Source organism: Mercenaria mercenaria, chromosome 7, assembly GCF_021730395.1.
Source record: "Mercenaria mercenaria strain notata chromosome 7, MADL_Memer_1, whole genome shotgun sequence".
Classification (NCBI taxonomy): Eukaryota; Metazoa; Mollusca; class Bivalvia; order Venerida; family Veneridae; genus Mercenaria; species Mercenaria mercenaria.
The window spans coordinates 43,171,144-43,315,322 of record NC_069367.1 but is presented as its reverse complement, the minus strand read 5'-3'; the positions used below and the strand labels follow the sequence as shown (position 1 = coordinate 43,315,322).

The 144,179-nt window shown below is 34.4% G+C and overlaps 3 protein-coding genes across 4 annotated transcripts; 2 read left to right on the top strand and 1 right to left on the bottom strand.

The window, feature by feature from the left end:
• Nucleotides 1-31,238: 31,238 nt before the first annotated feature.
• LOC123554283 (uncharacterized) lies at nucleotides 31,239-123,644 on the top strand. 2 transcript variants are annotated; one of them, XM_053548278.1, is made up of 20 exons: nucleotides 31,239-31,300; nucleotides 31,778-36,845; nucleotides 37,413-47,683; nucleotides 80,556-80,715; nucleotides 84,459-86,236; nucleotides 92,497-92,683; nucleotides 94,498-94,557; nucleotides 100,828-100,955; nucleotides 103,028-103,169; nucleotides 108,098-108,240; nucleotides 111,900-112,073; nucleotides 114,435-114,623; nucleotides 115,257-115,433; nucleotides 116,170-116,274; nucleotides 117,283-117,540; nucleotides 118,022-118,150; nucleotides 118,763-118,847; nucleotides 119,677-119,835; nucleotides 120,163-120,231; nucleotides 120,748-123,644. In XM_053548278.1, exons 2-20 carry the CDS (start codon nucleotides 34,277-34,279, stop codon nucleotides 120,906-120,908), a joined length of 16,944 nt encoding a protein of 5,647 aa, XP_053404253.1. In that variant the 5' UTR covers nucleotides 31,239-31,300; nucleotides 31,778-34,276; the 3' UTR covers nucleotides 120,909-123,644. The 2 variants fall into 2 exon arrangements, with proteins under 2 accessions (XP_053404253.1, XP_053404254.1); XM_053548279.1 differs by lacking the exon at nucleotides 94,498-94,557.
• Nucleotides 123,645-129,717: 6,073 nt separating this feature from the next.
• LOC123555882 (E3 ubiquitin-protein ligase TRIM36-like) lies at nucleotides 129,718-131,370 on the top strand. Its single transcript, XM_045346471.2, has one exon. It carries the CDS (start codon nucleotides 129,718-129,720, stop codon nucleotides 131,368-131,370), a length of 1,653 nt encoding a protein of 550 aa, XP_045202406.2.
• A 7,298-nt stretch (nucleotides 131,371-138,668) lies between these two features.
• Nucleotides 138,669-140,399, bottom strand: LOC123555439 (E3 ubiquitin-protein ligase TRIM33-like). The gene is made up of 2 exons (XM_053547149.1): nucleotides 139,742-140,399; nucleotides 138,669-138,949 (listed from the first exon to the last, which is right to left on the bottom strand). The coding sequence occupies exons 1-2, from the start codon at nucleotides 140,397-140,399 to the stop codon at nucleotides 138,669-138,671; spliced, it is 939 nt and encodes a 312-aa protein (XP_053403124.1).
• Between the last annotated feature and the right edge of the window lie 3,780 nt (nucleotides 140,400-144,179).

Here is a 144,179-nt window from a genome sequence, read left to right as displayed (position 1 = left end):
TCTTATTAGCTCACCTGAGCAATGCTCAGGTGAGTTTTTGTGATCGCTCGATGTCCGGCGTCTGTCTGTCGTCTGTCTGTCGTCTGTCGTCTGTCAACATTTAGCTTGTGTATGCGATAGAGGCTGTATTTTTCAACTGATCTTCATGAAATTTGGTCAGAATGATAACCTTGATGAAATCTAGGCCGAATTCGAAAATGGATTATCTGAGGTCAAAAACTAGGTCACTAGGTCAAATCAAAGAAAAACCTTGTGTATGCGATAGAGGCTGTATTTTTCAATTAATCTTCATGAATTTTAGTCAGAATGATTACCTTGATAAAATCTAGGCCAAGTTTGAAAATGGGTCACCTGGAGTTAAAAACTAGGTCACTAGGTCAAATCAAAGAAAAACCTTGTGTATGCGATAGAGGCTGCACTTTTCAATTAATCTTCGTGAATTTTGGTCAGAATGATTGCCTTGATGAAGTCTAGGTCAAGTTTGAATATGGATTATCTGGGATCAAAAACTAGGTCACTAGGTCAAATCCAAGGAAAAGCTTGTATATGCGATAGAGGCTGTATTTTTCAATTGTTCTTCCTGTAATTAAGTCAAAATGACAACCTTAGTGAAATCTAGGTCGAATTTGAAAATGGGTTATCTTGGGTCAAAAAGTAGGTCACTAGGTCAAATCAAAGAAAAACCTTTTGTATGCGATAGAGGCTGTATTTTTCAATTGATCTCCATGAAATTTACTCAGAATGATTGCATTGATAAAATCTAAATCAGATTTGAATATGGGTTATCTGAGATCAAAAATTAGGTCACTAGGTCAAATCAAATAAAAACCTTGTGTATGCGATACAGGCTACATTTTTCAATTGATCTTCCTGAAATTAAGTCAGAATGATTGCCTTTATAAAATCTACATTGAGTTTGATTATGGTTTATCTTTGGTTAAAAACTAGGTCACTAGGTCAAATCAAAGAAAACCGTTCTTTATGCGATAGAGACTGTATTTTTCAATTGATCTTCATGAAATTTTGTAAGAATGATAGCCTTGATAAAATCTAGGTCAAGTTTGAATATGGGTCATCTGAGTTTAAAAACTAGGTCACTAGGTCAAATCAAGGAAAAACCTTGTGTATGCAATAGAGGCTGCATTACACTGGATTTTCATAAAATCTGGTCAGAATGGTTGCCTTGATGAAATCTAGGTCAAGTTCGAATATTGGTAGTCTGGGGTCAAAAACTAGGTCACTAGGTCAAATCAAAGAAAAACCTTGTGTATGCGATAGAGGCTGTATTTTTCAATTGATCTTCATGAAATTTGATCAGAGTGATAGCCTTGATGAAATCTAGGTCAAGTACGAATATGGGTCATCTGGGGTCAAAAACTAGGTCACTAGGTCAAATCAAAGAAAATACTTACTTATACATGTACTCAACATTTTTGCTCCAATTTTAATGATAATTGGTCAGAATAATTTTTTTCATGAAATCACTAGGTCAAACATGTTTACTCTGTTTGATATGTTGTGTTATGGTGTGTTTCTCAGGTGAGCGACCTAGGGCCATCTTGGCCCTCTTGTTTTTTAAACTAATTGATAGGAAAATGTTTTTAAGTAAATACGACTAAAATCCATAAGACATGATACGATTTTTTATTTACAGAAAATTATATCATTAACGTTTATTTTATGTTTTATGTAATGCCTCAAAATTAGAGGCAAATATATATCTGGTATTTATAAGTCAAATGCTTTTTACTGTATCAAAGTACGGGTAATAGACTGATTTTGTGTAAAATAGTAATGCATAATGATTGTTATCATTTGCATTAACAATTCTGATATATCTGTTAGAAGATTTACATCAAAATTTTAATTTATGATGTCATATATATATATATATATATATATATATATATATATATATATATATATATATATATATATATATATATATATAAACATACAAAAGAAATCCATAAAGTTAGTGCTCTTCAAAGATTTAAGTATCAAACACCATGTAAACACCAGATTAAATTATAAATTGTTTAGGATATAAAAAAATTGGGTTTCAATAAGTGGTTTGATTTATCAGTATGTAATTTATTCTTTCATTGTGAAGTAACGCTGGATAGCAATACTTTTTAGAAATATGTTCAAAAGTTTATGTTATAAAAATTGAATGTGTTCTCGACTTTGAACATTCAATGCGCTAGAACAAAAATAAATAAATAAAAATGAAATAATACCAAAAAGCATTAAACATTTTTTATTTTCCAGTTAAACTGCTTACTCTGAGAGCTTTGACAGCTGGTTTGAAGGCAAAGATATGAATATGTGCTGAAATAAGCTAACTTTCATATCCGCATTTGAGGATATAGGAGAGGACATTTACGGGATTTAGTCAGCTATGATAACAATACAACTTACAAACCAGGCCAATGTCAGATAAAAAAGAAATAACAATTACGGATAAGTTTCTAATAAAATAATAACAACGCGTTTTTGTAGAATGTTGCACACAAATGCAAAATATACACAGGATAAACTTCCTTGTAATCTTTTTTCCTGGGTCATCACTTTCAACAGGAATTTTTATGTGATTCAAATATTGAGTCAGCACAATAGACAATAATTATATATTTCTTATTACCTCCCTTTAAAGGCTTATACTATGTAAGTAACTACAGTCGAACCCGTGTATAACGACAACGCTTTGGACAGCTAAAAAGTGGTTTTCTTGCAGGCGGTCTGTATTTGGAGGTTTAAAAAGGTTTCTCACATATTTCCCCGTAATGTGTGTGGAAAGTGTATATTCATATAATTATACGAGCTCAAAATATCCATTTACTAAATCTGACATAAATGTTTGAACAAAACCATTTTGATATGACAATCAAGAACTAGCTAAATATATTTCGATTTGATGAGTCATTGCAGACCTCTATGGTCATAGATGACTGATAAGTGCTTGTTTTAGGGGTCCAAATATTTACTTAAGCAAAACTTTAAAATTTACAAGTTTCAATTGACAAACAATTAACAGGAAGTATGTGAGATTGTATTCAAGGTTTTAAAATGTAGTTAACTACAAAAATTTGAATTTTATACATCCTAGCGAATGCATGCTATTAAATGCATCTGTTTGAAAATTAATGCATTTTCTCATCCTATCTATTAACTTGAATATTTGTTTACAAGATATAACAGGATATAGTATAATTATTCTGTAATAGGTAAATTGTTTTTTCGTTTTTGAAATATTTTATCAGTTATGACTTGTAGCTATGGAATATTTTAATGTTCATCACGTGTTAAAATGTATATTTATGCTGTATAAAGTATTCTCAGGTGAAACGATAATATAATAATAATAATAATTCAGCCTTATTAATCATCAGGCAGTTTGCAAGGTGAACAGTTACTGGAACAGACCCGGAGAGAGAGTAGAAACTACTCGCACCCTTGGTGGCTCCAATTACATGGTAGTTGAAGTGATGGCCAGTTTACCAGCATGCAGTCAATAAAAAGCAATAAATCACATGTAGCAGCGTTGATAAGTCTCCATGCAGGAATTAATGGATAACATGTATAGAATGATAGTGTGCTGTTTATAGTGAAGGCATGTGCATTTAACTTTTAGATTTGCCCATATTTTTTTTCAGGAAACTTAATATATGGATATAAGACAAAATTAATCAACATCAATTTTGTGCAAAAATAGTTAAAAACTATGCCAATAAAATGGGTCTTATTATTAGAATATAATTCAAAGCACAGAATATATTTCATCACAAAATTTTCTAATTAGAAGACAATATTGAAAATATCTATGTTATTTAATTTTCTAGCTGTGTATGACTGTCTGCCTGTCTATCATTCAATAAGGTAGATCTTGCTGCGACTTTATAAATCTGTTTTTACATATTAAAACCTGTTTTATAAGAAGATGGCAGTCTGAAGAATATGCTTATCATTATAATACATGTCTGTCTGTCTGTCACTAAAGATGGAATATGCAATAACATGTCCTTGAAATGGAAAATTATCCTGTGACGACAAGCAAGAGCTAAAAGAACCATTTTCAGATTGGACCAGATGTTGTTTATTATGCATGCCGATGTACCATGTACAGGTCTTTAATAAAATTCTATTCTGTTCTGTTATTATTAAATATTTGGACCAACAATGTTCCATGATATATAATTATAAGAAAGTTAAAAAAACTTTGCAATTTCAAATGTGTTGCTATGTCTATTATCAGAGAATCCGAATGACCTAACAAGATTGGTAAAAGCCTGCATATTTTGTATATTTTATGTGATTACTTTTAAAGTGTAAATCACCTGTTAATTAAGTATATAGGATTAATTGTTTTACTCTTCCTGTTTTATTTAAAAAAGGTATTCTTCTTCGTGGCCTTTTCGAAAAAAATGAACAGAATGAATGTGAACGTAATTTTAAGATGTATATGATTCATTACATTGATTTCTTTTTTTTAACGTTTTAATTTGTTAGCATGTACACAGCACTGTGTAGCCATAGCTAGGTCCATCCATTGCTAATCAGTCGTAAGCTCAGCAAAGAGGCATTTTGTTTTTAGCTCACCTGTGGATGAGCTTTTGTGATCACCCTTCGTTCGTCGTCTGTCCACAATTTCTTGTGAACACGATAGAGACCGCACTTTGCAATCAATTTTAATCAAACTTGCACACAACTTGTATTGGCATAATATCTCGATTCCTTTTGAAACTTTGCCAGATCCCATCATGGGTTCAAGGGTTATTGCCCCTTAGAAGGCCAAATATATGGTATTTTGGCTTGTGAACACGATAGGGACCACATTTTCCAATAATGTCTTCACAAACTGTGAGAATTTTTAATAAAATCTGCAATGTAGTGCAAAAAATGCAATTTTCCTATAAACTCCAATTACAAAATCTTGCTTAAGGTCCAGATTCATTCAAATCAGTCTAGTAAAAAATGCAAGCACGAGAATATATATATTTTGCGACTTTTTCTTAGTATGTCCTGAAATTCTAGAATGGGGTGGTTTTATCAAATTCTACATTGTGTATTATAAATATTTTACCTTCAATGTGCAAAACTACCGAAATTGAATCCACAAACATGTGTATTCGTTTTGTTATTTTAACAAAATAATTGTTACATAATGCAAATTCATGTCAGCAGAGGTAATCTATCAATTTACATGAACCAGTGTACGACATGTTTTTTTGTTCCGAAATTCCTATCAGGTGTTTCAAGAATAGAGTATAGATAATTTAAGGCGTTGGCTTTATTTCTTTTCTTTTTTCTTTTTTAACTTTCTCTATAATTTGCAAGGAAAATGTTTTTTAAGATGCTTTCAACATGAGCATTTTAGTATACGATCTTTATAAGAGAATAAATGCAGTACATATTCTACATTATTTGTTTTTGTGTAAGGTGAAACCACTGTTTAGCAGAGTTTTATAATAGAACAGAGCAGAATAGAATTTAGAAAACCTGTACGTGGTACATCGGCATGCATAATAAACAACATCTCGTCCAATCTGAAAATGGTTTCTTTTATCCAGTTATAGATTCCATCTTCAATAAATGACAGACAGACAGACATACTTAATATATGGATGAAATATAACGATAAGCATATTCTTCAGGCTGCCATTTATTTATAAAACATGTTGTTTTTATAAAGTCGCAGCAAGATCTACCTTATTTGACTGATAGACAGGCAAACAGGCATACAAATGTAAAAATTTGAATAGCATATATAGGTATTTTCAATATAGTCTTCTTACTATCAAATTTCCTGATGGAAGTTATTATATACTAATGATAGGAACCATTATATTTCATAGGTTTTAAATATTTTGCACAAAATTGATTAAAGTGGATGTTGGTTAATTTTGTCTAATATCCATATATCAAGTTTTCTGGGGGGGGGGGGGGGGGGGGGGGGGGGCAAATTTAAAAGACATGCAGTTAAATGCACATGCATGCACTTATAAACAGCACACTATCATTTTATACATGTTATTCATTTATTCCCACATCAAGGAAAATCTGGCCTAAGCCTATCAACACTGTTACATGTGATTTATTGCTTTTTATTGGCTGCATGCTGGTAAACTGGCCATCACTTCAATTACCATGTAATTGGAGCCTCCTAGGGTGCGAGTAGTTTCTACTCTCTCTCCGGGTCTGTTCCAGTAACTGTGAAATGATACTTACCCTGCGAAATTTCTATAATGAACTTGTCCATCTTTCAATTTCGACAGTACCATTAACTGTTAAAAGGGGTGTTTAACAAAAAGATACTGACTGAATGGCGAACAGTGCAGATCTTGATCATACTGCACGGATGTGCAGGCTGATCATGATCTACACTGGTCGCAAAGGCAGAAATTGTGTATTTGCATTATAAGAGCTCGGTGATAATATATACCAACTTCAACTGCATATCGACACTAAACAAAACTTATAATCAGTCAGTTTGTTTCTATCATTGAAAATTTTGTTTTTGGACCGAGACTTGGCTAAAGTCATATGACTTGTACGATTTATAGCTTGGTTGTTTAAACCTGCACAATGGTTCGTAAAAGTACACGTCTGTTGTGTGATATTGTAGTTTTCTCTTGAAATAGATAGATAATCAGTTATTTTATTGGGAAAACATAGCTTTTCGTTATATCATTACTGTTACTTGTCATGTTCTTAGGCAGCATGTGTTTTAAATAAAGCTTTGCTCTTAGCATAAAAGGTAAAAATAAAAATAATTTACCGGCCTTAAAAATGTCACAGACAAAATATTTATGGTTAATTGTGAATGACAAGACCAAGCAATGTTTCCCAACCACAAAAATGTCTGCAAATCGCTGACGCCTCTGATCAATACAAAATCTTGATCATGACAAGTCCTTTGTTTCAACATTCGTCGATTATTTGATAAAAACAGTTTACGGAACTACATTATTTTCCTCTTGGGAAATATCCGGCAAAATCATTGGTTGCTCACAGACAAGGAACAAAACTATTCAAAAATAAAGAAATATGATTTCCTTGAATAAAAAAGAAGCGGCGGCTTTTTAAATTCTACATGTATACCTGTATCTAAGAGGAGAAGCTTTATCAGTTACTAGAAGATTGGAAAACTTTCTTTGCAGAACATGTCAGTCAGTTTTCAGACGCTGGCAAATATACTCATAATAACAAAGCACTTGAAGGTCCAAAGGTGAACATTTGCTTTTAGGTTACATTACACCAAACGCTACATACATAACTAAGATTCCATCTTGTAAAACTTTTTCCTAAGCAAGGCTATTTTAACCAGAAATGAGCATTAATCTATGTTTTATCATTCTATGGCATGTTGGCTCTGAATGCAGGGTTAATGCAGATGTTTCTCCCTCTTGTCCAGCGCGGAAAACAAAATTCTGAGAAACATGATATATAATATGTGTATACCCACGTGTTATCGTTTACTCTTTACATTTTAGAAAAGAAAATGTTAGCAGGCATTGTTATGTCTATGGCCTATAACTACAGCTAGTAAAGGAAATTTTCATATGACTACCGTTCCATTGTACATGCCTGTCTGGACGCCGATATTTATTTTAGTTATGCCATGTTTTTGATGATGTTTAAAACATATTAGGTCAAGCTCAGGCGTGTAATTTTACCAGTTCTCTAGGTTGGGAGGTTTGCAGTGTGCACACATATCAGCTGGTTTTCAGGAGTGTACTTGCAACTTCTTTAAAACAGTTTATACGTCCGTCTGTAGTTAAAAGCACCATGAGCACCATTTCATGGTGCTTTTTGTTTTGCATATTAAATACAGAAATCAGCATACAAAAACTATAAACACTTAGTGATTTATAGTTCATTTTTTCATGTTTTTGCGACGTTTCCGAACCACCGGGACTCCCTTTATAAATCTCCCTTTGTTATGCAATAGCAATGCATCTGAAAAAGAAAATAAAACTAGGATTTCTCCTTCTTCAGGCTACAGTTCCATTGTACACAGCTTCTGTCTCAGACATTCTGCTTCAAGCGTCTGCAATGTCTTTGTTCAGTGTTTATTATAAAGCATGCACTGTGGCAGTTTGCATTATGTTTTTTTCATTAGAGGTTGGGGCTATTCTGATAAACTTTTGTTACTTCTTTGTTCTCATTTTGAGGTGTGGTATTGCTGAAGGTCTAGTTAGCTAGAGGCTTTTCATTTCCTTCGGGCATATGATATATTTCCAAGTATTCTAATTAATACTCAGCCCGTCCCGAACTCAGTTTGTAGGCAAACTTCTTGGAACATACGTTTCGAAATATAACAAGATATATCTCTAAATTCAATCTAGATCAATTTACGAGATATTTATCCCTTTTAAAATGACATTATGGCTACCAGGCCAGGCCATGTAAATAAGGGTAGATAATTTTTGTTGTCTGTAAATTCGCTATAGGTCTTACAGTTTTGTGGACTTTGTATTTGATCGAGCAAGCCCCCCTATATCCGTTGAAGCACAATATTGTTATATGCGTAAACGGCGGCTTTTGAGTTTTAATTTTTGGTTGCGGGTTTACCCGCTACCAAAGTTACAGGTGTAATTCTGACATTCATATAGCATCTTTATTTTATTCCAAATCACTTCCAAAGGATGTTCATTTGCTACACAAAATAGTCCCATTCATGAACAATGCGGATGAATTATCAATGGTCAAGCAGTTCTGACTCAACCTGTATCCATTCACACTGACCATTTGAATTACATAAGATCTATCAATGATAAGATTTTCCAGTCCATAGTTACATCACAAGCTAGGTCAGGCAGAGATCATCTTAGATATGAGGCACATTTTTGTATATTTTGTTAATTTGTTTCTCATTCATGTATATTTAGAGATTGGCATTTAAACAGAAAATAAATCTGACAAAACCCGCAACCAGACATCTCAAGGCTTTGATTACCAATGTCGTACCATCATCCGCGTTATTCTGTTTGACTATATATTCCTTCTTTGTTTTCATAATATTCATCATGCCCCCACGTTTATGTGGGAGCATATCGCGTTGGTGCTGTCCGTACGTCTGTACGTCTCGAAATCTTGTGTATCCAACTCCTCCAACACTATTAGCCTGATTTGCTTCAAACTTTCACAAATGGACAAGGTACATAGGTGAAGAACATTGATATGAAATTACGCAGTGTGTTGATGGCATCTGTGTCCTATGAACACAATTCTAGTTTATTGCTAGGAATAGTCACTAGCTATATCAGAACCATTGTTAGTTGCAGTGGTTAGAACAGTTACGACTTTACAAGTCTATCCCATACCCGCTTTTGCATCTTAAATATACATTGTTTTGTAATCAAAATGTTCTTATTGCTGGAATTTATTAAGATAGCCGTCTGCTATATCTTTCCACTACAGTTACTAATTATTGTGCGCCTACTGTGTGTTTGTTGTGCTCGGTCTTTCCGAGAAGTCTATACTTGTCTTTAGTTTCTTTTTTTTTTTTTTTGGAAAGATATGTATTTACAATTACTGTTTGCTTCTTCGTTGTTTGCACTATGTATTCCAATCTGTCTGCAAAACACCAGTGAGATTCCACTTATATCCTGTAAATGATCGTGTTATTTGTTCTACTCGTGCATGATCTTTCACTATAAGAATCAGTAATTTGATACCTGATTCAGTTGAACTTCCTTATGCTTCAACTTGACATGGCGGTTTGACATTAGTCTGGCCACCGACTGGATACTTTTTTAAAATCTTTTTTTTTTTAAATTTACTAAATTTCTACTGTTTCGGTTTTGATATCACAGCAATTCCGTCTTAGATCTGATTATCTGTATGTTTGAGAAGAAAAGGGGCAAAATTTGAATAGCCTCAGGAGCAATCTCCTACGAGCAATACATGCGGAATGAATACAAGTTAACCAGTTTACAAGTTTATTCATTACTCAATTCATGTAGTACAGTACAGACTATTGTAGTTCCATATAGAATATTGTCATGTCTAACATTTTATATACTTTACAAACTGTTATGTAGCAGGCAGTGTTGCAACTTGCAGTTGCAAAAATACATTAATAAGTGTTTGGTTTTGTGCTTGGGTTTTCCTCTCAATCAAAGGCGTGAACGATATTCCATATTTTGGCAGAATAAAAGTACATCCAGTCTCATAATTGAATTAATTAGTCGGTGTACACTGTCATTTCACCTCGACTAACCACAACTTGACATCATATCAATATCACTTAGCAGACTAATGATAGATAACGAACAATGTGGCATCCAAAATGACTTACTCTTTGACAAATGGGGAAGCCAACTATGTCTTACATTAAGCTGTTCTCTAAATAATTCTCCTCTGTTGAAACCACTCCAGCAAATAGAGTCGGTTCAGATTATTTGTTTGGCTTCTGTATGAACTTTTTTCATGATAAGAATCAATATGTCTGGATAACAATTTCATGTATTCATCATCTCGACCTGCTGCTTGACACGCTTTGACCATTGAATTTCAAGTCAAGTGAAAATATTTTCATCTCCTAATATTATATGCTTTTAAACGAGAGTGTGGTTAGGTCGGAGAGGCGGGGGGGGGGGGGGGGGGGGGGGGGTGGGTACGAATAATCTTAATATCATTCTAATATGCTTTTCTCTGTTAAAACACTCTTACGCTAGAATGACGTCACGTTAACGTGCAGTGAGGTCAATGTTTTTGTTGCGACCAAGAAAGAGCGCTACTATATTCTATCTACTGTTTAAGATAAAGGGCATATTAGAAAACACTCTTTTGCTATAAATTATTTCTTAATTCAAGATCTGTTATTTCTATATCTTTTCTTATTTTTTTTAAACTAATTGATAGGAAAATGTTTTTAAGTAAATACGACTAAAATGCATACACAAAATTTAAAAGATATAATACGAGTTTTGATATATAGAAAATTATATCATTTACGTTATGTATGCCTCAAAATTAGAGGCAAATATATCTGGCATTTATAAGTCAAATGCTTTTTACTGTATCAAAGTAAGAGGTAATAGATTGTGTGTGCAATAGTAATACAAAATGATTGTTATCATTTGCGTTTATAAGATTTACAATTTTGATATATCTGTTAAAAGATTTACATCAAAAATTATAATTTATGATTTCATATAAACATGTATAAAGAAATCCATACAGGTATAGTGCACTTCAAAGATTTAAGTATCAAATACCATGTAAACAACAGATTAAGTTATAAATAAATGATATGAAATAAATATATGAAACGCTGTAGTTTCACTACTTGTAAGTTTTTACCTCTACTTTAAACTATGAATTAATGTTATAAAACACATAGGCCTAAAGCAGTTGATATGCAGTGTCACGTGGTTAGAAGCGCGCTAAATAACACCTTTGGCAAATATGTTAGTAAACAAATTTCGAAAATAGGATTTAACAAGAAATACATATATTTTGTGTTCGTAGTCAAACTATGGCATCCACATTATAAATAAAGGCACAATGAGCTTTGGAATCTTTCTTTATCTGTACATCAAATAAAAAGGGAATGCACTTCGGTTAAAAAAATGTAAAAAGATGTCCCTTAAATCCAGTATTTGTTCTTGTATTTGGTTTGACAGCCGAGTGGTATAAAATCACTTGCCCATCAGTGCTATAAGCACGCCTTACTGCTGTGGGCTTGAAACCCCGGATTTTTGCAACTTAAAAACCAGGCCAATGTCAGATAAAAAGGAAATAACAATTACGGATAAGTTTCTTATAAAATAATAACAACGCGTCTTTGTAGAATGTTGCATACAAATGCGAAATATACACAGTATAAACTTCCTTGTAATCTTTTTTTCCCGGGTCATCACTTTCAACAGGGATTTTTTATATGATTCAAATACTGTGTCAGCACAATAGACAATAATTATATATTTCTTATAACATCCTTTTAAAGGCTTATACTATATAAGTAACTACAGTCGAACCTGTGTGTAACGACAACGCTTTGGATAGCTTTTGCAGACGGTCTGTATTTGCAGCTTTGAAAAGGCTTCCAGTGGAAACTAGTGGTTGTTGTTCGATAGGTTTGGCTGTATATTCTGAACACTGAAACATTTTCTATAGGATTTCTTGTTTATGATAATAGTCTTTTTTTTCTGAAATGTAATACAATTGTATCGTAAATTTCCGCGTTATAATTATGTGGAAAGTGCATATTCATAATTCCATCTAAGCGAGCTAAAAATATCCATTTGCTAAATCTGACTTAAATGTTTGAACAAAACTATATTGACATGGCAATCAAGAACTAGCTAAATATATTTCTATTTGATGAGTCATTGCAGACCTCTATGGTCATAGATGACTGATAAGTGCTTGTTTTAGGGGTCCAAATATTTACTTTAGGATCAAGACTGTATTATCAGTTATGACCCGAAAGGAAAACAGTTCAGATAGCAAAACTTTAAAATTTACAAGTTTCAATTGACTAACAATTAACAGGAAGTATGTGAGATTGTATTCAAGATTTTAAAATGTAGTTAACTACAAAATTTGAGTTTTAAACATCCTAGCGAATGCATGCTATTAAATGCATCTGTTTGAAAATTAATGTATTTTCTCCTCCTATATGTTAACTTAAGTGTTTGTTTACCAGATATAATGGGATATATCTTGTTGTAATAGGTAAGTCGTTCTTTTTTCTGTTTCTTTTAAATGTTTTATTAATTATATTATTTTGTAATAGGTAGATCTAAGTCGTTTTTTTTTTCGTTTTTGAAATATTTTATCAATTATGATTTGTAGCTATGAAATATTTTAATGTTTATCACGTGTTTAAATGTATATTGATGTTGTATTCTCAGGTGAAACGATAATATTCAATTTAGTCTTATTAATCATCAGGCAGTTTGCAAGGTGAAATACTTTTCTTAATTTGGCTGTGTGTATTTGGAAATTTAAAACTCATTGATAATGTCTGTTGAGTGATATTACAGTTTTCACTTTAAATAGATAGATATGTTGGGAAAAGATAACTTTTCGTTATAACAATACTGTGACTTTATACAAAAGCATTTTGACATGCATTTTAATTATCTTTTAAAGTGCTGATAAGTTAATGGACACTTGCTTCTCACCTACGTATTTCGGAGATCTGAAACAGTTTGATTGTGACCTTCACTCTGTTTGCATGGATACACCCGCATGTTGCATATACATCCGTAGAATTGCAACAAAAAGTTACAGCAGAGTTGGTTTGACAAAGTCTGTCCATGAGTGCAACCCCCCCCCCCCCCCCCCCCCCCCCCCAAACACACACACACAACACACACACACACACACACTCCATCCCACTCCCTTCCTCTAAGCACTGGTTATGCGACATTCTATCAAATAAGTATCGAAATATGACATTCTTTGCTCAGCCTATTGTATGTTATATGTTTTGTGTACACGTGCAATATGAAATGTAATCAGAAGTTACAATAGCTAATAGAATCACGTCTAAACTTACTATATTGCCTTAAATCAGATAACATGGTGACTAGGTTTCATTTCTTAAAGACAATAACATTATTCATAAGAGGAGAAAATCATCTTTAAGTCTGAGACACAGAATACAAGTTATATGCGTTGTATAATTACGCATTAGTCATGAGCATGATGAAGTGAAATCAATTGTTGACATTTGAAGGAAAGTTATTACTTTCAGTTCGTGGTTACAGAAAGCATATAAGTATATAACTCTTGAATTCTCCAATGTCAGTTACCTTGATTACAGTCTACACTTTGCCAATTTATTTATAATGAGTCTTACCTTGCCAGTATAATGCTGCAAACAATTTTAACAATTTTCTAAGATTTACGTACATTATTTATAGGGTATATCAATGATGTACATTATCACTGAAGAAAAGTTTTAACTGAGATAAATTGCTTTGAGATATTTTTTAGAAAGTTTCATGCCTTTTATTCAAACGAATTAAACACGATCGGTAAAACTTCTAATTTATAACAAAAACGAAATTTTTAACACGTATACAGTTAATGTTCATAATAATCGCAGACATGGTGCTCAGGCACACACATTTCAATCTCCTTTACTGTTTTCACTTGAAAACCTACAACACCAAAGAAATAATTGTTTTACAACATTCAGGATATTAAGCATGTATATCATCCTGCAAAAGGGTGTCATCTACTTGCTATGCCCCTCGAAGAACTGCTGCACATCTTCCCTATAATACGTGTGCAATACTGTTCGAGGGATATAACTGCACAAAATAAAATTTGCAAAACGAAAAAGGGACATAACTTTCGTAAGGCAAAGCACGTGACTGTCCTTTTTTATGGAAACCTAGGGACAATATGTTATCAAATAAATCATCAATTGGTTACCGGAACCTGAGTTATAAACTCCAAACATTTTTGACCAGTTACTAAATGTATTGTATCCAGATAGTGTAATATGTTTCGTAATTAAAAGTGCAGATAAGGTTTTAGTTTTCAACGCCTGAAACATGTTCGAGACAGAATGTTAAAATACATATAATTTCTTCGCCACATGTCGTATATGATTTATAAAAAATGAATAAATATAACTAAGATCTTGCCAAATTTATCGCCCTTTTGTTTTTCTTTTGACGATATGCAAACCTTATACTTATTAAAAAATGACTGTCGATCTGGTTGTTCATAAAAACCTTAATTTAAAGGTAATTACGACATTTTTATACAACTCGCCGACGTGAAAATTCGCCTAAGCGTAAGTCAAAGATACGATAATAAAAGAAACTTTTCCGATCTTTTTTTATAAATAACAGAAAAAAATAGACATTTCTGTTCGTGTTGTACTTATGTAATAACGCTTATTTATGTAAGTGCATTTTTTTCTTCAATTAAATTTGTCACTGTAGCGTTTGGTTTTGATTGCAAAGATATTGATCAGAGCAAGTAAAATCAATGCTGTGCAGTATTGTGTTAGATACTGCAATATGTAGTTATATAGATTGTTTGGTACAGACTCCACCACAAATACTGCCAGTGTTTGTTTACATTTTATTTATGTCTGGAATAACATTACGAAAGTAATTAACTTTTCCTCTTTTAAAGAAAATGATATACATTTTAACATTTTGATTTCAATTGTAATGTTCAAAACAATACAAGTGCATGACAATGCTGCATTTTATTATAAAAATGACAGTCCGCAGATTTTTTTTCACTGTTGGCATAGACTCATAATGTACAATTCTCGCCAAATTGACTGCATTCATGCCATAATTTACACAAAAAAAGAATAAGTGTTCAACTGTAGCGGACAGGAGTTTTTGAGGTAAAACCAATGTTTATTTAGTTGATGTATGTAACTTTTTCTGATTACAATATTTGTGCAAGCTTTAAATATGAATTAATTTGCAGTAAGGGCTTCTTACGCTGACAGAACAAGCTAGAGGAATATGTTACATTGCTCACGTAGCTTTCACTTCTGTTTTAAGCTTCCGTTCTTTTTGTACTTCTTCAAAATTACGGATATTAACAGCTGTTAATATCATATCCAAGAAAAAACAAATGCTGATATTATTTTGGAGGGGATACAAACAGAAGAACATACAAAAAGAAGAGACAAAATTATGTTGTTTTAAGAAAGCTTTAGATCATCAATAGTATCTTGAATAATATACTTTAGAGACTTCATAATAGTATTGTTATGGGAAATGATTTTCTATATACTAGTAATTATGGTTAATTATGAATGACGGATCCGGGCAAAGATGCACAATTACAGAAGAATACCTTTTATTGCCGCATGATTTTACACCAGGGGATGGGGACGATTATATGTCATTATATTCATTTCCATTATGTCGCTTTTCAGAACTGATTTTGGGTATGGAGAATGGGGTAGGATCGAGTGATGTTTTTCATGGTCATGCGATATATATTCTTTGTTAAAGAAAAAGTAATGGTAACTTGTAAATCCGATCCCACTCACTCACTCACTCACTCATCCGACCTATGAAGTTTATCTCTTGATATTGTTTCCTACATTTAGAATATAATGTTTAACAACGTTTTAAAGTCTGTTAACATCCGCCATTATTAATCCCCCGCCACGAGTGGTGGGGTGTTATAGGAATGATCTCCGTCCGTCTTTCCGTCCGTCCGTCTGTTCGTAACACTTTCGTGTCCGCTCCATATCTCCTAAACCCCTTAAAGGATTTTCATGAAACTTGGGCCAAATAATCACCTCATCAAGGCGATGTGCAGAACTTATGAGTCAGCCTTGTCGGCTCAAGGTCAAGGTCACAACTCAAGGTCAAATTTTTTAGCCTTCCATTTTGTGTTCGCTCTATATCTATATCTCCTAAACTAAGGAATTTTATAAAACTTTGGTCAAATGATCACCTCAACAAGACGATGTGCAGAACCCATGACTCAGCCACGCTGGATCAAGGTCAAGGTCAAAACTTAGGGTCAAAGGTTTTCTTCCATGTTGTGTCACCTCTGTATCTCCTAAACCCCTTGAAGGATTTTCATCAAACTTGGGTCAAATAATTACCTCCTCAAGACGATGTGTAAAACTTGCTGGCTCAAGGTCAATGTCACAACTTAGGGTCAAAGGTTTGAGCCTTCACTTTTTTGTCCACTCTGTATCTCCTCAACCCCTTGAAGGATTCTCATCAAAATTGGGTCAAATGATCACCTCATCAAGAACTCATAAGTCAGCCATGTCAAGTCAAGGTCAAGGTCACAACTCAAGGTCAAAGGTTTGAGCTCTGTATCTCCTAAACCCCTTGAAAGATTTTCATGAAACTTTGGTCAAATAATCACCTCATCAAGACAATGTGCAGAATTCATGAATCAGCCATGTCAGTTCAAGGTCAAGGTCACAGCTCAAGGTCAAATGCTTACCCTTTCACTATCCATATCAGTGGCGGGGGATTTAGCTGTCTTTCGGACTGCCTTGTTTGTCCTTTTAAGGGTATATTTAGTCTTATAATTAAATTAATTAATCGGTTTAATTTGGTAATTTCACCTCGACTGACCACAGCTTGACTTCATAACAGTATCATTTAGTAGACTTATGACAGATAACGATGTTTGGCCGCAAAAATGATTTACTCTTATGCAAAAGAGATACAAGAAATTACTGTCTAGCAAATTGCACTATGCTGAATCCAAACCTACAAACGATAATTAATCTTATGACAGACGATTTTCTAGCAAATTCTTTTATGCTGAATCCATTCCAACAAATAGCATATATTCATATTATTTGTTTGCCTTTTGTATGAACGTTTTCCGCACAAGAATCAATATGTCTGGGTAACATTTCCATGTTTTCATATAATACATGAACTTCTGATACATCTCGACATGCTGTTTGACATGGACAAAGATCAAACTTTTGACCTATGGCCGACAACTTGTATTTGTACCGAGTATCTATGTTTCAAATAGATTTACAATTAGTTTGATGGATGTTCTTTTCTCATGTTGTTGTTGGACCTGTGTATTTTATATACGTGCGTTATTAGAGATTATTAATTACATATTCTGTTAGTCTAATATTTTTAGCTCATTTTATCGTGCCCGTCTGTGATTCATGCAGCAATCTGTCTTATGTTTAGTATAAAGGTTTACCTCAATGAGACGGAGTGTCTCACGCAAGCTAAATCTCAAATGTCAAGGTCATACTTGTGATCAAAAGTGAGTCAGGTTTGGTCCGCATTTGTCACATTGCCATTTTAGGTATCAAGGGTCATTTAAGAGCTAGTCAGAGTCATAACTTGGACATGTATGGAACAGCCTTATTTTTATTTGGAAAATGAGAAGGAATGTCTCGTGGAAAACTCCATACCCCTATTCTATAGGTCTGTGTCACACTTTTGGGTCAAAGGTTACTTTAGAGCTTGTTCAGGCCGTAGCTTTGACAGCATGGAGCAAGCTTTCCGTTTCAAAGAGACAGAGTTGGGTGCGCAGACTTCATGACCTCATTTTAAAGGTAAATGTGACAATTACGAATCAAAGGTCATTTTAGAGTTTGTCATAAATTTGAAATCTGGTGAGCAAACTGATTTTTATCTGGCAGAAGTATCTGTATCAGCGGGACTGAACGCGCAAATTCTAGGCGTCTATTTCAAAAGTCAAGATCACACTAAGAGGTCAAAAGTCGTTTTAGGGCAGTAACATGGTCATGAACAGAGCAACCTTTCTTTTTTATTTAGCAGAAATGTTTGGCGAAATTGTGAGCAAACTCCATACCCTCATTCTGAAGGTTAGCCTGACACTTATGGATTAAATATTCTTATTATTACCTCCTTTTAAAGGCTTATACTATTGTAGTAACTACAGTCGAGATGGACAGCTAAAAAGTGGTGTTTTCCTGCAGGCGGTCTGTATTTGCAGCTTTAAAAAGGCTTCGAATGGAAACTAGTGATAACAGTTTTTTTTTCTGAACACAAAAGTAATATAACTGTAGAATAACGCTAGTACACTTCCCCGTAATGTGTGTGGAAAGTGCATATTCATATATCTAAGCGAGCTCAAAATATCTATTTGCTAAATCTGACATAAATGTTTGAACAAAACCATCTTGATATGTCAGTCAAGAACTAACTAAATATAGAACTATGAAATAACTCACTAAATATAGAAGCCCAATCGCTTAGCTCAATATAGAGATAGGCCCTAAAATTTTCAATGATAATATTACATTAAATAAAGTCTAGAAAGTAATTTCCAAGTCCTTGAAATAACCAAAAATGATTTCACAAATGTGGAGTTTATGATAGTTTTGTTATTATCAATAACAGAAGTTTTAATTTTTAATTTAAAGTTGTGATACACAAAGAATGACAACTCTTGCCTTAGGCTAGTACTTATAAGTAGAGATCTATTGGTTTACTTCCCTTGCAATTACACAATTGAGTGGAAAATGAAAACTGTTTTAAACACAATATCATACTTTTTTGCACAACAAAATCATTAAGGATTTATTCATTTGTGTTTGATTTACCCCTTAAGACATGGTTCCTATGATTCTGTCAACTTACATATGGTAAAAAATTAACTTTTAACAAGCCAATAATAAAACGAAGTACCAGTAGGTAAATAATAGTGCAGATAATACAGTTTTGCTTGTATCAAAATGTCACAATAGATCCACTTTTTGTAATACGGAACACCTGGTAGGATTAGTAAAGGTGCAATTATACTGATCTCTATTTCCTATGCCTACTCAATAGGGAGGACGCAGATCTACGGATCGCGGGGTCGTCAGTTCGAGCCCTTGGCGAGGCGTATGTTCTCCGTGATGATTTGATAAAAGATATTACGTCTGAAATTATTCGTTCTCCACCTCTGATTCATGTGGGGAATTTGGCAGTTACTTGCGGAGAACAGGTTAGTTCTGATTCAGAATCCAGCAACACTGGTTAGGTTATCTGCCCGCCGTTACATAACTGAAATACTGTTGAAATAACGGCGTTAAACCTAAAACAAACAAACACACTTACTAAATATATTTCGAATTGACGAGTCATTGCAGTCCTCTATGGTCATAGTTGACTGATAAGTGCTTGTTTTAGGGGTCCAAATATTTACTTAAGTATCAAGACCGTATTATCAGCTATGACCCGAAAGGAAAAAAGTTCAGATAGCAAAACCTTAAACTTACAAGTTTCAATTGACAAACAATTAACAGGAAGTATGTGAGATTGTATTCAAGATTTTAAAATGTAGTTAACTACAAAATTTGAATTTTAAACATCCTAGCGAATGCATGCTATTAAATGCATCTGTTTGAAAATACTTGTATTTTCTTTTCCTATCTGTTAACTTGAATGTTTGTTTACCAGATATAAAAGGATATAGTATAATTATTTTGTAATAGGTAAGTCGTTTTTTCGTGTTTGAAATATTTTATCAATTATGACTTGTAGCTTTGAAATATTTTAATGTTCATCACGTGTTTAAACGTATATTGATGTTGTATAAAATATTCTCAGGTGATACGGTATTATTCAATTCAAGCCTATTAATCATCAGGCAGTTTGGAAGGTGAAATACTTTTCTTAATTTGTCTGTGTGTATTTGAAAACTTAAAACTCATTAACAAGAACTCAGTAATAATATGTACCAACTTGAATTGCGTATCTACACTAAACAAAACGTATAATCAGTCAGTTTCATTTCGCAAATTTTTATTACATATGGTGCATTCTTCATATGTTTCTATCATTAAAGTTTTGTTCTTAGATCGAGACTTCACTTGGCTAGAGTCGTATTACTTGTTAAATTTATAGCTTGTGGGCTTAAAACTGTAAACTGGTCCGTAAAAGTGCATGTCTGTTGCGTGATTTTTGAAATATATAGTCAGTTATTATGTTGGGAATACATAACTTTTCGTTTTAACATTACTCTTACAGAAGCATTTTGAAATGCATTTTAGTTATGTTTGAAGCTATCGATATAGAGCTCTTGCGTCTGTTTTGCTGGGAGTTATTTTGGAGGTAACATTTGAAACAGTTTGATCGGGGAATGACCTTTATTCTTTTTGCTTGGATACATCCGCATTTTGCATATACATCTCAGAAATGTATTATTATATTTATGTAGTCATAATGATATTTGTGATTTGTTTCTTGTTTTGGTAATTGTCGACCTCTAAAGCCCCTTATTTTGTAAACATTACGTATTATACAATCAACTTTCCGGGAGAAGTTATCATTTGATATCTTGAAAATCTTTTGAAATGTATTTGTTATAAAAAATTTAAGAAGATTCTTTGGGAGGCAGAATTGCAGCCAAACAAAATAACAGCAGACTGGGTTTGATAAAGACTGTTCATGAGAGGCAATGAAGTGTGCAAGAACCTCACGCCCCCGCTGAATTATTGAATATAACAATTTTGCTAAGCCTTTCATATGTTATAATTATGTCTGTGTACACGCGCAATTTAAAATGTAATCTGACGTTATATTAGCATATAGAATCACGTCTGTTCGTACATACTGCCTAAAATTAGATAACATGGTATGACTGGGTTTCATTTCTTAAAGAAAATATTATTATTCATAAGAGGGGAAAACACATGTTTTTAGCCCAAGAAACAGACTACAAGTCATATGCGTTGTATAATTACGCATAAGTCATGAGCATGATGAAGTGAAATCAACTGTTGACTTTTGACGGAAAGTTATAACCTCCGGTCAATGGTTATGAAAGCATATATATAAATACGTACCTTGAATTATCCGGTTTGCCACTTTCTTACCTTGCCAGTATAATACTGCGAACAGTTTTAACAATTTTCTCTGACTTACGTAGACAAACCAACAATATTTATGGGGTATATCAATGATGTATATTATCACGGAAGAAAAGTGTAATTGAGATAAATCGCTTTGAGGTATTTTTTTAGAAAGTTTCATGTCTTTAATTCAAACGAATTAAACATGATCGGTAAATTTTTCTAATTTATAACAGAAACGAAATTTTTAACTCGTTTTACAGTTAATATTTAGAATTATCGCAGAATTATGTTTCAAAACATGGTATTCAAGTACACACAATTGCTTCGTTTTATTTCACGCAATCTCCTTTACTGTTTTCACTTGAAAACCTACAATACCAAAGAAATCGTTGTTTTACAACATAATTATTCAGGATATTAAGCATGTATATCATCCTGCAAAACGGTGTCAACTACATGCTATGGCCTTTGAATTAGGGAATAGGGACCTATAAAGTAGTAACAATTCCGGCCAGTTCAGCATCTGAAATATCTCGCCATGTTCAAAGAACTGTTACACATCTTCCCATTAATGCATATGCAATACTGTTCCAGGGATAAAACTGCACAGAATTAAAAAAAGCATAACTTTAACAATTTTGACAGTTCAAAAATCGCCATTTGCAAAACGAAAATGGGAGAAGATAACTTTGGTAAGGCAAAGCACATAACTGGCCTTTTTATACGCCCGAAGGGACGTATTATGTTATGACGCTGGTGTCCGCTCTGTAACTATTGAACCCCTTGAAGGATTTCAAAGACACTTGACACAAATGTTCACCACACAGAGACGACGTGCAGAGCGCATGTTTTGGAAGTCTCGCTTCGAGGTCAAGGTCACACTTAGGGGTCAAAGGTCATATCAGTTTGTTTCGTGTCCGCTCTGTAACTCTTGAACTGCTTGAAGGATTTCAAAGAAACTTGACACAAATGTTCATCACATCGAGACGTGCAGAGCGCGTGTTCCGGATGACTCGCTTCAAGGTCAAGGTCACATTTAGGTGTCAAAGGTCATATATGACTTTGCATTTTGATATTACTCTGCATTGCAGCGCTCTTGTTTTTATTTGGCAGATCCTTCTTTTGTTCACTTACAATAATTTTTTTTGAATTACTTCCCTTTTATGTTACTATAAATAGCTTATTTGGAAACTTTTTTATTATTGGCCGTAGGGAAAAACCAAGACCACTTTTCTGTGGTACAACATGGATGGTACCTCCAATTTTTAGGTGTATTTTTGACATACCTGTACCTGGTGAGGATTTTTTGTGGACTTAGAATTTTTTTTTGGATTTCTTCCCTTTGTTGTTCCTGTCCTTTGGGCCTTTAAATTTTGCTCCCATCCTCAGATGTAACCTTTCGGGCGTATAATGCGGAGCTCTTGTTTAGGGAATGTTGTCGAATAAATCATCAATTGGTTACCGAACCTCGAGTTATAAACTCTAGACATTTTTGTCCAGTAACTTAATGTATCGTATCCAGATAGTGTAATATGTTTTGTAATTAAAAGTGCAGATAGGATTCTAGTTTTCAACGCCTGAAACATTTTGCGAGACAGAACGTTTAAAATGTAACTAATGTCTTCGCCACAGGTCGTACATGATTTATAAAAACAATGAATAAATCTAACTTAGATATTGCCACAGTTACCGCCCTTTTGTTTTGCTTTTGCATTTATTGAGACTGGCTGTAGATCAGGTTGTTCATCAAAACCTTAATTTAAAGGTCCCAAAGATACGGTGATAAAAAAGTAACTTTTCCGATATCTTTTATACAAATAAAGGGGAAAAACATTTGCAAAGACGGTTCATGTTGTAATTATGTATTAACGCTTATTTATTTCGTAGCGCAAGTGCATTTTTTTTATTAATTTTGTCACTAATTTTGGTTCTGATTGCAAAAGACATTGATCGGACCAAGTAAAATCAATACCTTGCAGTGTTGTGTTAGAGACTGCAGTTTGTAGTTATATAGATTGTTTGGTACAGGCTTTACCACAAATACTGCCAGTGTTTGTTTACGTCTTATTCATGTCTGGAATTACATAAAAAAGGTAATTAACTTTTCCTCTTTTAAAGAAAATGATATACATTTTAACATTTTGATTTCCACTATAATGTTCAAATCAATACGAGTGCTTGACAATGCTGCATTTTATTATAATAATGACAGTCCGCAGATTTTTTCACTGTTGGCATGGACTCACAGCGTACAATTCTCGTCAGATTGACTGTATTCATGCCATAATTTACACACAAAAAATAAGTGTTCATCTTTAGCGGACAAGAGCTAATGTTTATTGATTTGATGTATGTAACTTCTTCTGATTACAATATTTGTGCAAACTTTAAACTTTAAGTAATTCGCATTAAGGGCTTCTTCAGCTGACAGAACAAGCTAGTGGAATACGTTACAATGCTCACGTAGCTTTCACTTCTGTTTTAAGCTTCCGTTCTTAATGTACTTCAAAATTACGGATTTTAACAGCTGTTTAACTCTTATATCCAAGAAAAAACAAATGCTGACATTATTTTGGAGGGGATACAAACAAAAGAACATACAAAAAGAAGAGAAAAATTATGTTGTTTTAAGAAAGCTTTAGATCATCAATAGTATCTTGGATAATATACTAGAGGACTTCATAGAAAATGTTACGAAAAAGATAGAGTTTTCTATTTACTAATAATTATGGTTAATTATGAATGACGGTTCCGAGCAAAGATGCACAATATTACAGACGGATCCTATTAATAGCCTTCGCGTTTGATCAATACAATCATTTATTCATCATGACATAATCATCATTTCTGCACGAGTTCCTTGTTAATCGTTTATTTCATACAGAACCTCCTAGGAAATATTCGATGCGAGTAGTGTTGTTTATTGTGATAAGCTTCTGCAGTGAACGACTTTTCCGTACACTCTCCATGACGTGTACGATACGAACGATGACAAACATAATAAGCGTGCAAAATATCTTCATTCAAATTATTACATGTTGATAAAATCTTGAGATTGTTCAACAGTCTGTAATGTACGACATATTTATCACTTTCCCTGCAAAGAATGAGCATCATCTGGGGACACATTTTTAGTATTTTATCATTTTATGTCAGTTGTTTGCTCTGCGTGGCAGGTCATTGCAGATAATTTAACACTTTCATTGATCCCTTGTCCACAGGGAAATACAAGATGCATTTTGAAAAACATTATGCTCATAATAATTATGTTCTCATCTGCTTGAATCTATTTTAGATAACAGCATATTTATATGCACTAGCGCAGTCTTTGGGGCTAGATAAGACTGAAATATTAGGATAAAACAGATAAAAGACAAGTTTGCCTACAGTGCCTAGACGTAGATTCAGATTTGATACATAAACGCATGTATACTCCTTTGTTCAAGTTAGGGTCCTGCTTCAATGCGAAACTCAAATCAGCCGATTCTTCAAGAGTTTAGTTTGTGGTTTTGTTCGGAGGTTGTCACTGTGCCCGGCCTTCAGAAGATTTTGGCACGTTTCTCTTTTGCATGTTAATTTCAGACTTTGGACTTCAAAAATTATATACATGTTGAACTTATCATTGTTTTGGCAAATATGTTAACACAAGTGAACATTTGGGATTCGTACTATAAATTTTCCTTTGTTGGAAAATTTATTGACAATAGCAATACATCAGCAAAATTAAATCAACTCCTGCAGCAACATCGTAGAAATCTTCAATTACAGTCAATGCATCAAGCGTCTGTGGTGTTTTTATTGTCGTAGGACGTACACTATGGCATCTTCTTGTACGTGTTGCACGAGGGTGTGGGGACGGTGTTAGGTCATTATATTCATTTCCATTATGCTGCTCCTCTGAATTGATTTTGGGTATGGAGAATGGGGTAGGATCGGCTGATGTTTTTTCATGGTCATGTGATATGTTGTTTTTTTTGTTAATGAAAAAAGTAACGATCACTTATAAATTCTCAGTCCGGCCTCAACTCTAGGTTATATGGATTCTTCGACACAAAACAAGAAACTTATCTCTTATTAAAGTTTACTTCATACATTTTAAAATATAACGTGTTCCAGTGTCTAAAAGTCTAAAAGGCTGTGAAAATCTACCATTGTTTGACCTTTTAAGGGTGTATTTAGTCTTATAATTAAACTAATTAAATGGTTTAATATGGTCATTTCACCTCGACTGACCACAGCTTGACATCATATCAGTATCATTTAGTAGACTTATGACAGATAACGATGTTTGGCCGCAAAAATGATTTACTCTTATGCAAACGAGATACAACAAATTACTTTCTTGCAAATTGCACTATGCTGAATCCAAACCTACAAATAGCATCTGTTCATATGATTTGTTTGCCTTATGTATGAACTTTTTCCGCACAAGAATCAATATGTCTGGGTAACGTTTCCATGTTTTCGTATAATACATGAACTTCTGATACATCTCGATATGCTGCTTGACCTATGTCCGACAACTTGTATTTGTACCGAGATGTTTCAAATAGATTTACAATTAGTAGACGGATGTTCTCTTCCCATATTGTTGTTGGATCTATGTTCTTTATATACACGTTTTATTGGGGTTGCATATTTATGTAAGTTAAATATATTTTTTTTTTTATTTTAACTGATTTTGTCGTGTCCGCCCTCAGAAAGCTCGGTACAAGTTTGTTAATGTAGTCAGTCGGTGTTAACGCGTCAGTGCCCTCGCGCGTGCGTCCGTCGGCATTTTGTCCGGACAATAACATTGACATGCATGTAGCAATCTGTCTTATGGTTAGTATAAAGGTTTACTTCAATGAAACGGAACTTGGCGCGCAAGCCACAAGTCCCTAACTCAAATATCAAGGTCGTACTTGGGGTCAAAAGTGAGTCAGATCCTGATACAATAACTCTGACTTGAATGAATAATTAGTTTTAATGTTTACTACAGTGAGGTGGAGTTTTTTTGTGCAAACCGCAGGTCTCTATTCTAAAGTTCAAGGTCACTCTAAGAGGTCAAAGGTCATTTAGTGATAGTTGTTGTCTACCATTGGACATAAATTAAGCAAGATTTTATTTGGAAGAAATGTGTGTCTTAATGAGAAGGAATGTCGTGCGCAAAACTCCATACCCCTATACTAAATGTCAGTTAGTGTCACATTTTTAGGGTTAAAGGTTACTTTAGATCCTGTCCAGGAGATTTGACAAGTACAGGGCAGCTTTTTTTTTATTTTGAAGAAATGCTTCTCTAAATGAGAGTGTCGATGTGCTCACATGCCCTCATTTTAAAGGTAAATGTGGCACTTAGGAATCAGTGAAATCCTGTGAGCAATCTTATCTTGTTTGGCAGAAATATTTGTCTCAGTGAAACTGAGTTTCACGCGCAAATTCCATGCCACGATTTTAAAAGTCCAGATCACACTAAACGCCATCTTGAAAAGTAACTCTGACATGAAACGAACAAGCTTCCTTTTTATTTGGCAGAAAGGTTTCTCTCAAGAGGATGTGTTGTGCGCAAATTCCATACCCTTATTTTTGAAGGTCGGTCTGACATTTAGGGATCAAAGATCCTTTTAGTGTTTGTCTGGATTGTAACAGCAAGCATTTTTTTCTTTGGCAGAATTGTTTGCCTCAATGAGATTGAGTGTTGTGCAAAACACAGGCACCGATCTCAAAGGTCAAGGTCAGACATACAGGTCAAAGGCCATTTTCGAGTTTGTCCATGCTGCATCTTTGCCATGCATGGAACATTTTTGTTATTTGACATAATTAGACAGAGAATCAAGTGACAAGCCCTGTTTCACAGGTCAATGTCTCACTGTGACTTCGAAGTCATATTAGATCTTGTCAGGCCATAACTTCTACATGCATTAGACAATTTTTTATTATTATTTTTTTTTTTTTTTTTGGTTTGGCAAAAGAAATTCCCTAGATGAAACAGAGTATGTCACAAGACAAAGGTTCCTATCTCCAACGTCAATGTCACACTAAAAGGTGAAAGGTCATATCAGATCTCATTGGTGCAGTTACTTTGTTTTTAATTGGCTAAAATGTTCTATTTGTTGAGGCGGTGTGGCAACAAATAATTGGCTCGACATTGTTGTCCTTTTTAAATGTTTAAAAGAAAAAAGATTATTTGCAAGGAAATACAAACAACATAAAATTTGAAGAGACAGAAAACAACATGGTTAATTGCTTTTTTCTGTATGGTTTCGCAAGTTTTATCAGCATGCAGCGCCATGTTTCTCTTTTTAAGAGTTCATAAACCTTTGTATAAATGCAGTACAACTCAACAGTATACATATAAAGTCATCTTTTGTTACTCATATATTACGGACACCATGTTTGACAACAATTAAACGCATGTTCATGAATATATATATGAAATTAAACTTTTCTTTTTCAATTCCGAAACAGAAATTATATTGTATGAATGCATATATTTTGATTGTGGTTCATAACATAGAGTTAATTATGGTTACAAAGCCTATGAGGAAAAATCATATTTGATTTGTTTATTTGATTGTTTTGGGTTTAACGCCGTTTTTCAACAGTATTTCAGTTATGTAACGGCGGGCAGTTAACCTAACCAGTGTTCCTGGATTTTGTACCAGTACAAACCTGTTCTCCGCAAGTAACTGCCAACTTCCCCACATGAATCAGAGGTGGAGGACGAATGATTTCAGACACAATGTCTTTTATCAAATCTTCACGGAGAACATACGCCTCGCCCAGGGATCGACCTCACCACCCCGTGATCCGTAGATCTGTGCTTTCCCTAATTGAGCTAAGCTGGCGGGCTATAATACTTGAACTGAATGTGAAAAACTTTAGCGTTACACGTGCATACTACCATACCTTTCTTTAGTTTTAGGCAAAAAATAAATACAAAACAAAACAAAACAAAAATCAACAACAACAAATATTGACTGCAGTAATGTAATATCATATCCGTGTTTTCATTGAGAAATTTAATCTTTTGAGCGTAACATTAGAAAACAAAAAGTCATCAAGGTTTTAAAGCGACTCTTAGGCGACTGGTTTTTATCCTCAAAAATCCATAAAATGTGGATACTGTGAAAATGACCAGTGGTGTAATTTTACAACTGTTGCAACGCTTTAAAATAATGGTGAAAGATATAAACAAAGGTATATAGATTGAAATTCTTTTTACAATCGGCTTTAATAAGATAAAAAAGACCCATGGTACGCAATCAAGCAAGATATTGGCAGACATGGTTTGACTGAGGTTATGAATTCAATAGCATTCCACTCATCCCCTAGCATCGGGGTTTTAATCTGGTCATAAATAAACATGACTGTTTTTTTTTATCCCTTTTCCCAGACCCATCAGGTGGTTGCAAGGTATAAGTTTCTAACATCGTGAATTCATCACAGTCTGAATACATAGCAAGCTATTGTACTAATTCTTGTCAATTATCTGGCTAATCAAGTAGGAACAAATTATGTGAGTAACTCAATAATGAAGCGTGATGTTGTTCTAGGGGAAAGTTTATCATTACAATCATGATGAGGCTGGATGTATGATAGAAACGGAGATCTAACATACATTGAACAAGTATTTGTTTTATACTGAGATCGTTTCTCTCAGGCATGCAACAGTATTTGTTTTATATTCGGCAAGATAAAGATTTGCTTTGTGAAAGCCATAAACGATGAGTGTTTTTTGCATGATAAATATCGGATTGGATTTTAAGTTGAAATCTAGAATTAGATTGAACAGTAGCTTTTAATACAGATTACAATATAGAATTAAAAAGTGTTTTGTAATGGTGGGGACAAGAAACATTATCAGCCTTGTGAAGGGAGTTTTTCATGTGTTAATCAACGAATTGGATTTGCGATACAGTTTATTTTTGCGTTAGGTAAACCAGTTAAAATGTATTTGTGATTTGTGTTGTATATGAAACAGTATTTGTTAATCAACACACGAATTAAAACAGATCTTTCATTTCTTTCATAACTCTTGTTGGAATTTACCTTATGTGAAACTGTGACGTGTTTGTCATTAAATGACTGTGTCTATATATTATTAACAGGGATATTGTAGACATAATAGATGATCTGCAGGGAAGTAAAATCAGTAAGTGTTACATGTAGTCTACTTAATATCATTTGTAAAAAGTTCCTGTTTTGTAACATATTGAAAACATACACGTGTAATTGGCCGAGTATGGAGAAATAATGGTTTGATTGTTCTGGATGTTGTTGTTTTTATTGCCTTGTATGTCAGATGCCCTCGTGGGCTTTAAAATCCAAATAAACTTTGAAAGTTTGCATAGTTTTCCCCTTGTACATATTACATGTAAATGCTTCATATAACATGCATATTTTATCATCAGTTTTTTTCTGTCCGTTCTGTGACTGCACTTGAACGCATTTTCATATCCTGAGCAGTCTGCATATTATAAATCTTGAGTCAGTAAAGGATTTCTACCTGTACGTATGTATGCCTGTCTGTTTGATGTCCAATTATAAATGGTATGGAAGTTTATGTAAATGTCGGAATGAGAAGAATAACTGACTTCCCTGTTTTTAATCACAGTGAAAGAAAAGGTCAGAAAAGGGATTAAAAAAAAAAGTTTCATACATCAGAATGTACTACAGCTGCTCAGACTTGTATTGTGGTGCAGAAATTGAAATGTAACGATCGGGTACTATTAGAATAGATCTACACTATACAAATCCAATGGCACTGATTTTTGAAAATGCATGCAGTATGTGAATTTCATGTCGAACTATGACTAACGTGACTGTTTCATAATGGTGCGAATTATTGTCTCTTAAAAAACTGAAGTGCACTTGTATCTACTTCTGATTTTGAAACTTTTAAATAAAACATTGCAACATCTTGTACGTTATGAATCATGTAAATGAACTGAAAACTTTACTCTTTCTAAAGCTGTCTTAATAAAAATAATATTACTTTATTTCTAATTAACTCGTGCGGTAGGTTAGTGAAACAGGTTGAAACAAGGAAAACTTATAATTTAATGTTTCTTCCCATTGTGAATGAAATGTTAACTGAAACATTCATATAAAACTCAACAAACAGCCATTAGTCATATCTTTATATTTATGGTTTTTGTCATATTCGTGTAACAGATGGACAGATATGTTGTTAGAGCTGATGTTTAAAGTAGCTATTAAAACCATCTTAAAATTCTTTCAATGTTTGATTGCAGTCAACATTCTTAAAAGTAAGACACTTTCCACTTGGAACACTTAACCATTTGAGGAAAAAAAGTGTATTAAACGGCCGTGTTGTGAACTTTTTATGCTATAAATACATGTCTAATTTCTTATTTCTCAAACAAACATTTAACAAAGCTGGTATCACATGAAAACGACGTAAAAGTCTAAGTTTATGTTTTCGTTTGAATAAGTGATAAGGTTACAGAAAATTTAATCAATATCAAAATACTTCTACCTAAAGTATAATGTACGTCGTTTACGGATGTATCAATTTCATTTATTTAGTTTATACTAATTTATTTTAGCTCGATTGTGATGAAAGCATCAAGTTTACACTCTTAGTCCGCTTCCTGGAAAACCCAGTACATGCGTCTCTTATCAGAGGGTGTGGTCGTGACCCTAGTGGGGCTCGAACCCACGACCCAGGGTTGAGATGAAATCAACGTGACAGCTGATGTTTCCAGCGAGTCCCTCTGAAATAAGCAAGTTTTTCAGCATTAAGCGAACAATACGGGTGGGGGTGGGGTCAAAACAAAGCAAATGCTTTTTAAATACTAAATAATTATCTCGAATCTTTCGGATTTCTTTCAAATACATTTTATGTTGTTTTTGTTTTCAGAAAACTACATGGATCGACAAATGTTTTTTAAATATTAAATATTATTTTAAATAATTATCTTGAATCTTTCGGATTTCTTTCAAATACATTTTATGTTACTTTTGTTTTCAGAAAACTACATGGATCGACAAAATGGCTACAGAATTTACGATAGAAAAATGCTATTCTAATAGGTATGAGTTTTAGCTCCTTATATTTCCATAAAGAAAATTTGTACATTATTTGTCCGAATTTAAATAAGACGACAGTAAAATAGCAAATGGTATTAAATAGATTGATCGTGAACCAACACTTTGATGCATATTGAAATCACATTGTCCTGTCATATTGCGTTTTAAAATGCCTCAATATTTTTAAAAACTAGTTTGCATTTTTTTGTGAGTTTTTATCTAAGATAGTTGGCCTTCTAGAATAACATGCCTAAAGTCATCGAGGATTCGAAACATCAACATTCAAAGTTATTACCTTGTCTAGCCTATATCAAAACATGTCTAAATGAAGTTGTTATTCAAAAACAGATTAACTTTAGCCACGGAAGCAATTTTAAAACAATTAAAGTGCAAGCTGATTTATAAATGGTCTTGTTATGTGAACAGGTGTGTTTTAGTTACTCACAAATGTATATATAATAACAGTAGCTTCTGTTTCAGGTGGAGATAATCCTGAAGTCACGACCAAAGACTAGGGTTAATCTACAGTGGATTTAACATCTGCCAAGTCAAACAACCATACCCGAAATGTGATGAAATTCAAGCTGAAACTACAAGATATAAAGTTAGAAAGGAAGTTACTTAGAAGGATTGTTGCGTAAAGTGTGATGCGAATTTATTTTGAACGAATATTGTTTATTTACGAAATTTACTTGTATAGCTTTAAATAAACTGCGTAGGCCTTTTAAAAGATAAATTGCTCATAAAACACTATAAGCTTGAAACTCTCCATATGAAATACAAAAAAATCTAAGTATCAAATAACTGTCATATGAAATACAAATATTTAAACAGCACAATACATTGAGACGTGCATATAAATAACCCACACGAGAAAGAAAAGCTAGTTTTAGGAAGATAACGCGAAGAAATTGCGTAATATTAGGGCAATAAAGAAAATCGAAGTATATAAATTTTGATTAAAACCACCACGGAATTGAATATCAGCTTGAATGGTATTGTGCGGATTCGGTGATAAAATGGAGTATTCTAAATGGGATCGTTCAGCTCTGAATAATTATTTGTAAGCAAACAGAATGTTATTGTAATGCAACAAAAATAAACGCTAGCTCATCTTGGATTTTACGGAATGCCAGAAGAAATAGGCTTTTGACCGTTACTTTATCTATCAGAGTGGGAGGAATGCATGTTTCTACATATTTCTACAAGAATCCCATCTCCAAGCGCAGTTGTATTTGCTTATGAGTACGTGTGCTATTTATTTTGAAAAAAGACAGAAAATTTGTGCCAGAGACTTTACTGTCTGGAAACGGCAGGACTGGCTTGTAAACTACTGAGATGCTGAAACGGCTGTCGCGGACTAGTAAAACAAATTTATCAGTTGTATAATGTATGTTAATCGAAATCAGAGATCGATATCGATTATAAATATCTGAATTTATTCATAATACAGTACAGTAATACAATGAATATGTTTTAAGCATTATTCACGGAATAATATTGTAAATATAACCACAGGCACCTGTCTAGTGTGTAATTTATCTGAGAGTGACATTTTACGGTATGATTCTTCATTATTAGTGCTTGTTCAGTGCACAATAATAACCGATATCTCATTTAATAACTTACACTGTAGTAGAAGTACGCATCGAATGAAAGAACAGTGAGCAAACCCTGTTGTTATATAGACCAGGAATGTTATAAGGAAAAGCAAGAGTAGAGATATATACCTGATAAGCGTTAGTTCTTACCGCCGGTGTGGGACGATCTGATACGGATTATATAGAGAGGTTCGAACTATCAAGGAACGTTAATTTGATTGATGGAAGAGGTTACAAAACATAACAAAATATTGAACAGTTGGATAAGTATTGGGCGTTATCGTTAGCAGCTTCATACATACATTTGTACTACTTCCACCGATTAAAAGGAATAAGAAATATTGAAGTTATTATTTCATTAAATCATGAAAAACATAATAAATGTGGATTACTGGACATTCAGTGTACGGGTTCACAAATAAACACTGCCAGTCAAGATGATATGACGAAAATTTGAAGTGAACATTTATTTGTGCATTTTATAAGTGCAGTAATAAGATTTGCAATCTGAGTCAAGAAGACGCTGTGATTTACGCCTGAAATATGCTCCGAGTTAATTAAGAGAACGGGAGGCAAATTTTATGAAGATTGGGAAAACAGATTCAAGAACATAATTATATAAACATAATTAGCATACAGAATGTTCTGACAAATTAGTTTTCATGAGTTTTACCTCTGACAAATTGCTTTTCATGATTCAATCAGCGCCGAAAGTGAAATACAAAAAATTGACTCGGAGCAAACTGAACATGTGCTATCATTAGTTTGATCTACACAGACAGATAAATAAAACGGGCGCACCTGAACGAGTTTTCCTAACAACTGTATTCTTTACAGTCATTGGTTCAACTTACCTGGAATTTGAATTTCAAACTCTGCGGGGAGTGAAAGTGAAAGTAACTCTTTATCATTACGAGCAGTACAAAGTTTGTAAATGATTATTCCAGAGTTTTTAGGGAGAGACACTATTTAGTTTTACCATATATATTTAAGCTCAATAGAAACTGTGGATATAACTCATCATATCTTTATTTCCAAGCAGTTAAATCGATGATGAACAGGAGACTATTTTCTTGTTGCACGGTATAATTTATTTTTGGGCGACTTGTTGCTGTAAAGATATTCAAATTATCTGATGATGAACTGCATCTTAATACGGTTTACAACGCTATATTTTATAATCAATGATTGTGTATCGGTGGAAGATTACGATATGTAAATCATCTATGCAAGTTTTGCAGATTGCATTACATAGGATACTGTGCCAAATGATGTTATCGGCAAGTCATTCCTATTGTTGGGAGTGTTTTAGATTGGAATCACAGATGCCAGTATATTTAGACCTGTATTGGGTCAATAAATTGGATTAATTAATAGAATGTCATCTGTGTTAAAAGATTCCGTCATAGGTGGACCATTGTCAAAGGTAGTGTTACATGAAAGGAATAAGTCTACAATGGGGACAAATTATGTAAGCTCCAAAACAAGAATCGCCATTAAACGAAATTTGGCGTCAAAAGAAAAATCAAATGACAACGATACTAGTACATCTAGCAATAAACTCGGAAAAATTGATAAAGTTGCAGCCCGATCTAAAAAGCCATCTTACAGTAGTGAAAATAACCGCAGAAAGAACGTTTTAAACGAAAAGAGAAGTAAATCAACAAACGTAAAAGCAGAGGAGGGCAAACTCGAGAAACACGTGCTAAATGATAATGCAACTCTGAAAAGTTGCGAATTGACAGTTTCAGTAAATTCGCATGATACTGTGACTGATGAAAATATTATTAAGGAAGATGAAAGAATAACAGAAAATATATCACACAGTGAAGTTGAAGTTACCGGAATTATAAAAAGTTCTCAAACTAATAGTGTAAGGTCAAGTGAAATTGCAAAGGCACAAAGTCGTGACACAAGTCAGAGTAATGCAAAAAGTGATTTAACTTCTTTGGCACATAAAACATGTAACGGTGGACATACAGAAATGGCTGAACAGCAAAACAATCAGAATAACTCTACAGAAAAAACAGGGGAACTATCGCCGCCGGTAAGTGTAGTTACAAAATCAAAACCAATATCGACGCAATGTTTATCAAAAACAGAATCTCTTACAAAGAACAGAACTTTAAACAAAGACAGTAAAATAAAAACTGTGATTTCTGTAAAGTCTAGAAGTTTCATTCCGAAACCACAATCTGTGATCTTAGACAGCTGTGATTTAAAACAATTAGATTTTGAACTGCCAGATGCAAATAAAGATACTATTTGCAGTTCGAACACTTCTGGGCAAATACGCCCAGTTTGCAAGACAGAAAGTGATGCAGATCATAACGAGGATGCTGTAAAGCTTACACGTAAAACACCAGACAAATGTATATCCAGTATCAATGCATGCATCAAACCAACTACCATACCAACAAATGGGAAATTTTCAGTGCAAAATACAAACACTGAAAGAAAAAATACAAAATCGTCTCATCCTGAAAGCATTCCCAGTTACCAAAGAATGACATCAAGTGCTGCAAATAAAGACATTAAAATGAATGCAGACAAAGCACGGATTTCTAAATCGAAACAGCGGTCATTGGCTCAAGAATATCATTCTAAATCCATTGTTAATCAAGGACACAAATCTAAATCAGATTTTAGTAGAACTGAATCAAAAAATGACAATTCTAAAAAAGACTGGCCATCTGGATTAAGATCAAGTGTTAACGCTATACAGACTACACGGAATTCTGTCTCAACAACCGCTCCATGTGATAAAAGCAATAGACCTGCTGAAACAGATGCTATCAAATCAGATTCATCAAGCACAGAGGACACGATACTGACTCCTGAATATAACCAAAATACGTCTTATGAATGCAAGATGACTGACGAAGAAGAAATCGAAGCACATAATTCTAATCGGGATTCAGACATACCTGTACATTCATCGCGACCAGTCGAAAGAATTTCAAAGTCAGTAATTGAGGTACAGAACACTAGCTGTCCAAATGACATTAAAAGCGAAAATATACAAAAAGCAAAAGTTCCGATCAAAGAAGGCAGAAAAATGACGTCACAGTCTCTCATACCAAAGTCTTCTTCGGCATCTGCAAATAAAGTAAAGGGAGTATCTACATCAATGTCCGTAACGCGAAAACGCGCAGGAATCGATAACAGTGCCGGTTCTATTTCAAAGCCTAAAACATTGAGATTAAAACAAGTAAACGCACAACAAGAATGTGCAACTGCATCAGGTCCGAACACACGTGCGCGATCATTGACTCCATGTGATTTAAAGCCACTAAATTCAAAGCGACAAATCTCACAAGACAAAACGACCGGCTCGAGGTCGCGGTCCACGACACCAGGGGTCTCTTCCGTGTCCTCTTCTGATAGCAGCCACTGCCGAAGTTCGGAATCTGAACACAAAAAAGCGCGTGGCTTAAATCAGCAAAATTCACAGAATGGTGAAAATATGAAAGAAAGTATATCCTCTGTTACGTCTGATAACACAAATAGTACTGAAAGTACTTTAAAATCTAAATCATCGCATTTTGAACAATTAGATTCAAAGGAAAAACCTGATATGAAAAGTATTTCTAACCCGAAATTGCGATCTCAGACATCAGGGACACAAAAATCGGAAAAGAGCCAGTCAGCTAACAGAAACATAAGTCCACGATCCCAGTCCACTGCTCCTGGGACTACATCTTTGTTAGCTGATAGAAATACAGACAGAAAACAGGACTTGAAGTCACGAAACGCACAAAGAGATAAGCCATTAAAAAAAGATTCAAACTCACGACTGCGGTCTAACACATCAGAATTGTCCGTAGCTGTCTCTTATAACAATAAATCTGGCGCACAGAAAACAACACAAGCTCTTAAGGAACACTCAAGAGGGAACCAGACAGTGAGAAGGGACTCGGACTCCCGATCGCGATCCACCACACCAGGTAGGCATAGGAAATAGAGATCAGTATAATTGCACCTTTACTAATCCTACCAGGTGTTCTGTATTACAAAAGTGGATCTATTGTGACATTTTGATACTAGCAAAACTGTATTATCTGCACTATTATTTACCTACTGGTACTTCGTTTTATTATTGGCTTGTTAAAAGTTAATTTTTTACCATATGTAAGTTGACAGAATCATAGGAACCATGTCTTGAGGGGTAAATCAAACACAAATGAATAAATCCTTAATGATTTTGTTGTGCAAAAAAGTATGATATTGTGTCTTAAACAGTTTTCATTTTCCACTCAATTGTGTAATTGCAAGGGAAGTAAACTAATAGATCTCTACTTATAAGTACTAGCCCAAGGCAAGAGTTGTCATTCTTTATGGATCACAACTTTAAATTAAAAATTAAAACTTCTGTTATTGATATTAACAAAACTATCATAAACTTCACATTTGTGAAATCATTTTTGGTTATTTCAAGGACTTAGAAATTAATTTCTAGACTTTATTTAATGTAATTCTATCATTGAAAATTTTAGGGCCTATCTCTACACCAGGGGCGCCATCCACATCATCTAGTGGTCCCCAGATTCAAACAAGTGCCTGCGATCAAGCAATGACTGATAAGACTGTCGCATTAAAGAGAGTTTCTAAATCGCGATCTTGCACACCAGATGCCCCAGCAACCGTTTCCGGTAAGAACACATATAGTAAAGGTAATTCAAAACAAACAAAATGCAGTTTAAAACAGGATGTATCACAGAAGGAAATAGACTCGAACTTTACCATTTCAAGGTCGTCGTCTACTACTTCTAGTAACAACTTTTGTAATGGTGGCAGTAAATCTTCTTCGAAACAGAGTTTTAAACAAAATGTCTCGCAAACGGAACAGACGGCCTGTACAGATTCGAACTCGCGGTCGCGTTCTACCACTCCAGGGGCAGTATCGACTTCTTCCGGTAGCAGTGTAAGCGATAGTAGTATTAAATCTTCATCAAGGCAAACAATGTCGAGCTTAAAGCAAACTATTTCACCAAGGGATAAAAGTTTGAACGGAAACAAGCCCTCGCGATTGAAATCCATCCCATCTTCATCCAGAAGCTTTCATAATACCAAAACGTCAACAACAAATCGTTTAAAACAACCAAACTCCCAATTGGAGCTGAAAGAGACAAGACATTCTGTTTTAGGTACACGGCCTGTCGCGTCTGCAACCTCGTGTAATTCATCCGACCTTAGTTTAAAATTAGTCTCAAAACCAGCGACATTAAGACGACAAGATTCAAAAGGCGACTTGAAAAGTGACAGAAAATCTCGATCGAGGTCATCGACACCAGATGCCTCCACCTTGCCTCCAGGTAGAAACAGCTGCAACAATGCTTTCCTGAAACATAAAGCAGCCTCTAAGCAAAATTCACAATCTGACCAAATAAAATTGCGATCTAAAATTCCAAAAGAAATACCAGTACTAACAAGAAACTGCAGCGGCGACAAAGTATCCCGTCATTTAGAATCTCGTAAACCAGAGGGAACAACTGATTCGACCTCTCGCTTGACGTCAACAGTATCTGACAGAAAAAGAAATAGTACGGAGGCTAAGACAGACGAACAATCAGATTCAAACGAAACCACACAAATGTTTTATATGAAAACGAAAACTGCCTTTAGTCCGAAACGCAATGATAACAAGTCACAGAATTTGGATAACACCGAGACAGACGATAAACAGAAACCAAAGCATCATATTTCATCCAATCAAGTACACCGACTTCAAGGTAAAACGAATGGCATTCTCATTTCTGAAAAGGGGAGAGCTACAATTGAACAGACAAGCACAAAAAGCAAAGCAAGAGAGTCTAAAAGCGCATCAGCACTAAGTTCTGTAACTAAATCAAACTCACAGCTTCAAGTTACGGCGAGTTGCAGCTCTTTTACTACAGTATCGAATTTTGCTGGAAACACTAGGCAAGGAAATAAGCACTCGGAATTATTAGGCAGTCATAATATTTGCGGTAACAAAACTCAAGTGCTATCTCCAGCCGAGAATGATAAACTGATAGAGAAATCGACAAAATTATCAATTAAGCCTGACTCACGGATAAAAGCTGGCAAAATACATACTTTAGTGAAAAATAAAAAATCTAACAGCTTACAGACATCTTCTGAAAATAGAAGCCGCTTACAAAGAGGGGATAGAAGTTTTCAAAAGAAAGTCAATAAAACACTGGTTTCCGATAATAAATCAAGAAAAACAGCATCACTGTCTGTCATTAAAAGAGACGGTATTTCAACAAAGCCTTGTAATAAATCAGAAAAAGAAGAAACATGTAAACAAAACAGTCAATTACCAGGGAATTTAACATTAAGTATTGCAAATTTTGAGTTGGAAACACAAGGTGTATACATTGCCGATGAGTTAATTGGTGTAGACACTTGTCTAATTAAGGACGAAAATGAGCTTGTTGATATTTGTGGATCAGATCTTCTGAATACTGGCAAAAACGAAATTAGTAACATGCATAGAACGGACCGCATAACATCCGAAATTACTGACGATGAAAAAAGTAATTCTATTGATTTTAATTTGGACAGAAGTGATTACCATACAAATGTCAATCATTTGTTGGAAAATTCTATGTGTTCTTCAGAAATAAAAGATAGAATGTATTCTGAAGAGAACGAGCACAGTGGAAAAAATGACAATATAGGATGCATTGCTCTTATATCGGGAAAACATAAATTTCCTTCAAATGCTCTGTGCATAGACATTAATTCCATTGACCGCGAAACAACTACTCATGACCCTAACACTAAGGTCAGCAGTAATTGCTTATCAGATGTGCGAGAAATTGAGATAGAGCGAGTAAATTGTGAAACATATACAGAAATAACTAGTTTACAAAATGAAACTTCAAACTATGACGGTGAAATAGTTCTGTGTTCAGAGAGACAATGCTCAACAAACACTTTAAATAATAAGGATCTTACTCCATCAGAAAATGAAAGTGATATATACGGAATGGAAAATATTAGTTTACAACCTTGCAAGGAATGTGAAATGCAAATTGATACATCGTTGTCAGATGTGCCGGAAACACAAATTATCTCCATTTGCAGTTTATGTAGAGATAATTCAGACAGTGCCAGTATATTTAAAAATGTGAAAAATGGAAAATTGGTCAGTATTGAAAATAAATGTATACTCTGTAATAAAGACATGTCTGCGGATAATGCTTATTGCAAGTATGAAGAAAAATATAGCGAAGTAGAAAATGATAAAATAATAAACTTGAAACAAACGAATGGAACTTCCGATGTGCATATTTCTCAGAGTTTTAGTTGTCAGGATGATAAGCAAACAGAAAATTCAACTTTTGAAATAGACACATGTGATGTAAACAGTTCAAACAAAATGCCAATCATCGGCGGGTGTGCTTTCAAGCACGCAAACTTCAGTGATTCTCAGAGAGATAACGCCAAATGCACCGATGCCGTCCCAGTCACAGGTGCCGTAAGCTCTCAGATTGAAAATAAAAGACAAGATAAAAAGATTACGTCACTATCGAGTTGTGGGAAACGTAATACTGCGTTGTGTAGCAACAAGAATGGTTTAGTACTTATTTCTGATAGAGACATTGTCGGGAACTTGGGTGTCGGATGTAAAAGTGCTACAATGGATCAGGTCACGACAAATCTTGAAATGGGCCAAGATTATGATGATGCAAGTTCAAACACTGACAAATCAGTTTTCAGAACAAATAAATCGGAAAAGATGGTTAATGACTTTGAATGTAATAAAGGTTCATTAGCTGCTGAACAAATTTTATCTGATTGGCAAAATTCAGACTTATGTGATTGGATACCTTCGCAAAATATATCACAAATACAGGTGCTAAAGAACTGTGAAATAAACAAAGGAACTTCCGAGCCAGAAAATAGTTCTGGAAGATTCAAACGTAATGATAATTTGTCTCGTGATAATATGGATTCAGTTCGGGAAGGTAATAATATAGAGAATGATGCAAACGAAATGTGCAGTCATGACATTAAATGTGGTACAGTATGTGATTTTAATTTTGAACAAATTAAGGAAACTGAAATTTTAGGACATCAAGTAAATACAGAGCAGGAATTAACATATGTCACGTTAAAAGATTCATTCAATACTGTAGAAAGTGATGGCAATGTTAAGACATCTACACACGACAGCGTAAAACCATCAATCAAAAGTGACAAATATTTCTATAATGACAACGGAGAGGAATCGTGCATATCGACACTGTTGCAGAATGAGTCTTGTCCAAGAGATTATTTGGTGGATGAAACAAGCCTGCCAAATCAGTTAACATGCGTTTTTGAAAATGTCGAAAACATCAATTATCATAACGATGAAAACAGTTCACCTGAACGAGATTTGCGAACAATGGATGCTAAACAAATTAACACAGAACATGACCTGTCGCTTCACGCTTCATATAAATGTACAAATATAAGTCAAAATTCAAGGGAATTAGACCACACTGGATTAGAGCTCATCAGATATTCAGAATCTCGTGAATGTAAACAGTGTCCATTGAATAATGAAAAAAGTATTGAAATTGTTTCAAATTGTGCGGAAGAAGATATTAATGGCACATTGCCGACAGAAAATTTCGAACAAAATCAATTATTAAGATTCAACCCAGATGGATTTCTGTCAGAAGTGGAGCTCAAAATTTATACGACTGGTAAACCTTCTGTTTTAGATGTCCAAGAAAAACAAGCCGACTGTTTTGATTTGGGTAATGATTCCGGGAGTTTATTTTCACAACAGACAATTACAGATGGACTAATTATGACTACAAGTGAAATTAGTACGTCTGATCCCGGACAAAACCTTACGTCGCAGGACAAAGAAAATCTTTTTAATACAGGTAATATTTCCAGAAACATTGGGAGAAATATATCTATTTCTGACACGGATAATTTGACACAAAAACATTGTAATGAGTTTAAACATTCGAACAATAGCTCTTTTTGCAGTGTTCCAAAATTATCTGAGTGCATATGTGAAATGTATCCGAATTTGAAATCAAAAAATAAAAAGTGCAGCGAATTGAGCAATGAAAAAGAAATAAACCATGAAGATATAAAACGTTCAAACGTGACGCAAAATGCCAATTTGAATACCTGTTCCTTAAATATGAAATTAAATGATAGCGCCTGTTTATTTCAAAGTTATAAACATTCAGACAGAGATGCTATCAACGTATCTTCTGAATGCTTATATTGTACTGACTTATCGCAGACTTCAGAAAACATTTCAAACAGTTATTCAAAAAAGTTGCACTCACGGGATGATTTAAATCAGGTAAATTCCGCAGAGCATGGATCATTGAAAAATACGGGAAATAAATTATGCACCGGTTCCATACCGTGTGATGGAAATAAAGAACAGATAAGCACCCATATCAATTGGGGTAAATCTACTGAATATCAGGATTTAAGCGACTTATCTTCGCTCTTTGATGATTGCGAAGATATTGACTCCCGTGGGACCATGTCACGTGACAATACGCGCGTGGCGACGGTAAGCACTGAGTTAAGTTCGGAACTTTCCGCTGAATTGACCGACAGCAAAACACTTAAAACTCTTAATCCTTGCTCATATCAAGATGGTTTTGAAGATAAGCCATCCGGTGAGTTATCGGCAGTTAAAATTACTACACAGAAAAGTAGCTGTAATCTAGTGTTTTCAGAAAAATCCAGCGAACCGAAAGATCTAATGTTGAGATACGAGCACAAAAATTCTACGGGCCATAAGAAATTTTATTCTTGCAAAGATGAACTTGATACCGGTATCGCCAGCGCACAGGAAGAAAATAATTTTAGAAATTTGGCAGCTATTCGTGACGAGGATATCAATTGTGAAATTAAATTAAATAATTTAAATTTAGAAACACCCTCACATTGTGATTCTTCTTCATTGGAAAGTGAGCAATTGAAAACAAAAGTAAATTCAAAAGGTATTCAGGGACAAGGCTTTGAAACAGAACCAAAATCGTGTGCTACAGGCGGAGCAAAACTTTTCGAATTGCATACTGGACTTCTCAGTGGACATTATAGTTCAGAACAGGATAATTGTTTTGGCCTTTCTAACAAAGAGGGCATTGAAATAGGAACCAAATTATCACATGATGAAGATGTTTTCAGCGAAGATAACGGCTTATCCAGCGCTAATCCGGAACACGGGTCAGATAAGGATTATCGCCATCATCAAAATGTAGAAAACGGATTTCTACAGGAAAATTCAATTAAAAAAGACACATGCCAAACAGAGGGGGATGTAAACGGAATATTAACGCTACATAACGAGGAGTCAATTTCGAACTTTAATTTGCCGGAAAAAAGTGAAAACAGTTTATCTGGTACTGCTTATACTGGAAATAAAAACGAAATTCAGACTCAAATTAAGGATAATTTATGTGAAGAATTATGTGTACGAAAGTCTTCCGAGCCAGGTTGTATTTCAGAGTTACAGAGCCCGCCGGAAAAAGGTACTGTGACAAATGTAAGTATTTCTTATAACGATATAAGTGACACATCAGTTGCAAGAATAAGTAATAGTTCAGATTTGAATACGACTAGAGATTTCAAGTTTCCAGAAAAAGTAAAGGATCTTGAATTTTGTGAAAACAAGCAACCAGATAATAGTATAAATGAAAATACTTCATCTTTAGATGAAATCTTGAGTGATACAAGCGAAGCTTTTATAGATGCAGAGGACCGTTTGATTTCGCCATTTACAGACAAAATAAATACAGTGTGTGACAAAAATTCTGTTGCAAATAGTAAAGATTTGAATATTTCATGCGGAGCGAGTACTTCAACAGAAAGCTTTGTGGATGCAGTTGAAAGTTTAGATGACGATTATCTAACGTCTACAAATTTTCGTCACTCGAATGAGTTTAAAAATGAAGAAACTTTGTCACAAACTTCATCAAGTGTTGATGATAGCTCGACAAGTATTGCTGGCTCTATGGATGATTTGTCGGGCTGGGAAGAATTTTCCGAGAATATAGTAGATATAAATGACTACAATGGTGATATGGAGGCAAAACGATTAGGTATGACAAATAATGATAGGAATTCGCAATACACTTTACCAGATGGCCAAGCGCACGCGGCTGTATGTATAACAAAACGTGTTTTACATGATAAAAGTTATCAAAGTCCATCACCCACTTCGGAATCTACTGAAACATATCTGTCAAAGATAAAAACAAACTCTTTAAGATATAAAGATATGAGATATGGCGCGGACCAAAAAGTTATCGGAAGTTCTATTTTTGAAACAGGAAATGGAGGTACTCTTAAGGATATTGATGTCAAAGGTGTCAGAACTGAGACGAGAGCTTGTTCAAATACTAAATCTAAAGACGCTGACCACTATGGACAAGATCATGGTAGTGCGACGATATTGCATGGTGCAACCATCACACAGCCAGGCTCCTCGGGTATTGGGAAGAGTGAAACTCATATACCAACAACCGCTGTTGACTCCAAAATTGAAACAGCGGTCATTAAACGGACACAACGACGCCGAAGACGGCAGATAGGACAACAAAAAGTGAGTATTACCAGTGATTGTGTGAACGAGCATATATCTGAAATAAAATTGATAAATTCAAAGCAAGGAGACAAGGCACACGACAATGAATCCATTGAGAAAAGTTCTGGCTCGCATTCCGAACATTCTATATATTCCTGCACCGTATCTGATAACATGACCTTCAATAATAAGCTAGCGTCTGGAACTAAAGAGCTATCACAGCAAGTTAGCACGAATTTAAATTTGAATGAATTTAATTTAGACCGGAGTACAAACTCAGGAACGCCTTTGAACTCTGGCTATGACGATTACGTAACGAAAGAAGTGAGCAGCGGTAGAGATAAGGTAGATACGGCTGAATGCACGTTTACAGACAGGAAAAATGAAATTATTTTGACGACCAGTGCAATAGAATTAGATGAAACTCGGAAATTTAAAACAAGTGATAATGAAAGTAATAAACCCGGGGAAAATAATGATGACAATGCGATATGTCAAAAAGACGCCACAATTGACGGTGAATATGCGACGAAAAATGATACAATTAATGATGTTCAATTAACGGTTGAATTAGAAGAAAATATACAAAGGAAGGATGTTGATTTTGACGATATTGAGTTTATTGATGCAGATGACACCACAATCGATGAAACGGAAATCGAACATAATGCGTTAAAGGAAACTGGTCCATTAGAAGAAAATGAAAACGAATCGAAACAGGAAAAACAGATATCACCAAATGTTTCTTTCACGTTTTCGTTTGGAGTAGACTGCACAGAAGTAGGTATCGATGCAAACAACGGTATTTCTACAAGGGATTCTAAGGAACACTTAATACCTGGTGTACAAACCGTAAATAGTGTTGATACAAAGGTCAGTACATGTGCATTGGAAGAAAACCAGTCCCAGAACCAAGAACAACAATTAGATTTAGCAGGAGGGGGTGTCAAAGAAGACAATGTGATTCTTGAGGAGTCAGAAGTAACTTGTGAAATAAATATCTTGACAACTAAATCAAACATAGATAATGGGCAAACCGATATAGGAAACTGTCAGGACAATGAAGAAGCGGTCTTAAATGATCTAAAGGCCAGTACTCCTGTTGATCAGTTACAAGAATCTCAACAATACAGTGCAGAGATCAGTATGCAGGCAGATATATGTGAGGAGTCAAATATATCCGTGCGCCACGCACTTGAACTGGAGAGACAGAAACTTGCAGATGATGACGAAAGCAGAAGTAGGAAAAGTTTGTTCATTAGTAAACGAAGTGGAAGGCGTGCCACCATCGAAACCTGTTCACTCGAAAACAAAGAGGAGGATGAAACGGGGAGTGAAACGAGCATTGGTAATGAAACAACAGCGAAACCCGCTATAAAGAAAAGTAAAAGCTTTCGGATAGATAGAAAACAAATTTCTCCAATGGCTTCATTTATGAATCCACCAGAGCTTCCAGATGCCAGTGACAACAAGGATACGTTAGAGCCTATTAATAAAAAGGTGTCCGATATATGTAAGTCTTTCATGACTAAAACAAAAGCTTCTGCACAAAGAACACGAGCCAAGAATCTGTCGAGATCACCAGCTCCTCAGAGAAAATTAATGAAATGGGTAAATAATCAAGGAAAATGGATGCGAATACCTATAGATGACACGCAAGACAATACAGATTATACAAAGGACAGTCAAAGCCCTACCGAATCTTTACAGAAGCCTGTGCACAGTGAAAACTGCATAAATGCAACTGTAGAAAGTCCTGATAACACAATTTTAAAAGCAGATAACGACAAATGTGATGAAAATCGATTACTCGATAAACAATACACTCCTCCTGCTGAAAGAGAGACACATGTATCTAATGATGGTTTAGAAACAAATTCAAAAGAAGATGCACTTGATACAGATATTTCTAAAATAATAAAGTCTATTAACAAACAGGAGGAATTGATATGCAAGTCACCAGATGCGATCCAGACAAAAAATGAAACGACAGAATCACAACTGATAATGAAATGCAACAATGTAACAAATGAACTAATCTGTGTTGAGAAAGGTGACTCAAACAATGAGAACAAATCCCATGATATAGATGTGAAATCCTCCTCTGGAATAGTACTAGATACAAATGAATCTGATGGCGGTAATGCATCCAAACCAAATGCAGATCAAAAGGTTGATGTCACAAGACATATGGAAATCCCTCAAACTAGAAGTGATCTACACAGCACACTAAAGCCTTTTTCGAATACAGGTGAACATATTCCGATAAATGAAATTACAGATCCTACAACGACAGACACGTCCTCAGAGCCTTGTAGCACTGATCCTGATGCCGAAATTGAAATGAAAGTAATAGGAACAACTTTAGACGATGCTCAGTGCGGTCAGGAAAAACATCTAAAAAGACAAGAACTTCTTTTTGGGCTCCTTGATAGCTATAACAGGAGAAAACCAAGACGTTTTACGCATCATGAGTCCTATAAAAATGTACAAAATGCATTGAAATCACAGTGTCAAAACGTTGACGTAAATATCGTTGAAAATGCTTGTACTGGCAGTACTACTATTGAAAAAAGTGCAAACATGACTGATAATCCAAAATGCATACCAAAAATAAAAGCTGTAAAGATTCAAGAAGAAGTGTTTGAATGTAAGACGGAATACTTAAAAGACACAAATATAAGTCAGTCATCTAAATGTGATATCAGCTTTCCATCAACAGAGAATAATGAAAGTAAAGTGTCTCAAGAACAAATTCTTTCAGAAAAGGGTATCGATTTCAAAGCAATGAAACTGCCAATTAGAAAATCAAAAACATTTTCTGGTCTCGGTGATATAGAAAGACAAAAACATGTAACCCATAGAACTAGTGACAATACAAGTGTTCCATGTAAACCAACTGTTTCACCGACAGTCATAGTCCAAACGGGTAATTACAGTGTTAAAACAGAAAGTGATAAAAATGCATTACATTACAAAAATGATACTACTGCAGTGCCGTCAGTTTCGAGAATGTCGGACAAGAGATCAAAAGCTGGATTAAAATTGAATTTAGATAAAACCCAAACCAGAGGAAGGAACGATTTGCAGTCAGATAGATCTCCCAGCAGGCTTGGACCAGACCATTGTAGAGGACGTTCCAGTGGTGACAGATCTCCTAACAGACTTTGTGTGGACCAACCAAGAGTTCGTTTAAGATCGCCTGAAAAGGGACCAAGACAGATCCCACGATCTAAGGTAAGATTTGACACATTTCATTTTGACTTTCAGTGTTGCTGTTATTAAGCGTTATTCTATGTACAAATATTTTCTTTTCAGAGAATCCCGCGAACAGAGTTTTAATTGTGTATTGAACACTAATGCAGAAACTTATTTCGAATATTGCGCCTTAAATTAGGTCTGTATGTCCAGATAATTTTTTTTCTATAACATAGAATTTGTATTTTCAAAACGTAAAGATGTACTGAGTTCGTGTGCTTGATGTTTTACAACACACTGAATAGCTGTTCTTCTTTATTCTATATAAAATCTTTTTAATGGCTGTAGCACACATAAGGACCCATTTTAAATGTCTGTAACTTAAATTTTTCTTGATAAATAAAAATCAAAAGAAAGATGGGGGTCATGTTTGATGCAAGAAAATTATTTTCAAAATCAGCTAAACAATGAGACCCCGAATTGTAGTAGTGGTGGTATACGGTGGTGTACGAATTCTGCCATGTTAGTATGCATTTTAGAAATGCTACCTACATGTCAAGCATACATCTTTTATGTGATTTCAGCAAACAGTTGCAAAGAAAATAAGGAAAATAGCTCTACAGAGCAAAACAAACTGAGGACTATTTGAATCCGCCATTTTATGCCTCAAACTTGCAGACCTACTAACATACAATCTCGTTGAGTAGGCACATATCTAGAGTTGGTGTTCATGCTAGAAAAAAAATGATAAAATAACAAGAAATCTTATGTTATCTAAATGCATTTAACACGTTTTCTGAATTATTGTTTTGCAGATGTGTGTAATTTAATCACATACATTAAATTACAACAGTACTGAAATAAATTTTAAATAGTATGTGTTTTGAGCCTTTATGATATTTTAAGCAGTTCCTTAACTGCTAAGGCTTCCACATTTTTGAGTACTTAATCAAAACTTAGAAACATATCTCAGAATTTGGTGCTAGTTATAAACATCTGGTTTTCTCGTTCTAGCGATAATTTTCATGAATAAAAAGACTGTATATGATAAGAACTGTGATATTTTTTCTAATTAAAGCTAAGCTTTAATGTAGGAAATTCTGATTTTGGCTCTCGATAAGACATGCAATCTGTAGAACTGTTTTTGCAAACATCTGCTTCAATTAAATATATATCAAGAGTTCATAAATACATACTCTACAGACCTATATAACAATATGGCGTTTTTTTTTGTGTAAAGATTAAACTTAAGAAGACTAAAGTGATGATGATGATGATGATTTGTGTGATGATGATAATAATGATGATTTGGATGATGAGGATGATTTGGGTGATGATGATGATCATCATGATATTTATCATCGTAATCATCAACGTTACGTCGACTTGTGTTCATCACTCTCGAAAATAACGTGCACATTTTGTTTTCGAAATCATCCGTATGAGTTATTTGTCAGAATATATTTTGAAAAACTCCATAACAAAAATCAATTTACAGAATGTTGTTATGTTGAATGTAGCAGAAAATTATGTTAGACTTGCAGTAATACGAGAAAAAGCTCAGGAGATTAAGTGGCTACGGCGTCGATTCAATTTATAGAGAAATTCCTGCAATTGATAATTTTATTCTAGAATTATGTTTTATGTATGTTTTCAATATTACGTTACTCACTTTTATAAGCATGATATTCTCGTCTAGTCTAGCATGGTATTTCGCGCCAGTTTTGCAAAGAGAATTATTTAGGAATATTTTCATGGAGTGTTTCTTCCCTGTATAATTTTTTTGTGGTTTCTGAAGTCTTGCGCTGGAAAGGAAGATGAGAAATGATTTATGTTCTTACTATCTGTTTGAAGTCGCACTTGTAAAAGGTTTAGAGCCAGTCAGCCAAGTTTTCTGATAAATTTGAATAATACGAAATATGCCTACATAATTCTTTATTTATACGCAGATAGGACATTTTTGCTTTAACAGAAAAGAAGGTACATGTTCAAATAGTTAGCATTCTTGCATCCAAGAGATACTGGACAATTTTCTATTCTGGATTTGTCAAATTTCAATATTCGTCGTGGTTTACAATCCTCAATATTTGAGAAAAATTACTGAATATTGTAGAATTTTAAGATCTGTTGTTTGAAGTCATTTACATTATTGATCCGGGTCTCGTATGTCATATTGGCCGCTTCCTCAGCCGTATTTGATGCTAATAATTTTGACATTTCAATTAAGTCTGGCTGTTTATTCTTCCACAACATGCATGAAATACAGCATTCGATAAACTCACAGAAAGCTTCCTAAAATTGATTTACTCTTACTTTGCAAAATTGGATAAGGCTTTACAGCAAACCGTTTATGGTATCAGAGAGTTAAAATACTTGAAACTTATAGTTCATCTTTTTGCTGAGAACTGTTTCTGGAACGTATTAGGCCTAAAATATGAAAAACTTCCCATTCGGGTAACAATCTTTGGGCTTTTTTCTAAAAAAATGCCGTCTAGAAAAATGAATCATGATGGCGTACTATCTCTTGCGTTGACTTGAAAACGGCACTGGAGAGAGGTCATATGTCCAAGTTTGATGGATATCCATCAAACGGTTCTTGAAATTTAAAGTTGTATGCGACGGACAATCTACCAATACAAACAGTACACCAAAGGAGGATTATTAAAAATGATAAGTTAGGTAACAGGTAAATAGAGTTGGTTGATCTCAAAGATCATCTTGTTGATAATGACTATGAATCACGTCATCATCTTCAAAGTCGACATCATCATCATCATCATCGCTGTCATCATCGTGGTCGTCGTTTATCATCATTTGATGGTCGTCATTATATTTATCATAATAATCCCATTATAAATGTCATTGTCATGATGATGATGAAAGGATGATGGCAATACAACGAAGATTTATAAAATGATTATGATGACCTTGATGATGATGATGATGATGATGATGTTGACAGAAGTACCAAAATGCGTACTATTCACCCATCGATACCAATTATCTTACTGTCATTTGGAGGAGAAACAACGAGGCTATTTATGAGAGTATTGTGACCATTTTCTCGGAAATTGTCAAACGTCTGAAAAGAGAATCGTACAATGGAGCCAAACTAGATTATCTAGCATAAAGACCCATTGAATGTAGCTTCCATTTCTCTAGAGTGGAGATGTTGAGTACCATATATCCTGTTACTCTACAACTGTATAAAACAATCAGAGAGTGATCACTCAGACTGCAGCTGTAACTAAGACTCCAATGCCTGATATTAGACAAAGTGGGAGATCGATTTGCATATATTGGAAAAGTTACTGACTGTTCAATATAGCCTAGCCAAATTGAATGTCTGCTTTATACTTGGACAACACAAAAGATGGATAAAAACTCAGTGTTTCGGAGAAATATTGTGGATAAAAATGGATTTCAATACACGAAAAAAAGTGATGTTCTTTTCGCAGTGTATGAGAATGGATTAAGTTCGTTTAAAACGTGTGCCTCAGCGTGCACTGTATACTTTCGGTTTATTGTTTGGTTGCTTTCGAATATGTTTGGTAACTATGGCAATACTTTGGAAATATTATCATTGGTGTATGTGTGTGTGTGTGCCTTCCATCAAAAGAGTCTTAAAGTGTTATCTGCTTATCAGAGTTGTTCAGTTACATAAGACGTAATTTATTGAGTTTTCTGAAGTCTGCATGCAAATGCAACAACAGTGCATATTATGTTGTATGTCTAGTATAAAGAAAGCATCTTTCTCGGCATTTTATCAGGCTATATGTAGACTTTATGCTGTATCAGAAAAATTGGCCCTCTCGTTATAATACAAGTGTGTTAGTCCCCTGGTGAGGCTAAAACGATTAATGCGAATAAACTCCAGTATTAGCAATGATATTCGCGCCGCCAATTTTCCCGCCTTATTATACGCCCGAAGGGACGTATTATGTTTTGACGCCGGTATCCGTTTGACCGTCCGTTAGCAATTCCGTGTCTGCACAGTAACACTAGAGACCATTGAACGATTTCAAAGCATCTTGACACAAATGTTCACCACATCGAAACGACGTGCAGAACTCATGTTTTGGATGGCTCGCTTTAAGTTCAAAGTCACGTTTAACGGTCATAGGTCATATGACTTTTTTGTGTCCGCTCTGTAACTCTTGAACTGCTTTAAGGATTTTAAAGAAACTTGGCACAAATGTTCACCACATCGAGACGACGTGCAGAGCGCATGTTTCGGATGGCTCGCTACAAGGTCAAGGGAACACTTAGGGGTCAACGGTCATACTTTCTGGCGTATATTGCTGCGAATTGCGGTGCTCGTTTCTTCCTGTTCAGTCACCGCTGTACACGTATCATACTTTCGTCGCCGCTGAAGCACGCAGTTACATTTTTCTAGTTTTCAGTGCCTTTCCTGCTATATATGGTTACTTTTCCCATTGTCTTGACACATTGACTTTAGAGTTTTCATCTGCTCATATCTGGAACACTTCTATCATATACTGGGACAAACCCATTTTAAATGTTCGGTTGTACTTCCATGTTCCAAATCCACATTATATTTAGGTGATGATGATTCATTTATGACCGCATTTTGATGTTCCACCGCCTCTCTGTAATATTTAGGTATAGTAATCAAAATCAGCTGGTGGTCGAACTATCTAGGAGCGAAATGTTCGTTATCGAAACATCTTGGGACGAACGAAATAATGGAACACCTCTCTGTGACTCACCTGTTCTGAAATTGTTCGCATCAAACATATGTCTGCAATTATTACCTTTATGCCATGGGAATATTTTCTTTTGAGCACCTGAGGATATTTGGAAGCCATTTTATTGATATATCATACTTTGGCAAAGCGCTATCACTCGTACACATCTTGAAATGTTCTACAGTCGATCACCCCGCATCACCTCAATCTATCTTTTCGATATTTTCTTTTTTGGCTTATTACACACAAGTGTTTTGTTTCACTTTTTGCTGTACAGTTTTACAAAGCGATTCATGTTTTACTAAAAGCAAAATGCTGTGATAACATAATTTCACCATAAAATGATAATAAAAACATAAAGTTACATCGTGGCGATTTATATGGGGAGACGAATAAGTTATTTCATCCATCACATCTATATAGTAGTGTAATAATAATAGCTTTATAGGTCGCTTCCAACAGTCTTGCTGTTGCGGTAACCCTTTAGAGACGTGGTTGATATGTCCGCCTAGGGATCATAAGGTCGCGGGTTTGATCCCCGTGAGGGACCTTGGTATTTTCTTCTCCAGGTTTACTTACAGAACGTAACTATCAATAGCAAAACTGTTACAATATGAAAACCGTGTACAAAAATCAAGCTTAATTGATGGATAATTTTCCATGGGCTTTAAAGGACCATTTTCGTGTTCTTTAAGAAAGATGATAGAAGTCCACATTTCATGATTTATATGCAGACGCGTTGCTGAGGGTAAGCAATAAATCGACATCTTTGATATATGCATAAGAAAAAATGGAAATCCTGTCTGTTTATCGATTTGTGATGTTTAAAGAGTTGTAGAAGTTCATCTGTCTACAGGCTTTGTGCCACTTAATTTCTCCCGGCAGTAGAAAAAAAAAGTTTTTCTCTCGCCAAAAACATTAAACAAAACATCGTTTCAAGAATGTGACTTCATGCCGCAGCATGGCGCTTCAACGTAATTTTTTGTCTTAGCGTTGTTTGTTGTTGCTGTTTTTATAACATGAATATTGTACAATGAAAACGCACCTTTAAAAGTGTCTGTATCTAGTTGCATGTTGATGCAGTTATCTTTTGAACTGTCAGAGGGTTTATCAATTATCCGCATCAGAAGAAACTTTTCAAAGGTGTGTTAAATACAAAAATATAGGACGCCCTATATTTCTTTTCTTCTCTCAAGGCAAAAATGCATTTTGCATATGTTTTTTTTTTCAACAACTATTATAAATGGCTTGTAACTCAGAACAGGTGTAATTTACTCTTATATGGATAGACTATTTCAGTGCAAAACCTCCTTAAGTTTAAAAAAGATACTAACAACATTATACTTTGAAAGGGCAACAATGGGATATGTTTCGTAGATTATGAGTGCATGTACTTTGAAACAGGCAAAAATCGGATATATTTTGTGGATTCAAGTGACATTTCAAATACTGTGACATGGATTATGCATATAGATTTGGTATAATTGTTAAAGGCAAGAAGGATGGTACATCGTCTCATTGTGAAGAAGGCTATCTAATGTTAATGAATGTCACATTAGTATGACAGTTTTAATGTTTTCGCATGTGGTCCAATTACCACATAAGGAAATTCAAATAAAAAATTGAGCCGCGCCATGAGAAAACCAACATAGTGCTTTTGCGACCAGCATGGATCCATGCTGTTCGCTAACGGTTTCTCTAATTGCAGTAGGCTCTGAAAGAGAACAGCATGGATCCTGACCAGACTGTGCGGATGCGCAGGCAGGTCTGGATCCATGCTTGTCGCAAATGCACTATATTGGTTTTGTCATGGCGCGGCTCAAATATCGCTTCATTTTCACTTACAAATACGCATAAAATACACGGGAAGATTATGTATTTCATACTTTTAAATGGCTATTTTCAGAATTTTTGAAAATCTTAATTATAAGTTTTAAATCTTTCGACCGGGTTTTCTTTGTTCACTTGGACACAATTTTTCACTGGCACTTTGCGTTTTTTTTTTACTTTTAACCGTTCAAAACATTCCGACGTCCAATCGTCGGTTAGTAAAGTCATTAACAGCATTTGTAGGGTAGGTGTTTTAACATTTTTACACTGATCAGGAAATATTTTTAAAACCCTATCTCCACAATGGTATGTGGTTTATATTTATGTGGTTTGGCATTGGCTTAAGACTGTGGCAATATAAAATAAATATGTTGGATAATGTGATAGATAAAAATGACGTAAAAAGGAAGCTATAAATTAAAGCAAAACTGATAAAAATAAGAGTTAAGAACATGAATGTATATACACGTTTGATAGTATGTTACCAGCACGGATTTGGTTTTATCATTTGGGCCACTCGATTGTCCGTGCATGAAGATGCCTCCGATCTTAATTCGGCTCAATAGTAGGAAATACACGTCTATAAATGTTTTGGCTAACTCAACTTTACAAATAACGAACGTGGCGATTACCAATGTGTGTACTAAGTATACATTATATTATATTAACAATTTTGCTGTAGAATTTGTAAGTTTCGTCAATCTGCCAGATAAAAAGAGTTCTGGTGCTTCCGTAGCCGAGTGGTTAAGGTGGCTGACCTGAAAGCACTTGCCCCTCACTGGTCTGGGTTTAAGCCTTGCTTAGGACATAGGCTTCTACATGTGAGGAAGTCATCCAGCTGGCTTACGGAAGGTCATGGGTTCTACCTAGGTGCCCATCTGTGATGAAATTATGTCCGGAGGGGAACCTAGGGTCTTCCTTCACCATCAAAAGCTGGAAAGTCGCCATATGACGTGTGTCGGAGTGAAACCAAATAATATTAGAAATATTGAAACATGACTGTCGGCACATATATCGTTTTCACTTTTTTTCTAGCAAAGATTTTGATAATACTCGTAGTTCTTTATTCTATGTGAAGTATTCTGGATGTATTTGCTTTAACTATTTACTAAAATTACATCGGCAAATAACACCATCTGGAGGCGACCAGAATTACAAATTATACGACAAGGATATGCAAGGATATGCAAGGATATGAGTTAACGACAGCCTTCAGGGACTACTTTAAATAATGCCTGATGTTTTCGTTTTCCCCGAGCCTTTCTCTGTGAAATGTCATAGTAAATGGATTAAAGGGAAAACTTTATATAAACTGAATTAATGCGTTTTCTAAAACGAGTGAAAGAAAATTATCCATTTTGCCGAATGATGTTTTGCAAAAAAATGTAATATTTACTATTTACTTAAAAAGAACACACTCGCTTTAAAACTACTCTGCAGCAAACGGTATGATATTGCTCATGTGAAAGTAATTTCAACAGCTTTCAGAGTGACAGTCTGAGTTCAAATGTCAATTTTTGTGGTTTTAACGATTTTAGGTCATACGGGGACTTTCTAGCTTTTAATGGTGGGAGAAAACTCAAGGTGCCCCTCCGTGCAATATTTTAGACATAAGAAGGTACCTGGGTAGATCCACAAACCTTCTATAAGTCAGCTTTATGGTTTTCGCCCAAGCTAGGTTTCGAACCCACAGCCTTGAATGGCAGCTGATTCGACTACGTTGTTCTACTAGCATGAAAAGTTTATTATTGCATGATGTTCACTTCCATTTCGTTATATCATATCACCAAACACATAAAACTAGTTTAGGGAAGTCATGAAAATGCTAGATTATTTAATTCACTCTGTGCGGTCTAATAGTCTCAATGACAGTTATGAAATTGCTCTAATTTAGTAATAAGAAGAAGTTATCTGCTGACAACTTGACACTATTTCCATAAATATACCATAAATTAGACATAGGAATCGTAATCACATTAATTCAGATGCATTAACAGCGCACCAAGATTAATGTCATTTACGAGCTGTCAGTTCTTTTTTACACTCGTAGTGGGAGAACACCAGACAATCTTAAGAGTCCATGTTTCTCCTGCAGAGTAACAGAGTCTTCACTATTTCGTCTTAACGTGTTTTTGTGGAATATGTGGAAGTTAAGGCCAACTGTCGGGGCCATTTATATATCATTCTTTCCCGGTTAGCTAACGTTTACTAACTTTGTATTTATTCCAGTTGTCTTTCTGTTAAGATTATAGGAAAAAAACTACAAAATATCTGTTGAGTTTACTAGAAAAAACCACTTCGTATCTGTTAACACTTATCTCTTTGGGTATGGGAAATTACGAAACAAGATTTTTCTCATTGTAAATTTTCTTTGTACATTTACACACACACACAAGAATATAATTATCTTCCTTGTAATTCATTGTTGTTCATACGCCACCCAGATAGTTACAATTGTTAGATAATTATATTCCTGTTCTTTCAAATTTCTTTTTTATCCTAAGTTAACAATGAAATTTTGATACTTAAAACGTTTGTTGAGGAAATGATTTCTTTTTACAAAATCAAGATAAATAATTAAAAAAAAAAAAAAAAAACATTTCGTCTTCAGCAAATGAGCCGCACCATGATAAAACCAACATAGTGCATTTGCGACCAGCATGAATCCAGACCAGCCTGCGCATCCGCGAAGTCTGGTCAAAATCATGCTGTTTGCTAACGGTTTCTCTAATTGCAATAGGCTTTGAAAGCGAACAACATGGATCCTGACCAGACTGTGCGGATGCGCAGGCTGGTTTGGATCCATGCTCGTCGCAAACGCACCATGTTGGTTTTCCCATGGCGCGGCTCATTTATGTTAACTTTACAAATACCGAGTTAACGATGAAACCCAATCTCACTGAAGAAACATTGCAGATCTATCTTCATTGAAATCTGTACATTTAAACGTTGGTTATATCGTTGCTACTGAATGACTTAGACAAGTATGGTAAAGGCTGGATGATTATGTTGACAGACATGGTCCTTCATGTGGAAAATATTATTTCAAAAAAAAATGGTGCAAATATTAAAGGTGTATGTTCTCTTTTCCCGTCTTTTTTGATACGTTTGTCATTTTGTATTGTTCATTTTCTCCGCCGTGGAGTCGCACATACTATTGCTGTTTTGTACTGTTCATTGTTCCCGACTTGGAGACACACGTATACTGATGTCATTTTGTACTGTTCATTTTCGCCGCCGTGGAGCCACACAGGCTATTGTTTTTTTTTTTTGTACTGATCATTTTCACCGTCGCGGAGCCGTAAATATTGATGTCATTTTGTACTGTTCATTCTCCCCGCCGCAAAGCCGCACACTTGTACTGTTTATTTTCCCCATCGAGGAGCCGCACATATTGTTCTCCATGTATACTTTTGAACCTTTCTTGGTCTACCTTTACGTAAAGCATTGCTTTAAAAAGTTCATTTTCCGGTCTACCTTTACATACACTTTCTCGACCTACACTAAGTAAAATGCCTATCAGTTTGGTACATTTCTCTGCCTACACGGTGGTACATTTCTCACACTCCTTGTCATTTTTGCACACTTCTCAGTCTACACCAAGACATCGTCATCTTGGCACACTAAAAACATTGTCATTTCTGCAAATTTCTCAATCAACACCGAAAACATTGTCAATTTGGTATATTTCTCGATCTACATAAAAGTATTGTCAGTCTTTATACATTCATTGATCTACACTCACGTGTTATCATTTTGGAACATTTTTCGATGTATTGGATGTATCTTTCTACAGTCACATGTTATCAAGTTGGTACTATTTTCGATCTTCGAAATACTATTTTGGTATATTTCTCGAACTCGCGTCATTTAATGCTTTCGTTAATTTGAAGGTGTTTTCAGTTTATATGTTTTTAAAACATCATTTTATTTGTCAGTTGAAACTTACAAATAAAATGTCGTTAGTTTTTGTCTCGTATCATATTTCGAATACAGGAATATCCAGTGTTGTTGTCTACACCTTTAAAAATTTAAGTAAATCGTCATCTTGTTTTGTTTTTTTTGTCTGCGCTGTGATTGAAAACATTTTAAGTTTAAATAGCAATCATTGTGTAACAATTAAATTTTTAGAAATTAACTTTTCGTTCGTCTTAAAAATAAGTTCAGGTGCATAATTTAGCTGAATGAAATGGTGCAATCAAATGAGTTTTCTTATTTCATCGACAGGTGTTAATTGTGGCATATCGCTTTTAACTGAAAGATAATTCTGACATGGATTACAGTATATGATATGATAATGAATTTGATATGATGAAATTTAATTCATCTTCGGATAAAAGGATGAAAACGGAAGATTTTGACACGAAACAAAATACCTGTAAAATTTGATGTAGGTCGAAATCGGGTTGATAAGGAAGAAATTTGCACTAGTTTTTATTCATTTGAATGATAAAGAAAAATTCGATCGAAAAAAAATATGCATAGTCAGAGTTATTGACAATTCAGCAACGCTATTAGACATTCCACACGAGATAGAGCGCGAGATGTAATAGAAAATATGATGAAGATATGGGAAATTTGATCACTTGATTGAGTGTCCCGGCACATAGATTTACCAATGGGAAATTACGTTAACTTGTATTGATATTTTGTTAATATGTAGTGATAAACCTTATGCCTAAGAGGGAGAATATGTTATTATTGTGTTATGACCGATAAAACACCAGCAACACAAGTGTTGCTTATAACGTTAATTGATGGATAATTCACATTGTTAATTAGCTAACACCTCCCGCTCATCTAGAGTTAGGCTATGCAAATGCTGGTGGTCAAAAATGGTAGACACACCACTGTGAAATTTCAACATGGAACGTTTAAAAATACTTAATTTCGGAAGAAGAACATTGTCTACATAAAGAACTATTTTTATAATAAACGTTGAAACTCTTCATACCAAGAAAAGTTCAGTAGTGCCGGAGAAAATCTATGCAAAGTGATTGATTGGACGTACAATAAGCACTAATAAGACGGTGTTGTTTTCGTCCTATGTCTGCAATAATACAGGATTGATTAATCTTGGATTCGGAGGGATATTTTGACAATAATATTATGCTATGATTGTGACTCTGTGGAGTGTCATGCAAGTGATCGGGATGGCTCTGGTTGTCTACGTTATTCTCAAACTTGGAGAGGTAAGTAAACGCTATGGCGATAATTCAGTATCACATTAATTCATTTATAGGTCCTACAATCTGTAAGACATGTTGTCATTATAGCGTGAAATATGAACCATTCAATGTTTGTAGACATTGACAAAGTGGTTCAGTGTTCGTTTGTATATCTTGAAGGTGTCTTTGAACAGCGAGATATTTTATACAGAGTAGAACATTTAATGCCTGCATACATGTATACTTAATTTTCTTATGGAAGTAAAATATATACTAGATCTAGCTCAAATGTCATTCCGATTAAGAATAACGTCTGCGTTATTTCTATGAATAATAAATGTTTGTATCTCGTGTGGTATACTGATTATTAACGCACGATTTCTTGGTCCTCGGTCCCTTGATATTTGATTTAATCTTCTTAACAATGTTATACATACAAACTTCACAGCTAAATGTGTTAGGATTCATTTTCGGATTTATTGGAAAAACACTTACACCGCTTCAACATCTCAAGATGGTTTATGCCATAGAGCACGACTTTTCCTGTCAAAAAGTGGTTGAATATAAGCATAATATTTGTTTGATATTTTGGTATAATGTTTTACCAAGGGTGTTAATCCTTTATATCTGTATAAATGCCGAACTGGTAAATGCATAGAACAAAAACAGCTGTGAAGATGCAGTTGAGGCGTTCCATATTACTGTCTAATTTGTCATGACTTCCATAATGGTTATATTGCGCTCTTCTTAGCAAACCTGACGGGCCTGATGTATTTTTCACAAAATATAAAGATGTTTTCCTCTTTCAGTCGTTCCTGACGGATGTTATAATAAGTGGTGCATATCCCTAATATAATATATCATAGCTATCACACACCGTTTGTTCTATAGATTTTTCTGTCTCTTTGGTCTGCGCCATATCTCTAGTGGGTTGTAGGTCATGTTTGTATAGTCCGTTGCTGATTGCAAGTAAAATATTGCAAGGTCTGTATATAGATAATTTCATCAATTTCTTATGAAGTAGTTGTTTTTGTTTCTCCAGGAAAGCTCTTGTCTTGTCTGTATGACTGCTCACAAGGATTGCCACAACTTGAAACTTTGTCATTTTGATATTTTATCAGTTTAGGTGGAGAACATATTTTGAGTTTTTATTTTTATTTTTTAGCATAGCGCCTTTAAACGTTCAAGACTCTGCGAAGAAATATTGTAAAGGGTGTGTGTGTGTGTGGGGGGGGGGGGGGGGGGGGGGGGGGGGGAAAGAGGTAAAGCTAGCACTAATCATTCGGTTTGGTTGTCATGAATACATGATCTTCATAATGTCTTGTAACATAAGATTAGCACCCATACAAAACAAATGTGCAATTCTTTTCTCATTTCAAATGAGAAGTAGAAGATCTGTTGCCGAAGACATTGCAATTTTATACAGTAAAATTGTTATAGTCGCTCTTTTTTTTATAATTTACCTGGTGATGTATAGTTAATAAATTAAACGAGACTTACCTGGAAGTTGAAGTTGAATTATAATTCTACTGCTACCGGACCACAGGGTTTAATGAGATGAACATGTGATCTTATCACGTGACCAAGCAGACTTTCAGAGCATATAAATATAAAATGCAGCCAATGGTTCGTTCATATGATGAGGGTGGGTAAGTAAGGGAGGGCATTAAACCATGTGGTCCAGTAGCAGTAGAATTATAATTCGAGGGCTTGGCGCAAAACTATTGTATCTTGTTCTTTATTTATATACACTTACAATAGTTTTGCACCAAGCCCTCGAATTGAACTTCAACTTCCAGGTAAGTCTCGTTTAATTTATTAATTCTACTGCACTGGACCACATAGGGTTAATTAATGAGAGTTCAGAGCCCATGGTCCCGTTTTATAACTTAAACTCATAACTATATAGAAATAGATATGTCAATAACTAGAACTAGTAAAAACTACTAATCTATTTATTTTGAGATGATGAAAAAACTGAAGGCATGCAAATCTTGTAAATGAGATAAAACTGTAATAGTACACAATTATGAAACTGATACAGTTTATACATATTATTTCTCACTTAATACATGATCGGTCCATAGTTATGTAGCAGCATGTTCGCTGGATAGCAGCGGCCAAAGTTTTAAAATAAATCTCAGAGTTCATTTCTGTTTGCATGCAATAAAACACTTAATGGATGCCTTGCCGGTCAGTTGCCAAAACTACTTGGTCCCGGTCATTTGGAGCTCGGGCTATAATTTTGATTATTGAGCGGCAAGCCATTAAACATGTGTATACTTTATACAAAAGTCAAAGTCCTGAATGATGCGAACTGACATAAACACGATATATGTTTGCAGCTTTCTGCTATGAAAAGGGATCGCCGTGCATATTAAGGCAAAATGTTTATATTACGAAAATCTTGTAACGAATTTAAAGACATGCATGTCTTACATGACAGAATGCATTTTACAAAGATGCATGATTGTGAGAGAAAAGGGAGCAGCGCCCGTTATTGAACACATCGATTCTCATTTGCTTTACACGTGCACATAATTGTTACATTGTATATTGCAACATCACGACAGTTTTATAGTAATTATTCCATACGGAGACTCCGATAATCAATAATTGATGAAGATTAAAGCCTTTTCTCATATCAGTATCGATCTGGCAGATAAACCAATTAGAAACTGATATTGCAATAAAAATGTCAAATACGGCTATAACTGGATTCTAATTCCACGATTACTGATAATGAAAGTAAATGTAAACAGAGATAGATTAATCTTCAGAATTTGAAAACTTTGGTCAAAGATTTTTACTATCATTTATTTGTACTAAGATTTGGTTACAAATTTTAAACAAACAGTTATATTATAATGTTTGTTTATGGTCATGTGTATTAGTCCTATATGTTCGTGTCTTGTGAGTATCTGGAACAGAGTTGATGTTTGAAACTTCCGAAAAGAAAAAAAAAAAAAAAAAAAGAAGTCAGCATTTATTATTCTTTATATTTCACAGGACCTTTCATTTTTCAGCCTGGTTATAGTCCTAATGTATGCCGAAAATACCATATAAAGTCCAAATCAAAAATCGAAAAATACAGGTCTTTGGCATGTAAGTTAGGATTTCCCAACGTATGCACTCTTATTGTCTCTTTGCACAGATTATTTCAAATTCTCGAAGTACTCTCGAATGGTCTGTCTTTTCACATTGCTGTCATGCCTAGCTTTGACTCTTTCAATCGGGCTGTTTCAGAATTAAAACAAGGGATTTTTAACACCTTTACTTTTTTTGTTTTACTCTTAACTAGTCCAACTAATTTGACGCGATACTAGGAAATATTGAGATATTTTTTTTCATATGGGCAATATCCCCACTTTAGATTGCCCGTCACAAATATAAAACAATCTGAACGTCGAATTATTTTGACTATACTCTTAACATGCTATATGCTTTCATTTCACGTTTTCACTCTCTACTAGGAAAGTTTCCTAGTATCTCTACTAGTATTTCTTTTTTAACATTTTCCCTTTACTAATCATGGCACGCACTCCTGTCCGTAACACTTTAAAGAGGGATGTGACAGGTATGAACGCGTAAATTTAAGTTATCTTCTAGAGAGTGTAGCTAGTATTCTGCCAGGTTAAAAGATAAGATAAGATATAATAGGAAACAAGTACACTGTACAACATAAGCTGTGAGCTTTTTGATGACTAAACAGCCAACTATACTTCAGAATATACAGACACTCACTGTTGTTTGATTTCGTAGCCTATGTGCCCGATTTACTACTTTTCAAATACAAAGTTGCTTCCCTTAGTTTTACTAACGCCATTTGTTAGCGCATAATTTAAACAAGAAAAATTGATACTAGAGATATATCTACTCGCCCATTTTGTCCTTTTATGTTTCGATTCCGTCGGGAAATGGCAAACACACACATAAACAAAACTTTTATTTAATATACAGACACACATTCTAGGACACCTGTGATAAAATTATCTCATATGGTATGTTGGAGTGATTCGTACTCAAACTTGTTCGACCTAGTATCAGATAGTAAATTAGTAATAGATTGAAAATTGGTTTTGGCACTTTTGACTTTACTGTATGTTTTAAATTAGATAATAATACGTGTGTACAGTGTCTAGAGTTGTTTGTTAATAAAATGTAAACAGGGCTTTTTTCCCCTATAAATCTACCTCCGGTAAAAGGAGGTAGATCTAATCCCAATGCCAAAAAGTATGTTTTTTTTCCCAAAGTTGAATTTAAAATTCCCAAATGATTATACCTTTTAGGGTTTTTGCTGTTTTAAGATAGTTTTGCTAATTTGTATGTATATTTAGGTAAATTATAATACTGTTGAACAATTACTGAAATGCAATTCATTAATACTTCACACAAAAACACATTTATGTAGATTTTGGCAATTTGCAAATTGTCCCAGTTAAGATAATTTCCGAGAACATTTTCCCAATTCCACCTGTGTCGGTGGCATTCCCAAATTGATGGAAAAAAGGCCTGGTAAAGGTGTATTTTCAGTATTTACTTTTGCTGTGTCCATCCTCGAATATAAATTATAATTGGATAGATAGATTAAATATGCTGACTAAGAAAAACAGCACTTCGATTGTTTATTTATAATAGTCTGGAACTTAAAGATATTGATGTAAGAGTTCTGATGGTATATTATGATCTCGCATTCCAATAATGACATTGAAATCAAATGTACAAAATTTATTTTTAGAAAGTTGAAGAAAAGGTGATATTTCAAATAACTTTCATTTTTTATACAAATGCAATGAGTATAAAAAAGGAGAAAATCCATTGCTAATCCATGACAGGAAAATGCTAAAAAAACAGTAACTTTAACAGCATTAAAAATATGTATTTTTTTCCAATACCCACTTGCCGCTGAATGGCAAAAAGGGCAACGTAAAATTAATTGTTTTCAGTATATTTTTAATATTAAATTTGTTGTTGGGGAAAGTTGTTTTTAAACTGACATTTTATACAATCATGTCAAGTACAAAAGGCATATTAGAGATATATGTAACTTTAAATAAATTCATATTAGAGATATATGTAACTTTAAATAAATTCAGGGGCCTCCGTGGCCGAGTGGTTAAGGTCGCTGACTTCAAATCACTTGCCCCTCATCAATGTGGGTTCGAGCCTCACTCGGGGCATTGAATTCTTCATGTGAGGAAGCCATCCAGCTGGCTTACGGAAGGCCGGTGGTTCTACCCAGGTGCCCACTTGCGATGAAATAATGCACGGAGGGGCACCTGGGGTTTTCCTCCACTTTCAAAGCTGGAAAGTTGCCATATGACCTAAAATGTGTCGGTGCGATGTTAAACCCTACCAAAAAAAAAAAAAAAAAAAAATCAAAATAATCTTTAAAATACTTAAATTTGAAGTCAAAACAGGCCCTTTTCCTCCTTGTGTTTTTAAGGTAATATAGCATTTACTTTTTAGTTTATTTCTTTACACTAATTAAAATTGTCATGACAGTGCACATGTGTGCTAATATAGTTATCACGATATTGAGTATGTGTTAAGACAACATGTTACGGTGGAAATTGGTAGTTGGTACTACCACTTTAGCTGTCAAAGTCAAGTTAACCATCATGCAGAAAAATACCCCAGGGGGACTGATGTGATCTTTGTATAAAGTGTGCAAATTATTGTAACTCTAACAGGTATGATTATACAACATAATACAATATCCTGTGGCTGCTTATGGTACATTTATTTCCATATTTAATTATGTAGATATAATTGATTTAATTATAATTTATCATAACTTATAATGTAAATTATATAAATATAGTGACATTTTGCACGAAGTTGACTCAAAATTAACATATAACTGGCCTAACAATTTGTTGACAAAATAGAATATAAATAATCTGGGCAGCATGGTCATAGGGTTTGGTAAAAAAATTACATCCAAATTACATAAAGAATAATAATTTTTAACAACTTTGGGTATTCATCATGCTCATATACTATGGTTTCTTGATAAATCATCCATCGTTCATTATTGAGCATGTATTCAGTTATTCAAGATACACATATTTTAATCTTTTTTAAAAAATTGAAAGAAATCACAATATCAGTGTATAAGATAAATGGCAAAGTTGATGATTAAATAAAAGTTTATTGTTAGAAAAGCAGTTCAGAAATTGTGGAGAAAAAAGATTAGAAGATATTCATTTCACTTCTTAACGATAATAACAATAACTTTTTTTTTTTAAATCGGCTCTCGTTTATCTAGTGTCCAATGCATCACCTTTGTATCCTTCTGTTGTGTTATTAATCAATAAGGGCAGGTAATTCCACTACTGTTAACTCAGTCAAATATGCAATTCTGATTTTTTAATAATGTTTACAAGTATTCTATTTTAATAAACAACAGATAAACTATGGAATATTTACAAAATATGGCTTAAATATAGTTCTTATTATAATTATACAAGCTTCAAAGATTTTATCAGTTGATTTCTAGATAACGCAAAATTAAGATTTCATCAAAAGAGACAATAGTGTAGTATGCTGTGTCAGGTGAAAATTTGCCTAGAGCTATTGACAACAGAGGGAAATTCAAATGTTAAGACAGCCTACCTGTATTTGAATTGTGACTTGTGTGTTAAACCGAAGGATAAGCGATTTGAAAGTAACTTTAAACCAGATTGTGACCAGGATTTTTATACTTTGATGGAGTTAAATCAAGTGATACACCATGAAATTGATTTTAATGATATGTTTAGATTAACTGTTTAAAGGGTTTTTGGTTACTTAGCGGACAAGCTTATGTTGATTCTTGGTACGTAACAATGTATCGGTATTTGAAATTTGAACGAGATAGAACATGGTCTGTAAAAAGCATCTTGATGGATTTAGTTTGTGCGATATGTATCATTCTAGTTTGGAACGATGGCAGAATTAATGAAAATATCGGGGTGTATCATTGATACTTTGAGATAAATGAAACTTGGATATTGGAGGAAAATCTATCAGACGGAATCACCCGATGATGTTTCATTACGGAATTTCAATAACAATTTAGGATTTATATAGACCTTTATTAGATTGTTGAAGGAATGGGTTAAATTTGAATTGTTTTTTCTTCGAGGAATAGGAAAAAGGAGTTTTAAGATGTTACCTACAGAATTTGAGACATCACAAATGGTATGTACATCTAATGTCGGTTGAGAATTTCTTTACAATACACATCTTTTTCAAACTTTAAGTTACCTGAATTGAACTTAGTTAGCTCAGTAGGATGTAGAGTGAGACTTCCAATTTAGAGGTTGTAGGTCAGAGTCCTGTGTGGGGTGTATACTATGTTCTCTTTAGTGACTGACTGAAGACAAAAAGAATGTCTGAAGTCAGTAAGCCTCCACATTTGATTTATGTAGAGAAGTTGTCAGTTACTTGAAGAGAGCAGGTTAATTCAGGTAGAGAATCCAGGAAACATGTTAACTGGGTGTCATGCATAATAAATTGAAATATTTTTTTCAAATTTGAATTTAAAACAAATACAGAACAAACAGTTGTGTTGCTATTATTAAAAGGACATTTCAGATATCTTTCTTTTAACCTATAGTCTGCTCTGCTAAATTTCTATAATGGACTGGTTCATCATTCAATTTGGGCAGTACCATATATTACTTGAAGGGGTGTTCACTGAAAATTTACTGACTAAATAGCGAACAGTGCAGACCACGATCCATGAAGGCTGATCTTGGTCTGCAATGGTTGCAAAGGCAGAATCATTTGCCACCAGGTGGCTAAAGGTTAAGGTCGTATAATTGGTGGTTCTTTGAGTCGGACTGTTCGTTTCATTAGATTGTGCACACTTAAGAACTTTGAATAGCATCTTTTTTTATTGTAGATCCTTGTTCATATTACTAACTCTGTTTTACGAAGGAGTTTTTAAAGAAAGCAAGATAGTGGCTGTATTAAATTGTTATTAAATTCAAATTATAGATCTGCTTCTGCATGGTTAACACAACATGATGTGACAGATTAAAAACGTTAAGAGATTTGTTTGCTTAGCGTGTTAAACATGGGACATACAGGTATTATATAGGGCGCACAGTTTAAACTGTCTTTTTTCTTGACTCGGGTGAATATTGCAGTTATTAAAAATTTAAAATGAACCAAAGCTTTTGTTTAAGGAAATGATTTGTTATGCTGTTGAAGACAATAAATCAAACATAAAATGCATAAATGCATCAAAACATGCTGGTAGATAATTCGTAACTCAGCGTCATTTCATGGCTACAAAGACAGTTCAGTGTGATTTGTCTATACTAGTCGGTGATGAATGAATGAGTCATCTATAAGGAAGAGCCGTTGCTCTCATGCGCTTGCACTACTAACCGTGCATTTCAAATGCTTTTGTGCATGAATCAATACAGTAACTTGATGATTTGTATAAAGGATTTTTTGTCAATGGGGACTGTGGGAAGTTTTAACAGTAGGGGTCTACCACGAAAATTAAATCCATTAGGGTATGTTAAGACCGAAATAAAAGAGACAAATTAAGATTGAGTATTGTATATTGATGCTGAACAAAGCCAGATCTGAAAAAAATGTTGTGAGAAAACAGTGCATGTTAAGAATCAGTCATTCATCATTGTGAATGTCTCTGGTCCTAAGCGTATTAACAGATTCTCTGTCTATCTTGTTGTTATGTTACACTTTTTTTTTGTTCTTGGTAGGATTAATCGGCTTTGATGAAAATTACAACTGGAGATTGACTTTTATCGTCTATTGGGCAATGTGAAACAGAACAAGATACATGTGATTCCATTACCTAAATTTCCATTTTATGGTAAAATTGCAACATGACTTTGCCAGTGTTCTAAAGAGAAGCTATGTAAAAAAATATTCTGAGAAAATGAGGTGATGAATTTGACTAAAAGGCCAGTTTTAAATAGACGCCATTGTTTGAGCCATTCGTTCATGGTGAGCTGTTAGTAACATCAATGTTTTACTTAAGACATTTCCTTCTCTGAAACTACTTGTCAGAAATACACCAAATTCTGCCTATTGACCTCTTATGGTTTTGCCTGACTGTACTTTGAGCTAAAAATACAAAAACCTTCAAACAACATCTTTTCATGAACCATTGAATGGATGTTCACCAAGCATGGTCATGATTACCTTAGGATAAAGTACATGTTTCTCAGTTTTTCAGATGGGTCTAGTTAGGAGCCAGTAAGAGCTTTTAATAGAAAATTCTTCAGACAACTTCTTTGCAAGAACTGCTTAATGGATTCACCAAACTATGTCACTGGCATTGGCAATGCTGAAGCTTGTTCAGATGGTCCAGGTAGCCACCATAGCTAAAAACAGAAAAACCTAAAACAGGTTCCCAATAATAATTGCTGAACGGATGTTCGTCAAACTGGGTCAGAAGCATCCTTGGGGTTTTGTCTAGTTTGTTCAAAGTTTTAGCTTGACTGCACTTAGGGGCCACCACAGTCAGAAATAGAAAACCTTTAAAGAACTCGTAAACAGCACTACTCTGTGTGAGTAGGTTATGGTAAGGTGAGTGACTAGGACCTTCACTATATGGTGCCCAAGTGTTACTATAATTTTCAACATTTGAAAAAGTTGCTTTAGAATATCAAGACTTAAAGGCGGAAATGCCGTTTTCAAGGGCAGATAACTCTTTTTCAATACTGGTGACCTATGACTTTTAAATGCTTATCTTTGTTTCTTAGATGATTGTCCTTCAATATTCAAAGTTTGTAGAAATTCTATTTTTGGGGAAAATTTTGAGATACTTTAAGTAAATAATGAATTTTATTTGAGTGTTTAACAGTGTAGTGAATAGAAATTTAAAGTTGCAGTACAGTAATAGATAAGTAGATAATAATCCAGGTCTAGACAGCTAATTTACTGTAGTATTAGGTAAGATTTGTTTGCTGTAATTTTGTTGAAGTGATACTGTAGATTTCATACAGAGTTCAGACATCATACATCTCTTTCACAAGAACATTGTTACAAGAACAATTTTTATATCAGTATGTCAACAGTTTTTTACTTGAACATCAAGAACATTAAAATTTGCAAGAACATTTTTGCTAGAACATTTTCACCAATAAAATGTTGTTTGTCTGGTAGCTCTAAGCTGGTGTTTAAAACACAGAAGGACAGGACTGGAGATGATGTATTGACATTGCATAAACTTAATAGAGCAACTTGTTGGAATTAAAAGCCAATGACCCTAGTAAAATGTTATAAAGGAATAAAGATTAGACAGTATGAGCTATTAAATATGAATTCTGTTACCGGTATTTCTTCATGTCAGATATTTTCTATGTATCAAAGTCTATGTATTTTTTTTTTTCACATTTCTCCAGTCTTTTAGTGAAGGATAACATAAACATATTTTGATACGCTGATGTAAGTTTTCAATTTTTATCTTTTCTTATATCAGAAAATCACATACTTTAAGCTTGACTGTTCAAGTAATAATGAGAGCTATTCAAATCACCAGGGCATCGGCATCATACTTTAGTTTTAAGTGATTTTTTTAAGCCACCGGTAACCCATATTGACTCCTCCAGAAGACTGTTAGTAATGTTAGAAGATACAGAAGAAGCTCCATTTCCAGATGCTTCTCTGGTTCTTTAGTGTGGCAGTTGTAAAGCACCCCTACTCACCCTGGCGTCGGCGTTGGCGTCACACCTTGGTTAAGTTTTTGCATGCAAGTACATACAGCCATCAATTAAAGGCATATAGCTTTGAAACTTATTTTTTCTTTTTCTAGGTCAATTACCAACCTCTCTGGGTCAAGTCCCATAACTCGAACATGTATTTTGAGCAAATTATGCCCCCTTTTGGACTTAGAAAATTTTGGTTAAAGTTTTACATGCAAGTTACTATCTCCAAAACTAGTGCAGATATTGATTTGAAACTTCACATGTGTCTTCGTGGTTATAAAACTAGTTGATAGCAGCAAGTCCCATAACTCTGACTTTCATTTTGGCCAAATTATGCCCCCTTTTGGACTTAGAAAATTCTGGTTAAAGTTTTGCGTGCAAGTACATACAGCTATTTCTAAAAGGCATATAGATTTGAAACTTATATTTTCTTTTTCTAGATCAATTACCAACCTCACTGGGTCAAGTTCCATAACTCTGACATGTTTTTTGAGCAAATTATGCCCCCTTTTAGACTTAGAAAATTTTGGTTAAAGTTTTACATGCAAGTTATTATCTCCAAAACTAATGCAGATATTGATTTGAAACTTCACATGTGTCTTTGGGGTTATAAAACTAGTTGATAGCAGCAAGTCCTATAACTCTGACCTTCATTTTGGCCAAATTATGCCCCCTTTTGGACTTAGCAAATTCTGGTTAGAGTTTTGCAAGTACATACAGCTATTACTAAAAGGCATATAGATTTGAAACTTATTTTTTCTTTTTCTAGATCAATTACTAACCTCACTGGATCAAGTTCCATAACTCTGGCATGTATTTTGGCCAAATTATGCCCCCTTTTGGACTTGGAAAATTCTGGACAAAGTTTTACATGCAAGTTTCTATCTCCAAAACTAATGCAGATATTGAATTGAAACTTCACATGTGCCTTAGGGGTTATAAAACTAGTTGATAGCAGCAAGTGCCATAACTGATATGCATTTTGGTCAAATTATTCCCCCTTTTGAACTTAAAACTCTTTTGATATTTAACCTTTTTAGGTAATATTTTCCTGCCTCTGGGACAATATTTCGAATAGTCGAGCTTGGCTGTCTTATGGACAGCTCTTGTTAGTTAGAGGAGTGGGGGCTCGAACTCATGGTCCCTGGTTTTGTAGTCAGACAGTGTTATCACTAAACCACTGCGGCCGCTCTCAGGAAAGCTCTTGTTGAATACACCAGCTATAAATACATAGATTGATCAGTAGCAATTAATAAGGGTCAAATTTCTCCACTTGGTACCTGGGGTATAAATTAAAAAAAAAAACTGAAATAACCTTGTATATTAGCAAGCTCCTTTGAAGTTAAGTATTTCTATCTCCACAAATATGCTTGTTTATTGATAACCTATCAATGGAAGTATGCTATAGTGGGGCCTCGCTTATCTTGGTAATATTTTTACATGAAGTGGTATATCCATGAAATATGTATTAGAAGGGAAATGTTAAATTAGATGAAGGAATCATTTATGTCTTAAGAAGTTGATTTTATTGAAGGAAAAAGTTCAGCAAGTACAAGTGTTGTCTTTGCTTAAGGAATATTAACTTGTAGTAGTACTTGATGTATATTTAGGGCAAACATATTTGGGAGGAGTTATTTTATTTCAGATTTATGTATTTCAGGCAAAAGTATGTGATAGAAGGTTTTTTTGTAACAAAATATTCTCAAATATTGTTTTTTCTGTTAGTTTTTAATTTAGCTTTCTAGAAGAAAACCAGCTAAAAATCAAACCACTCATTTTGTAATTTTTCCTTATGATTGAGATCTTCAGTTTCTCTTTCAGTTTTTGTTCTAAAGTAACTTACCAGTCTTTTAAATAGTTTGCAAATGTCAATAAGGAAAAGGAAGTTTTGTGATATACAGTCTGTTTTATTGTATCTGAAAGAGATATTGAGGAAAGACATGTCCTTTCCTTATTCTCTCCAAAAAGCCTTACAGAAAAGTTCATAAAGGGTAACACTCCCTGATGGAATTCATCAGTTAGGCCATTACAAGACATGAACTCGAGATTTAGAACGTAAATACTGGAATAGCACGTAAATACTGGAATAGCACGATCCTGCCTCTGATGTATCCAGCTTTTTTTGTGGTTTCAGCCAACAAAGTCATTTTGTTGGGATAAGAATTGGTGCAGTTCAAAAATTAATGATAATAATAATAATGATAGAAGTACAGTGTAATTTGAATTTTATTCTTTTATTGGGATTCATATAGTTTTGTCAAATATTTAAAAATTCATTTTACATTCTGAGTAGTAAATTTTGTATTTAGTGCCACCAGTAACATATCTCTATATTTCAAACTGGGCATAAACTATTCTGTAATCAGTTCTTTCATATAATCATTTGTAAGGCTCAGCAGTGCTTTCATATGATCATCTGTAAGGACAGTGCTTTCATATTATCATCTGTAAGGACAGACGCTTTCATATAACCATCTGTAAGGACAGTGCTTTCAAATAATCATCTGTAAGGACAGAAGCTTTCATATAATCATCTGTAAGGACAGTGCTTTCAAATGATCATCTGTAAGGACAGTGCTTTCAAATAATCGTCTGTTAGGACAGTACTTTCAAATAATCATCTTTAAAGACAGTAGCTTTCATTTAATCATCTGTTAGGACAGTGCTTTCAAATAATCATCTGTAAGGACAGTAGCTTTCATATAATCATCTGTTAGGACAGTGCTTTCAAATAATCACCTGTAAGGGCAGTGATTTCAAGTAATCATCTGTAAGGACAGTAACTTTCATATAAGCATCAGTAAGGACAGTGCTTTCAAGTAATCATCTGTAAGGACAGTAGCTTTTATATAATCATCTTATAAGGACAGTGCTTTCAAATAATCATCTGTAAGGACAGTGCTTTCATATAATCATCTGTAAGGACATTGCCTTCAAATAATCATCTGTAAGGACGGTGCTTTCAAATAATAATCTTTAAGGACATTGCCTTCAAATAATCATCATTAAGAACAGTGCTTTCAAATAATCATTTGTTAGGACAGTGCTTTCAAATAATCATCTGTAAGGTCAGTGCTATTATATAATCATCTCTAAGGTCAGTGCTTGTAAGGACAAAATGAAGAACTTCAGGAAATTGTGGTCTTTAGTTACACTTTAACACCTGTTAAGAAATTCTGTACTAGGAATGCCTTTTTAAAGAATCCCCTGTGATAAAAATATCCTGTTACGATATATTTTAGCAAAAATAATACACATATCTTGTAATGACATGTATTCTTTTATTTACTACGAGTTAGATAGGATGCTTGCCTTAGATAAAGATTTCCATGCAGAATATACTGCCTCCAATTTACATTTTTATTGACCCATTTCTAATGGGAATTAGGATAAGAGGCCCACATTTAATGACTTTAATTTGCATGTTGACATATTTAATCCAAGCAAGAGACTGTTGTCTCCTTAATAACAGTGTTGAGATGTTTTAGATGGATGGGCCCTCCATCTTACAGTATGTTTTTGCATTTAATAGCTGTTCAGTTTCCATTTAAGAGAAATTAAAGTCTAAACATAGCTGAGGTTGCAAGATAACGTATTTTATAAAATGTGTGTATGAAGGGAAGTAATTGGTACATAGAAAACTAATTAGTTGCTTTGGAAGTGTGTTGTTATTATCTCCCTTAGATATTTGCATTCTCTTAGATATGACAGATAACCTCAGAGTGAACAAGAAGTAGATCTAGAATGTAATTGTACAATTAAAAAAAAAATCTCCTTTTGAATACCTATAAGAATTTCAGTCAGTTGAGCCTTAGGTTGGAACATTCAGTCATTATTTATAAGCTATGTGCAGGTTTCTGTATTTTCGGAAAGTAGCCTCAAAATAGTTTTAATGGGCTGTAAAATGACAGAAATGCATACCACCACATGACCTTATATCTGCAAGCCAGTTAGCCAGTACACTTGTTCCTAGATATCAGGGCAGCAGCTGTTGTTACTTATCACACAGTCTGGCTGGGCTGTGTACATAAATACATGTAATGTGTGAAAACACAGCATATCAGTTACACTCTGTCTGCGTTCCCACTATTAATTTCATTCTCACAGTTTCAGAGATGTCATTCATCTGTGGTGCCTATAGGATGTTGTTGTGAGGTTTTTGTCAAAATTCTTTAAAAAATGGGAATACATTATTGTCAGACTCCTCGATAACTTTTAGCTAGTTTATTCTAACAGGGAGGTTTTAGCTCTGTTTATTCTAACAGGGAGGTGGAAGTTTATATATTTTACATTTTTTGGAGAGAACATGTTGGTGAAAGAGGAAAAGGGATAAATAAAGGAAATTTAATAATTTGACATGATTAATTGAAATTTCATTATGTTTGAAGAAGATGCAAACAATTATGAAATTAGTCAATATTGTTATTTTTGATTGTTCTAAGTTAACTGACAACTAGATAACCAGCTTATTTCAATGTCAGCTAGCAATCATTTGCTAACTTTATGGTCATAGTAATGGATCATGGTGAATTTTATTGTTTTGAAATTAATTTTTGGCAATGAAGACACCTTTTCTAAGCATGATGTGAAACTTTGATGGAATTTAAGAAGGCCTCTTAATTTTAATGTAAATCCAGAACCTGTTGCCGATATAAAGTTAAACATACATTGGAACCTTTTATGGTATAAGTAAGGTATGTCTGTTGTACAGAGGTTGTTGCTCTGGTGAGGATTTTATCTAACAAGGAAAGGAAAAAGCTGCATGCCATTGTAGAGAGGTGTCTGCGCTCCTGAGATGTCGTTTATCACAGATGTTGTTTATCAGGGTTTCGTTTATCAGAGCTGTTTTTTTATCAGAGGTTGTTGTCTATATTTGGAAGAAATATGCTCTTTTTCTCGAGCATGTTACTACGTATCAAGTATTTATGATACATGGTGACTACTTATGATGTATGATGTAGGTAATAAAGTACTCAATGAGTTGATGGCATAAGTGTTTTATACTTAGCACATGTAAAGGAGGTTTGTGTTTTGATATGCTTACACTTACTGAGAATGACTTAAAGAGTATTTTGCAATAGAGTTTGATGTTTAACATTTCTTTGTCTGATGGATTTTATTTTGTTTTTGAAGTCTTGTTAGAATACTTTGGATATAGCTTGAAAGATATGGAATTATTCTAGATAAAGTGAATTTTTCAATTGGACAGAAGTGTGCTTTAGTGTTATTGAAATAACTATGAAGGTAATGAGAAAAAGATTGGAGACTGTGGATATTATTGTGTTTTGATTGAACTTCCTTTTGATATCATTTGGCGTAACTTTAAAGCCTTTGTTGGCTTGTATGAACCCAGAAAAGTTTTCCTTATGTTTTTTTTTTTTAAACAGCTTATTAGAATCTTTCTTAATTATCTGATGATATTTTGCATTTCAAAGGATTTTTTTTGGACCTCTTATTTAGTTTCATTTTTGAAAGTGTATTTATAATGTAATGAAATAACAAGTAGTGAATCAATGTTATAAAAAATGGCATGTAAGTAAAAATAAAGGTTTCATCGAGATAAGAAAAAAACTAAAGGAAACCAAATATACATAGAGCTTATTACTGGCAATCTGATAAAATTGTGGCCAATCTTTGAATAGCAAGGTGTAAATAATCACTATGTTCAAGTAGGTGTCTGTGGAATTACAGCTAGATATAGTCACAGATAAAAGTAAATTGCTTTCTGACAGAAGATAATTGAATATAATAGCTTTTTTTTCTCTCTACACAGGGTCAGGGCAACCTGCCTGTATCATATGGCAAGCTGGATGTGGTATTAAGAGATACATCAAGACAGAAAAAAATCATATGCTTACCATGCATCCTGTTGTATTAAAATGAGCTGCGCCATGGGAAAACCAACATAGTGACATTGCGACCAGCATGGATCCAGACCAGCCTGCGCATCAGCGCAGTCTGGTCAGGATCCATGCAGTTCGCTATCAAAGCCTATTGCAATTAGAGAAACCGTTAGTGAACAGCATGGATCCCGACCAGACTGCACGGATGCGCAGGCTGGTTTGGATCCATGCTGGTCGCAAAGCCACCAGGTTGGTTTTCTCATGGCGCGGCTCAGATAATCTTTAAAAAACAATAATTAATTTCATGATGGTTAAATAAAAAGCTTTTAACTTACTGAATAGTTGGCACAAGGTGGAGGAAGACTCATGCAGCTTCTTCACAAGGCAATATTTAGGATTGAGATGGCACCCAGGCACAATAGTTTGCCAAGTCAGCAGGATGTTAAGTAGGCTTTAAACACACAGGGGTGAGGGGCAATTGAATTACCAACCATTGGAGGTCCTTCTCTGGATCAACAGATTATGAGATATAAAGATTTTCTGTATGATGTGCTGACACACTAGAATTGGAACTACTGTAAATGAGACTAAGATGAGAAAAAGAAACTCTTGTCAAGTACCTTTTGAGTCAATGACTGTGTCCTTACACTTCTTAAGATACAAAACAGCTGCACCAAAAAACAGAAGCCGCAAGGCACTTAAACATACTTCCACTGGCATACTTATGAAAAGTTGGTCAGTTATGTGACACCTTTTTAGCATGACATTCAGCAGAAGTTATTGCCAAACACTGCTGTAATATGAACTAGAACAAGATTATATTTGGGTGCAAAAACAATGGTGGGAGTGTCCATTCATACAAATGAACTGGTGAACTGTTGATTTTTACATAGATTTTTCAGACAGATTACAAATTTCTTTTTTGTCAGCACCCTAAGGTCCCATTTTCACTAATAGGAGTATTTTAGAAAGATTTCTATGGCAGGCAAGACATTATTGAAGGAATAAGCCGATATATAGGTGTATATCTTGACAGTAAAAATGAGGTCAAGGTCTTTACAAAACTAGGCAGTCTGAGAGGGGATGTTTTAATGTACAAAGCCTCTATGATACTGTTAGGTCTTCTATATTTTGAACTTTTGAGTTCAAGTCTCACTTAGGGCATAGAATTCTAGATGGGAGGAAGCCATCCAGTTGGCTTGTGGAAGATTTGTGGTTCTATCCTGGTGCCAACCTGTGATGAAATAATGCACAGTAGGTCACCTATGGGTCTTCCTCCACCATGAAAAGCTGAAAAGCTGCCATATGACCTATGAATGTGTCGATGTGATGTTAAACCCCACATGACCTTTACTTTTTCAAGGAGGTCAAGGTCATTGAAATATAATGATATAATTTAAAAAAAAGATATTATGAAAAAAATGCATACTAAACAAGAAAACAAAGAGCTAGGGTATGTGTGGAATTCCAAATATTCTCAAAGCCTTCTTTAAAAATTACCAATAAATTTTACGTTTAAATATGCTACGAAATAAAAGCCTCTTGCGTAGGAATAATTTCTATTCATCTACTTATTAGCTGGGGCACAGCCATGATATATGGTAGCATGTAAAATAAAACAAATTGTTGACACGATTCACGATGTGGGAGATTGTTCCTCAATAGATTGTCGACTGATACCTATTGTGTGTAATGTCTTCAGAATGGCTTTGTTTATACTCTTTAAAAGCCCGAGTGGGTGAAATATTTCTACACCCTGACAATGTCATAGTTGTATTAGTCCATGTGTGGTTGTTTATTATTGTCATTCTGTATTATTCTGTCCCGATAATTGTGAAATGATTTTGTTTGTTTTCTTGCTTTTAAAAAGGATACTGGATTTATGAGTATTCTAGTAGTGTTAAGGTAAGACTAACTCAGTTAATTTATAACTTGGTAGCTTTCATACATGTATAGTTTCTGTACTGCCCTTATAGTTCACTACTTGCTTTTAGGTTTTGAAGGACATTTTCTTACATGAAAATGAACACTCTAAAGACAGCATTATTTTGCAAAAAGTAAACAGCATGTAAATATGAATATCGTCCAATTAAAAAAAAATAACAATCATCCTGTGACTTTGTTTTTGCAGCCACTTGCAAAGTGGAGCTAACTTGTCCAAGACAAACACATGCTTATATCATCAGATCGAGAAATTGAGGTGTGATATATGTGCGAAGAAATTTATAACCAATTAAAATATTACATTCTGTCGCACTGTTTCAAATGTTGATGAATAATACCTAATTTTGTTCTTTTAATTACAAAAAATATTACTCTATCCGAAAGTGTAGAACATCCAGCAACTGATCAACTTGCAGTATATAGAATTAGTGTCTTAAGAGATTGTTACATAATTATATAGAATTTAGATAAAGTGACTGCAGTGGTGTATTAAAACTGAAACCTACTTAAAGATGGCTTATGTACAATTTTATAATGTTGAGAATATTACACATGTCTTGGTTTTCAAGATATTCTGACAAATGTGGAATTAAGAATTACAGTAATCTTGATCTAAGATTTTCTGTTAGATAAGTATGTAATGTAGTTCCAGATAACCAGTTTGTGTTGTTAATATAGAACAGAACAGAACAGAACAGAACAGAACAGTAATTTATTGATATAGAGAAGATTCATGTTATCCTAGAGTTTTTGGAAATTACAATGGTTCTTTCAGTCTTATAAAATTACAAATTATCCAGAACTGTTGTCCAAAATTTTTGGAAGTTCTGTTTATCTGTAATAATTGTTACATTATATGTAAATATATTTTGATAAACAAATAATTCCCTTCAGAAATTTTTATCATTATGTTAATTTTTTTCAGATACATATCAAACATTTGTTGTAAAATAATTCACGATATTCTAAATATGGATACAGATTACGCTTTAAAACATGCAGATTTACAGATGCATCCCCTGGTGGCTATATGTACAAAATACATCTTAAGAGATAGATAGTTCATTAATATTAATGATTATTCATGATGTTTTTAAATCGATCAGCAGTTGATCAGATCACTCATAACGACATGTCACCGTGGTGACAGAATATTGCACATCGTAGATCGCGGGACATCCATTATGTATGTGATAGTAACTTTTATCATACCAAACATATTAATCTGTCCATCCACATATCTAAATGATTACACCTTTTCTCCATTAATTGAAAAAAAAAATGTTTTATTTCTAAAAAAAGTGTAATGAGATTTGAGATATTTAAAGTTTTTGATGATATTTTGGAACATTTTATGTAAGTGAGTTTTATTGTATATATTCTATTAATAAATTTGACAGAATTGATCTGAATATCTTTAGGACCTAGAATATGATTGTTAAATTCAGTATTATATTGAAAAGTTTGTAATGAGCTTTAAGGTAGTTCTGCACGTTTGAAAAACCGGAAGTGATGGCGTAACGTCATTTATCCGGAAAACGTAGAATAAAGCCTGGATTCGGCGTACGGAAATGAAAATCAATTTATGAATTAATAGAAACATGTGAGTAAATTTGTTATAATGGCACTGTTGCTATATTTCTAAAGTCAAAATATGATATTAAAACATGACACGTTAAAAAAATCAAAATAATTTCTTAAAATTAACTTGAAATGCCCGGTTCCCTTTAATCATGGTAAAATATCTCAAAAGTAAGCACACGGACCTATACATTTTATTTCACCAAATTATAGGTCATGTGTTTATTTACAATTGTGAGAAGTTTCATCAAAATCTACATTGTAGAAAAAATTCTATTCGCGAAAATGTTATGAAAGTTATGATTTTCCCATAGACTCCCATTATGAAATATTGCGTGAGGTCCAAATTTTTCAAACCAGCCTAGCAAAAAATCAAGCACACGATCCTATCTTTTTTATTTGCTGAATTTTCTAGGTATATTTTGAAGTTTTGAAAAATTGGAGTTTAATCAAATTCTACATTGTAGAAAAAATTTTGATCCAAACGTGCAGAACTACCATAAAGCTTTAATTTCAGTTTTGTAAATGTTGAAGTTGACCTGAGCATAAATTGAGCTTGATTGTTTTTATTTATTGAAAAGTGATTACCACATGTGGCCTTTCATTTTTTGCAGCAATTTGTCTTGATTGGAATAAGCTCATGTATTAAGTAAATGTTCTCAGTAAAAATATGCACACTCGTAAGTAAATATACCAATAGAAAATAACTAGATATGCTCTACAATAGTATGTAATATACTCTATAAATGTACCAAATAGTAAATTTTCTCAATTACTAAATATTCCAAATAGTAAAAATGCTGTATGATAAATATTCTCATTAATAAATATGCTCTATTTTATGTTCAGTACTTGATGTATTGAGTTTAAATGTCACACAACATTTAAAATTTCTTTATATCAATTGATTGGATTCCTGTTTAATACTATGTTACATCTGCTTCACCATGAAGTCAGTGCATAAAATGTAGCAGCATTGCCAAGAGTTAGCAACAAATTAATCACGATAAAACACCACATAGTATTGTCTGCAGAAACCTTGCCAACAGTGCCAGGGTCATTTTTCTGCCGGTTCTAATTCCTGTTGGCATCAATAATGCATAGCGACACCACAAAAAAATGAAGATTGCTTAGTAAGTGTATTATTTGTTTCGTTACAGTTGTTGTCGGAGATTGTTGAAGTGGAGGAAAATAAGGATGACGTCTCGGTGACATGTGATCGTCGGCAACAACAGCAGTATTACAGTGATAGGCAGCGACAGGAAGGACCAAAACCAGTGAGGCGTAGCAACAAACGTAGGAGTCTCAGTCTACCAACAGGTACGTTATAAAAATTTTACTGGCGTTGCTTGATTGCGGTATGAAGTGTTACGCTAATCATGTGCATCAGTGTATATTTTGTGGTTGAGTCAGTGCATGGAATTAAATCCCATAGCTCAGTAGGGACAGGGCAGATATGTGGATCGCGGGGGTCATGAGACTGATCCTCGGAGGAGGCATAATTATGTTCTCTGTGATGATTTGTGTCTGAAATCATTCAGGATCTACCTCTGCTTCATGTGGAGAAGTTGGCAGTTACTTGTGGAGAACAGGTTTGTGCTTGTACAGAATCCAGGAACAGGGGATAGGTTAACTGCTAGCCATTACATAACTGAAATACTGTTGAAAAAAATGTGTTTAAACCTGGAACAAACAAACAAATGAATTTGTATCCAAATACTTATTAAAAAAACACAAAGTTTTATACTCCTGAAATTAAATGGTTTCCCAGTGTAGGGAGCATCTGAAGTTATCCACCTTTATGAAGTCTGGAGAGAAGCCAAATGAACTTTGTGTAAACCTTAAAACAAATTAACATTACTTATCAATTTAGAAGCTGCAGAGTTAAGACATTTTATACATTATGATAGTTTATTAGTTTGCATTCCTGAATCCAGTAAATTGACATGTTTTGTAGGATGAAAGAAGTCTATTATATAGAAAAACCTCCATTGCTTCAGATTGCTGGGTGGGTGCATGCATGGTGGGTTAGGGGTACTTAAAGCTCAAAATAGTAGTTCAGAATAAAAGTGTTATGATATATTGATATATTAATATAATACTGGTATGATGAAACAGATTTATTCATTGTTCAGTTATTGGAGGAGTGACTATAAGAGGTTAAAAAACTGAGACTGAATTTGCCACTGCAAGAATAATTAATTTAGCTCCAGAAACTTTTGTAACACAAAAATATTTTGCAATTTACAAAGCTAAGTGGAACAGTTATTTCCATTCCATGAACAGTTTATGTCTCCTTGAAATAAGTTTCCTAGATATGCATCTAACATGTAATTTATTCCCAGCCACTTCATGGTACATATATTTACAATTGAGAAAACACATGAACTTGTTAAACAGAATTCTTTCATTTCAACTTTCTCCTGAAATGAAATGAGAATTTCTTGACATTAAAAAAAAAAAAGGACATGATTAATGCTAATGTTAAGGAAATTTTGATATGCTCTCCTAGCTCAAACTGTTGTTTACATGCAACTGGAATTTTGCACACATCTGTTTCCTATGAAGTCTTTTTCACATTCATAAAGGAACATGTTATGATGAACATCTAGATATTGTGGGCAGATATAAGTCATAAAACGTCAGCATTGATGGTGAATGATGATATATTAAAGGCACCTGATGATCGCTAATAAAATATATATGCTACCTCTGATTTTCTTCAAAGCCCATCAGTATCATTTACTGCAACTTTCTGCATGCCAGTATTGCTTACAGCAATATTCACAAGGTGTCTGACAAAACACTTACCCGGGTATTAAACCCTTAATATATCCGGTTTTAAAAGGTAATATTATAGATAAAGATTTAAAATTGGTGATTTTAAATCTAGGAAAGAAGGAATGTTTTCTGTCTTGCTTTGATACCAAATACATTTGAGCCGTGCCATGAGAAAACCAACATAGTGGCTTTGCGACCAGCATGGATCCAGACCAGCCTGCGCATCCGCGCAGTCTGGTCAGGCTCCATGCTGTTCGCTAACAGTTTCTCCAATTCCAATAGGCTTTAAAAGCGAACAGCATGGAGCCTGACCAGACTGCGGTCTGGATGCACAGGCTGGTCTGGATCCATGCTGGTCGCACACCCACTATGTTGGTTTTCTCATGGCGTGGCTCATTTACAAATGTACTTTGAAATAAGTTGAGCTTCATTCCTGACTGTTGTTTGCTCCAAGAGAGTAAGAGCAAGGGAGTTCTGTAGGGAAACTATTGTTTTAAATGGGTAAACATGGGGTGGGGTTATAGTGTAACTTAAGTCTGATCTTAGGAAAAGTTCTGCAGCCTTTTGGAATAGATCTATGTTAATAGAAATTTAACCTCTACATCTTCTGTAGGAATTTCTTCCAGTTGGCCTGGCTTGTGGTTTATCTGGACATTTATGACCTGATGAAGGTCACTGATTTGTTTAAAGTGTAAATATATCAGTTATTGGCCTTCCTTCAGGGGTGGTAAGGCAATATAAATGATCATCTTAATGACACAGACCTTGGGGATATTGATAAGGCTGAAGTCCACCTACATGAAGACTCTTAATTGATAGGAAGAAAGTCTGAAAGAGTTTGGATTTTGAAACAACTATATTTTCTTTTATTGTTGTGTGTTCAGCTACCAGGCTGAATTCAACTCATCAGATGTAGAGACCAGCTTGTGGAGGGTTCCATCTAATTCTTGGATAAAAGGGGATCCTCAGTTAATCCAATGAACCTGGAGCACATAGGTCCAAGCACTACTCTGACCACTGCTGCACATTTAGGACATGAGAACTGTTTTGATTTTCCAAGGAAGAATCGAGACTGATTCATTTCTTCAGAATCTAGCTTAAGAAGCCAGTAGATCCAAACATTAGTGGCAATTAAGATCTTTGCCCCTATTTTTAATAATGATATTGCAGAAATCATTTAACAAGGGTTTAATTAGTCTTGTTATCACTGTCATTATAATAGAGTTATAAATAACAAGGCATTGTTTATATATTGCCTTATCTAAGATCGTTAATTGAGATTGCGCAATTTTCCTATTAAGAAAACCCATTGATTCATAAACCCTGTGGACAAATCATTATCTTTTATTTTTCTAAATGATATTATGATATCTGATACGACACACATATAATGTACAGAGATCGGAATATACAATGATTCTTGAAGCACAAAGATCCGTATGATAGTCATGCCCTGCCGGGCTTGTGACACAATCGGGAATCTTCAGTTTATTATGGTTTGGTTATTATGAAAAAAAAAAACCAACCAACTTTTATTTACAAGCCTTTACATTCCTGCATAAATTATGCTTTCTGACAAAGATATGTACCTTATTATGTGTCTAACATGGCCATTAAACTGGTGATAACTGCATGATAGTTTGTAAGCAGCCTACTAGGATGTACTGTTACGGATTGCGTTAAAAGAGATACACAACGCGGCTAAACATTTTGCATGGTAGGCGTTTTAGTAATTATATATTATATCAGTATAATATACTGCTATAAATGTTTTCTTTCCATAAATTATATATATATTTTTTTTAAATGTAAATTATGGGACAGTTAATTGTTTCCATCAACGAGGAGTTATAATGGGTCATTTTTGACATTGTATTACACATACTTTAACAGGCTAATTACTTTTATCAGGTCAAAACATCAGCAGGGTTTTTCAGTTTATACTGTAGCGAATACATGATAATATTGTAATATTGTTTTGTGTTACATTATAAGCTACTGTCAAATTTTTTTAAAGATTGTAAAGTAAAATGTACCGGAATATATTCCAAAGGTTGGCTGGGGTGTAGATTCTTTGTAACTGATTCTGTAATTTGCTGTATTTTGAGTTCTTGTCTAAAAACTGTCAGAAGTAGCTAATTTATAAAGTAGTTTCAGTATTTGTCTGCCCAGCCATTTCAGTGCTTAACTTACAGTATAAGGAAGCAAGCAGGTCTGTAATGTTTTAAGATTTTGATGATTTAATTTAAAAAAGAAATCTAATATTTCATTGGATTTTTCAGGGACGCTAGCATTCGGCGATGCAAGGATTGTATATAAGAATGGGCATTTTACAATCGAAACCATGGACAACTCAGAATATGATTCCTCACAGCCTGCTGATTATCACTCCAGTTCCCGGCATCTTGATAGTCATGTAGGTGACATGTGGGATATGCCGGACACCAGCGGAAACTATTCTAGAGTGAAGAGTGATTCAAGGGAGGTAACAGACATGCATAACAAACCTCATATGAGGAGGCAGAATGCAAAAACAGTGCTACAAAGTAGTGATTCTACCGAAGATGTGTTCTATAGTGAAACTGAATATGTAGAAAATGTTAGCCCATATAAATCAAATTTAAATGGTGATTCTAAAGTGCTAAATATGGGTCGGACCAGTGAAGAAGTTTTTAATGAGTCTTGTTCTAGTCGGACCTCAGATATGTCAGTAGATAGTTATTCCTCAGAAAGAATGGATTTAAGTACGGATGATTCCCTGACAGATGCCCAAAAACTAAGTAGCTCTAGCCTTCCTGACGCGAAAGAGGATGACGTGAAACGTGTTATACAACGTGCGAAACGGACATCCAGTTTCCGTGCTGCACAGGAAGGTGGTTCTCTTAGGCTTTCTGGGATAGAAGAAGATAAAGTTCATAATAGTACTAGAGCTAGATCGGTATCGCTAGACGACAGTCAGAACTCTGACTTGAAAAATTCTCCAAAGATACAAAATGTGCAAAATCAAAATCCAACATTTTTGAAAAAAGTGATGGGGAGGAGAAAAACTCTGAATGAGAATCTCAATATATCGGGCTTTTCAAAACAGAGTGAGTCGGCAAAAGATTTTTTCACCAAGAAAATGACATTGAAAGGCCTTTTTAGGAAAAACAAATCGGATACATCAGTTAATAGTCCTTTGAAAACTGAGCACCCGGTAAGCCCACCTATTGCTGCATTTCAGGATGATGACATTGGTAGTTTTGATACCCCACCCGGTTCTCCTTACAGAAGTAGAGATTTACGCCGCAGACATACGTCTGCTGACATACTAAAGTCATATCCTGATTCTAGTGAAACTGATTCTAACTGCCCTACACCAACTCAAGAAAGGAGCAATATATCAAGACATTCTATTTCGTCCCCTTCAACTCCTTCTCATGAGGCAAACTCATTCTTGAATCTCAGCCCCCACTCAGCCCCGCATTTTCGTGATGATGACGAGATGAGTATAACGTCGGCAAGTAGTTATGCCAGTAGTATTCACTCGCCACCCCTTGAGCAACCTCATAAACCGAAAACACCTAAACCTGTGGGGGCCTCTCCACGGAGAAATGCTAGTGTTGGTTCCCAGTTATCGAGATCTGGTTCCCAATCTTCTCAAAGAAATGTAATGAATTCAGTGACTTCGTTAGAAAGTGACCAGTACGAATCGTTACAAGACGATACTATAAGAGACCCAAGATGTGAGTGCAGTTATAAATCTGATGAAATTAAACACAGAACATCCAATCGTAATGTCAGAGGCTCATCTGGCTCGTTAAACATGTGCCAATTTTGTAAACAAATGGAATTTTATAAAATTGATAGTGCTTTTTCAAGTTCATCATTTCATAAACAGCAATTGTTGAGTAAAGAAAAAGTAAGTGATGATAGTACTAGGTTAAGGAAAGATTCCTCGGGACGAATTAACTACGAAAGATTGGGAATTATATCACAAGCAGACGTTGCGTCAAGTAACAGCAATGACAGTGGCATACAGCGTGACGCCAGCGTGCATTCCAGTAATGAGTCAATAAAGGTAAGGATATTTTTAAAAAAAAATTTCAGCTGTAACCAGACAACCTTACTGCAATAACTTTCATTGTAGCAAAAACAATGTATTCCCTGAAATATCAATTATAATTGTCTTAATTGATTTAAGGCAATCAATATGCATATGAGATAGCATTGACTATGAGTGCACTGGTAATGAATTGTGCCCCCTTCCCTATTTTCAGGCAAGAAACTTTGCAAGTATGCTTTCATGTTTTAAAAGGTAGCTTCCATTTATTGGTGTGCACCAATCTTGATGAAGTTACATTTATAAGTATAAGACAAAACAAAGGAGTAACTTTTTTCAGATATTGGACACATATTTCTGTTGGTAAGATTACTTGATCTAATCTGCATTCCTAAATTGTTTTTGAACTTAAATTATGGGTAAGAGACGTGCATTTTATCTTCACTTCCTCCTCATAGTGAAATGTATTAAATCTCTTTAGACTACACAAAATTCTTACAAACAAAACCAGCATGGTGCCTTAGTTATTTGTATAGAGATCAAATTATATTTCAACATGAATTTTCAAATATAGAATTACATATACATGACCCTGTATATGTAACTGAATTTTATTTTTGGAGTTATGTTCAGATCACTTTTAAAGGTAAGAAGTATTACAGTGAAATTAACCTGGTGTTTTCACAGTGAAAAATATCAAATATATTTTTCACTGGGGTAAGAAACTATAATATGGATAGATTTCGTCAAAACATGAAATGAAAAGAAAATTTGTTTGTTTTTGGTTTAAAATACTAAGGAATATATTTCACTCATGAATACCATAACTTAAATTGCATCTGATGTTTTGTCATGAAAGATATTTCGATCTTACACTGAAACAATCAAATATCTGTAATGTTACTATCTACTGTTTGCGTTAAAGTTATACCATTACTGAGTCTATAATGCTAGGTGATTTCTACAAAGAGCAGTTTAATGAAAATATGTTAAAAATTGTTGCATAATAAAATTTAAAAAACTGAATAATCAACATAATTTCGCAGAAGTAAGTTTAACTTGGCATATTGTAGCTGATATCCTGACTTGTTTTCAGTGCTGGGTGCTTTACTTGAATTGGTCGTCAATTCAGCAGTATCCACCTAGACTGGATGCTGGGGACCTAAAGTGGGTTTTCTGGAATACGTTGTTCCATCCACACTAGACTAACCATTCTAAATAAAACACTGGAGGCACTTACAAGTTTTTTCCATGTGGCAGTTTATTTAAAAGTACTATCTCAATTACAAAAATGTTGACAGAAATCTTGAGGCAAGTCTAATAGTCATGTAAAAACCATTTTATGTAATCACGAAGTGACGAAGTTACATACGTCTTATGATGGTGTATTGACAGGTTTGGCTGAAGGCAATAAAATATAAACAGATTTTTAAGTTTAAGGAAGTGGTATGATAAATAGAAACTTCCTCCAATTACATGAATTGTTAATTTAATTTTCATAGGGAGGCATGCCTCAAAGAGATTTCCTATCTCATATTCTATTACTTTAGTTCAAACAAAAGTTTTATTTAACTTGAAGAAAAAAAATTGAACTTAATTAACTCATTTAAGTGATAAATAATGACAAATATCAATGATCCTTTGTGGATATTGTGTTGCATAACAAGATATCAAAATAAAATCATATCATAATTTAAAGAGAGAGGGTTTAAAATAAAATCAGAAATTCAAAACAGTTCTCCAAACAAACTAAGATAGGTGTATCTGGCAAAAGCACAGATCCAGTCAATTGTGTGTCAGTATTGTGAAGACAGACTTCAGTTTTAGAATGGAGATTGAGATGTTCCTATTTCTTGGAGTTTTGGCTTTCCTTGCCTTGTTGATATACCTGACAGAGTATGTTTTCAATAGAAAGGAATGAACATTTTGCAGGATATATTATGCTGGAATCAAAAGATGTGTTGCAAAAGTGTTCAGCATGAAATTATTCTAAAAAGGAACTGAATTGGAGGACTGTTTAGTACAAAGAAACAAGAGTGAAGTAAAGGATACTCTAGGTAGCAAAGCAAACAAAGTACAGGGTATTGCAGTAAATGATATAGCAGAAAAGCAAAGGGGATAAAAAGCACAAACAAGCAAAAGAAGGATGATTAAAGCAAGGGAAAACAAAGTTCAGGTCATTGGCACATTGCAGTAAATGACATAGAAGGAAAGGAAAGGAGAGAGCAAAAAATTACTTAAGCAAGGAATAAAAGCAAAGGACACGAAACAGTCGAAATGCCATAGAACAAATGAGATATAAGGATAAATAGTGAAATGAAAGACAGTAAAATAATACAACTTAAAGTTAAAGGCAGTTCAGTAGATAGTAAAGGACAGTGAAGTAGAAAGATTAAAGAGCAGGAAGTTAAAGTGAAAAGGTATTGCAGAAAAGAGTAAAAGCAAGAAATGCAAAGCTTCAGTGAATACTGAAGTGATAAAAGGACAGTGTAAAGATGAGTTGATAGGTAGAGTGAAGAATGTAAATTTAAGAATTAATATGTAAAGTAAAAACAAAACTAGAAGGAACTTTTGGGTAAAATATATGCAATGTTACAGTGAACTCAATTTTTAGTGACTTTGTGAAAGATTTCTTTCTATTAACCAGGAAGATTCCAAATGTCTTTAAATGACAACACTATAAATAGCAGCAGAATAACAGATTAATTTCCTTTGGAAGTGCAGAAGGAAGGAAGATTTAAAGATTTATTCGTTTTACAAGAATGGTCATATTACCAGTCTTCAGGTTTAATGTTGGAAACTTCCTATTTCGCTGTTTGTTTTTTACTGTCATTTACACTTTGTGGAGAGATATACTAGCAAAATTGCTTCTGCTTTGGGAGTTCCATGTTTTGTTTAATGTTGTTTCCTGGATATTATTTCAAAAAAATCAGTCAGCATATTGATTTGTTCAACAGAATAGAATTGATTTGTTCAACAGAATAGAAAATTTCTGAGTCCTATATAAGGCAATACATTTGATTCGAATTACAGGTACAAGCATGAATATAATGCCAAAGGAGATTTCAGTTTTCAGGACTAAAAGACATTTTCTGGATAGCTAGAAGTACAGTAAATTGCACATGAGCATGAATTTGGGCGAAATTCAGATTTAATTTGAGAACATATTAATTTGAGAAAGGTATTAATTTGAAAAAGGTAGTAGTTATCAGACTGAGGCTAGACATTTCTAAAATATGTATGGTCAAAACACTGAATATATTGAGGCTTAATTAGCATAATGATTGGAGTTACAAATGTAGCCATAAGAAAATTAGAAATATTCATTCTTACAATGCTTTTCTTGATTATTTTTACATTTGTGAAGTTTCAGCTAAGTTTAACTGAATGTACCTGGGTGAAAACATATTAACATAATTATAATCTCATAATTGGTTTTAAAACCATCAGGACATAATATGTTTAAAAAAATGACAAATGTGTCAACTTCAGACTTGCTGAAAAAAATTCTGGACTATTAAAATGATATTTCTAAGGTGATGCAAAAAAAGCTATATTAGTTTGTAAGCTTACGCTGACATTTTTGATAAATAATATATTGATAGTAAAGGTGATACATTACTGATTTCTCATCAAAATTGACTGGAGGTATTTCATCAAAATGTTAAAAAAAGGCAATGTGACTTTAGTGCTTTTGATAGTTAAACATTAATGATTTGAGAGATAATATTTGACCATGCCTTTTAAATCTGTTTTCAAATGTTGCACTGACAATCTGAGAGGCACATGGAGTATAAATAATGATAATCTGCACGTGTCACATCATAATCTGGTCTCGCAGGTCGCGGGAATGGATGGATACGATCCTCAGATGGAAAATGTTTATGATAATCACACTGTAATGTTTAGAACAGTTTCCAATGATGTTACACCAGACTTTGGGAATCTGGAGCTCTTGAGCTCACAGCCAAGGCAGAGTGTTCAAAATGAATATGTTAAGCCTAGACATCACATTGACAGTGGAGGACATGTTGGTGAAGGTACAAAGCGGATTAAACATTCCAAAAGAGGAAGTTTGAAAAGGTTTTTGTTTGGGGAGTCTATGATACAGTGGAGTCCAAATGAGAAGGTTCAGGATGAGATCACACAGTGGTTTGGAAAAGGAGAAGTTGCTGGACTAGATGATGATTGTTTCGAAGATAATTGTGATGACATTAAAGATGATGAAGAAAGTAAGGATGGCTGCAGTGTTTATGAGTGTGTGAAATTGAAATCATGTTGCAAATTAAGCTGTAAATATGCTGTGGATAAACTTGTTCCGAAGCAGTCATCCTCTGTAAGCCCTGAACATTTTGATGATACTGTAATTCCATCGAAACATGACAAGAAATTGTTTGACAAGAATAAGAAGAAGAGAAGTTCAAGTTTTAGCAGCAAAAAGTTTTCAAAATTTTCATTGAAAAGGACAAAGAGTGACAGTGGGTTACCTTGTAGCACACATAAAAAATCTGTAAAAGATTCTCTTGAGGAGCATAATAATAATATTGATGTTGATAATAACTGTGTAGGGGAAGCTGAATTAAATTCTGCAGAAAATGACGTTGATGAACATATATATGAAGATGTAATTGTGCACTATGTTAGAATAAACGGTTTTAAACCTCAAGTGCATAATCATGATACTGTGCCCAGCATCAACACTATCACAACAGAGGATAGAAATGAAGTCAGTGACATTTTAAAAGGTTTTGAAGAACAAAATGAAAGCGTAAATTTGAAGCAAGATACTGATGTGTACCTTGCCACTGAATTACCAGATGACTTGAAAAAAAGAGAATGCGCTTTACAAATCAATGAAGACTTTGTAAAGAAAACAAATATTAGTGGTAAAGATGCTAATTGTGACACAGAGAGTTGCTCAGAGTTAAGTACAGGTTCCTTTTCTGCAAAGAAAGCAAATATAGAGAACTGTTCAAAATTAGACAAGAAACCTGATAAATCATTAATTCCCAAAAGGAGTATGAGTCTCTATGCACCAAGAAAGCGAAACACATCAAGTTCATTTTGGAAAAAGAATACAGCAATAAGAAGTAAAAGTTTAACCGATAGTCTGATAGAAATTGACTTGAACTGTGCAGAAACAGAACTTGAAAACGACATATTTGAGCCAGATATAAACTTAAGCCCTGAATGTATAATTGATGGTAGAAAGGAAAAGTGCATGGACAAAAAATTATCTGGTCAACATGATATTGCTACTTTTTTCCTTGGTAATGTTGGCAGTGGTATAGGTATTGTTGAGAATAATGTGAATGAATATGAATCAGAAACAGACTCTGTCGGACCTTGTAGTCTTGAATTAAATGACAGTAAAGTTCTAGAGGATAATGAGTTTGATGACTTTCTTGATGAATTTGACAGGAAGTTGTCTTGGCTGTATAAAACACAGGTACTGAATTATCTTAACATTTTCAGATTCATTTATGTCTTACACTCCTCCGGCAGTTGCATTGATAGTGTACTATGATTCATCATGACAATGTCCTATGTAAAGTGTTTGCAGTGATCAGAAAGTTGAAATCTTAAAAGTTTTCTTTTTCCTACAGAACAATTATGATATAAAATAATATAAAATAAATGTAGTCAAGTTAAAACTATTCACTAATGAATAATAAGATATTGTTTCTCACTAATCCTTGAAAAAAATAACACGGCGGTGCATTCGACTCCTTCACATAATACATAAAAAATAAATAATCACCATAGGGCATGTAGGACAAGGTATATAGGACATACACTTTGACAAATGGAAGTGACGTTCATATGTGAGCATTTGCGCCTGCATCTGAGTATGGCCTATAAATAAACACCAAACCCAGCAGTATATTGGAGGATGGGTAAAATTGAGTCCCAGTATGTTTTATATTACGAAGAAATGATAATTATAAATAAGCTTAAAGTTATTGGAACAGATATATAGTGTAGTGAAAGTCTAAAAACATGATTTAAAAACAAAAAAAGACATATTAACGTCTTACCATTAAAATGAAGTGGGTACAGCTACCCAGCCATATTGTGCTGATAATGGTCCATATCATACTATAACTTCTAACCGGGTTCAAAATTTAATAACTTAAAAATATTATAATTAGTTATTTTTTCATCAATATTTTTTTTGTGCTGTTAATATTTTAAGATATATTTTGTATTCTTCTGTTAAGTTTGTGTTATTCACAGTAATGTAAGCCTTTGGTAACAGTTTTGAAATGTTGTTGCAGGGAACATCAGAAAGCCGTATTCGACTGCGCCGAAATAAGTCTTTATCGCCACATCCCGACAGACCGAAATCAGAAATAAGTGTACGATGGGCTGATGGGGACTCGGGAGACTACGACATCACAGAGACGCCAGTTAAATTACGGAATAAAAGCCCCAGAGATAGACCTCGGCCAAAATCAGATCTCGGTAGGTATTTGGCTCATCATAGATTTATTCAGTATGAAGCAATTAAATTTCCTGCAATTTAGGGTAATTTTAGAAATAATTTTACCACAAGATATCTAAGGATAATTCACTGTTTATTAGTTATTTTTGAATGATTGAAAGTGAAACAGCAAAAAGTCAATGGTTACTTCCTTATTTGTTCTCTTCATGGTACTTTCATTTTTGTTTGACCAGTGGACAATAAATACTAATAAATGCCTTACTTCAAACAAGGAACATAAATTCGCTGGTTTCAGTTCATTTACAGAATGGTCAATTATGAATTTGTGTATGAAATAATATTGCATTATAATGTAATAGTGGCTTCTTTTGTATCAGTTGAACACTTAAGGCTTAGTATCAAAAATATAATCCTATTTGTATATTATAAAGTATAATTATATAAATATAAATCAAGAACATTGGTATTGATATATCGTAAATATCCAGAAATTCTGTATTGATATATCATTGGTAGGCAGTAGACAGAAAATAATTTATATGCTAGAATTCTGTAATCAACATAGTCACCATTTAGACCATATAGGTGATACATTGATATTGTATTTAACTGTGACAGGTCTATGACCACTATAAATATATAATGGATGTTGTTCAATCCTGAGAGCAGCTAGTGATACAGAGTACACATCTTATGATTTATTGCTAGTAAGAAATGACTTTATGGCCAGATTTGTTTGTTATATGTAACTGTTGACCCAAAATGGACATATTAAAGTAAATATTCAAATATTTTCCGAACACACCTTTCGTTACTCTTGTAGAAAATCTAAAGTCTAGACACCTGAGACAGATGGTAACATGGATGTAATTTATTTATCAATTATGACAATCTAAAAACGAAAATAATTTTCCTTTTTGGAAGAATGTGTGTAATTTGGTGTGTTGTGATGAAACAGTGTTTGGTTAATCATATAATTATACAGATATGTCACAAAGTCAGAAATCATTGAAAAACAATGGTTGGATTAAAATAACTGAAGATGGATTTAGAGATAAGCTTAAATATAACAGATTTTAATGCTTGATTAGGTATCTCTTGTAATAAGTTGTTAATGTATATTTAAATTTTTAGCATTCGTGCTGGATTGATTTTACGTTAGGGTGTTTTTTAAATAATCAGCAATTCAGGCTTTTTATGGGCATGGTATAGTTTCATTTTAATTACAGACAGTTTAAAGAAGGACTTGATGTTCCAAAAAAATTTTTTTTTTTTTAAAGAAAAGTTAATGGGCAGCTCTAGTGAAGTTTATGAAAATGAAATACAATGGAATTGATAACTATTAAAAAGTATAGCAAAGGAAAATTGCTAAAACAGCAGTATGACAAGGAAATTTATGAAATATTTGAGCTGCTTTCATGATGTCTGAAGTGTTATGGAGTTTAAAGGAACAGTTTATTTCTGTTGAGGATTATAAGGAATTATCAGACCACAAAATGGATGACAGTTGTTTAAATGTATTAAGTATGGATGGGAAATGGAAGGATTATTTTGATTTTATCTGGTCTCAACCTCATGATTCGAAAATCCTCAATCTATGGATTACCTGTAAGTATTTTAAAACTTATGAAGTTAAAGGGAAAAGGTTTAAGGACCAGTTAAGAACTACAGAACGTTACCTTTTCAATATAATTATTTTAGATAGGCTTTGTGTCATTTAAGGCAGGCTTTATGTCATTTTAGCTAGGTTTTGTGTTATTATTTAGCCCCATCTTTATATATATATATTAAAAAATAATGAGGAGGTTGACAAAAACAGCGACTTTGTTTTCAGAGGACAATATACACCTGTTTGATGAGCTTTTTGAGGAAGTGTTAGAAGATTTTGAAACAGGTACCCAAGAATATAGTCAGGGTGATGTTGTATATATTCATATCACTTCCCACACTTTTGGTTTCGTTTGATTCTTTGTTTGATCTGTTGTATTTATTTTTTTGTAACTGCACTACATTTATAATAATGTGTATAATATGAGGTTGTGAATTCTTTCTCTTGTTCCAAATTGACTACGTGCCTTTGTAGCTCTCATTGGCTGAAACAAACAATAGTCTGAACTTGCATTTGCTGACACAGAAGTATTTTGCAAGCCCTGATAGGTTGAAGCAAAAGTATTTGCAAGTCCCCATTATCTGAAACAAAAATATTTTGCAAGTCCCTATTAGCTGAAACAAAAGTATTTACAAATCCCTGTTAGCTGAAACAAAAGTATTTTGCAAGTCATCATTGGCTGAAACAAAAGAACTTGCAATTCCTAATTGGCTAAAACAAAGTATTTTGCAACCCCACCTTGGTTTAAAGAAAAGTATTATGCAAGCCCTCCTTGGCTGAAACAAAAGTGTTTTGGAAGTCCTCATAGGCTAAAACAAAAAATATTTTGCAGCCCTCAAAGACTGAAACAAAAGTTTTTTGCAAGTCTTTATTGGCTTGAACAAAAGTATCTTGCAAGTCCTCACTGGCTTGAACAGAAGTATCTTGCAAGTCCTCATTGGCTTGAACAAAAGTTTTTTGCAAGTCCTCATTGGCTTGAACAAAAGTATCTTGCAAGTCCTCATTGGCTTGAACAAAAGTATCTTGCAAGTCCTCATTAGCTTGAACAAAATTATTTTGCAAGTCCTCATTGGCTTGAACAAAATATTTTGCAAGTTGTCATTGGTTGAAGCAAAAGTTTGCAAGTCTCATTAGCTGAAACAAACAAATCTTGCAAGTCATCATTGGCTGAAACAAATGTATTTTGCAGTTCCTTATAGGCTGAAGCAAAAGTATGTTGCAAGTCCACAATTTGTCCTTTTAGCAAATAAGTTTTTTAGTTTCTCAGAAATAAAATTACTGTCTGAATTTCATAGGCTGAAGCATAGTACATTCCAAGTGCTCATTGGTTTAAACAAAATGTGGCCCAGATTTTCTTTGGCTGAATCAAAATATGTTCAAAAGTCTTTCTAGTTGATGCAAAGTACAATAATGTTTTTGTTGAAATTTTATTGGCTGTTTGCCTCTGACAAATATTCAAATATTCACAGGCAAATTTCTGGAAATTGAGAAGAATTTAAATCCTCAGAACTTCTTTGTTTGAGTTTAAACTGTATGTTGTAAAGTCAACCATATTGCTTGGGGACAATATTTTAAAAATTTAGTTCAAAATATGATATTGAAAATAAATAATATGAATTAAGACTTAGTCCTGGTTGTTAGAATGTATCATCCTGGTACACTGACATAGGCAATGTTCTTTTTTTTATTTTGATTAGTTTATTTACATGACATTATATTATGTAATATAATGTAAAATATGGAACAGACTTGCTTTTTCATATTTTTCAGTGTCTTACAAACAAGTGTTTTGACTTTACTGGAAGCATAGTGAATGCAGATATTCTTATATAAAAGTGAAGGACTTTATTAGAGAATATGAATAATAGTTTTTGCTTAGAAAAAGAACTGCAAACTGGCTGTAGTTCTTTTTCTGTGGTTGTCATACTATTAATTCCATTGCTATATGTCCAAATTTGGAGGAGTCAGATTATTAGCAGCGAATATCAAGTGTCTCCATTCTGATATTGTATTATATATGAATCGCGCCATGAGAAAACCAACATAGTGGCTTTGCGACCAGCATGGATCCAGACCAGCCTGCGCATCCGCGCAGTCTGGTCAGGATCCATGCTGTTCGCTTTCATAACCAATTGCTATTAGAGAAACTGTTAGCGAACAGCATGGATCCTGACCAGACTGCGCAGATGCGCAGGCTGGTCTGGATCCATGTTGGTCGCATAGCCACTATGTTGGTTTTCTCATGACACGGCTTATTATTTATTATAGTGTATCACAATGTATCACTGTAATGCAAATCTCTTGGCTGCAGGTTTGCACAGTATATCTAATTAGCTTTTCTGGTTTATTTTTCAGATTTTATTTGCCGTTTTTAACAGGCTCTGAAAACATATATGTCCCCTTTTCTTGACACTGCTGTACCTCTGCTGCATCACTTAAGCTTTAAATAGAAGTTTAATTCCGAACTGTGCAAAAAGTCAGGCCCATTCCAGGGTCAGACCAAGGGGGGCCCATGCCTCCCCTTCCAGTTGGCTGAGTTTAGTTACCAGTATGCTGTACAAAGTCGTATTCAACTATTTTAGCAAAGAAATAACATTTTCTTATAATTTAGACCCAAAAATGCACCAGAGACCACCATTTCATACATATATTTCAGAATTCCTGTACCTACCCCATCTTGGCATTATGCACCTTGCCGATGATGCCTTCATTCTGAACTGGTGTCTCCCCCCCCCCCCCCCCCCCCACCCCTCCATATATTTCTGGACTCGGGCCTGACACCATTAATATTATGCATATCAAGTGCATATTTTAGAATTTTAACTCATGTCTGTTTAATGTAGAAGACCTGTTACAATAAAAATTAACAATATCTGTTTGATTACAGTGATATTCTTGAAGTGAGATTTCAGCATTCTCTGGTTAGAATCAGAAGTAATGAGGTCTTTTGAGCTACAATGGTCAGACTGTGAAAATCTTAAAGGGCAATCTAGGTTTAACTTTGATATTGCAGATTGTCATTATAGGTCCAATACCTTAAACAATTGGTTATGCATTATAGGTCCAGTACCTTACACAATTTGTTGTGCATTATAGGTCCAGTACCTTAAACAATTGGTTGTGCATTATAGGTCCAGTACCTTAAACAATTGGTTGTGCATTATAGGTCCAATACCTTAAACAATTGGTTGTGCATTATAGGTCCAGTACCTTAAACAATTGGTTGTGCATTATAGGTCCAATACCTTAAAACAGTTGGTTGTGCATTAAAGGTCCAGTACCTTAAACAGTTGGTTGTGCATTATAGGTCCAGTACCTTAAACAATTGGTTTTGCATTATAGGTCCAGCACCTTAAGCAATTGGTTGTGCATTATAGGTCCAGTACCTTAAACAATTCGTTGTGCATTATAGGTCTGGTCCAGTACCTTAAACAATTGGTTGTGCATTATAGGTCCAATACCTTACACAATTGGTTATGCATTATAGGTCCAGTACCTTAAACAATTGGTTGTGCATTATAGGTCCAGTACCTTAAACAATTGGTTGTGCATTGTAGGTCCAGTACCTTAAACAATTGGTTGTGCATTATAGGTCCAATACCTTACACAATACCTTACACATTTGGTTATGCATTATAGGTCCAGTACCTTAAACAATTGGTTGTGCATTATAGGTCCAATACCTTAAACAAGTGGTTATGCATTATGGGTCCAATACCTTAAACAGTTAGTTATGCATTATGGGTCCAATACCTTAAACAATTGGTTATGCATTATAGGTCCAATGCCTTAAACAGTTAGTTATGCATTATGGGTCCAATACCTTAAACAGTTGGTTATGCATTATAGGGCCAATACCTTAAACAATTGGTTATGCATTATGGGTCCAATACCTTAAACAATTGGTTAAGCATTATGGGTCCAATACCTTAAACATTTGCTTATGTATTATTGGTCTGCATTATTGGTCCTTCAATACCTTTAACCAAATTACAGTATAACTGGATAATCATTTAAACAGTTTATAGGTCGTGAAAAGGAAGACACATATTTTATTTAGCCTTTTAATTCTTTAATTTTGTTTTTTAAAAAGCTTTACTTCTGTTCTGTATTGATATTGTATAGTATTTCATAAATGTATTTTTGTAAATTTTATATAGACACTACTTATGTAACATAATATTTATGTATTATATTTTGTAATAATTAACCACTTGCATGCTTCGATAAATTGTGATCTGACAGTAGATTTTAAAAAAACTAGGTATTTGTTTGTACAGACAAGTTTGTATGATAGAATCTAGATAACTTCAGATTAGTTTGTTAAAATGATAATCTTAATCAGATTTGGAACACCTGTTTTTAAGTGATGGATTTATTTAGGATACTAGGTAGGGTAGACTTTATATTTAGCATGATTATTGGAGTTAAACTAAAAACACGTTTGTTGTACAGTATGCCTGCAGTAGCAGATTTAAGAAAATGGTAATATGTGTGAATTTATAAATGTTTTCAATGAAATCACTCATTGCTAACAATTATATTCATTTTATCCAGTATTAGACATTTGTAATAGATTACTTGGATTAAAATATGAAAAATTAAAGCATTTGAGTGGACTCTATGGAAACACTGAGCACAGCACTTTAAGACAACCAGAGTCACACATCGTAAAAACTTCAGCATAGTTGTATTAAATATTTCTTATGCGTGACTCTTTAAAAATGTATATGCTTATATTGAAGTATTTTAATAATTTTGAATTGATTTATTTCTTGATAGAGGAAAAGACATTTATCATATGATAATTTGTCAATCTTAGGATATTTATGGTTTATGACATCAGTTAGTATGAAACTTTCTTTTCAAATTTGGCATGATTCCATTTTTGCCGCTGAAATGCATTTTCATTATACTTAGACAGTAGATTGAAATATAACACTTCCTGAAAGATAACCTATATATCCAAAGAATGTTTGAAATAAGATACAATGAAATTGTGAGTGATTTACCCTTAGCATGCTAGATAAATTGTCGTCTGCTGGAAATGTCATCTGCTAAAATAGTAAAGTTCATTCAATTTGCTCCAAAATTGGAAGAAATATTGTCAGAGTAGCAAACAGCTTGGAACCTGATCAGACGCCGATTTAATCGGCGTCTGATCTGGTTCCAAGCTGTTTGCAAAGGCTGTTAAATTCGCCTGCAGCAGGCTAAGAGTTAACCTTTAGGTTGCTGGCGGCAAGCGACTGCCTTTGCGACCAGTGCAGAGCATGCCCAGCCTGCACATCCTTGCAGTCTGATCATGGTCTGCACTGGTCGCTATTCAGTCAGTAAATTTTCAGTGAACTCCCCTTTGAATAATAATTGGTATAGCCCAAACTGAATGATAGACCAGTCCATTTTCAGAAATTTAGGGTAAAAGTAAAGTGGGTTGTATTTTACCATAATCAGGGTTATAGCCTAGCAGCAGAACCAAACTTGCAAACCACCCAAGAACTATGATCCTGAGGTCATAGGTTCAGTTTGCGGCTAGCTTCTTTGATATGACCCAGTAACTACACTGCCCTTTTCAAGGGACTACTCTTAATAAAGTTGCTCAATAATTTAGTGCATTCATAACAGTAAAGCTAAAAGAGTTCATAACAAATTAAACCAATCAAACACAGACTGCAAAGACCGTCAGTACGTGCTCTTTGAGGGACTGTATGTGACAGGTTAGCCTGTATTTGACAGAAATTGTAAGAAATATATATATCATGTAAGTCGAGGAAGTTTAAAAGATGTGAATCACATGCCTAACAGGTTGTTTACTTATAAACTGAGTATAATTATACTGTTTATTAGAGACAGAGGACCTGTTAATATTTCTGTTTCAGTGTTTTAATATTGTAATAAATGGATGACTTAGATATCTATCTTTTAAAAGGTATTTTTTGCTTTATACATTCTGTGAATCGTGATGGAATTTTAAGGGTTTGTTCAGCTGTTCATCTTGAAAAACATGTAAACCTTGAGGCCATATAAACTTGAAAATTTCTTTTAAAACTGTATGAATAATGTTATATTTTATGTTAAAATTATTATTCAGATCACGTGAAATATGCACATTCTGGCTTGTAAAAGTTCTTTCCCAGGCTAAAATTGTAAAACTGTCTCATAATTTAATAAAGTTTTTACTGTTTTCTGATGTTTTCATATTTCAAGATAATTTTTATATTCAAATGAGTTTAACTTAAGATGCTTCCTATGGTTTAAAAATAACGGTTAATGATACATTTATTCTGGGAACACTGGGTTCAGCTTTCAAAATGTAAACAAAGCACTTTTTTTTGTCCATCAGGCACATCATTATCACAAAAATGTTCTTTTGAACATTTCAATAAAAGTGTAAGTTTTAATTATAGAATAAATGTGAAATCATATAGTTTAATACAGTTTCTGGAAGTTTTATATACCAGTAGTGACTTGGGTGTATATTAAAGTAGTATTTGCAGATTATATTTTGTTATTGATTTAATATGATTTGTAAATATATATTGAATCGTCTATTTGTAGATGGCAGCTCATTTTTGTCGCAGAGAATGAAGGCGTTTGGCAGTGATATCAACTTGCAGCCGTACTGCTCACTGCGGAGTTTGTACGAGATGAAACGGCAAGACCTGGACAGACAGAAGAACAGACGGGTTTGTAGTGTTTTGGTTAACTTAATAAAATTGAGCCATGCCATAAGAAAACCAACATAGTGCGTTTGCGACCAGCATGGATCCAGACCAGCCTATGCATCCATGCAGTCTGGTCAGGATTCATGCTGTTCGCTTTCAAAGCCTATTGCAATTAGAGAAAATGTTAGCAAACAGCATGGATCCTGACCAGACTGTGCAGATGCGCAGGCTGGTCTGAATCCATGCTGATCGCAAACACACTATGTTGGTTTTCTAATGGCGCGGCTCATATATTGCTTCTTAATTCAACAACATTTGAATAGACATGTGACAATTTTGTAAGAAAATCAAATTACTATCCTGACAAGATTTAAAACAATGAAAGGGTTTTGTGATGGACTGGCCAACTTAAGTCTTCAATCTTCCACATCTGATTTATGTAGAGAAGTTGTCAGTTACTGGTGTAGAACAAATAAGTGAGCCATGCCATGAGAAAACAAACATAGTGGCTTTGCGACCAGCATGGATCCAGACCAGCCTGCACATCTGCGCAGTCTGGTCAGGATCCATGCTGTTCGCTAACAGTTTCTCCAATGCCAATAGGCTTTAAAAGTGACCAGCATGGATCCTGACCAGACTGCGCGGATGCTCAGGCTGGTCTGGATCCATGCTGGTCGCAAACCCACTATGTTGGTTTTCTCATGGCACGGCTCAAATAAATATGTAACAGAAGCCAGGAGTACTAGTTTCTGTCATGGCATGAATTGGTGTTCAATCAAAATCATACAACGAGTTGATTTTCTATCAAGTCTGAGCAGCTTGATACACATTGTGTCAGTTAATAACATTCCTACAAACCTAGGGCTAAGGGACTTGTCCTCAAACAAACTGAATGTTCCCTGCCTTAATGTTATTTGTCCAGTGATCGCTGATATATGTTGTGAAGTTTTTAGCTACTTGAGGGGAACAGACTATTTTTGAAACACTGCATACGATAGCCACCTTAAATATGCTTTAAGGTGGTTACACTAACACAAACCTACACATTGTATCAATAATTGATAACATTTGATTGGTGTAATCAATAAATGTTGCTATTTTCCCAATGACAAAATTGTTGTTTGTTGAGTGTAATCTTCTAATATGATACTTTAACCTTGGTATTAATTTGATTGTATAAAGTACCTAAGTTCAGGAAATAGACAATTTTTCATTTAAGTTAATTTTATCACAGTTAATTGTGTCCTATAATGAGTATTGTCAATGGGATATGTTCTTTATGGTTAATATCACGCATAAATAAAAAAAAAGCAATGTCATTATAAAATGAAATGCTGTTTGCGGTGCACTTCCTATTAAATGAATTAACTTTTATTTATGAATGAATAGACCCTTATTCTTCTCAGGCCATTTAGTCCATAGCCTCATTATCAAACTTTGGTCAGTTTTTGTTGTCAATTTTTACATTTGTTTGCTATATAATGTAAAAACAGAGTTTAATTTGGTACATTTTGTTATTTTGCTTTTGCTGTTCTTTATGGGGATGATTATGTTATTTTCTGAAATCTTTCTCAATTTACCATCATTATCTGGCGATCATTGGGTCCACCCTCTAAATTATCACTGAATGTTTCAGTACGCGAGTAGTTGCTAAGTAAGTCTGTGTATGTTTCAACATGCATCTTGTTGCTAAGTAATCTCACATTTTTATGTTATTATTTATATTGAAAACATTTAATAAGCAGTATTTCAGAACAGAATGCTGAGTTGAATTTGGGCCAGTATATAAATTGTTCTCCACTAGAAAGTGACAACTTCACCTCTGTGTAAGGGTTGGAATACAAAACATGCGGAGAACTAAGATTAAGATTGGTAGTCTAAAGTTCTGTTACTTTGTGGGCTTGAGGGATATCATGAAGTAATATAATATTATGGTGATTTTCTGTTTAAATAAAAAAAGGAGAACTATTTTAAAAGATGCTAAAATTGAATTACATGTATGTCTTCCTTTTATGTAATGAATAACTTTTTGGGGGTAGGAAACTTAGATAAAGGGTGTTATTCTGTAATAATTTTCTTTTTTGTTGTTTTAGATGTCAACCCCTCATCCCATCAAGTCCCGCCTACAGAGGGTGCCACAAAAGTTGCATAAACAGCCGCCCCTTGTGCGATCCAGCAGTATGCCAGAAAGTCTCGAAAAAATCCACAAACGCAGAAAGATGCACCATCTGCTAGGTATGATAAAGGAATATAAAAAGATTTCATTCAGCAAGTGTTTCCACCACCTCCATCATAATTACACATGTAGCATTAAAATGCTTTGGTTCCTGAGATTCTGTTACATATGTAGATGTAGGTAGGAATATCTGGCTCTGTGGTAAATGCTTTGGCAGTGCATAAACTCTGCATGTTTTTTCTACAATAATAGGTTTGTTTTTGTTGGGTTTAGACACAATTCATGTCATATTGAGACTTTTCCAGCTTTTTATAGTGGCAAAGGAGACCACATGTGCTCCAATGGGCATTATTCCAAACATTTGCGAGCACCAGAGTAGAATTACTGATCTTGCTATAAGCTAGTTTGATGACTTCCTAACATTAATTCTATACAGTGTGTGAGGTTTCAAACCAACACCAGTAATAGGCTAGTGATTCCAAGTCAGCGATCTTAATTTTTTGGCCATGAAGGTCGAGAAATATAATAAAACAGTTGACTTCCTAATGAGCACTATTTTCTTAAAGTAGCATAATTATGTGTACATATTTATTTATTAATATGCAAAATAGTTATCCAAAACCGCAGATTGTAAGGCGAGTTTTGTCGGCACAGATGAAATCACTGGAGTATGCAAAATAAAACACTTCTGCATATATGCCTTAATTTTTGAAACAAGATATTGCTATTACATCAGTTTTCATCATATATCCACAAGATATTTGAGCCGCGCCATGAGAAAACCAACATAGTGGCTTTGCGACCAGCATGGATCCAGACCAGCCTGCGCATCCGCACAGTCTGGTCAGGATCCATGCTGTTCGCTTTCAAAGCTTATTGCAATTAGAGAAACTGTTAGCGAACAGCATGGATCCAGACTAGACTGCACGGATGGGCAGGCTGGTCGCAAAGCCACGATGTTGGTTTTCTCATGGCGCGGCTAATTTATCCTAAGCTACCGTTATAGTGGCAAATCACTACAGTAGTGACTTCTAGTTTCTTCAGTTACAGAATAAGGCAATCTGACCTTTTGATGTCATAGAAAAGTAATCTATACCTATTATTACGATAGAATACCACTTGGATTAACAAATAAACAGTCATCAATAATCTAATTATTTCTGCCTTTATACCCCCTACAGATTAATCATACCTATATTAAATGGATAATCCTTCACCAGGCTTATCCTCATTGTCTCATTTTATAGGGATTGGGCAAATATTGAATTATCACACTTTCAACTTATGAATTAATGGCAATATAGAATGGATTAACGTTCAGGCCAAGAAAATATTTTTGACATAGTTACCACTGGTGTGGCTGTAAGGAAGCTGTGGTAGTGGAAATGCAATACCTTTAAATTACTCTTAGACAAATACAAACATATATAGGTTTTGAAAAGTTATGATATATATATATATATATAAGTTCTTTATTATCAAAATTTCTAGACAAAGAAGTGTTTTGTTTTCCACGTATTGTGTACATATATATACATGCACCAATACAAGTAAACAGAGATACCTAGATTAAGTGTTTTTAAAGAGAATGGTTTTAACAGTATTTTGAATCTGAGTAATCAGACTGCACAGAATATCTAATCAATGGTAAAGAAAACTTGTTGTTCTTACGATAGATCTTACATAGATTATAGATTATACCCGTCTGGTAAACATTTTCTCTAAATATAGGTATGTTTCTAGTGGCCTAACCAATCATATATATTGACCACTTACCATGTTTTTGCTAGCCCCACTTTCCCCACGACTCCCTCCCGCAACAGTTAAAAAAAAATCCAATTTTCTTCTAAATATTTCTATTCCAGGATGGGAATATTCGATGTCTAGTGATGAATACCTTTTTATTTCTGTTAAACACATGTATTTATATGAATTTTTATATATTTTCTGTGTACTTCGTTTGAAAAAAAAAAAGAAGGAAAAAAAGTACCTGCATACCAACAGAGCATCGTGATAATCTAGATAACTTTATTTGGCCTTGTATCCAAAATTAAATATACGTAAATAGACGTTTCATTATAATTGCATAGTATTATGGTGATATATAAACTTACGAGCCTCATTTGAAATTGTTAAGCGTAAGAATTAGAAATTACACTGACATGTCATCCTATTTCAAGATTTGCATTGTAATATTATTTATTTTTTAAAAGTGAATAAAACAAGTTGGCAATAGTTAAAATAAATTTTTATCAGAATAGAGAAGTATATTTGAAGTGAGTTCAGTTGGATTTAATAAATGTTGTGGATTTTATCTTTTTTTCTAAGAGTATTTATTTTATGGCAGGTATTCCTTGTCAATAAGAAAATCTTGTAATTCCAGTTAACAACTGATCAGTATTGAGGGGATGGGTTTGAGCCCAAAGCAAACTCTAGAGTGGTTCAAATAGTCTTAAAGCTTTCATCACAATCAAGCTTGAACCAGATTCAACAAAACTAAGCTGTTTTACTCATAAAAAAATTCAAATTAAAATATATTTGAATACATATTGAAAACAAGAACAAGTGTTTAAAATAATCCCTTCTCGGTTGTTTCTGAATTCTTTCCTGTAAAATAAACATCATGTTTATCAGAAATTCTCCGATATTGCCCAATAAATTTTATTTCCATCTATTTTATGTAATGTGAACATTTCTGTAATTATTTTGTGGACAAATCATTAATATTTACAGTTGATATGTAGAGTTGTTTGAAGGGAAGATCTTCATCTTGCATGTGAAAACATAACCTCTATTACTCTTCCAATACATCAGTGGTGTAATTCAGCAGAAAATCAGATAAAAAATACAAGTTTTAGTTTTTACTGACATTAATTTGATTCTATGATACTGTAAATTAGAAACATCCACCAGGAATTAATTATGTCTCCCCCAGGAGAAATATAGTTTTTGCCCTGTCCGTCCATCCGTCCGTCCGTCCGTACGTCACACTTCATTTCCGAGCAATAACTGGAGAACCATTTGACCTAGAACCTTCAAACTTCATAGGGTTGTAGGGCTGCTGGAGTAGACGACCCCTATTGTTTTTGGGGTCACTCCATCAAAGGTCAAGGTCACAGGGGCCTGAACATTGAAAACCATTTCCGATCAATAACTAGAGAACCACTTGACCCCGAATGTTGAAACTTAATAGGATAATTGGTCATTAAGAGTAGATGACCCCTAACGATTTTGGGGTCACTCTGTGAAAGGTCAAGGTCACAGGGGCCCGAACATTGAAAACCATTTCCGGTCAGTAACTTAACCACTTGACCCAGAATGATGAAACTTCATAGGATGATTGGTCATGCAGAGTAGATGAACCCTAATGATTTTAGGGTCACTCTGTTAAAGGTCAAGGCCACAGGGGCCTGAACATGGAAAACCATTTCCAATCAATAACTTGAGAACCTTCGACCCAGAATGTTGAAACTTCATAGATGATTGTTCATGCAGAGTAAATGACCCTTATTGTTTTTGGGATCACTCCGTTAAAGGTCAAGGTCACAGGGCCTGAACATTGATAACCAGTTCCGATCAATAACTTGAGAACCACTTGACCCAGAATGTTGAAACTTCATAGGATGATTGAACATGCAGAGTAGATGACCCCTATTGATTTGGGTCAGTCTAATAAAGGTCAAGGTCACAGTGACCTGTTCATGTAAAAATCATTTTTTGAAATAACTTGAGAACCACTTGACCTACAATGTTGAAACTTAATAGGATGATTGGACATGCAGAGTAGATGACCCTATTTATTTTGAGGTCACTTGATCAAAGGTCAAGGTCACAGGAGCCTGAACAGTGACTTGAGAACCACTAGGCCACTAGTGTTGAAATTTAGCGGGATGTCTGGACATGCCAAGTAGATGATCCCTATTGCAGCCAACCATCAGTGTCTCGTTGACTTTCGCTCCTGACCCCTATTGACTTCGTGCCTATAGGACTTTGCATTTGGGGAGACATGCGCTTTTTTACAAAAGCATTTTCTAGTTTCCACTGATTTTGTGGGGGTTTTTTTTTTGTTTATTATGTAACTGCTGTTTTGATTTTAATACTCTGAAAAATGCAATGTTCTCATTTAAAAAAAAATTAAATCAAAATTTGTTTTTGACAAATGTAATTTCCTTATTTCATCATTTCATTAGATAGTTGAAAATAGAATATAGGGGTTTATAGAGTCATGTGCTGAAAACAAAACTTAAATAATTATTGTATTATATACTACAGTCAGACCTAAGGGACTGGCTCAAATTGGTGCTTAACCCTTAGCATGCTGGACACGACTGGTTCTGCCTTTGTCACCGGTGTAGGTCATGATCAGCCTGCACTTCCGTGCAGTCTGATCATGATCTGTACTGTTCGCTATTTAGCTGGTTCCTTTTTGGTAAGCACCCCTTTTAACAGTTAATGGTACTGTCCAAATTGAAAGATGGACAAGTTCATTGGACAAGTTCTTTATAGAAATTTAGCATAGTAAGGGATAAGGCAGGTGGCTGCTTAATACAAATGGCTGCTTAAGGTGACTGTTTGATACCGGTGACTTTTTAAGGAGGTGCAATTTAGAACATATTGTCGGTTCGAAAAGTTAATTGACTGCTTAAGACAAGTGGCTGATTAATAAAGGTGACAACAGGCAATTGTAAATCTATTTTTTAACACTTTTTTTTTAACTGAAAAGAGGCTACTAAGTAAGTAAATGAAAATATATGAAAACAATGTCTATGTAATTGATATGTAGTAGAGGTAAAAAAAATGGCTTGAAGACCTGGTGTATATCAAATAAGCTTCGTAGAAGAGTGTAAAAGTTCTCAGTTGTACCTGTTTTGTAAAACAGCAGCACAGTATGAAGGATTGCTTTTTGCTAGGCTTAAAATTAACAATGACAGATGGTAGAAAAAAATGCTAAAATTCTAATTTGATTCAGTTGTTTGTTCTTTTACAGACTTCCATTTAGACAGTTTGTCTCGGCACATGGACATTGACACCCTGTCAGACGAATCTGACCTTTCGTTTGATCAGGCCAGTCTACAGGAAAGAAGTGTGAGCATCCAGTCGTCCAGCAGTCAGCTTACAGCCATGGACGAGGTACGTAACTGACCAGTACCTACAACGTGTAGGTAAAACACATGTTTCCTGACTACTGGCTGTGCAAGTCTTCAAAGGGCCAGTTTTTTATGCCCCCGAAGGGAGGCATATTAGTTTTCAACTGTCTGTCTGTTTGTTCGTTCGTCACAATGTTAACTTTTTGCATGAAGGCACCTTACTCGCGTACCACTGCACCCAGGACCTTCAAACTTCACATACTGATAGTAATTATTGAGTACACGACCCCTACTGACTTTGGGGTCACCAGGTCAAGATCACCAGGTCAAAGGTCAAGGCGCTGCGGGGGGGCATTTGTCACCATTAGTGACAGCTCTTGTTGTTTTTTGTTTTTTATTAGAAACCCTTTAATGGATTTTAGGAGGTTTGTGTTCCAATACTCAACTGGAATCCCTCCTTACTTGAAAAATAAGGTCTTGATTGTAAAATGTTCTTGACAGCAGTGTGGCAGAAATTCTTACAAAGATACAGACACCGAGTGTATGAGAAATGTATCTGTTTCAATTACAAAGCATGACACTGATTGGTTCAAGGTAAAACGTTTTTTTTCCCCTAAATTGGGACATTCTGCTTCCAACCTTTTCAGACACTGTTCATTCCATATCTTAACACTGTTCATTCCTTTTCATACTTGTGGCCTGGGTATAAACAATGAATTGTTTTTCTCTCCACATCTTAAACATTTTTAGCTCATCTGATTTTTTGAAAAAAAATGATGAGTTATTGTCATCACTTGAGCGGTTGTCGGCGTCGGCGTCGGCGTCTGCGTCGGCGTTGCCTGGTTAAGTTTTATGTTTAGGTCAGGTTTTCTCCTAAACTATCAAAGCTATTGCTTTGAAACTTGGAATACTTGTTCACCATCATAAGCTGACCCTGTATAGCAAGAAACATAACCCCATCTTGCTTTTTGCAAGATTTATGGCCCCTTTTGTACTTAGAAAATATCAGATTTCTTGGTTAAGTTTTATGTTTAGGTCAACTTTTCTCCTAAACTATCAAAGCTTTTGCTTTGAAACTTGGAATACTTGTTCACCATCATAAGCAGACCCTGTACATCAAGAAACATAACTCCATCTTGCTTTTTGCAAGAATTATTGCCCCTTTTGGACTTAGAAAATCAGTTTTCTTGGTTAAGTTTTATGTTTAGGTCAGCTTTTATCCTAAACTATCAAAGCTATTCCTTTAAAACTTGCAACACTTGTTCACCATCATTAGCTGACCCTGTACAGCAAGAAACATAACTCCATCCTGCTTTTTGCAAGATTTATGGCCCCTTTTGGACTTAGAAAATATCAGATTTCTTGGTTAAGTTTTATGTTTAGGTCAACTTTTTCTCTTAAACTATCAAAGCTATTGCTTTAAAACTTGCAACTCTTGTTCACCATCATAAGCAGACCCTGTACATCAAGAAACATAACTCCATCTTGCTTTTTGCAAGAATTATTGCCCCTTTTGGACTTAGAAAATCAGTTTTCTTGGTTAAGTTTTATGTTCTATATCCTGCTTTTTGCAAGAGTGATGGCCCTTTTTAGACTTAGAAAATCATGGGTAGGACAATATTTCTATTATACAAAAAAATCAGATGAGCGTCAGCACCCGCAAGGCGGTGCTCTTGTTATAAGGTGGCATTGTATAGGTTTGTAAAAAGTACAAAGTGAAAAGCTGCGCTATTTGCTTAATTACAAGAAAGTAGTACATAGGTACTTTTAACTGCTGGTGAAAGTTGACATATAAATAATAAATTAAAGAGATTAGTAAGTGACATTTTCTGGCTTTAGACTTTTATATTACAATGGAAAGGAAGATTTCTTGTACACAATAGATGAGATATTAAACATCAAATGATCATCTTAAATATTTTTGTCTATTCATTTTCACGTTTGCCAGTAAAATACAGTTAATTATAATGAATCAATGACTATTACAGATTAATTTTCCTTGTACATGTACATTTTGATCTCAGAATTTATTCTTTTTTTTAGTGTCACACAGGGGCCAGTATCTTTCACACCAAAACAAGTTTTACTGGTCCCTATGTGTTAGGTTAAGCAGGATTTGATTGACGATTGTTTTAAACTAAACTAAATATCATAAACTTTTAACTCCTAAAATTCTAGAACAAAATATAAATGAATCAGTTAGGATCCTTATCAAACTTTTTCTAAGCCTAACATAAGGATTATGAACCCTAACATTAGAAAGTAAATATATAAATGCATTAAACTCAAACACCGTCCCCAGGAGGTAGTGGGTTTGGGCTAAGATGAGGTGGTGGGCTTAGGATATGATGAGTATAAAACTGTACTTGTTATGGACTAATTGTTATTCCCATTATGAGGGATGTCAAAAAGTGGGACTGAAAAGGCTTTAAGATTTCACCACTTTTCAACTTACAGATTATCATCTAATTCAAAATAGATCCTTTTACCTAATATGGAGGAAGCTGTACTGTCAATATCCAAAAATAAAACTGAGTTATTAAAGCTTATATGAAGTGATTTACTCATTTGATATAGATCTGTTTTAATAATTACTTCGTGTTCTAGTTTTCTAAGAGTTGTGAAGTTTCTAATTATCACCAAAATCAGTGACGCAAAGTCCTCAAGTAGTCCCGTTTGTAACATGCAGTTGTAGATATAGTAGAAGTATTACTGTACTCTCAAGTTGGTCGTAAGATGTCAAAATCTATAGCGACTTGAATTATTTTGACCTGCTGGCCTGTTAACATACTAATGGGGAGCACTTGAGTCTCCAAAATTATTACGCAGGAAGTGGTAGAAGTTATTCACACACAATTACTCTTTGTTTATTTATGTTATATAAACCGAAATTTTTACTACTACTTACATATGCACTTCAAAATTATTCTTTTATGTTTGTCTTATTTGAAATGTGCACAAGTAGTGTACTTTTATAGACAATCGTGATTTAATAATACTATTTAAGGATTATCGTTTGATCTGCCTCTTCGGTGCTTGAAATTTGCATCGATAAGTGTGCCTGATCATTGACTGGTTGACCAGATAGCTGGCTTATAGATTGTATGAGTCCAGATGTTTTTAAAGTAGAAAATAGTACCCCATCTCTGTGGTTGGGTTATATGAATATATATATATATATATTTTGTTTGCTAAAATGAAACGGCATTGGACACAATGAGAATTACCAGGAGACTTCATCTCGTCTTGGTAGGATGTTATGGCTTATGTGATATGATTCTTTCTGTAATTAGATAACGAGGTAGAAGGATATTTGTAACTGCAAAAGTTGTGAAAAAGCTGTCTTTGTTATATCATAATGCATTTACCGGTAATTTGTGTAGGCATAAAAAACTCTGACAAATATAGTGTAGCAGGAAAGAGCCGATCATAGTGTCTGCACACTTGGTAGTGCTTGGTTAAGTAATACTAGTGCAAAGATAATGCAAAATATATAGATTTGAACTGATTGATTTGATTTTTTTTTTCGAAAATTCTAATCAAGTACCAAACCAGAATGTTTTATCTGGCTAAAGTGCCTTAAAGTGTTATGTATCCAAAGAATATTTCTTGTTTGTTTATACGTTTAATGGGAGTAAGTGAGTGCATTTGACATTAAATTTAGAAGATAAAATTAGCATAAGCATGATAAATATATTTCAGGACGAGGACAACCTGACTTATGCCGAAGCGTTATGGGACCACATCACCATGGATCCTGAAGAACTAGGGTTCCGAGCTCAAGATGTTATAGAAGTGCTCGACATGGCAGATAAGGACTGGTGGTTTGGTGTCATAGACGACAGGGAGGGTTGGTTTCCGGCCACTTTTGTCAGGGTTGGTATTCATTTTACAGCTGTAGACTTACACAGAGGTGGAAGTAAAAATTTATATGGATCGAGGACAAAGTCAGTTTGAAAGAAAATAGTTCCGGCTTCTTTCTGAAAAATCTCTTTAGATAGAAGTTAATTTATGCTGTCAGGATTGTACTATTCACAATATGTACTTTTTTGGGTCCATATGGCGTTACCTAGATGGAGCAAATATGAAGTAGTAATATCCATAGAGGATAATACTAAGGAAGTTAAGACCCTAGTATTGGCACAGATGCCTTGGACAAAGTAATTAGTGCTGCTGATAAACTGTGTATAAAGGGAGAGAACTCATTTTGAAACAGTCTTGCTATATGCTTTCAAGGTCTAAATTTATTACTTTGCTGAAGTATTAATTTCAAAGATAATTGAAGTGTTGTGATGTATTTGTTCTCTGATACTGCACTGTATTGATAAAAGTTATTTATGGTGCAGTAAGTTAAGATCAGATTGCCCGTCTGCAAAATCTATTTATATAATTCAGACAGATTTATTATACCAATTAATTTCTCTACCAGTTAATTTTGCTAGCTTCTTAATACAATATGTTTATAAAATTTTTGTGGTGGATATAATTGTTTTAATTTTCAAATAAGAAATTAAAGTTTATTGTTAACTGATATGCATTTTGATATTGATTTGTAAATTTAATTAATTTAAGGTACTTTGTGACCTCTGTCCCTAGAATGAGGAAATGTATATAAACCGTTATTTATTATGAATGAATTAATAGACACTGTTAAGATGAGAATCAACCACTGTACATAATTCCCTCACAAAAAGTGCACCAGATGAATGTGTGACACAAAACATGTTTGTACATTTTTCTGCACTCAGGATAACCCAGTCTGTACCTTAAGCCAGTAAGAAATTTTCACATGGGTCCTGACAATTGGATACTAGAAATTACACTATTAAATGCTATCACAAAGTGACAAGGTGAGCTTTTGTGATCGCGTGGCGTCCGTCGTCCGTGCGTGCGTGCGTGCGTAAACTTTTGCTTGTGACCACTCTAGAGGTCACATTTTTCATGGGATCTTTATGAAAGTTGGTCAGAATGTTCATCTTGATGATATCTAGGTCAAGTTCGAAACTGGGTCACGTGCGGTCAAAAACTAGGTCAGTAGGTCTAAAAATAGAAAAACCTTGTGACCTCTCTAGAGGCCATATTTTTCAAGAGATCTTCATGAAAATTGGTCAGAATGTTCACCTTGATGATATCTAGGTCAAGTTCGAAACTGGGTCACGTGGGGTCAAAAACTAGGCCAGTAGGTCTAAAAATAGAAAAACCTTGTGACCTCTCTAGAGGCCATATTTCTCAATGGATCTTCATGAAAATTGGTCAGAATGTTCACCTTGATGATATCTAGGTCAAGTTTGAAACTGGGTCACGTGGGATCAAAAACTAGGTCAGTAGGTCTGAAAATAGAAAAACTTTGTGACCTCTCTAGAGGCCATATTTTTCATGGGATCTTTATGAAAATTGGTCAGAATGTTCACCTTGATGATATCTAAGTCAAGTTCAAAACTGGGTCACGTGCGGTCAATAACTAGGTCGGTAGATCTAAAAATAGAAAAACCTTGTGACCTCTCTAGAGGCCATATTTTTCAAGAGATCTTCATGAAAATTGATCAGAATGTTCATCTTGATGATATCTAGGTCAAGTTCGAAACTGGGTCACATGCGGTCAAAAACTAGGTCAGTAGGTCTAAAAATAGAAAAACTTTGTGATGTCTCTAGAGGCCATATTTCTCAATGGATCTTCATGAAAATTGGTGAGAGTGTTCAGCTTGATGATATCTAGGTCAAGTTCATAACTGGGTTGTGTGCGTTCAAAAACTAGGTCAGTAGGTCGAAAAATAGAAAAACCTTGTGACCTCTCTAGAGGCCATATTTTTCATGAGATCTTCATGAAAATTGGTGAGAATGATATCTCGGTCAAGTTCAAAAGTGCGTCACGTGCCTTCAAAAACTAGGTCATTAGGTCAAATAATAGAAAAACCTTGTGATCTCTCTAGAGGTCATATTTTTCAATGGATCTTCATGAAAATTGGTCAGAATTTTTTATCTTGATGATATCCAGGTCACATGTGCTCAAAAACTAGGTCACTATGTCAAATAATAGAAATAACGACTTCATACTCAGTTCAACACTGGGTCATGTGGGGATAGGTGAGCGATTCAGGACCATCATGGTCCTCTTGTTAAAAAATGATATCAAAATTTTTACGTAAATTTTTCATTTTTCAGTTGGTTAGAGGAGTTCAATCTTTGGCTTTCCACTGTTACGGTAAAGATAAGAAATGTTACATTCTGGTATTTCAGATCCGTGTAAATCAGGACCAACTAGATGACGACCTTGACCTTGATTCTACCATACAAGATAATCTTACGACTAGTCCAAAATTACGACGTATCAGCATGTTTAACAAGAACCAGGCTAGAAGTAACGTAGTCAATGAGATTATAAATGCAGAAAGAGAATACGTCAAACATCTTAAAGATGTTGTCGAGGTAAGATATGAGGAGGGTTTATGCTGTAAATGACTTATTTATAAAAACAGAATGTAGAATGGGAAATTATTTTTGTTTGATGAAATTCAAAAAAGCCCTATCTTACCATTAATGGCTTTAGATTGCTTTTCTGGGGGATGTCAGTTTTCACGTAGCAAGGCAATTTTTGACTCTTTTTTTTTTTTTTTTTTTTCCCCATTATTTAATGTCAGACTTAAAAGCCTTGATGGTATCTGTCTTTCAGTGAGGTAATTATTATTTACATAGCAATATAAAATGCCAATGGTAAAACATCCACAGAGACTATTAGATTTAACACTTCCATTATTTAACTTGATTTCTGCTGTAAAAAAAATAAGTTTGGATTTTATATTTGTAACTCGTATCATTTTCTTATAGCTTGATTTTACTTGTTCTAGCAAGCAATCTTGATAAGTATATAGATACAGGATCTAAATGTGCTGTGAATATGCTCACGTACACCAGTAAATTGCATTTTATTCATCTGTTTTCTTGCCAAAGAACATGTCTGCTTACATCTACAACACTTGTTCCCAGTATTAAAATAGCTGTAAATAAAGCGTTTATTTGTTATATCTGTATACGTGTGAACTTTTTTATCGTCTATTTCAGGGTTATATCCAGCACGCGAGAAAAAGAACGGAGATGTTTCCGGAGGAACGGATATTGTTGATATTTGGCAACATTGAAAAGATATACAGTTTTGCTCAGAAGTTTGTGTCTCAACTAGAAATGTGTATAGACGTTTGTCCCCATCTTAGTGAGATAGGCCAGTGCTTCCTTGATAATGTAAGTATAATAGATATGTTGCCTCTAAATTTGGGTCAGGGGTTCACCCTTACCCTGCTAAATTTCTATAATGAACTTGTCCATGTTTCAATTTAGACATTACCATTAACTGTTTAAAGGGGTGCTTACCAAAAAGATACTGACTGAATGGCAAGAGTGCAGATCATGATTACACTGCACAGATGTGCAGGCTGATCATGATCTGCACTGTTCGCAAAGGCAGAATCAATTGTATTCAGCATGATGAGGGTTAATACAGATTTGCCCTTGTTTGTCCATCTGTATGTGTGGTGAACTGATCTAAGTTGTCACAAAGTGGAATTTTTCAAGGAGTAGTAAATTTCAGAGTCATGGCTATTTGAAAGAACCTGTTTATGGACAAACCTTTATGGTGAGGGGCACCTATATTCATTGAATATACATTTCTGTTAAATATTTTGATTTGAGAGAATGTATAGTTTTTAATACTATAAATTTTCTTCGTTTCATGAAATTCGCAGTATTGCAATAGCTGTCTAGAAGTTTATGAATTGCAAAAGCTCTTGAAGTTGTATTGGGAAATGTGAATACTGTGAGTTCAGGCCCCACTTCAGTTGTCATGTGTGGATGCTGTGTCAAGAATGCTGTTGACAAACAGAAAAACAGTAGGAGGGTGGGGCTCTTATAACAGAAAGAATGAAAAGGGGTGAAGCTGCATTACTATACATGACTTAATGTAATGTATTTATTATTTCAGGAGCGAGGTTTTGAGATCTATTCAGATTACTGTAACAACCATCCGTCCGCTTGTGAAGAACTTGATGAACTTTGTAAAGATTCTAAATATAAGCACTTCTTTGAGGTAAGCTTTTTGTTTCTATTATCAATTCTCAGACTTTGCATGCTGGTGTAGAAAAAAAAAATGATTAAGTATTTTAACAAGACAGGCATTTGTGCAGCAATTCTGTTTTTTCGTGATGTTTCATTTGCTATCAAAATTATCCCACTGTCTCGTCTGTTTATAATGGATTCTTTGGAATTCCTTTCTCTTTTGTTAGAATCATATAGATGAGAGAATGATAACCCTGCCAGTTTTGGATATTTCAATTTTGAAACAAATATTTATCAGGGTAAGACATGTTCTGTCATCTGATTGGTTGTTTCTGAGTTCAGGTCTAAACCTGCTAAATTTCTAAAATGGACTGGTCCATCATTCAAATTGGGCAATACCATCTATTATTCGAAGGGGTGTTCATTGAAAATTTACTGACTGAATAGCAAACGGTGCAGACCAAGATCTGCCTGCACAGAAGTGCAAGCTGATCTTGCTCTGCACTAGTCGCAAAGGCAGAATCACTTGTCGCCAGCAGGCTAAATGTTAAAATGCTGAATTATGATGCAGGAGGATTTTAGTTTATTTGTACTCTGGCTTCAGGCCCTGTTCTCCCAAGATTTTTTGTCGTGTCACATCTAAACACGTATTTTATCTTGTTAGTACTGGAAATTACAAAGATTTTCTCTTATCTCCATGTCACATTTAAACATTTAGTTTATCTTGTTTGTACGGAACAGTTGATTGGCAGAAAGGTTCAGCTTATAAATTAACCGCTTTTTAAGAGACAGCGCTAAACACACTATAATTATGTGAATGTAAATGAAGCCCAGACATATTAAGTGTTTCACTGTAAAGCCTGAAACCTTTTATGACAATATAAAAAACCCCGTCAGATTAAGATAATTATCTAGAACTTGTACATGCCCATGTTTATATACCTGCTGTTGATACTAAGTGATATTTGCTTATTATAAATGCATAATCATAATTCTGAAACATGTTTCTAACTCTGTTGACATTTTTTTTGTGTTACAGGCTTGCAGACTTCTACAAGAACTTGTTGAAATTCCATTGGAAGGCTTCCTGCTTACCCCCGTCCAAAAGATCTGTAAATATCCATTACAACTTGCCGAACTCTTAAAATACACGCCCCCAGACCATCCAGACTATATGATGGTAAAAGATGCTTTAGCTGCCATGAGAAAAATTGCCACATTGATCAATGAACGGAAGAGAAAAATGGAAAGTATAGAAAAGATCGCAGTGTGGCAGCATTCTGTAGTAGACTGGGAGGTATGTCTTACTTAACTTAACAGTTATAGATAATTAATTTTGTATGGAGAAATATGCACAAGTTCTGCAGTCGAGAGATTGCACAAATTTAGAATTGTACTAAAATGGGAAAGAACAAATATATATTTCCGGATGCCTAAATAAAACCTTACTACATACTAGTTTACATTTTTAAAATAACCTTACTAAATACTAGTCTACATGGAATAACCTTACTACATACTAGTTCACACTTATCAATGATACACATTTGTTCCATAGGCTGAGTGTAATTGAATAAATCAGTTTTAATTAACTTGTAAATGGAAAGACTCGCATTAGAATGAGATAACACACCAAACATAAAAGTTTACACATCAGTATAAAGAAATATTGATTGTTCCATAGTAATATATATTTGAGTTTTTCATTGAAATATACAGACCTCTGTTTATTAATTAATACTTGAAATGAAGCAAGAAGACATTTTTGTACACTTTAGGGTCCTGACCTTCTAGAAGGGAGTTCTGAGTTGATATTGTCAGGAGAGTTGAACAAAATCAACACAGCTGGTTGGTCACAGGAGCGCTTTTTCTTCCTCTTTGATCATCAAGTTGTTTATTGTAAAAAGGTGAGTTTTAGTACAGTTTTTAGCCCTTACCCTGCTAAATTTCTATAATGAACTTGTCTGTCTATCAGTTTGGTCATTACCATTAACTGTTAAAAGGGGTGCTTACCAAAAAGATATTGACCAAATAACGAACAGTGCAGATCATAATCAGACTGCGTGGATGTGCTGGCTGATCATGATCTACACTGGTCGCAAAGGCAGAATCAATCATGTCCAGCATAATAAGGGTTGGGGGATTAAATCACTGGTAATGTTTCTACGTACTCTTATTGTTACATTATTATTGTTATATAGCATATATATATTTTTCATTTGTGACAAAAATTTTTATCAGTTTCATATTTGTAGAGTATTATGAATTTTCTTGAAAAAATGTAATAAACTGTTTTAGCAATGTAAGGGAGACAATTCAAAAATTGATTTGAATACTGTTTTAATTTTACATTTGTATAAGTTCTTATCAGACATCTTAATCTGTTACATTGAATTAAACAATAAATAAAATGTATTTAAAAGTATTTGAAATGCGTATTTTGTTTTTAGAGTCTTTAGATTTACTGGTAATAACTTGTATATGTTAATTTTATTCAGTTTTAAACATATATTTGGCAGGAGTTGCTCAAGCGACATGTATTCAGCTATAAAGGAAGGATAGATCTAGATCACTGTGATATTGTAGATATACCTGATGGAAAAGGTTTGTACTTCATTGTTTAACTTTAAGGTAGTTCTTCACAGTTAGGCTAGTGTGTGGTATTGATTAGAATCTGTATCACTTGATCAGTTAATAAATAGTCATAATTGATAAAAATCTTATTAATGTAGAAGATGGAAATATTTCTGTACTTCAAAGAAAAAAGATCAAAACAGTTGAAACCATATCATATATCAGTATGATATACAGCAAATGTGTGTTTTAATTAATTTAATCACACTGCATTGCTTATTTATAGTAAAGAATAAGTCACTACATCCTAATGGGGTTATTTATCTCTTAGTTGAATTTGAATTAACTAAAACAGACTTCTGCAATTAAATCTTTGGATTGAAAAGGGGCATTGTAAATACTGTGATATTGTAAACCATATTAAAAAGAATGGTACACAGACATCATTCTGTTTAAATCCTCCATCAAATTAAGAGTTTTAATTTTCTTGGATCAGTATCAGCAGTATGGTATATCAATATAATAAACACTGTATGGTATATCAAAATACGAACACATTGTGGTGTAGTAAAATACTAAACACATTATGGTATATCAAAATAATAAACACTATATGGTGTATCAAATATGAAACACAGAATAGTGTATCAAAATACTAAACACAATATGGTGTATCAGAGTACAACAAATACAAGAAATAGATATGTGGACTACTAACAGTGATGTTGTTATTAACAACTTATCTTCTGATTTACAGATGCTGTACTCGTATTGGATCAAATTCTACTATTTTTAGACACAAGTATCTCTGTGTGTGATTGATTTATGTATGACACATTTTGTTTTATGTTTGTTACAGATAGTCAGTATAATGTGACAGTAAAACATGCATGGAAGTTTCATGAGACACACAGAGATAAATGGTACCTTGTTTATGCCAAATCTGAGGCTGTCAAACAGTCATGGCTAAAGGCAATTAGAGATGAGAGACAGCGGGTGCTTGAAGATCAAGAAAATGGTAATTATTAATTTAGCTTTTACTGATTTATTATAGCTTGATGGTTTCATATAAGAATTTCAATTTGAGCTGCTGCTTCCAAGTCAAGCTGCTAACATATTAAAAACCACTTGAGCACTGCTGACTTATATTTCATGTCTGCATGACCTGTTTAGTTAGCTCAGTGGTTAAACCACCGTTAGTGAACAGGTTGAGACCGTTAGTGAACAGGTTGAGTTCAGTCCCATGCCAATGTTATTCTTGTGACTGATAATATTTTGATTGCAAATTCCTTGGATGCTTTTAACTGAAATAGACGATAATTTTTGTTTTCATTGTTACTTGTAGATTTTTGTGTCCCAGACCATTGGAAGCAAACTGTTTTAAACAAAGTCAGGTCCCAGTCACATTTAAAAGGTATGTAACTCTTTTGATTGATTGCATTTGAAAGTTGTTCAGCTAATGCTGTCCATCATTATTTTGTAACATGGAATTTTAAAAGTTTTGAAACTTCACAAGTATTGTTTTCATGGAAGTGCTTGATGTAGAATATAGGCTGTAACATAAACATTTGAAAGTTGAGGAAACAGTCCTTTAGTGTAGTTCACAAACATTTTGAGACTTTCTTAAATGCAATAAATACATGATAAGAGATAATTGATATGAAAGTCCATGTTTATTTTTGATTAAACAAGCAATGATTTAAATCTACCCATGTATAATGTTATAGTGTTTGATCAAAGACAGAGCAGCATAAAATACTGTAGATGATTGGTTACTTGCTGAAAAAAAAGCTCTTTGTCAGCTCCATCGTAAAATAATTCAACAAGACATTTAGCCTCTTTGATGTGTTTAAATTAATTAAAATACGCTTCTCAAATATATAAATTCTTAAACGATATTTGAAACACACATAAATAATCAATTTTTCAGACAAGCAGTCCGGAGGTCGAACATCACATGGACAGATTATGTCACAGAAAGACTTGAAAGACTTTACCTATGCTACTCTACCTCGTCATAGAATCTCACAAAAACATGATAAAAAGAAAGGCTGGTTTAAATTTGGAGGAGGAAAGAAATCTAAAAGATGAATTCAGCCTCAGTTTTTAGACTTTGACTTTAAATAGAGATATTGAAGTGTTCACAACAAACAGTGGGGAAGAGACATGTAGAGTACTGGGAAAAAAAGCAGCACCAAGAAATCTCATACAGATGGGATAGAGATATTTTACAGAAAATTGTGTTCTCATTTTTTCCTTCAAACTTGATAAGTTTGAGGATAAATCGACCAATGAAAATTTTATTCAAGGGGAACAATCCATCTTTTTTTGTATATTTGCTGAAGTTTCATGACAAGAGTTGTCTTGCGTTAGTGCAAAAAATGATATATACAGTGGTAGATTATTATCAGATGGAATTCCTGCAGTGTGAAAAGGTTTTAGAAGATATCAATTTTAGATAGATGGAGATATTTTCAAGAATGTCTGTGAAGACATTCACTGGATATGTGCAATAATATGTACTATGCATGTGTTAATATGTTTAACATTAAAATGCATGCTTAGTTAAAATGATACATGCATAATTTCATGCCATAGTTGATATGGACCATTTCCTGACAGAAATATAATTAACCTTTATCATTCTCTAGGCAAGTGATTTAGCCTTTCTGACCAGTGCAGACCAGTGCAGACCAACATCAGCCTGCACGTCTGTGCAGGCTTATCATGGTCTGCACTGTTTGATATTCAGTAAATTTTTGATATTCAGTAAATTTTCAATGAACACCCATTTGAAAAATAAATGGTACTGCCCAAACTGAATGATAGACCGGTCTGTTTTAGAAATATAGCAGATTCAAGGTTAATATTATGGACTTTTCTGCTATAAGAAGGAAACCAGTTTGTCATAAACATGAAAGGCTTAAATGAATATATCTGATTTATATTTCTACTTGTCTTGATTTCATTTTCACAAATATTATACATTTTATTATAATGTTAAATGCAGATTTTAAAGTATAGTGATTGAGGTATATAAAATCTCTGCCATGGAGACCACTGTTTTTCTTCTAAGGTGGTTCAGTTCTTGAAATAAGAGACAATGGAAATGTTAAAAAGTTAAATGAAATAAATGGTCAGGTGGTCACTGCTAAAGTGTGGTCTAGCCCAGGTTTGACTGTATTGTTGTAAAGTTTTGTGCTCTTTCAGTCATTAAAAAGATGAAATACACTGAAAATTTTGAATATATCCTGAATGATTGCAGTACCAAAATTGTATTTTTACAGATGTTAAGATAGGCCTAACTGCTGATCTTCTTTTTTTCATATATTTTCTGTACTAGTCTATTTTTTGATGGATTAAATAATGAAAATATAGCTTTTGGTACAACAGATATTGAGCCTTTTAGAAATTGTTAACTTAAATCATGTTCTGTTTACCTTCGTGTTTGAGACTGATAGTTGACACTGGCTGCAGTGAAATTTGATTATAACAAGTAAGATGGCAGAAAAATCATTGAAAATTTGACCGCTAAATCTACAGTAGTAAGTCCATTCATTATATAAAAAGGATTCTCTTAGTATACTGAAAACTAGTGTGTTTGTCTGTGGTTTATTTGTTGAAGTATTATATTTGTGTGTCACCAGAAAGCCAAAATGTTTGTTCCAGTTAGTCCAGCGCAAGGCTATGAATGAAAAGGTAACAGGTTTAATCCAGATGGAAGGTGAATGTTCTAAACTTCTGTCACAGAAGAGAATATCATGTCATCATCTGTTCTTATAATCTTTTTCTGTGGTCAGATTCCCAGTTCTTTCTATGAAATAACCTAGTACTGAAATGGAATCTAGCAGAATGTGACATAACTGAGGTAATTTTGTCCATAATGAACAAACTGTTTACAGTGAATACATACCATTTTATTTTTAGATTGCCATTTTCCCTCTATTTTTTTTCCCACCTAAATGTTCAAGATCTGAAGGGCCTAATTTAGCATTACTTAATATATACTGTTCGTATGGTGATATATATTTTAGACATATACATGTGCATCAATATATACACTGCCAAATATTTTGTAATCATAATAATTATTATTTTAAGTTAACTTGAAATGTTTTACCTAAAACTGCTGTATATGGCTAATTTGATTGATTGATGTTTTCTGTGGTGTGGTAACACATTTTTTTCACATAGTTGAAATTGTAAATACTTAGCAGCTCATATTAAGCTGCTGCCAAATATGCAAAGCATATAAGGTGCTTCATTTTTCAGTAAATATTTAAATGGATAGTAATGTGTTACATTTTTCAGTAAATGTTTATTGTAAATGTGTCATGTAACATTTTTCAGTAAATATTTTTATGAATTGAAATTTGTTACATTTTTCAGTAAATGTTTATGTGGAATCTAATATGCTACATTTTTCAGTAAATGTTTATATTGAATGTTATGTGTTACATTTTTCAGTAAATGTTTATGTTGAATGTAAGATGTTACATTTTTCAGTAAATGTTTATATGAAATGTAACGTGTTACAGTTTTTTTGTAATATGTTATATATTTTTCAGTAAATGTTTATATGAAGTGTGATGTATAACATAATTATGTAGTTTAATGTGAAAGCTTATTTATTATTTCGTTTATTTGAAATCTAAAGTTGTTCCTATATCGTGGATTATGTTGAATCTATGCCATGGATTATGTTGGAACATAAGCTGTTTTTTCTGTGTATTGATTGTGTAACATTTGTACCTTATGCTGTTATGAGAGAAGATACTATAAAAACTCAAATCCAAACAAAAATAAATGAAAAAATATACAAGAATATATGTTTTCAGAATTATTCATTCCCCATACTGGAATTTTTAACCATAGTACAGTATATTTTCCTATCTGATTCTGATCAGTAAGGGTTACCAATCACTTTGGACTCTATGTTGTTATATTTTCTGGTCCTTCAAGATCATGGGGCACATTCAGTTTTTAGCTCACCTGAGCCAAAGACTCATGGTGAGCTTTTGTGACTGCTCAATGTCTGTCGTGCGGTGTGCGTCGTCCGTAGTCCGTCCATCAACAATTTATAAAAAAATCTTCTTTAAAACCATTGGGTAGAATTACACCAAACTTCATAGGAATGATCCTTTGGTGGTCCCCTTTCAAAATCTTTCAAAGAATTGAATTCCATACAGAACTCTGGTTGCCATGGCAACCGAAAGGAAAAACTTAAAAAATCTTCTTGTCCAAAACTGCAAGTCATTGGGCTTTCATATTTGGTATGTAGCATCATCTAGTGGTCCTCTACCAAGATTGTTCAAATTATCCCCCTAGGGTCAAATATGGTCCCACCCTGGGGGGTCACATGGTTTTCATAGACTTATATAGGAAAAATTTTGAAAGTCTTCTTGTCCAAAACCACAAGGCGTAGAGCCTTGATATTTAGGCTGTGACATCATCTAGTGGTCCTCTATACAGATTGTTATGCACCAGGGGTGAAAAGAGGCCCCGCCCCGGGGGTTGCAAGTTTTACATAGACTTATATAGGAAAAACATTTGAATATCTTCTTGTCTGAAACCACAAGACCTAGCCTTTGATATTTGGTATGTAGCATTGCCTTGCGGTCCTCTACAAAAATTGTTCAAATTATGCCCCTTGGGTGAAAAGCGGACCAGCTCCAGGGGTCCCAAAGTTTACATTGACCTTTATAGGAAAAAACTTTTAAAATCTTCTTGCCTGAAAGTATAAGGCCTAGGCCTTTGATAGTTGGTATGTAGCATTGCCTAGTGGTCCTTTACCAAGATTGTTCAAATTATGCCCCTGGGGTGAAAAGAGGCCCGCTTGGGGTTACTTGTTATATGAGTTATATTGGAAAAACTACTTCAAAAATTATCTGATCATATTTCCTAGACTGTTTAATTAAAATTACCTGATGTCCCAAAGTAGGGGTCATTTGACTGTGACCTTGACTTACTGACCTACTTTCTTGTTTTTAGCTCACCTGAGCACAAAGTGCTCGGGGTGAGCTATTGTGATCGCTCACCGTCCGGCGTCCGTCCACACTTTCCTTTAAACAACATCTCCTCCTAAACTAACAGGCAAATTTTGATGAAACTTCACAGGGATGTTCCTTGGATGGTCTTCTTTAAAAATTGGTCAAAGAATTGAATTCCATGCAGAACTCTGGTTGCCATGGCAACCAAAAGGAAAAGCTTTAAAAATCTTCTTCTCAAAAACCAGAAGCCCTAGAGCTTAGATATTTGGTGGGAAGCATTGCCTAGTGGACCTCTACCAAGTTTGTTCAAATCATGACCCCGGGGTCAAAATTTACCCCGCCCCAGGGGTCACTTGATTTTACGTAGAAAAATCTTAAAAAATCTTAAAAAATCTTCTTCTCAAAAACTAGAAGTCCTAGACCTTAGATATTTGACATGTAGCATTGCCTAGTGGACCTCTACTAAAGTTGTTCAAACCATGACCACGGGGTCAAAATTGATCCCGCCCCAGGGGTCACTTGATTTTACATATGAAAATCTTTAAAAAATTTCTAAAAATAAACCAGAAGGCCTAGAGCTTAGATATTTCACATGTAGCATTGCCTAGTGGATCTCTACAAAATTTGTTCAAATCATGACCCCCGGGGTCAAAATTGACCCCGCCCCAGGGGTCACTTGATTTTACATAGGAAAATCTTAAAAAATCTTCTTCTCAAAAAGCAAAAGCCCTAGAGCTTAGATATTTGACATGTAGCATTGCCTAGTGGATTTCTACTAAAGTTTTTCAAATCATGACCCCGGGGTTAAAATTGACCCCGCCCTGGGGGTCACTTGATTTTAAATATGAAAATCTTTAAAAAATTTCGTAAAATAAACCAAAAGGCCTAGAGCTTAGATATTTCACGTGTAGCATTGCCTAGTGGACCTCTACAACATTTGTTCAAATCATGACCCCCAGGGTCAAAATTGACCCCGCCCCAGGGGTCACTTGATTTTACATAGGAAAACAATACGAAGTATGGAGAGCTATCCTACTCTGCCCGGCGTTGGCGTCCTTCCGCATCTGCACTTTGGTTAAAGTTTTGATGCACTTTCAGTTTATCTCAGTTATTATCCCCCGCTGATGAAATCGGGAGGGGGGTATTGAAATGGCGTTGTCCGTCCGTCACATCCGTGCGTGCGTCCATCCGCAGCCATTTCTCAGTAACTATCAGGTAGAATTTTATGAAACTTGAAACAAACATGCACCAACATACTGCGATGATGCCCGTCAAGTTTTTTTTTTGATTGGTCAATTTTCCTTAGAGTTATTGCCCTTGATTTATTGAAAAATACCACAAAATGTCCGTCCACAGCCATTTCTCAGTGACTATTAGGTAGAATTTCATACAACTTGAAATAAAGATGCACCAATATACTGCGATGATGCCCGTCAAGTTTTTTTTTGATTGGTCAATTTCCCTTGGAGTTATTGCCCTTGATTTAATGAAAAATCCATGTCTGAAGCCATTTCTCAGTAACAAGCTGGTAGAACTTCATTAAACTTCTTTCATTCTTTTTTCATGAACATTTATTATAAACATGTGAAGTTGTGTACCCACACCTGGTCACCACCTTGCCTTGGTCATCCCCTCCCCCCCCCCCCCCCCCCCCCCCCCCCCCCCCCCCCCCCCCCCCCCCCCCCCCAAAAAAAAAAAGAATATTTTTTTTTCATTCCTTTTTATTACTTTTTTTTCAAACCTTGATCAACATGTGATGTTTTCTACCCTCACCCAGTCACCCCCCCCCCCCCCCCACCACCACCAATTTTCTGTTAAATTGATTTTGACTAATGAAATTATTTGCCTCTAAAGTAACATCCTTAACTTTTTGCCTGATATATTGTTTTGCCATTCCTCACCACAAACCCTTTCGGCGGGGGATACCAATTCATCGAATTTGCTTGTTACTTAATGCATTTGATTCAAACTGAAAATAGTTGTTCAACATCACTCACATCATATGACACAAGAGCCATAACTCTTGCACCAGTATTTCGTGAATTATCCCCCCTTTTTATTTAAAATTTCAGGTTAAAGTTTTGGTGCACTTTCACTTTATCTCAGGTATTACTAAATGGATTTGATTCTAACTTAAAGTAGTTGTTTCACATCATCTCCCACATCATATGACACAAGGTCCATAACTCTTGTACGAATATTAAATGAATTAGCCCCCCTTTTACTTAGAATTTCGGGTTAAAGTTTTGATGCACTTTCTCTTTATCTTTGTTATTACTTGATGGATTTACTTCAAACTTAAAATAGTTGTTCCTCATCATCACCCAAATCAAATGGCACAAGGATCATAACTCTGGCACCATTATATCATGAATTATCCCCCCTTTTACTTAGAATTTCAGGTTAAAGTTTTGGTGCACTTTCACTTTATCTCGGTTATTACTTAATGCATTTGATTAAAACTGAAAATAGTTGTTCAACATCACTCACATCATATGACACAAGAGCCATAACTCTTGCACCAGTATTTCATGAATTATCCCCCTTTTTATTTAAAATTTCAGGTTAAAGTTTTGGTGCACTTTCACTTTATCTCAGGTATTACTAAATGGATTTGACTTAAAGTAGTTGTTTCACATCATCTCCCACATCATATGACACAAGGTCCATAACTCTTGTACGAATATTAAATGAATTAGCACCCCTTTTACTTAGAATTTCGGGGTAAAGTTTTAATGCACTTTAACTCTATCTCAGTTATTACTAAATGGATTTGATTAAAACTTAAAATAGTTGTTCAACATCATCACTCACTTCATATGACACAAGGGCCATAACTCTTGCACCAGCATTTCATGAATTATCCCCTCTTTTTACTTATAATTTCAGGTTAAAGTTTTGATGCACGTTCACTATATCTCAGTTGTTAATGAATGGATTTGATTCAAACTGAAAATAGTTGTTCTACCTTATCACCCACATCATATGACGCAAGGTCCATAACTCTGGCACCAATTTTTCATGAATTATGCCCCCTTTTCCTTAGAATTAAAGGTTGATTTTGATGCATTTTCACTATATCTCCGTTATTACATAATGGATTTGATTCAACGTGACACAAGGTGCATCACTTTTGCACTAATATTTCATGAATTATGCCCCCTTTTTGCTTAGAATTATACTTATTTAATGTTGTGATACACTTTATCCTTATCTCTCTTATTACTTAATAATTTTGACACAGACACAAGCTATTGTCCAATATCTTCATCCACATTGGAGTCATTCAACACTCCAGTGACACCTCCAGCTTCATCAAATATGCCCAGTTTCACTATCCAGCATCGTAATAGTCGAGCACGCTGTCTCCTGTGACAGCTCGTGTTCACTCTGTTGTTACTGAATGGATTTGAATCAAGCTTAAAGTGGTTGTTCCACACCATTACCCACACCATATGACACGAGGTCCATCATGCTGGCATGTTATGAGTTTATGCCCCCTGTTAACTTAGAATTTCAGGTTCAAGTTCAAGTTTTGATGCTCTTTTGCTCAGTCTCAGTTATTACTAAATAGATTTGATTCAAACTTAGATATTACGAATTATTAGTCACATGATATGACACACTGTGCATTACTCTTGCAGAAATTTTCCATGAATTATGTCCCTCTTATAATTATTTAATGTTTTGATACACTTTATCATTATTATTACTTAATACTTTTGACACAGACTTAAGCTGTTGTCCAATATTTTCATCCACATTTGAATCATTAAACACTCCAGTGACAACTCCAGCTTCCACAGATGTGCCCAGTTTCACTATCCAGCATCAAAATAGTTGAGCGCGCTGTCTCCTGTGACAACGCTTGTCTATAATAGATTTCAGCTTAGCCAGTGCTAGAGGGTGTGAGGGGTATTGCATATTTCATTACCTCTCATGAACAGACTAGACCATACCGAGTGTGCTTTTAAGCTCACCTGTCACGTAGTGACAAGTTGTATATTTGTGATCGTCCGTCGTCCGTCAATTTATTGTGAACACGATAGAGACCACATTTTGCGATCACTTGCGCACAGCTTTTATTGGCATAATATTTCGGTCCCTTTCGAAAACTGGCCAGATCACAACGTGGGTCTCAGAGTTGTGGCCCCTTAAAGGACCAACATTTGCTTTTTTTGGCTTTTGCAGCCATATAGAGACTTCATTTATGGTTTGGTTTGATACAAACTTGCAAAATATTTTTAACAACAATAGATCTTGGATTCAATTATGAATCTCAGGAAATTCAAATCATTGAAGAGTTCCATGCTTGTTGAGTGACACTCGGGTACAGTTTTGCTATTTTGTGAAAAAACGAAATGGCTAGGCCGACATTCCATTAATATTATGTAGTTCGGTAGGACCTATTAAATTGACATTGTTCCTGCAACGAGATTATTGCAGGCTGTCCAAAAAAGTGCAAAATTGATGATTTTGGTGTGTTATTTAATACCCAAGTCACACATACGGCGCGGATAGCTATGTCTAACTACGGATAGAAACGTAGTAATCCGTATCGATCCGTACCTGAGTCGTACGGATTGGTACGGATTGATACGGATTACTACTTTAAGGTACGGTGCAGGTACGGATCGATACGGATTACAACGTTTCTATCCGTGGCTAGACGTAGCTATCCGCGCCGTATGTGCGACTGGGGTATAAGATTTTAATAGATGGGGTACAACTTCCGTTTTGATAACTTTGCAAACTGCAAACTGAAGACCAACATAACGCTTATCTTGAAACCTCATAATCTACGCTACTGATTGTATCTATATATAACTTTGTACTATTGTCTTCTATTCTACCCGGGTCAGGACTGTTTAAATGATCACTTATCTCAAATATCACTGATAAACGCAAACATGGCTGACAGTGTGAAAGGGAAATTAATATTCAACGAATATAAATTTTCGGCAAGAAAATCTAGAAATACGCAAGGCTGTGACAACTGTTTTGATGAAGGTGTTACAAAACAAGCAGAGGGATTTTGTATTGATTGTCAGGACTACCTGTGTGGTGACTGTTTCAGAGGTCACCGTCTTCCACGACCAGTGCGTCATCACAGACTATTGGATAAAAATGAAATGCCAAAAAGAAAGGTGTCAGTGACTTTATCTGAGCACTGTATTAACCATCAGGGTGAAACACTAAATTATTACTGTGACACTCATGATATCGTTGCCTGCACTTTGTGCATATTTCAGGAGCATCGAAATTGTACCGACATCTGCACCGTTGTCGAAAAAGCAGACAAAATTAAAGAATCTGCTTCATACAAAGAGCTATGCATGAAATTAACAGAGGCAGGAGAAAGGATTGGTAAACAAATTAAAGAGGCAAAATTAAAAATAAACATAAACGAGAAATCTAACGAAGAAGCAGTTTCAAGCATCGACAAATTTCAAAAGGAATTAAATAAGAAAATTGATTCTTTAAGGAATCAGATGGTAAGAGAATCAGAAGACTTGCAGAATGGAGTTCGTTTGAAGATGAATGAAGGCGAAGAAACGGCAAAAAGAGCAAAAGGGGAACTTGGAGATCTACAAAACGATATCCAATTTCTGGAAGAAGCAAATCTGCATAGTCAGCTCTTTATAGCCGCAAACAAAGCAAGCAAGCAGCACAAAGATTTAGAAGACGCATTAAGACAAATGGAAATTAAAAAAGAAATAAAGAAATATCGGTTCATTCCAAATCAAATACTCATCAATCTGATGCAAAATGTGGATTCGCTTGGTGAATTATTTGTTCAAGACATAGACAACCCATCTGAGCCTCCTCAAAGTTTTTACGAAAATTATTTGGAATACGGTTTTCGTAAATGGTTACCACTTTCAGAAGCCAGCATCATGGTTCTTGATCATGTTCAAAACTGCATCTGTCTCGTAGAAAAAAGTGAATTAATTGAGATGAAATTAACATCTAGGCCATGGGACATTACCACTGTAGCAGAGAACCGTATTGCTGTTACGATGCCAAATGAAAAGAAAATCAAGATACTGTATGTATCTGATAACTTTTTGGACGAGAACAGAATAAGTGAAAAGCAAGATATCGTGGTTGATTCTCGCTGTGAAGGGATTATATGTGCTGAAAACGATATGTTCGTTACTTGTTCCAGACCAGCAAAGGTATTACGTCTTGATCTGAATGGTAGTGTAAAACAGGACATATCATCTGACGAATTTGGTGTAGCGTTATTTAAGCAACCAGCTTATATTGCTTATCACGGAAAAACAGATACACTTTACATATCTGACAGACAAGCATCCTCGTTTATAGCTATGACAAGAGATGGAGAAATCAAAAAGAAGTACGAAAACGTGATGGAAATTCCCATCGCCATTGTTCCGGAAAAAGATACTCTTCACGTTACGGGACTGCTTGAAAATGGACAAAGTCGTAAATTCGGCTTCCTCGAAATATCCATTGATGACGGTGAAATAAAAATTTCTTCTCCAGCAGACTTCAGAGAGTTTTTGCAGATAACTGCATTGGCATTTCAAAAGAAATAAGAAACATAGACAGTTTTCATTTTCACGCCTCCAGAAAACAAATCTGCTATACCCGCACTGGAAACGGGCGCTCTACAACTCGGCAGCATTTTAATTAAAATGTCAAAAATTGCTAGGTAAAAATGAAGACATGCTTGTTTTATTGCCAAATATGGACATATATTTGAATCGATTTTGATATTTTATGTAGGAATTACAATGACTTCTGATCTCACTAACAAAAAAAAAAAAACAAAAAAAAAAAAAAAAAAAAAAATCCAAAAAAAACCCTGAATAATATCCTATATAATATCGTCAAAGCAGAACGTTAACATTGAGGGAGATATATGTTCTTTTCATGTAGTATGAAACATTTTAAGATTGTTTATTACTTCGTTTATTTGAAATATAAAGTTGTTCCTACTTCGTTTATTATTTTGGAACATATGCCATGGATCATGTTGGAATCTATGCCATGGATTATGTTGGAACATATGCCATGGATTATGTTGGAACATATGCCATGGATTATGTTGAATCTATGCCATGGATTATGTTAGAACATATGCCATGGATTATATTGGAACATATGCCATGGATTATGTTGAATCTATGCAATGGACTATGTTGGAACATGTGCTGTTTTACTGTGTATTGATTGTGTAACATTTTCTCTGTATGCTTTTATGAGAGAAGATACTATAAAAACTCAAATATAAACGAAAATGAATGAAAAAATATACAAGAATATATGTTTTCAGAATTATTCATTATTCCCAATAGTGGCAGTTTTAACCGTAGTACAGCATGTTTTCCTATCTGATTCCGGTCAGTAAGGGTTACCAATCGCTTTTGACTCTATGTTGTCATATTTTCTGGTCCTGCACATTCAATTATTTAGCTCAACTATACGAGGTATTGTGAGCTGTCCTACTCGACCCGGCGTCAGCGGTGGCATCGGCGTCCTGCATCCGCAGCTTGGTTAAAGTTTTGATGCACTTTCTCTTTAGCTTTGTAATTACTAGAAGGATTTGTTTCAAACTTAAAAATAATTATTCCTCATAATCACACACATCATATGTATAAGGGGCATAACTCTCGCACCAATATTTAATGAATTTTCCCCTTTTACTTTGAATTTCAGGTAAACATTTTGGTGCACTCGCAGTATTACTAAATTGGATTTGATTCAAACTTAAAATAGGTAATCCAAATCATCACTCAAATCATTTGACACAAGGTCCATAACTCTGGAACCAATGTTTATGAATAATGTCCCCTTTTTACTTAAAATTTCAGGTTATTAAAGTTTTGATGAACTTTCACTCTTACCATCCCTATTATTGCCAATTGTGTTTGATTCAAACTTAAGATGGTTGTTCCATATCATATGGCAAAAGTTCAGTTTTGATACTTTTTAACCATATATCTTGTTACTGAATGAATTTGATTTAAGCTTAAAGTGGTTGTTCCAAAACAATACCCACACAATATGACACGAGGTCCATAATACTAGCACCAATATGTTTGAGTAATGTTCTCTTTTTACTTAGAATTTCAGGTTCAAGTTTTGATGCTCTTTTGCTCAGTCTCAGTATTACTAAATGGATTTGATTCAAACTTAACTTGGATAATACACATTATTAGTCACATGATATGTCACATTGTGCATTACTGTTGCAGAAATTTTCCATGAATTATGTCCCTTTTATACTTATGTAATGTTTTGATACACTTTATCTCTATCTCTGTTATTACTTAATGTCTCCTGTGACAGCTCTTGTCTATAATAGATTTCAGTTTAGCCAGTGCTTTAGGGGTATTGCATATTTCATAACCTCTCATGAACAGACTAGATCATACCGAGTCTGCTTTTATTTTGCTGGGTCGTGTTTTATGATTCCGAAGGATCTTCTCAGATTTTAATGATATTTTGCTGAAGTCAATTTCAGTATTAAAAAACAGTCACTGCTTGAACATTTGGATACACCAAAATACATTCCCTTATCCATACCCTGTCCATATCTGTACATTGAACATGGATTTACATTCCATTTTAGCCCCACTCCACTATACTAAGTATACTAAGAGCTATCCTACTCACCGTTGTTTTGGTGTCTATAATATGGTTAAAGTTTGATGCATTTTCACTTTATTTCTGTTATTACTGAAGTCTTGATGGATTTGCTTTTAAACATAAAATAATTCTTGTCATCCTCGCCTTTATCATGACACAAGGGTCATTGCTCTAACACTAGTATTCCATGAATCAAGTTTTGATGCACTTTCACCCTATTCCTGTTATTATTACAGAATGGATTTGATTTAAACATAAAATAGTTGTTCCACATCATCACCCAACTCATGAGCTCGATAAAGTCGCCACCTTTGGCGGTTCGGTGTATGTGCGTTCTAGCGTGCGTCCGTCCGATTTTGTCCGGACCATAACGTTGACGTGCATTGACCAATCTTGTTAATATTTGGCATGCATGTTAACCTCAATAAGAAGACCTGTCATGCGCAAACCCCATGTTCCTGTCTCAAAGGTCAAGGTCACAGATGAAGGTCAAATGTTAAATTGAAGTTTGTCCGGAGCATTTCTTCTTCATGCATGGTGGGATTTGGCATGAATGTGCACCATTATGAGCGGAGTGTCATGCGCAAGAACCAGGTCTCTAGGTCTAAGGTCAAGGTCACAATTGACAGCTGGCGGGCTCGACATTCTGCCCGTAGGCATACTTGACTAGCTCAGATATTTCATGAGTTATGTCCCCTTTCTACAGCCAAACCCGTATTAAGCAGCCAGCAATAGAGTGATACAATCTGGCTGCAGGTTGAAACTATGAAACAGTATTTTATTTATAAATCTTTCAGTGCGTTATATCTGCCCAATTCTTAGTCGGAGACGTGTTCTGAAAACTAATTGGTTTTTAGCAGATTTTTAAAGTCGGCCATCGAATCATTTTCCCTAATCTTGATTAGAAGGGAAGTCCAACGCAGAGTTCGAAAAGCTCCGCTTGTCATACATCACGGTTCTAGTCTCTAGTACAGCACACTGACAATGTCTTGTTACAATCCGTGCAGTCTGATCAAGATCTGCGCTGTTCGCCATTCAGTCAGTATCTTTTTGGTAAGCATCCCTTTTAACAGTTAATGATACTGTCCAAATTGAAATATGGACAAGTTCATTATAGACATTTAGCAGGGTAAGGGTTATTTCAGAATCAGACGACTTTTAGAATATAAGCTTGCCGTTGCTACATTATCATTGCGAGAACATGCCCCTCTTGCTGACGTGTTATGGACCTACGGCATCGACCTATATTGGGATTGATATAGTCCCTCATATATTTTCATAATTAATACACCAATGTACTTAAGTTTGGTTGTCTCAAAAGGTAAAAGCATTCTCGAATATTTCTACTTCATAACATAAAGTCATTCAATAGCGCAATCATATTACGCGCTTGAAATTGTTAAAGATACAGACATATTTATGCACATCTTTTGACAATTTGTACACTGGACAAGAAAACATAAAAAAGAACAGTTCGAAAACCATATAATTCATATTTGTTTATAGAGAAGTTTCTCGCGAAGAACTTCTGTACAAAACGACAATTATTACAGTGTGTACACTCCATGTTAAAAGAGAAAAAAGTACTTTATCTTTTGGCTTCTAATGACAACTTTCCAACACGTTATGGTCAATACAAATAACAAATGCAGTACGTGACAAAATACAATAATTAGTACATAAAAGATAAAAAGGTATAGGTCTTGTTTATTATAGTATAACCCCTATTGAAAGGGCCAGCCAATTTGACTTATGAGACATCTTTTATTGTGCGTACCAATTACCTCCCAACTTCTACCACTTTGCCAGGCGCCAGGCGGATAGAAGTCGGTAACCATTCATTTAACTAGCTCGCGGCTCACGAACCGGCCATTTCGGAATGAGTCCCATGACAAACATCCCCCGGACGAACGCTCCCCATGGGGCTCGAACCTTCGACCTCCCGATCCCGAGGCGGACGCCTTAACCACTGGGCCACGGTGACCGGTTACATATTTAAATGACTTAAAAACATTGTTGCTGTAGGGAAAACACTTAAAGGTGAATTACATTACCTGATGTTTTCTTACTTTAAGACTGTTTTTCACTGGGCATTAAATGGTAAAACTTCGCTAAGGAAAACATGTTCAAATATTTACATAACCATTCCGGAGTTTAATCTGGTCTTAATTCCTGCAAAAGACATCTTTCAAAATTAAAGATATTCGATTATTTCCCATAAATCTACAGATTTAATATCAAATTTCAGTTTCACAGAAAAAATTGCTTTGTGTCAATTTTACAGCACCATAGCAGTATATCCACAATAGTATTTAGAAGTTAAACATTGTCTTCAGTTTTTAGTCTTACCTTTATTTTAAGATTTTGACCCTTGCCAATTAGCATCCAACGCTGGCAACTACCACCTATTACCATGTTTGCAGGATAAAACAGAGCGTTATTCTGGTGTTAATCAAAAACTAGGGTATACTATAGTTAGTCTCAGAATTGAAAATACAACTTTAAATGGAGGACAATGCTGAAAAGAAGGCTCATATGCCTAAACTACGTTACTGTCAAATGCTGCGGACTTTTGCACCAGATTCTGAAGCCGCTATCTAAGTATTATGTCTTGGAGCATCTGTTTTCTGTCATGCTTCATTAAATTCGTCTGCCTGCAGTTTGTGTTATAGAATTTACCATTTAGCTTACTGTTTTGTAGGATATGGTGCATGTTTTTTTAACTTTGGCTTTTGGCAGTTTCTGTGATATACATGCTCCATAACCTCAGATCCCCTCTCTAAATTCCATCTGTTTAATTCTGCCGAATGTTTTCTCGTTTAGTCTATTTTGTTTTAGATATATCAGGTAAATAGTCAAGGATACATGTCCTTTTTGTTGGACTTAGCATCACAGCGACACAATTATTGGTTATATGGCGACTTTCCAGCTTATGATGGTGGAGGACATGTTTTTCTATGGCACATTGTGATACAATCAGTGCAGCAAAGTACTTCATGTTTTGTGTGTAAAACACTCTTCAGTGTCAGACACGACATTCAGAGCCTCGTTACCACCTTTACAGTTACCTTCGAGCCAGATATTCCATCTGCACCTTCAACCAGTGAAAGATTCTTATATTACGCAGTATACCTGCTGACCTTCAGTAAGACAGGAATCACAGCTATGGTCGAAGTCCTTTGCCGAGCCTAATAATACTAAGTTTAAGTGGTCGGTTACTTGACACCCCCATACTTCCAGGTCAGGATTACTTTGAAACAATGATTGCCAGGCTTATAATTACGTAGAGTCTTTCGAAAATATCCACGTTTCCGGTTTACAGATTAGTGACGGACAGGAATAACCAAACTTTTGTTGAACCAAATATGAACTGCCCTCTTGCAAGATGATATATAAAAACTATTTTAAAGTAAATTAACGCCGTTACATTATTTTGTAAATGTCTGTTTTCTTTTTTTTTTTTGTCATTCAAAGCACAATAATTTATATTTCGAAGGGAACAACCAGACAGGCGAATCATATATAATATGTACACTCAAATAAAATTAATTTAGGTACAAGTAATTATTTTGGAAAGGAATCAATACAATGCACTTTACTCGTCTGTCTAAAGCAATTTGAAAAAGTATTAAATATTCAATATTAACAATGAGACATAATCTTTTATCACTGAAGCAACCATGCGCTTTGTTTACTTGCAAAAGTTATAAACAATATATAATGACGTGTACATATCATCCAATATATTACAACACGCATTGTGGCAAATATCTTTAATTTGATTATGTTAAATGATAAATTTGGCTTTTCAAACCGAACCTGCAAAATTTTTATTTATTTATTTTTTTTTTTTGGGGGGGGGGGGGGGGGGGGGGGGGGGGGGGGCGGCGGTGATAGGGGACCGCGGACGGCATGTCAAGAAATTTACCAAGTTCCTGACAGTTTGCATAAAAACACAAAACGATGAGACGAATACATTTCATTAAGAAAATATTGCATTTTGTAACATAATAGCATCAAAATAATATTTGATATCTGATTACTTAGTCATAAAAACATCATTCGTAGTCTGTGAAATATGCGAAACGCTCCTACTACGTTGGTCACGCAGTGCAATGCTTAACATATAAAACGAATGTAGATACATTTGTTACACCATATTAACAAAATTGTACTTAACCCTTACCCTGCTAAATTTCTATAATGAACTTGTCCATCTTTCAATTTGGACAGTACCATTAACTGTTAAAAGGGGTGCATGCCAAAAATATATTGACTGAATGGCGAACAGTGCAGAACATGATCAGACTGAACGGATGTGCAGGCTGATCATGATCTGCACTGGTCGCAAAGACAGAATCAGTCATGTCCAGCATGATAAGGGTTAAGTTAACATAATGTAAGAATTTTGATATTGTATACACGTTGCCATCTGTTAAAACAATAATTATCTGTTGTGTCCTTTTAAAAAGTATACCTGTAGAGATACATCTTTTGCCTGCACTGTCAATATTTCAGTTAAATTTAGACATGTTTCAAACTTTTAAATTTGAGTTCTATGCTAATGTAACCAATCACTTTTGTCAAAACAAGTCGTAATAATTAGCCAAAGGCGTGATGCAATATTTAGATCAGTTATCATTTAGATAGATTTACTTCAATATATTGTTAAATTTTGGATGAAAGTCTAATCATACTTTCATCACATTTAATTGATCATCATCCTCATTATCTGAGAATAAATAAAACGCAGGGAAGACGTACCCCCCTTATGAGTAACAATTCCTTGCAGACGGGGTTTGTTTTCTACAAATGGAATCATGACCCGATATACATATAGGAAGAAGTTTTATATTATTTTACATATCATCACAACACCTGTCTATCAAAGTATTCGAATTAAAACTACGTTTACCATCTAAATTAAATTGTACGGTTCATTCTCTGCCTTGTAGGGAATAATTTGTAATTTTATAAATATGACAACACGTCATTTATTCTCGTAACTCGAGATTTATGATTTTTAATTCTCTTTAATCCATTCCGTCTTATAAATGAACAAATATAACGAGTACGAATAATATCTGAATGTATATCATTTTGTATAACATTTTGCATTCGAAGTGATATGCAAATCATCGTTCATAATACAATGTGATCAGAGTACCACACTTGATGTCCCTTTACATAGATTACAGTGCTAGTTTGACGTGCTCGTTTACTTCTCAATTCAAAATACTATCTAACAGTTATGTGAAACAAGGAACCTCTTCAGTACATCACAGTTTGAGCACCCCAATAAGACTTCATTTCTGTTTTTATTGAAGCCGATACAGCATGGTGACTCTACACTGTCTGCAATTTTCTGTTTTTGTTTCAAGTTCCCTGATACTTTATAAATGACTTTGTTAGCACTGGAACACAACAGCAACGATCCATCATCTAATACCAGCATTCCTCTGGGCAAACCAAGATCCTTGTCCGTGAGTGCAGCACGTACCTCACCTTTCAATGATATACTTACTATGGAATTATTTGTACAGTCAGTTACATATAGCAGCTTCTGATCCCGACAGAATGCAATTTCGTATGGAATTATTTGCACTGTACCAGACAGGTGAATTGTACTTTTGACATTACCTTGTAAATCTAATATCAGTACTGAATAAGGCTCATGGCATAGCACAAATAGACTATATTCGTGGCAAATTATACCATAACGATATTTTCTAACATTAATGCTACGGATGGTTTTCAGTTGGTTGATTTTTGTCATGATCATCATAAAGATTGCTTTTTGATATGGTACTGTTACTGCAATCTGGTCGTTGGAAACTACTGTCACACCCCACGGCCCTGAGTTTAGCTGTATTTCGTCATTTACAACGTTTTTCTGGATGTCCACAACTTTTACCTTACAGTTATTTTGGTCAGAAAGAACGACTTTTTCATGTGAAAAGACAGCACAATCTTCGATACTACATTGCAGAGTATCTGTCTCCGTTCTAACATTTACGTCCTTGTCAACTAGATATTGTAACGTATTTGCCTTTCCAGTCAAGACTGAAGTTTTCGCGATCTTTGACAATTTCCCAATATCTTGCTCTGACAAAATATTGTTAAAATATTTATTGCGTTCAAATGTATAATGTATATCTGACCTCTCTAAGATTGCTTCAGCTTCTTTTACTTCGTCTAACTGCAGTTTCGTTCTTGCTTGTTTCAGAGCTATAAATAGCTTATGATTTTCCTTTGCCAGTTTGCTAATGTGCAAACTAGATTGTAATTGCTTGATATCTGTAGAAATTTTGCTACAGCTGGAAAAGACAGTCTGGATCTTCTGCTTATCCTCGGATATCTTTTTGCTCCTGAATGTCTCTATTTTCTTTTGTAGCGTATCTAGATGGTCGTTTATTTCTTTTCGAAACTTTACAATTTCTCGAAGTACCTTATCATGACAAATGTCGATCTCCTTTTCTTTAGCTGTAGCTTTCTTCATGATAAAATCTAGATGATTGAGTTTCTTCTCAAGGGTTTTCATAGTTTCTCTGTATTCCTGACTGTTTCCCACATCTTTACATTTGTCAGGTATATAGTCAAGTTTACATGTTCTATGATCCATGGTCATACAATCGCTACAGCCAAGAACTTCATGCTCTGGGCAGAAAAACTTGACTAGTTCCTCTGTTTGAGTGGAACACTTTTCAGTGCTTGTATCTGAAGAACTGGCCACAGGTTTTTGACTGTCTACTTTATCTTTTTCTATCAGCTGGTGATGTTTTAGAACCTTGGTCTTTTGGTGATATCGAACACAATTCTTGCACAGATATTCCTGACAGTCGACGCAGTAACGAAATGCTTCGATATGCTGTCCTTCTGTAAGACATGGCTCACAGCAATGGTCAAATTCCTCTGCCGACCCCCTTGATACTGAGCCCCGGAAGTCGGCTGCTTTCCGCCCCGATACTGCCATGTTAATTTAGACCGATCATTGGTCTATCCTGTGAAATATATTATAGTACATTAATATAAACAACTGATATTTTCAAAAGAAAGCATTTTATTTTCAATTTACTAGTCTTCCGTTTGCAGATTACTAAGCTGACGGAACTTATGTATCTTTTACAAACTATCATATGAATTTACTATCTATTGGGACGAAAGTGATTTTTTTTAAATTTTGGGATATAATCTTTTTTAACAAATCTCTACAATAATATCAGTTAACAATTGTACAAAAATAGTATTTCGACAATTATATCAACATCCTTTGAGGATGAGCAAATTCTACAAAGACACGACATTAATTTTGTCGATATAAATAGTAGTTTCTGTAGAAATAAGGTCAGTAATTCTGTTCGAAAATCTGATTCCATGGTGTAGTCGAAAGAAGTCCGAAGTAAACATCCTAATTTTCCGAATTTTATGCGCAAATTCGTTTAGAAAGAGTGCTTTAATAACACTTTTCCACTGCTAGAATACATTCTGCATGAAACGAGACGGTTTTCATGTTTATACATCCCATATATGGCAAGTTTTGCAGATTGAAACCGAAATTCTGGGTTTATTGTGCTGTCAAGAGCAAATATACCCAATTTTTAGGGTAGCAGGCTACAACTGACTGGCTTTTCACCAGGCACTATTCAACCCCATATTTTCTTTTCATTTCTTTCGTTAATTTATGATAAAACTTTCATAAAAAATTGGTGTATGAAAAAGTGATGTTCTTTAAAGATACGTAAATGCAACCTGAAGTTGTCGTTTGTATATGAAAAAACAAAGAAGGATTTAAATTAGTGACCTTCAACATCAAACTCTTAACAATGCTGGAAAGCACAAGTTGTTTAAATTTAATTTTATTGCATGGTTGCAGCAATTTTCTTTTGATCTTTTGGACATGGTAAACATAGTAACACACACAAGTAAGAGTATGTGTCTAAACACCTTTTCCACTATTTTGTTTAGTATGAGGGTCTAACTTAACAATATTTTGATAATGGTACTTTGCACTACCTGAAAGGATGCGAACAATATTTCTTTTTAAATACGGCAATTATTCTAGTAGTCTTCATATTCAGATATTCCCAGTTCATCTGTGGTCTCTAGGATTGGTTTGACTTAACTTACCAAGCTTTGAAAAGAAATAAATATGTCTTTATGTACAGGTGGTCTTAGTGCACAGGGTAACATTAACTCAGAAATGAAAGAAGTGAATGAAGTTGCCATGCAGTACAAAGTCCCCTACTGAAAGGCATGAAAAAGAAATGCTCCGGACAAAGTCATTCTTGTATTTGACCTTTGACCTCTAAGTGTGACCCTGACATTAGATCTACGGACATGCTTCTTGCGCATGACACTCTGCCTCATGGTTGTGAACGTTTCTGCCAAGTAATATCAAAATCCCTTCAAGGATTTTTGAGTTACAGACTGGACAGGAAAAAAAGCCCATTTGACATTTGACTTCCGAGTGCAACCTTGACCTTTCAGCTAAGGGCCTGGATTTCGCGCATGGCACATTTCTCATCCAGAGAAATAATTGTGCCGACTGATATTTAAATCCTGTTTTGCATGACAAGGTTATAGACCACAAGGGGGTTATTCGATCTACTTCTTACCATGGAAAAAAAAATGGCGGCCAAAACTGAAAATGTGAGTTTTTCTTACTTTTTTGCTTTTTCAAGGATATCTAGACAATAACACATGTCTATCAACCTGCTCCACTGTTTTCTCCATCTACCGGTACCTTTCACTTTGGAAACAGCACTTTAATTTGTCTGGAATGCTGGTCATGAAATTCGAATCGATGGAAAATTCTCCGGTAAACACGGGATAAGGAATAGTGCGACTTGCAAAAATGGTCTTTTTACCTAATATACCGCAGGTTGTAAGCTATTTTTCTGATTTGAAGGAATATTAACACATACTTATCTAATACTGTTGGTTTTGAGCAGATCACAGTTCGTATTTTCAAAACAAAACCACACAATTTTTGTCCGATGGTAAGGAACAGTGTGCGAAAATTAGAGGATAAGGTGCAGTGCAATTTTTTCAAACGGATTTTACAGTTTTCTCTCATCGTTTCTGAGATAACCAATTGACATTTCTCTACCATGTAATAATTAAAGAGGTCTGAATCGTGACCCTGGCTGTTAAACTACACTAATATTTTAGGTGAACCATAGTGTAAACCCTCCTATCGTTAAAAGTCGTAAATGACGAACAATCGAGTGTTTCTTATCGTGGTTGTTTAAAAATAGGCTCCGGAAGCAATTAAACATAATATAATTCCAATGATATGTGTTTATACTTGTTACCTAATGGTCAATTGGATTTATATTATCCATAATTCAAAAATGTACAAAAGACAATTTAAAATGATACATACGTTACTGGCGCCATGCGCAAGTTTTATACAAAAATTCACAACGCTTGAACCGTTTTTTTGTAGTTAATGACGGATTTTTTAGTAAATGCAAATTATACATGTTCCCTAATTATTTATAACTGCATCATAATATGTATGTTTGTGTTATTACGATTCCTAAACAATAAAACAGATACGACGCCGATGAAGGAATACTTTGGTTATTGATCTATCCTACTATGAATATATGAGCTTGACATATAAAGAATAGCGTTTTTATGTCTTTAAAGGTATTTTAGTTTTGTTTCAACTACATGTTATAACATTTGATACAAGATATACTTAGTAGTGATATATTTTTCACTTAAACTTTCCTTATGTAAAGATTCCACTTTCTGTGATACAAACGTTACCTTTATTCTAAGACACTGAAAATCACAGCAGTTCATGTGAACTAAGAGTGTTTTTTTCATGCCACAAACAGTGTATGCATTTTCAATACATCTATCATTTGTCTATTATGAAGCAGATGTCCTTCTTAATTTAATGGCATAAGAAATGGCAAAATGATACGTGATCGATACAAACGTTACCAGTCTTATCTAAAATAACATAAACAAGAAAGTGTCACTCAGTTTTAATTGACAGTGTCATCAGTTTGTATCGTCTACGTCGTAAGATGCAGATTTCACACAGGTTAAGTCGCACAATTGTCCTGAAGACGTGTTTTCTTTTTCTGAAAATGTTCAATGGGCTCCGCTGGTAAGTTCGGTTTAAATAGGAAGCTAAAGTAAAACCTATTTGTGTTATATGACAATTATATTTTTTGTTTCATTAAAATTATGTTGTTGTACACATTGAGTACGCCATAAACACAGTACAAATTATTGATACATACGTTACGTATGGTAACGTATGTATCCTTTCATGCCTGATATATTACTGACAGTCCTTTTTATACAACATGAAGCTTCTTTATTTTTTGAAGTCAAGGTTTCCAAGATAATACGCTCAGGCGTTTTAATTTGCTAAAAAGTTTTGTTTTTATCACTAATTTTTGTTTAAAACACGTCATGCAGATTCTATTTTTAAAATCTGATAATATATGCTTTAATATTATTTCTTGTTTAAAAAGGTTTGTTTACAGAATTGGTCGTAATGTCATAGTGTTTTTATCATAAAGATACATGTTTAACATTTTTTTTGAATACAAAAATGAATGGAAACAGCATACCCGTGGTACCCATAGCACAGTGATCGGTAACGTATGTATCAATACATAGGTTATTGGTGTGTGTGTGCGTATATCAGTAATAATAACTCACTGTTGACTTGTGGTGGGTTGCACATCAGGTTAACATTATTGTAACATCAAGGGCTAAAATCTGA

What these genes read in the sequence shown, in the direction of transcription:
- LOC123554283 (XM_053548278.1), top strand. Translation starts at nt 34,277, where the DNA reads ATGTCATCTGTGTTAAAAGATTCCGTCATAGGTGGACCATTGTCAAAG. An exon ending in AAAGATGCACCATCTGCTAG is followed by an intron (nt 103,170 to 108,097) that starts GTATGATAAAGG and finishes GTTCTTTTACAG; the next exon opens with ACTTCCATTTAGACAGTTTG. An exon ending in AGATATACCTGATGGAAAAG is followed by an intron (nt 118,848 to 119,676) that starts GTTTGTACTTCA and finishes TGTTTGTTACAG; the next exon opens with ATAGTCAGTATAATGTGACA.
- LOC123555882 (XM_045346471.2), top strand. Translation starts at nt 129,718, where the DNA reads ATGGCTGACAGTGTGAAAGGGAAATTAATATTCAACGAATATAAATTT.
- LOC123555439 (XM_053547149.1), bottom strand. Translation starts at nt 140,399, where the DNA reads ATGGCAGTATCGGGGCGGAAAGCAGCCGACTTCCGGGGCTCAGTATCA. An exon ending in CCAGACTGTCTTTTCCAGCT is followed by an intron (nt 138,950 to 139,741) that starts GTAGCAAAATTT and finishes ATAATTCCATAG; the next exon opens with TAAGTATATCATTGAAAGGT.